The sequence below is a fragment of the Hesperophylax consimilis genome, chromosome 16 (genome assembly GCF_061612785.1).
Source record: "Hesperophylax consimilis isolate HC1 chromosome 16, BYU_Hcon_1.0, whole genome shotgun sequence".
Classification (NCBI taxonomy): domain Eukaryota; kingdom Metazoa; phylum Arthropoda; class Insecta; order Trichoptera; family Limnephilidae; genus Hesperophylax; species Hesperophylax consimilis.
This window is the reverse complement of record NC_142851.1, coordinates 19,325,209-19,428,589: the sequence shown is the minus strand read 5'-3', so window position 1 is coordinate 19,428,589 and position 103,381 is coordinate 19,325,209. Positions and strand designations below refer to the sequence as shown.

Sequence of the window (103,381 nt, the reverse complement as noted above, 5' to 3'; positions counted from 1 at the left end):
CTTACCCCTCGACCGAGGAGACCGTCAATACATTTCCTTTGAACAAATATATGTTATTTATAAAATTATTTATTTTCCCTCGAAATGCAAAGTATGCTCCGAAAATTATTTCAAAAAAACACATTTTATTACGTTATTTAACATTTTATTTGGATTAAAAAATCCAGTGCTTTTTGAAGTTATTTTAAAAATGGCGTGTTTTATTAAAAACTAGCTGACGTATACCCGGAATTGCTGGGGGTTATCCTTAGGGGATAGACATATACTTCTTCTGACTTAGGCCTTTTCACGATATACAATTCCGTAAAACATTATTTTGATGTACAGGGTGTCCGGGGTGAAAGTGCAGTAAATTCGGGAGGTGATTCTACATGATGGTAGAAGTAAAAAAGACTACTTATTTTGATCATAGTCGAACAAATCTTCAAACTAAACATAAGCTGTGTTTAGACGGTGGCCATTTTATCAGGGCTTTATACAGGGTGTCCGGGGTGAAAGTGCAGTAACTTCGGGAGGTGATTCTACATGATGGTAGAAGTAAAAAAGATAAATAACTTTTAGATGTACTTTTCAGCTACCAACAAAAAATTGCGCCGGCGTGTGCGTACTGCATTATTATTGCTTTTGGATCATTTGAAATCGACTGGCTGATCCTAGAACTAACATCCGCTACCCCCACCCCCAGATGGTAAAAAGACTGGCTGTTATTTGTTTACTTTAAAGAAATATTATAAACAAATACCTCACATGTACTCACTATACATGTGGATTACATAACTCGATAATGGGTTAGAGGGCCTGAAAGCCGCCAGTTACGTAACAAGAGATTCATTCATTAATTCTTCTGAAAGCTGATTACAGTGATTACTTCAATGTACGTTTCATGTCGTGAAAAAGATAAGGATTTTTAATCCACATTTACGACAACATACTTACAACACACCTCTCACTTTAACGAATACCTACAGTTGGAAGACACAAACACACTTTCTGTGTAAATTCGTATTATTATTTTAGTGCAGTTCTCTTTGTTCTTCGAATTTGGTTTAAAACATCATACAACAGACGATTTTGAAGCGCATTGTTATAACTTCGAAATCTCGGTTTACGCGTCACTGGCAAATAATAAACAACGTCACCAGTCTCGCGCTCGACAACCACACAGTGAATTTATCGGGTAAGTGTGTACCTCCACTAAGAGGCCGTTCAAGTATTATGTAAGCACTATAGGGGGGCAGGGGGTCTTTCCTTTGCTTATTTTTGATCCCCCCCCCCAAAGTCCCCTTTTTGAAAAATAAAAGTTGGAATTTCAGAAAAAGTTATTTGTCTTTTTTGCTCCTACCATCATATAGAATCACCTCCCGAAGTTACTGCACTTTGACCCCGTACATGTTATTACATGTTATTTCCCTCAGGGAAAATAAATAATTTTATAAATAACATGTAATAACATGTCCGGGGTCAAAGTGCAGTAACTTCGGGAGGTGATTCTATATGATGGTAGGAGCAAAAAAGACAAATAACTTTTTAGTGAGCTAGAAAAAAATGCAAAGTATGCTCTGAAAATTATTTAAAAAAACACCTTTTGTTATGTTATTTAACATGTTATTTGGATTAAAAAATCCAGTGCTTTTTGAAGTGATTTTAAATATGGCGTGTTTTATTAAAAACTAGCTGACGTATACCCGGCATTGCTGAGGGTTATCCTTAGGAGATAGACATATACCTCTTCTGACGTAGGCCTTTTCAAGATATACAATTCCGTAGAATTCCGGGTTATCCTTAGGAGATAGACATATACCTCTTCTGACGTAGGCCTTTTCAAGATATACAATTCCGTAGAATTCCGGGTTATCCTTAGGAGATAGACATATACCTCTTCTGACGTAGGCCTTTTCAAGATATACAATTCCGTAGAATTCCGGGTTATCCTTAGGAGATAGACATATACCTCTTCGGACTTTACTGTAGGCCTGCTCAAGATATACAATTCCGTAGAACATTATTTTGATATATATCATAAGGTTTAGAGAGTGTTAGCAATGAAAACGCCCGAAAAAAAAATTTCGACTTGATTACAAAACATCGACTTTTCTCTACATTCTATAAGTATATTTATGCATGTATTATTATTCGGAAGAAATTCTCTAAATGATAGTGAAAATGCTATTATCGCTTTCAAACCATCTTCAGTATCTTCCTCTCCTTATAACGGGCCTTATATTCTGAATATTAGACTTTCGGAGGGACGATGCTACCAACTCTCCTCAAGTATTCACAAAGCATCGTTATTTCGTGAATTGAATACCCTAACAACTACTGTTTATTGGTCGACGCCGACTCGCGTCCATGTTGGGTAGGCACTATACGCACAGTCACGGATTACGCCATCCCAGCTAGATTTTTATCATCGCATGATGAAAGCATTAAAATGTTGGTGACATGAAACGAAATCCGGTTATTAAATGTTTAAATATTGTTTTTAATGCAATGATAATGAAAACTAGAGACCGGAAAAAAGCGATGTGCACGTTTTTTGTATTTTTTTTATTTTCTTGATTTTTACATGATTTTACTTTTCCATTTTTTTTGTTAAAGAAGGGCAGTTGTTCTAGGTAAATTACCCTTTTACCTGTATATAAATGTATTTCTAAAAGCGCGAACAAGCATTTAATTTTACAAAGACAAATTTCCAAATCTTTAACTACCTCCATAAACTTGTTGGGGCAAATGACTTGATGCAACTATGTTTTGACGATTTTACCGACTCACCTTCCGCCGTTCTATCACACTAGAAAGATATTTATTTTAAATACAGTACTTATAAAGAAACGTTTCATATTTAAAAATATATATTCTGCTGTATCTACAACATTGTTATTTAGATGATCTGTTTCTTTAGTAGAGTGATTTGCTCCAATTGTAAGCAAATTAACTCGGTAATGGAAAATAATGGTGACCGGATAACTCGTCAAAATGAAAATTCAACATACCTATGAAAAGTGATGAAACAAAAACTAGGTTAAATAGGTTACATATGTAAAATTAAAATTTCTATTTAACCTCGTTTTTGCTGTGAAAATATTTAATCAAACACCACTTTTTTGAAACAGAGAAAAAATCTCCGACTATTATTTAGTTGTATTTAAAGATACACTGTGAATTTTTTCAGCCTATAACATATTAAATAACAGAATAAAACGTGTTTTTAATAATTTTCTCTATCGAGAGAATTTTGTATAATTCACGTTTCGGCAAAACAAATGTTCACATATTATCTTCAAAAATAACACATATATTATTTGGTTATAAATCGGTAGAAATTGGGTATGCGGGGGCCTTCCGCCTTAAGGCCGGTTTTACCACACGAACGTTTAACTGGCGGCTTACAAGAATCTAATTAGTAACGTTGTCAATGAGTACCTACTTAAATAAAGTCCTCGGCACCGGAAATCCCACTGAGGATATCATTATATATATATAATTTGTTCTATTTTGAGATGCCTACAATTATAACACAATATATGAAATGTGTTTTCCTTTTAAAATTATATTATATTTGGTTATTTCAACAGATTCAAGTTCAAGTCAGATTCATTTCTACAGTCTTCAAGAGCAATTTGGTCCATTTTTATTAATAAGGCTTATTTTACTACATCATTTACTGTAAATATCTTAATACTATTAACAATATTTCTTGTGTATATTGTAGGCATTTTGCAGCCTTACCAGTATGCAGGAACGTTGGGGTCTAGATTCGTTACATAATAAATGTAGAGTCGTTCAACAACAACAACAAAAATTGAGTCCTTGCGAGAATCCTGAAGGAGTAACCATCTGTTACTTATACCATGGTGGGTAAGCGGTGGATAACCTCGAGTAAAGATATCATTATCTTAAGATGTGAATGTATATTCGAACATTATCTAAATTATTTTAGGTACCTATCTAAGCATTTATAATTTTAATAGATATTTATTTAAATTTACTGATTCTGACAAACGAACTAACTATTTTAGGGATAAGATCCAAACTTTTTTATTTACAGAATAATGAAAGTGAATGGTAGCAAGGTTCGGGGACGCCCGAGGAAGACTTGGCGGGATCAGGAGACTTAGGGATGTGTCAGAAGCTTCTACATGCGAAAAACTTGCGGAAAACTCGACCCTCGACGACGGAGGTGCTGTTCCGCCGTCGGTTCCTCACCGCGGCTTCTATATGAAAAAGCTGAGGATCCGGCATCGGGATGTACTCCACGTCATACGGGGGCTCGATGTTAACAAAGCTAGTGGACCTGATGGAATACCCGCCCTGGTATTGCAGATTACTGTAGAATTTGGCAGCCATCTCTGGTCCGGAGCCCCTAAATACCTGAAAAAAAACCCTTGACTCTGTGCTAAAACGGGCGGTCCGTTTAATAGATTCCCCAATCTTAACAAACGGACTGCAATCTTTAGAGCACAGGCGTCAGGTAGGTATGCTGTCCTTGTTCTATCGGTATAACAATGGAAGATGCTCTGAGGAACTAGCGTCATTGATCCCTTCGGCACCGGTGCGTAGTCGGGATACACGCCAAACGCGTGCCCAACATTTGTACACGGTTGACATTTGTCACATGAGAACGGGTCGCTTCTACGATTCGTTCTTAAGTTCAACAGCTCGGCTGTGGAACGAACTGCCGGCCTCTGTGTTTCCTCCCTCCTACAACATGGGACTCTTCAAGACCCATGTTCACTCCTTCCTCTCCACAAAAAGACCCTCCACACAGCATCCCCAAAGATGACATAGGCCCTGAGGGAAATTATTTTCTTCAGGGCCTCCTGTGTGGAGTTAATATAAAAAAAATATTAAAAAAATATCTTGGAATTAAGTGCAAGACAATGGTATAAGTATGTATGAGGCGGAGGGTGTGTGCCCATACGAAGAGGAGTTAGTAAGATGCAAGAAGAGTTCAGAAGAGCCCAGAAGAAGCAAGAAGAGTTCAGAAGAGCCCAGAAGAAGCAAGAAGAAGGAAGGCATAAAGAATTTAAAAAAAAAATCAATCATTAACATTTTTGTTTTATTGAATTTTATTTTACATTGTACATTTGTTACTTAAATTTTGTTTATATTGCTGCCGGTTTCAACACAACCGTGTCATGAAGGCGAAGCTTAATTCCAAATCACTATTTTGATTAATCTTTATAACGAATTGGTGATTATGAATACCAAAAAATATGCTTTAGATAAATTGAAGGTTTTCCTATCGCGTCGCTTGGGTAGAATACAAATAAAAATATAAATTACCCAATAAAAAATATAAATGCAAACAACTAAAAAAAATATTTATTCAATAGAAATGTATGAACGCATAAAGGAAATAACCTATAGCTATTATAGCTAAGATTATCTGTAACAGTTTCACTTGATTAATTTTTTTTTTCTTATAAAATTATTTACAAAATAAATAAAAACCAGTTTTTTTGCTTGAAATCGAACGTTTCTAGACTCCGTTTTGTCAAGCGATTTTAATGCCTATTACCTACGATATAAGGTATACCAAGAATATACACATTTTTGACTTGTAGCTTCCTCTTAACTAGCAATCGTAAAACTAGTTTCACAAACAAAATTTTTCGAGTGCCCAAGGATGAAATTGATTATATAGCGGAATGCTCCAGCGGTAGGTACCATGAATAATTTTAAAAAAAGATTGCGCAATTCAGAAGAAAATACGCGCAATGCTACTCATTTGCCACGAGAAGAGAACTGGTTGACAAGCGATGACCAATTTCCACGGGCCAGTTTATGAAAATTGCCTCTTCATTCGTGGTATTAATAAAAATTAACTTCTTAAATTTATTTTTGATTTACAGTGACATGAATCTCCTTCGTCGTCTCTTTCATTCTATTATGTTGTCTTACTTCTATATACAGGGTGTGCGGGGTCAAAGTGCAGTAACTTCGGGAGGTGATTCTACATGATGGTAGGAGTGAATAAGCACACAGTGAATTTATCGGGTAAGTGTGTACCTCCACTAAGGATTTTTAGTAAGTAGGTATGTTTTTTTCGTATAGAAAAATAAAAGTTGGAATTTTAGGAAAAAGTTATTTATCTTTTTTGCTCCTACCATCATGTAGAATCAACTCCCGAAGTTAATTTACATTATTCCAATGTAAATACTAATTAAAAATCTAGATGCTTATGTAAAAGTGGTTATTTATTTTTCTAAATTTTCATGTTAAATATAGCAATTCTACTATAATTATGAGAGATATGGGGGTTAAATAATTACGGTTTTCTAGAAATAACCTATCAAAAATTTTACGAATTAATTTTAGTTTTTAGTTTAATGAAAATAAATCACTTTGTATAGAATTATAGTTTCTGTATCAAAAATTACTTTACCGCGTTGTACTTTGAAGATTATTTTTTCATAAAACCACTGAAAATTGACATTCCTAAAAATGTGGCTTGAAGGGTTTTTACCAAAACACAGTCAAAACAAGTCAGATTTTATATCTATTAATTATTACCTTTTAATTTTCCTATGTGAAAACTTTTTTTCTGTTTTGCATGGATTGATTTTGAACCAATATAATTGTTTGGAGCCAGTGGTACTATGATATCCCCAATTGGAGTATTTTGTGAGGCTGGGCGGAGGTGGGAGGGGAAGGAGATGAGGGAGGGTACTCAGAAGGATGAAGTATCTGGCAGTTTTTTTTTTTCGTTTATTGACATCAATGGTTATTTACAAATCATGCGCGCTAACCGACTCACTAGACAATATCTGTTCTGAGCCAGGTAGCAGTTACATATATTTTATAAACAAATCAGGGCTTAATAAAAAATACATAAAATAATCTAGATATAAAATATTACATAGATTTATTAAAAAAAATTAACAAACTTTAGTGTGAGAGTTCTTATTGAGATGGAGTACCCCATAAAAACTTATCGTATGTATAAAGTAAAGTTGTATTTAAAAATAAAAATAAGTAGGAAAAATGCTAGCAATTGCAATTAAAACATTAAAAACAGTATAATAGTCTGTGTATGTGTAATAATAAAAATAAAGGAAATAATAACACGCTCAATTGCTTAACATGAATGATGTACCCATAATAAATACAATGCAAGAAGGAAAGAAAAAAATGCAAAAAAGAAAAAAGAGAGAGAGAGAAAAAGAGTATTCAATATATGGAAAGCTACTATCTATTTATATCTGCCATCTCTATTCCTCTTTGTCTATTTTCTATGTACATATTTATTACTAGTTTTATATTGGTAACTACTAACTACTACCCTGATATAACTTTGGTTTCCTATGTTTATAACTTGGTGATAATATAATGGTGGAAATTGCTGTGATAGAAAATATTAATAAGTTCAAAAATGAATTAAGAAAATATGTCTATCTATATTATTAATGTTTCTTTTTTGTGACTTTATTGAAATATTTAAAGAAAGATTATGTTTGCCAAACAATGTACATGTTTATATGTTTATAAAACTATTAGCACACACGAAGATGTGAGCTAACTTAAGATTAATAAATAAATAAAAATAAATAATAATATAAATAAAATTAGTTGGGAAAAAAGAAGTTTTCATTTATTTTCAAATAATTATGTATTTTAGATAAAAACAGGTGATATCGGTGTTACACAGCAATCATTAAAATTCAAAATCTCTTCTCGATTTTTATTTTGATGCCGTCTTTTGGTGTTACGAAGAAGGTCTTCTTGCTGATTTCAATAGGCTTATCGTCTATAGTGCTGACCTTGTAATATCTGAAGACCGATACAAGGGCTATTTGAATTTGTAGCATGGCGACTCTTCTTGCTGAAAACAAATGATTTGAACAATAATGAATTTTTTAAAAAGAATTGCATTTAAGACAACACAATACCCTAAAATAAAGTCTGAATCTCAATGAAATGAGTGAAGAAGGCATGTATTAAATTATGCGACATACTGACCTACATTCGAATTTGACAAATACTGGAGTATAAAATAAAGTTGTTGGGAAGTAAGAGCTTCTTAGATGCACACACAGATGGCAGTGCATAGAGCTTGCGTGGAAGTCCGCAAGATGGAGCCAGTGGCCAGTAGTCGCCAGGGCCAGTGGTAAGGCTCTCGGAAAAACCTGTTGTTTCAGATTCCAATTAGCAAGCTTCTAGTTAGGTCGACCATCGAGCCACCATTATAATACGTGAAGTATTAATAAATCTCTGATTAATCTAAAAGAACCGTTTAATTATAAACTCCTTCCAAGACGAGTTGGAGACCTGTTGGTACGAACACAACAAAAATATGAATCTTAACGACTTGAAGACACCGTGTACAAAAATATTCGGCGAATGGTTGACAAATGTTTTATAAATTTTAAAAACTGTTTTACGTACAATATTTTAATGGTTAAATACTGTTTTTATAAATCTCTATTATACTCAAATAATTTTATCCTTATTCTTTTAGTCTTTCAGTGGAAGATTCTATGTAGGGATCAATGACGGATCCCTTCCGCACCTGTATACATTTAAACATCTGGGAAACAGACCAAACGCGAACCCAACATTTCGTCGCTCAAGTTTTTAAGTTAAGTATAGAGTTGTTCTCAGAAAGCATTTATTTATACAATGAAAGTTTAAAAAAAATGCAGTTTGTCTTAAGTCCACCAAAATTAAACAACACTCCGAGCGTGTTATACAACATCCACACTTTGGTCAAAAGGACCACTCATTTTTAAACCGGCCATTGTTACATTTCATATATGTATCCAACATCCAAGCCATATCTTAGCCTATGTGTAAAATTCAAACTCTCCGATACGGGCGTATTACTCTAATAGACCAAACAGCCAGTCGCAGCACAGCGGGAGGACCACTTGATTGTTTTTATTCCAAACTTTCGTTCGTTAGCGCCCCCAAAAGTAAATGTCTTCACTTGTGATTTTGCTATTTACAAAGTTATTTTAATGGTTTTCTGGGAGATTTCAACACACACAATGCTTAAATATGTACGCTGTATAAAACGATAAAAAAATAGTTACATGGAAAATGCAATAGGTAAATAATATTTCATTCTTTTATCAGTAAATTGTTTCAACTTATGTCCGTTACAGCTCCATACAGGTCGTAATGTCATTGTGTATTTCGAATGTTTTATATATCGTACTAAAAATTGAAATAACAAAATGTCGTTGGTGTTTTAATAGCCAGTCAATTAAATAATTGAAATCAAATCAATTAATGGAAATAAATGACAAACAGTGAGGCATGTTACTGAGAGTAGGATCCTTGAGGTGTATGTACAGTAAAATGATTTATGAAGAATTCCAAAAGGAATGCATTGCCGACAAAAGTATAATGAAAAAGATAAGGAAAGGGATGCTTGGATGGTTGGGCACATGCAGTGTTAGGAGAATGTACGACACGAAAGTGAACACTTATTGTAGATCATGTTAAAAGTTGTAATAATGAAAAAATATCTGAGATGATGTTCGATTATGGATGGAGCAAGGATTGGGGCCAATAACACAGTTGCATGGCGATCGCATTAAAGATTTATTCCAACACTATTCCTAAATAGAAGTTGTATTTTTGTAAACCAGTCAAATAGCTGTATTTTTTTATTTTTGTTTCTTGGATTTTTCGTTATTGTAATTTTATATTTTTAATTCTTTCTTATGTTTCAAAATTGTACCACTACATGTGAAAGCCCTCTTGGCATTAAATAAACAAATAAAATAAGACGAAGGATCTCTTCATGCAAAAGACCTACCATACAGCAAAACAAAATATATGGGAAATGTTAGCCGTTAAAACAAATTACCTATACAAATTCTTGGTCCTTCTCCAAAAGAAAGTAGTGAAAATGGATGTCTGGCTGCTTTATTCTCCGGAGTAAACCTGCTTGGGTCAAATTCCAAAGGATTCGGGTAGATGGCTGGATCCTTCTGTATCCCCCAAGTTGGGATGGTGACTGGAGTGTCCTTCTCTATCACCACGTCTGTTCCGGGAATCACGTATTGCTTGGTGCAAATCCGGAACACGATGGGAAGAGTGGGGTATAACCGGAGAGCCTCTGAAAATCAATTAACGATTTTTTAGTTGTGTATTCATATTTTTAAATGTTTTGATGTACCTGGAACAAAGAATTATGGCAACTTTTAGGCTTTGTGAATGCCATATATGACTGCGATAAACATAAGGTTCCATTCAGAAATATTCAATACTACGCATTCACTAAACCATGTTTTCATGAGTGACATTTTTTCTAAACCGTTGAAATTTGTTGTATGCACGGAACTAGGTAATATTTTTAATAATACCATCGAAAATCTCAGAACTGCCTGACGTTTCTCAATACATTGACTTGGTAACATAACTCCTTCAACCACACAGATGTTCGTTTATCATAAAAAATAATGCATTAGAGAAAATCTTTGTCTACAATATTATTAAAACAAAGAAAATTTTCTAAAACGCATTGGAGGTGATTTTTCACAAATATGGCGCTATACAATTTTAATTATTAACATTATTATTATTTGAAGGTGCGTAAATACATAATCAATGCATTCTTCCGAACAGGCCTTCCATTGATATGCTAGGTGTAACTATAAGTGACCAGCTCAGGTACGGGGGCTCCATCGAAACCAGAGTAAAGTTGGCCTCTCAGAAGCTGGGCGTACTGTACAGGGCCCGCAGATACTTTAATAGTACATAACTGCTGACCCTGTACAAATCGCAAGTGCGCCCTACTGTCGAATTTGGCAGCCATCTCTGGTCCGGAGCCCCAAAATACTTGAAAAAAACCCTTGACTCTGTGCAGAAACGGGCGGTCCGTTTGATAGATTCCTCAATCTTAACAAACGGACTGCAATCTTTAGAGCACAGGCGTCAGGTAGGTATGCTGTCCTTGTTCTATCGGTATTACAATGGAAGATGCTCTGAGGAACTAGCGTCAATGATCCCTTCGGCACTGGTGCGTAGTCGGGATACACGCCAAACGCGCGCCCAACATTTGTACACGGTTGACATTTGTCACATGAGAACGGGTCGCTTCTACGATTCGTTCAAGTTCAACAGCTCGGCTGTGGAACGAACTGCCGGCCTCTGTGTTTCCTCTCTCCTACAACATGGGACTCTTCAAGACCCATTTTCACTCCTTCCTCTCCACAAAAAGACCCTCCACACAACATCCCCAAAGATGACATACGCCTTGAGGGAAATTATTTTGTTCAGGGCCTCCTGTGTGGTGTTAATATAAAAAAAATAAAAAAATTCTATCAACGTTTGGTGGTAATCACGTTCTTGCGAGCGGACATTTAGGCATATTTCCGATCGGCATTTAGCGAGGTTGGTAGAAATGTCGACTCCAGTTCCTGTGTATGAAGGATCAATCCTTATTCATACCATATTTTTCAAGTTTTAAAATAGATGTATTATAGTAAAAGAATAAATGATTTACCTTTAATAACTTGCAACATGTACGTCATCTCCTTGAGGCCCTCGTAGGTGATCTCCCCGTTTTGTTTATCGAGGATCTGGTCCAGTTCCCTATGCAGCAGTTCTTGGAGGTCAGGGTGCTTGGCCATCTCGTAGATGGTGAAGCTAAGCAGTGTGGAGGAGGTCTCGTACCCCGCCACGAAGAAGCCAAACGCCTGGGCGGTCAGCTGGCTCATTGTGAGCGAGGGGTCATCTTCATTAACATGTTGGATTCCTGAAAAAACTTACATGATGGTATTATCGAATTGAACACAAGAACATTAACATTTTTTTAATTTAAAATAAATAGATAACTTTGAATGCACCACTAATTAATCAAAGATGATTGATATGTTTCAAAACCAATGGATTCTTCGTCTGAATAAACGAATAATGAAAATTAACATATTAAGAATAGATAAACAAGTATAGACAAATAAGTACCCACAGACTAAAATTTTACAATGATCGGTGATTGATTAACAGCTCTTACGGCATCCTAATCTATGAACGCCGGACGCCGTAGATCTCTTATTGGTTGTGCACATTATAAACCAACTAATCAGTGGCCAGCTCCACGCTACCTATCGAATGATGTCCCACGGACGGCCTATAGAAGCAGACGCACGGCCTTGAACGAACAGAGATCCTGAGCCGGTCGTAGGCTCAAACTTAATACTGGTAGCGAGATGTGTCGTCCCTTCCAGCGAGCTCTTCAAGAAGTTCTAAGCTCAATACCCGATAACTGATAGTGAGATGTATCGTCCCTTTCAGTGGTGTTGAAGAATGCCTATAGAGGATTCTTTATATTTAGTACTTAGTCCAGAGTTGGCGCGACGTGACGCCTTCCCTACGAAGTTTGTTTACGAACATTCTAAATTGGCACCCAACGTGGGGCTGTGATAAAAAAAACTGATAAACTAACATTATTATTTGTACTACGACTGAAAATAGACGTGATTGTCCGAAATCAGCACGGTCAGGGAGAAATAAAAGTGGTATAAAGTTTTAACAGAATCAACCCGCAAAAATAAAGTTATTTACCAAAATGTATCTATATTTAAATGAAATGTCTTTTTAAACTTTTTTTGTTTTGACTGAGGATTACCTTGCCAAATGCCGATCGGGTATGACTGACATTTATTTCGTATATTAACTGCTGTAATGTCATTCGATTTCAGAGAAATGCGAAATACATCCGGGAGTGTGTACGTAATTGACACCAAAAGAATGATAGAATGCATTATCATCGACAAAGAGTCTATCTGCCGAACTTCAGCTCGATCGAATGTCGGTAAGTGTATTAATTTTCGGTTCCAAGATTTGCATTCATACATTATCGAAAACAAAAGTGAAAATCAATGAGTGTATTTAAAAAATTGTATTATCACACATTATTAATATCCACCAAATATTACTAGTTGAAAAATGATATAAAATGAATAAGGTTTAAAGACAAGCCTTTTAAAACATATCAACGTCAATATTGATTACATATTATTTATTATTCCTACCTTCGGTAACCTCTTCGATGGATTTATTGTTTTTCAACTGTATAAGATAATGCATGATGTCTTTTCTTGCGACATTGTTTTCTTCTCTGAACTTAATTGTTGCCTCAATAGTTTCACTAAAGAAATCGCTAACTTTCTTGTCGACCAACCTGAATCCAAGAACCCGCTGAACATTTGGAGCAAAAAAACTCAGGAACTGAGAAAGCCTCTTTCTCAAATCTAAGTCAAATACCATGCTTCCCATTTGTTTGAACACAGCTCGGGAACTAGAAAAGCTGTTACTGTCGATTCCAAAAGCCACGGAGACGATGACATCTGAAGTGAATTTACCCATCACTTCCTTGGCGTCTATCGTTCCTCCGACTGCTGCCTCGGTCTCCAGAAATATCTGCATCGCCGTGCCACAAGAAGCGATGGTATCAAACATGCCTTTAACTTTGCTGGCTGTAAAAGCAGGAGTCAATTTAGCTCTGAGTCTCTTCCATTCTTTTCCCGTCACGTGAAACAAGCCCGCTCTAATTGGTTCCCATTTGTGGTCGAACTCTACTCCGTGATCTGTGAAGTGTGTAAAGTCTTTCACTAGAATGGTTTTGATCAGATCGAGGTCATTTACAACTAGAGCAGGTCGATGTAGTAAATAGGCCCCGACGAAAGGGTGCCGTTTAAATTCTTCGTAGATTTGAGCATAAACTTCCCCGAAGTGCTTATTTCCTAGTGCCATTTGTTTTATACTTCCGAAGGGAAACGACGGTTCCGGTCCGGGAACTCCTTTATTCTTCCAATAGTTGAACTTGCGGCGATACCAACAATATAAGACGCATCCCGCAGAGACAAAAAATAAACACAGATCAAACCAAAACGAAAAGAACAAGAATACCATTATTGTGAGCAAAATAGTTATTATCGTGTCTAAGTGGATAGAAACTGAAAAATATCCTGAAAATTGTATAATATCCAATGGGAACCAGAAGGCAAAATAATTATTGTATGATTTAGATGCGGTGCGGTGCCACAAAATTACTAACGAAGTTAAACCTATGTTAAGTATTAGTATCAAACTTAAGTATGAAATGTTTCGATTTCCGGAAAATGTGCTTTTACTTCGTGTGCCTCGTGGCAACGGAAATGAATTTAGAAAATGTACTTATAATCATAATAAATATATTCATTCTCTTAGTGCGGAGACACACACGCCGATTTTGTGGCTATTCCAAAGAATCCAAAGAGGTCATACATGAACCGGATGCCGGCCGATTAACACAGTACCTTTTATTTGTTTGTGCCTTTTTCTGTTTCATATTTCATTTTGATTTATCTTCTTCGTCAATCATTATGCATATCTTTTAAGAATTTTATTGATAAAATTAATATCCTAATAATTTTCAAAAATATATGCAAATATTTTCATACTCCTTACCATTTTGACAGCGATACGTCTTCACGTCGCCAGCCCCGGGCAGACCGCTCCAACCGCCGCTATGCTCCCTGTTGCATATTTCTCGGGCCGGACCCAGTCGCCACCATTTTATTGGCAAAAAACGTACGCCAGTTCGGGTCTGGGACTCACCATACAAATTAGCACTCGGAGAAAACTAACTGATATAAAATATTACTATTTTATTGAAAATCCAATCTAATTATTCGTATTCCTGTTAAAAACGAGACTACAGGCCTTTAACGAATGAATTGACAAGTATCCTATCAAACTGTCGGTGAAACACGAATATTTCATTAGGATGTCGGAACACGTTTTCATGAAAATTACAAAATTGTGGATTTTCATCATTATATTTATCAGAAAAAAACACGGCTGCATGCAAGTGTTCCGATATTTTCTGAATTGACCACAGACATATGAATATTAATAGACTAGAACCTAAAGGTGAGGGGTAAAACCATCAGTTGCGGGACGCAGAGGGGAAAGCTGACTGTTCAATAAATCAATCTGGCAGTATATAGGCATCTCGCATTATAATATCACCATTTAGTTCTTAAAAGTAAAATCTGTTTTGAATGAATAGACATTTTTATATGGGAGCGCAAATTACTCGCCACGTTATGAACAAATTTGCGAAGTCCAAATTCGCCAAAGTAAATTTCTTCTATTTTCAGAGTCGTAGTTAGTTTCAGAGTTATTTTATTTAAGACACTTTTATAAATGTTTCATAATTTACTTCCCAGTAAAAACGATTAGCACACTTGAGAATCGCTACATTCGACCAATGTTGGAGGGTTGTCACAACCGCTCTGTTCCTATTAATAATAAAAAAATAAAATCTTTAAGAAAATATATAACATTTCACTTTTAAGAAGATAATAGAAATGTAAAACAACTAAAAAAACAAATGAAATTATATGCACACAGCTTTTACCAGCGAGTATTTTGAGTAAAAAAATTTACATCATTTTGCCGTCCGATGACACTTTTTCAATTAAAAACAAAAAACATGATTTTCTATCACACATCGCCACTCGGTATAACCTAGCGCATTACGTGATATGCACTCCTTCTCGTTCCAGCAGTACCGTACATACATACATACGAAACAAGCGCGTACCTAACACGTGGTCCGTTGCGACGTGTGATAGTATAATCCAAAGATAATATATGATCGGTGGCGACGTGCGATAGAAAAATTTAATATTTTTAATTTTAATAGATAAAAAAATATCATCGGACAGCAAAATGACACAAAATACATTTTTCATTCCAAACATGCTCACTGTATCTACATTTTACTTCCAAACATACCAATTTTTCACAATTGATAACCAACCATTTATCCTATATTTAGGACGGGTTGTTTCGGAGAATTTGAACAATTCATCAAATTTCAACGTTCATTTTCAAGTTCTGTGAAAGACTTATTCAAGTTCTGTTTTTATATCATTGTAGGCTAGTTGCTTGACAAAACTGAAATAAAAACAGAACTTGAAAAAGTCTTTCACAGAACTTGAAAATGAACGTTAAAATTTGATGAATTGTTCAGATTCTCCGAAACAACCCGTCCCAAGTGTTGTTTATGAGTTGTGTAAAATTCAAAACTCGTTTAGTAATAACGCCATTAAAGTGGAATAAATTTAAAAATGATTGGTTTATTATCCTTTATTAATACGACGGAGTTCCAAATGATACTATTATGTATTTTATCAAAGCGCAAAAGGCGAAGGCACATCCCCGTTTCTTGTGCACGGCTTTGTGTTTCGCGTCCATCGCGTGATAGTATATGTTTCTAAAACTGATCCATATTATACGATGTGAATAAGCTTAAAACAAAGTAAAATAATGCTTACCTATGGAATGTAATACGACAATTGGGTTTATTCTTTTTTTCACTTCTATTTTTACAAGTTTTCCTAGCGCAAGCCACCATTTTGCCGTGTTATTTCGTAAAATGAACTCGACCATAGCTTGACGCTAGTTCGCACAAGAATTATGACGTCATATTCTCAAGATTCACGGGAGGCCATACGCGAGCCCAGCCGGCTCCAATGGAACCGGTATGTGGAGTGGGGAATAATACGCTTTTGATCACTTAGGGCAGGTCTACTAATATTCATATGTCTATGGAATTGACTAATATTTTGAACACGTTTTTGACATTTTTTTGATAAATCAGCCTTCTCATTTTCCCCCGTACACCGGCCGGCCGATAAAAATCGGTTGGCAAAACCGGTGTGTCTGTCTTCGCGCCTGTATACCATTTCTAGGAGAAATATGTAATTAATTTAATCACTCAGTTATTTCTACATAAACTATGTTTTATTATAATCAATGCAAATGCACCCATATCAATAACAAATGAAACACCTCAGCACAGGTTCTTCAAGTGTGGTGTTCACGAAACACTATTATATTTAAATAAATTTAAGGAAATAACTTTTATATCGTAATTGAAATGATTTAACTATAACACCAACAAAAATAAAATAAAAAAACTAAAAAGTCTAAACAAAATTTAAAATAGGTCAAAATTTCCGCTTGCCGAGTTGCTTTGTTCCTTTCCCATAATTCGCGGCTCGGCTCGCATAAATTGTGTCCAATTTATATGTAGCATTATAGTGCAGAGAAGGTAAGGATATAGTTTTTAGGATATAGATCTTCCGCTGGTGCTAATATGTATGTTACTTAGGAATGTAAATATAGGTACGTCTGGACGAAAGCAGGTCTAATCTACATGAAAAAAGATGACTCTTCTCGACCTATATTAATAGACTCAGAACAAGCTATACCGAAGCTCTGACTACCTGCTCTTTATTCTGATTATCGTGATAAAACTACTGACTACCGCTTTATATCGCCATTTCATACTCTATTACATAACAGCACTATATTATATGAACACCTAGGTTTTTGCATAACTCCAATTTGTACTGGAACAATTTTAATCCTAATTTTAATTTTAACTTTAATTTTAATCTTTATTCTCTCTAGAATGGTAACTACACTTATTATAAGATTATTATTTGATTTATTAGTAATATTACTAATAATTCGGCAAAAGAGAACTCTAATCAACATATTTTATATAACCCAGATATTACTTATTTTTCATACTTATACTACTTTTTACTGTCTTTTGAAAGAAAAAATGCCACACACCAACTACATACGTTATTTATTTCCTGGATTTTATTTCAGATATTATTTCTTACTCATATATATTTTAATTTTCCTAATTACATCATTTTGTTTACAGTTTTGTCGCTACATATTTCGTACTACAAGTATTTATATGATAATAAAATACTGTTTTATAACTTTACCCAGAAAACAACAATTAATTTTTGAATTCTAATGGTAATAAACGATCTTCAACATGAAATCGATAGTATCTTAGTGCCAAATACTGAAATAATTTTTGAAAACATTTACAAAATTATGCAATTTAATTGGGAATCTAATAGGATTAATATTGTTCATCAAAATATTAGAACGATGGGAAACTTGGATGATTTTCTTATATTTTTGGAAGAAATAAAAGCTGTGGTAAAGTTCCATGTACTAATTCTCACTGAATGCAGGTTAAATGATTCATACATAGCCAAACAACTTTCAGGCTATAACGAATACCATACAACATCGCATATTAACCAAAATAGCGGAGTAGTAGTATATATCGACAACACATTAAATTCCTTAGTACAAGAAATAAACATAAATCAGTGTAATTGTTTAAAAATCAACATTAATGAAAATTTAGGTATCCTAGCTATCTACCGATCACCATCGTTCAATGACATCCAAGATTTCCTGGAAAATCTTATTGGTGAGGTAAAAAAAACTAAGGATTATGCACAATATGTACTGATCGGGGACATGAATATAAATACTATAGGAGAAGTATTGCATAGGCAGTCCGACGACTACTTATGTGCTATGGCTGAAAGTAACTTTATTTCCAATATTAATTCTCCAACTAGGGTACAAGGTAGCTCTAGCTCATGTTTGGATCATATATATACCAGAAATATAACAAATTCAAATGCATAATACAATCACTGATCATTACACCACTGCAATCAGTATCCCAAACTCAACACCCAAAAAACATAAAATTAATCACAAACAGATTATCGATTATGAGGCTTTATTAAATGATCTTAATAATAAAAATTGGGAATATGTTTATAAAGAGACTGAAGTTAACAATGCTCTAAACTATTTTATTAATGAAATCAATACATTCATAACAAAACACACAATAACTAAACGCATTCCATATAGTAAAATACATCTCACACCATGGATTACCAACGGCATTGTTAAATCTATACACAAAAGAAATCACCTTCATAAAATAGCTAAACGAGACCCATTGAACGATACTAAACAGCAAAACTATTACCGATACCGTAATATTTGCAAAACCGTTATTCGCAAATGTAAAGAGCGTTATTATAAATTCTTACTTGATAAGGATAATTCCAGCAAAAACATGTGGAATGTTGTCAGAGACATAACTAAAAGTAAAAGAAATACCAATGCATCTGTAACTGAATTAAATACCGGAAATTTGATTATAACTGACAATCAATCAATTGCATGTCATACTAATCAATATTTTGCATCTGTTGGATCAAATCTAGCAAAAAAAATTTATTAGAAACCCAGAAAACGGAAGACTCTTTAGCATCGACAATTGAAACAAAGGAACAATCTTTTTCATTTAATATTAAACCAACTACTGTAGAAGAGGTCTTAAAAATAATCAACGGCCTTAATACTACACATGCAAAGGGTCCAGATAGTCTAAATACACAAATACTAAAAAAAATTAAAAATCAGATTTCTGCTCCGCTATCATATATTTACAACTTAAGTTTTGCATCAGGAATATTTCCTGATCACTTCAAAAAATCAATAATTGTCCCAATTCACAAAAGTGGACCTAAATCTCTTGTAGAAAACTATAGGCCAATATCACTATTAAGCGCGATATCCAAAGTCATTGAAAAGCTTTTCAAAACTAGGTTAAACGAATATGTCGAGAAACATAACATTCTAAGTCCTAACCAATACGGCTTTCGGTCGGGTAAGGGAACGGATGATGCCATCGCATGTCTCACTGAAACTATTGCAGGGAATATGAACCATGGCAAGAAAACTATTGCCCTTTTCCTGGACCTGGCCAAGGCATTTGACACTATATCTCATAAAATTCTTTTACAGAGACTTAGAAATATAGGAATAAAGGGAAAAGCTTTTCAATGGATAGAAAGTTATATATCTAATAGATTTCAACAAACCAGAATTAACGAGGCTATTAGCACTTCACTAAAATACACTTTTGGGGTACCACAAGGAAGTACACTTGGGCCCCTTCTCTTTATTATATACATAAACGAACTTTGTAACCAACACATTGGTGGCAAAATTATCACGTTCGCTGACGATACAGTTATTTTGTTTGAAGGAGATGATTGGATAGAAACACACCACCTTGCGAACACAGGTATAAACAGAGTAAAACAGTGGCTAGACAGTAATTTGCTTACACTAAACATACATAAAACAAAATATCTCACATTTAGCGCTACCCTTGCAGGTCAACCCAAAACACCTCATCACCTCACAATACATAATATTAAGTGTAGCCTTGGAAATAATAACCATACTTGTAAATGCGAAACCCTTGAATGTGTTAAATCTATTAAATATTTAGGTATAATAGTGGATAACCATCTTAAATGGAAACAACAAATTGAAAACACAGCTAATAAAGTGCGCAAGCTTATTTATATATTTATAGCATTGCGGGAAATTATAAAAACTCAAGACATTAAAAAAATATACTACGGGCTCTGTAACTCCGTCATAACCTATGGTTGCATTGGATGGGGTGGAACAGGATTAACAATATTATACCCGCTACTGAAGGCACAGAAATCCATTCTACGCGTCATTATGAAGAAACCCTTCAGATACTCGAGCGACGCTCTCTTCAAGGAGTTTAATGTGCTTGATGTTCGACAGTGTTACATAAAAAAAATAACAATCTGCGTCCACAAAAATAAAAACAAAACGATAACAGTCGATCATAATCATCACACCAGAAGTAAGAGCAGAAACGACCTTTCTATTCCAACTAGCAATACTGCGGCTTATCAAAAAGTTTTCTCATACCTGGGACCAAAAATATACAACAAAATCCCCTCTCAATTTAAACTATGTGAATTATCAGCCTTCGGTACTAAAATTACTAAATGGTTATTAGACTTAGGTAGGACAGATTCCGAAAAATTATTAAAAAACGTAGTCTGAGTTGATTTCCTCGATTTTGTATTTTGTATTTACCTAAAAAATATTTTTTTATTTTTCTTTCTTACATTGATATATTATATTTTTATTTTATATTTTACATGTACCTATCTGGATTTTATTGTTCATTACTGCTAAATTGTATTTTCCTAAAAAAATATTTTCTTTCTTACATTTATATGTTATATTTTAATTTTATTTTATATTTTACATGTACCTACCTGGAATTATGTACACGCAACCTGCCAATTTGACTGTCCTAAAACGGGAAACTTCCTAGTTAGACAGTCAAAGCTTCCTTTTATATTTGTATATCTTGTATGTAATAAATGTAATAATAATAAATAAATAAAAATAAATAAACTTGTGTATATTGTCAAACAAATTTAGTAGCGGTCATTGAAGTAATCTTACGTCCCACAAAAACCGACCGGGAAAAACGGTGCTAGTTTTCTGACTTACCGATCTTCAAAAAATTTCAATTCGATATTTATCGTTCCTACACGAAACAACCCGATTGATTTCTTCTGTTACTACTGTACCTACTAGCATTTGATTCACCTGGCAAGGAAAAATACCTAGCCAATTTTTATACTTTCCAAGATATTAAGATAACCGAAACTTTGTAACTTTTGATCCTACCTACATATACATCGGACGTGATAGGGATATGTGTTTTTTATTGTATTTTGTATTTGATTGACCTGTCAATTCGCTGATGCCACATAATCTATTTTTGTTTGTCAACATCCGCGGTCCTTGTCTTGGAAAAAACATAATTTTTCCAAGAAATTAATTTGAGAACTCCCTCCCGAACATATACTGTCGTATAAATATATAAATCATTTTTATTCATATTTTTTTACCAAGTAGTTGATTATTTAATATCATTAACGTATCTTTTGTGTTGCCAATGTTAAAAATCATAAAATAAGTTTACTAGCACTGCCAGTAAGTAATATTATTATAATCCAAAATTTGCCTAAATTTTGTAGTGATTTCACTTTCTCCCGATTTTTTTTTCTCCCGTAATCTAGTAAAATTTCCCTAGACATAGCATCACTACAAAATTCATCGTCTACAAACATAAAATCTGGAGCTACCCACTCATCTTATAGTTGAAAAACGTTTTATAAAATTTGCAAACCGTTTTACTTAAGATATTTAATGGTAAGGTCCTACGTTTATTAATCTTAAATATAAATAACTTGCATCTCTGGGAATCCCTCTAGAAACATTTAAGATTTTAGTAATACGTACATCACAAATAATTAAAATGTGAGCGTCGCACAGTGCATTGAAGTGTATGGGGGAGAGGACAAAAATCATAAAACCGGTTATGCGTAGAATTAAAAAAAAAAATGCCGTTTTCTAAATCTGAGTCATTAGCATCATAGTTAGTTCGCACATATTAAAAATATACATAATTATACACAATTTAACACATTTCATAAATATTAATATTAGTATTTTTGTAAACTTTGATATATTTCTATATTTATTTATTTATAATTTTTTTTTCATAAAAAAATAAAGTTATTACATATAAAATACGATTTACATTAGTTTTCTATGTTAAAATATTTTTATACTACTCTTCCAAGGAAACATTAGCTTGTGGTTAGCAAAGGAGTGAACAGTACTTTATTGTAGTTATTGAGTAATTAATAATACGATAGTTACATGTATTATATTATGTTGTAGTAAGTACATTGCAGAGATAAAGTAGAAAAAAAATTACATAATTGGTAAGTGTGATATAAGCTCATGTATGGGATCTTAATCTAATCTGAATCCGAAGATTCTTGGTCGCTACTAAATTCTAAATCTTGATGTAGGTTTAGACTGGATGTGGCGGAAGGTTCGTCTACTTGTTTAATATACTTCTGAACCTCTCCATCCATTTTCATGCCTTTATTTGTAGTTATATTCCCTTTGGATGATAAGAGAGGTTCAGAAGTCAACAGCAATATTCTGATCAGGTCTGTGTTGGAGCTCTCTCTCGAGCATTTGCGGGTATGAGATAGTCGATTTTTTCTAACCTCCTTGTGTCTCGCCTCTAGCGCATCTTCGGATAAATGTCCTATTGGCAAGGAAAATGCGTCGATTATTTCACACCCGTGAAGTAGTACCTTGTGAACACTGCTAGTCATATAATACCAGCCATAAAGACTGATGTACATTTGTCGCGCCTCGTTTAACAATAATTTAAAACTATCGAGATTGATGTGGTAGACGCTTGCGAGCACTCTGAGAATTGTAGAAAATTTCACAATTAGTTCCTTTTCAATACCCGTAATTTCTGCGCTGAGGTCGGGGTTCAAGAAGAAACGCCTTGCTGTGTTGCCATTGTTTGTAGAGCCATATCCTGGCTTCGGTTTGTCTACTAACAAACCCATTTTTGATTTGAAGTCGGCTTGAATTTTTTGTTTATTGTTATCGACAATTTTTTTTTGCTCCTCCCCCCTAACTTGCCAGGATTTGACAGGTTGTCGGTAGGCTATGTGCAACATACACTAAAAAAATCGAATCCAACAGTGTAGGGTGGACAAACCGAATCGAAAGTTCTCAGTATTAGGTGGACGATTCAATACGTTTTCCGTATTCATCTCCTTTGGAGTTGCTCCACAGATTAGGCACTTAGACGTGCAGTTTGTACCGGATAATATGTTGCTCACACTACCATCCACCATAGTAAACAACATCTCGCAGTTAACACGACATCTTTGACCACTCTCGGTAGCTAGGTCACAAGCTTGCAGATTACTGATTTTCTCATTCATCTCCTCCTCCTCATTGCGCACAAGCTCTGCGTTTTCTTTTTGGAAAATAAACTTTACTGGTCTGCAGTAGAGTGTCGATAATGGTCTTGGATTTACCTAAACGTCTCGTTCAGAATCTAGATCAATCAATTTTAATGGCACCAATGCTATCAGAAACAAATATTCATCAGTGCTTGAAGCATCCGTGAATATTTGTTTAAACTGGCTGTGACCCGAACTGCCATCGAAACCCCATTTACATACAAGTTTTAAGTTATCGCTACCCTCCTCCAATGTAGCCAAATTGATAATACTCCGTGCAGTTAGTTGCAGAAGTTCTTGTAAATTAACTTCAGCTGAAGTTTCAGTGACTGTGATTAACGATGGCAGGAGAACATTCTTCGTTTTGTTAAGCTGGTAAAGACTTGGAAAGCAGTTTGGGTGCACAGCATTTACTGCAGCTCTTAACACGTTGTATTTACTTTCTGATAGATCTAGATCGAGATACAGGGCTAGTGCTTGATGAGGAGTTAGTGAAGACGTCCCATCCTTTTCTGGTGTACCCCTAGCCACATCCGCAGCAAACTGCAGCTCGTCTGATTTTCTTCCAGACACGAGCTCCAATACGCGCCTTTTTTTGGTCTTGAGCGAAGCTTCCTCGAATGGCTTGAGGGGTCTTCCGCGGGTACGACTTGGTCCAGGCTGATTGGTTATATCTTGTAGACCTTTTAAACCCAATGGTAACTGTATTTGTTGGTTTAGCCACGTCTCATTGCGTGCACGAAATTTCTCTCGATTGCGTGAAACGTCATTCAGCAAATTGTTGAATTTTAAACAAAAAACGTCTGCTGAAAGTCCTTATCTTGTCCCGATTTTCATCATCGACGTCAATAAAATTCATAAGCGAACATATTTTCTGAAAAACAGCCAGTTGTCTATCGGATTTTTCGCTTTCGAAGAACACTTCTGCGAGTTCGAAATTTTTGATAGAATTACCTCCGTCTGAAAAAAAAATCATAAAATCCTTAGTCGCGGACAGACGCAGCCAATTTTTTGGGACATGAAAATTTATTAGTTGACCATTAATAAATCGTAAAAACCACGAGGTGATATTTGGTGTTATTTTTTAAAATGCCTTCAAAGTTGAGTAACGCATTAATCAGGCGTGAAATTTAGGTGACAACTTTGAGGACACAATACAGAACAACTAAAGAAAAAAAAAATTAAATATAATTACATTGTACATACCTGTGCCAGTAGATTCCATTGTGTTTTGATAATAAAAACGTGGTATTTTTGTATAAACGATGCGTCTTACTCAAGTGCTAAAATGCAACTGATAATGTGATTAGCGCATCGCTGTCGGTAATCCCTAAGTTGAGGGCGCATAACTAGCCAATGACGTCATCAAAGTAATTAAGATTAATGTCATGGCAGTTATGACTCATCATCTTTACAATAGCAAAATTAAAATTCATAAATTCGAATGTCGATTTTTGTATTTTTGTCCAAGGGACAATGGATTGTGCGTCGGGGCAAATCCCCGTTATCAGGGTATTGTGCATGGTATTGTGTCACCTTAATATTCTAGAACGCCATGTGTCAGCACGGGTCGTGCGAAGTTTTTTTACTTCAACGGTATTGTGTCGGCGGTTACTTAGCGTAAAGATGTTTACAATATAAGTTTTTTTTCGCGGACCGGGGGTTTGGGACCATTGCCGTACGCCACGACGCGACGTAAAACAGATTGGCTATGGTGTACATACTACATTGGTACTTCTTAGAACTCGTGGTGTATAACAAAACTCTGTCTATATCTTTAAAGAAAATATTGATTGTAATATATATTCGTGAAATCAATATCACTTGAGATGACTGTATTTACAATTGCATTTTGGGTAGATCTGTGTCTGTGTTTGGTAACTATAGTATTCTCTTTATGTCTGTCCTTGTATATATGGTATCGGTATAACTTCAGCTACTGGAAGAGCAAGGGTGTTCCCGGTCCACAACCAAATTTCCCCTTTGGCAATATAAAACAAACATCATTGGGAAAAATACACTTTGGAGAAGAAATCGCAAAAATCTATGAAGAATGGAAACAGCACCCATTCGTCGGGGTGTATTTCCTGTATAATGAAGCTCTTATTGTCAACGATTTGGATTTGATAAAATCCTTTTTGGTGAAAGACTTTTCACACTTTTCGGATCATGGTATGGAATTTGACGTAAAAGTGAACCCCTTAATAGCAGCATTGTTTCATCTAAAGGGTAGTCAATGGAAGAGGTTGCGGACCCAAATGACACCACTATTCACCTCCAGCCAGACGAGGCGCATGTTTGAAACTATATCTACCTGCGGAACGGAGATGGGGAAGTATCTAGACAAAGTGGCGGCTATTGGAGGAGCAATAGATGCAAAAGACATCATGAGTAAATTCTCCTCCGATGTCATCATCTCCACTGGTTTTGGTGTGGACAGTAATAGCTTCATTTCTAATAGTCCGTTTGTAGAGTACTCTAGAGTGGGGAGATTAATATTCGAGTCAACGCTCAAGCAAAAGATAATACAAACCTGCAGCTTTTTCGTTCCAAGTTTCGTCAAACTCTTTCGCGGTAGGATGCTGAGTAAAGAAATTACAGATTTCTTTTCTGAAAATATTAAAAAAACAGTTAAGTTCAGGGAGGAAAATAATCTCGAACGAAAGGACCTCATGCAATTGCTGATACGGTTGAAAAATAATCAGTCTGTTGGAAACATTAACAACGACGATGGTAAGATATTTAAATATGTTGGAATAGGTATTTACATTATTTGTATTCGCTTTAGCCTTTTTGTTTCAAGATATACTAGTATATTTATACCATATTTTACAATATCATTTACAAACTTTTTGACTCGTTCTAGCGAGAAAGATACCATCGGTGCCGTTTCTTGAGCTATGGATGATGGATAACAAATAATTATAAGCAATAATTAGTCGCCTGAAATATTAATACAAATTGAAAATATCTGCCGAGTAAAAATAAATGCCGCCAACGGGAATTGAACCCGTGCCTTCTGATGTCTGGTCAGGTGCTCCGTAACCACTGAGCTATTTCGGCTTATTTCCAACACACCAAATGATTCAATATGTACTAGTACCGCAATTAACAATTACTGCTTATTATATTTTTTCCACCTGTAAACAACCAACTTTATTTTTGTAGAAAAGGCTTTGTTAGTGTTAAATTTCTCACTAGATCCCGTTGGCGGTATTTATTTTTACTCGTATTAATATTTCAGGCAACTAATTATTGTTATTTTTCGGAATAACTTATTGAGTAAAACCTCAAATTATAATATTTAAATATTGAAGACAATATTAGTGATTTTTAAACGCAAATCTGAGACATATGTCCATATGTATATGTCATATATTCCATACATATGTCCCAGATGTGACCGTTTCCTTTTCTGATTTTTCTGTCTCAGATTTGCGTTTAAAAATCACTAATATTGTCTTCAATATTTAAACTAATTATTGCTTATAATTATTTGTTATCCTTTATACTTTGCATAAAACCTTGTCTTACAAACATTAGTTTATCATTAAAAAATAATAATGGATGATGAAACCTATGAATCCAGATAATCATCCTTCTTTTTAACCTTTAATTTCCTTTACATTCCCAAATGAGGGAAGCATATAATATTAGCTAATCTTGTATTCAGAGAGCAAGGCAAAAGACGAAGCCCCCACTCTCTCACTGGACGAGCTGTGCGCCCAGGCATTCGGGTTCTACATCGCCGCCTACGAAACCACCTCCAGTACTCTGACCTACCTGCTTTACCACGTGGCCAGGCACCCCGAGATACAGAAGAGGCTGCACCAGGAGCTAGACCAGGTCTTTCAGGAACACCCCGGGGAGGTCCAATACGCGTCCATGATGAAGCTGACTTACATGACGCAGGTTATCAAAGGTAATCGTTCTACATCGTATCGTATTTAATTACCAATAGAAGACCGGTCGGTGGTTGAGTTGACATCGCATTTGGGTCCCACCCAAGCATAGTGTGTTCAATTCCTCGGCTGGCTAAGTCCTCCTCACAACACAAGCAACATTTTCCGCTTACTGTGGTGGTAGTAGAAGATTTCCAAATATTGTCAGGTTATTCGTAATCCGGGAATAATGTATCAAAACCAAGTAAAATTAATATATAATTTTGACGAAAATCCGCAAAATCTCTTCACCTTCAAAAAACATCACTAGAGACTAGGGGATATTACTTAATTATTTAAATTATTAATTCTCCTTTTCACTCTACATATAGTAAAACTAGGCACTGAAAATCCATTAAAACAAGTTTCACAAGGTGATCCAATTCAAGTTTCCAAATGTTTAATTATGAAAAACACACAAACTGTAACATTATCACATTTTTTTTATCGAATATTAAATAATTTACGAAAATGATGTCAAGCAGATGGCCGCCTCTGAACCTTCTGCAGCAGTTGATTCTAGACTTTTTCATAAGTTCGGGGACTACCTCGGCTATAACTTGGCAGACGTTAGTTTTAGGTGCTACATTGTTGCAGGTTTGTTGGCGTAGACGCGACTCTTCAGAAAACTCCACAAAAATATCCAATGGCGTTAGATTGCATGACATTGGCTTATTATTCAACTATCCGCTCAGTAGGACGATTATGTTAGATTGCATGACATTGGCTTATTATTCAACTATCCGCTCAGTAGGACGATTATGTTAGATTGCATGACATTGGCTTATTATTCAACTATCCGCTCAATAGGACGATTATGTTAGATTGCATGACATTGGCTTATTATTCAACTATCCGCTCAGTAGGATGATTAAGTTAGATTGCATGACATTGGCTCATTGTTCAACTATCCGTGCAGTTGGACGATTCCATTAGTTCGCATGATATTGGCTCATTGCTCAACTATCCACTCAATAGGACGATTAAGTTAGATCTCATGACATTGGCTCATTGTTCAACTATCCGCTCAGTAGGACGATTAAATAGACCATAATCTTCCCGTAACCGTCGACACACTGTTTGTACAGAATTGTTTTTGCTGTAGATTACGGGTTGTTTCAGGAAATTTGAACAATTCATCAAATTTCAAAGTTGATTTTCTAGTTCTGTGAAGGTTCTATTCATTTAAATTGTGTGAATCAACAAGAAAATAATGATATAAAAACAGAACTTAAATAGATCCTTCACAGAACTTGAAAATCATCTTTTAAATTTGATGATTTGTTCAAATTCAGCGAAATAACCCGTCCTAATTGAACAATTTTAACGCGTTGAGCGGTAGTCAAATGATTCATTCAGTAAATGTATTAAACACATGCCATTAACGACAGCTATCTAATTTAGTGTTGCTAATATAGTAAACTCGAACTGGGTCACTCTTTATTTAACCAAATATAAAATTTGAACATTCCGTTTTTAAAAAACGTGTTATTTTTGCTAGAGCTATTTATTATGTATCGCTGAAAAGATAATGTGCATGGTTTTTTTGTAACTTAAAAGATATAAATTTTTAATAATTACTATTTATATTTACGAGAAAAAAGTCTATTCATGCTAGAAGGCTTTGTGCGTCTTCAATTTAATCCATATATAAACTTCCTTTTTTAATAGAAAAATTCCTTTAATCTACTTTTTATAGAGGGCCTTCGTCTGAACCCTGTGTTTCCCACCATGTTTCGGCTTTGCACCAAGCGGTACGTGATCCCTGGAACAGATGTGGTGATAGAGAAAGGCACTCCGGTTATCATCCCGGTGCTTGGGATCCAGAGGGACCCAGCCTTCTATCCGGATCCCGAGAAGTTTGATCCCGACAGGTTTTCGGCTGAAAATTTATCTGCCAGATATCCTTATTCATTTCTGACTTTTGGGGAAGGTCCTAGAATTTGCATTGGTAAATAAACTTATTTTAATCCTTTTTACTATTGCAAAACATAATATGATTTAATTAATCAAAATCAAAGGTTAATTTTGGAAGTCCGCCAAAACGAACTAAATCTAGCGACGTCATACGTACCTCGGTCTTGTCGTCAATACATCCATTTTGGCATGAAGTCATCAAATTCCAAAATAAACATTTATCTAGAATTCAATAAAACATGAATTCTTTTGCAGTCATTTGTACATTGAAGTGTCAGGTCCATCCGGCCAAAATTACCAGTAATTTTAATGCACGAGGCCAACCGACTGGTGAGGAAGCGGTCTAAGTTCTGTCAGAACCCGCCACAAGGGCTCTTCTGGTTTAATCATTTAAATGACGATATATCAATTCTACGTATAATAGTTTTACATTATAAAATAACTAAAAAATTATATCACAATATTTTTCACTGGATTTCCTTATTATGAATACCTAATTATCATTATCGTTAACTCTACATTAGTGAGGTGAAAATCTGACTCCATTTGTGAGATGGGGTTGAGAAACCCATAACCTGGAAATTTGTTAACTTTTCGTAAATATTATTAGAAAGAATTTTTTGAAAAAAAAACATAATTCACCTTATGTTTTTTTTTCAAAAAATCTTTCATGTGTCTGTGAAAGGTAGAGGAAATGGCACACAAAACTCAAACCATCTCAAAGATATTTGCAATTATTTTGTTGCATTAAACGAATCAAGCTTCGACACCATCACATGTACGCTTCGGAACAAACGTTCCACGCGCCGCTTCAGGCTGCTTCGCAGAAAAGACCCACAATGGACTGGGCAAATCGTCATACTGTATATACATTGGTAAATAACATAATTCCTGGTTCAGCTCGCGCTTCGGTTCGCAAATTTATACGAAGCATTACCTTATTTAAGCGAACCAGTCTTCAAGGCGGCGGCCTGAAGCAACGTGTGGAAGGCTCGTTCCGAAGCGTAGGTACGCATTGGAGAGCCTAATGACTTAGCTCTTATGTTTTCTACTTTACGTCTTGGCATGATTATTTTAACATTGTTATCGTTAATTGGCTGTTACCAGTAATAATTTTATTACTGCACAAATCAGGCTGTGACAAGATGCAAAGCATTGGCTTGCGACAGATCTCTTAAATTATGTTTTTTAAGATATCCCTTTTCTTGGAGTGTTTTCTCATACACCACATTGTTGTTTGCAGGGCTCCGAGTTGCTATGATAGAAATGCACATAGCTTTAATTGCAGTGTTAAGATCCTTCAAGGTGACTCCAGCTGATGACAAGCCTCTTCAAATCAGCAACAAGACGTTTATCATGATACCAAAGGACGTCAACATAAAGCTTGAAAAGAGATTTTGAAGCGCATTAAAAAACCTTCACACAATAATTTACTATCTAGTTCGGCTTTTATCGGTCCGAGACTTGCTGTACTCAGTAAAGAATGAGCTGGACAACACGTCATCGATAACACATATGATGTAATAACAATATGCTAATAATAACTTATAAATATGCTTATCATGGACTTAGGGAGAGTCGAGAGCGGACATATGCTAACTTACAGATAAACAACAAATGTTTAGTGTATTCATTTAATTATTTAATATTTTTTTAGTTAAAAAATAATTTTTCACATACTTTCTTACACATCATAGAAACAGTGAAAAAAATAAGATGGTTACCTAACTTATCTTTTGTATTGTAAATATGAAAGTAATTTCCACAATGTTATGAATTTATTAATCTTACATAAAAAGTAATTTCTCCCATGTTATGAATTTTTTTGTTATTTTATTTTTGGCAAAACTTAATGAGTAAAACCTCAAATTGTAGTATTTAATTATTGGAGACAGTCAAAGCTTCATTATTCTGTAATTGTATTTTTTTAGGAATAAATATAAATAAACCTAAAATCGAAATGACTTTTCCTCCTCTAAAGTTATGTATTTTGAAAATTAGATTATTATCATAATTCGGAATACCAGCCTGTTACTGATAAAAGTGATAAATAAGAAATGCCCTAACATGAAGTGAACAGAAATATGCGACACGCGTCCCCGGTGTAAGGTTAAAATTTCCCTAGTAAATACTCTAACATAATGTAGGAATCTTAACGCTGTAAGTGATGAAGGCGTCTACAAAAATATTCGGCACGTGGGCCTGTGTATTGGATGGACCTACGGTCGAATTTGCCCTAGCAGGCCTAGGAAATTTAATTTTCATTTTATTTAACATATTTTGTATGTACGCTCGTCTCATCTCGTATATCAAACATGTTGAATATTTGGCCAGTGTCAATCATTCTATATTTTGAATGTATGATTATAATAGTTTTCTGTGTAATTCCATACGACCTGAGTTTGTTGAGTTTGTTGCTGAGTTTGTTGTTGAGTTTTTTTGCTGAGTTTGTTGCTCATCTCCAAGCAATTATACCGTATTCTTTAATGGATTAGCAAAGAGCACAATATATTGTTTTAGTTTAAATATGTTTCTCATGTTCATGTTCATGAGTATTGTTTTGAGAAGTTTATTTGTGATATGTTTGTCTTCTTGTTGTTTTGTCACTTTTCATTTTTTAATAATTTCCTGACGAAGAAATCATTGGTTTCAAAACATATTATATATTTTCAAAACAAGCTATCTGCATATTTATAGTATCTTATTTTTCAACTTAAAATGAAACCACAAGAATAATTTTAATTGATTCACCCTACTACTCACTAACTATAAGATTACATCAGAAGATAGCTTATTTAACGTTGGTATTTATTTTTATTGTTATAGGTACTCGTTATTGTGATTCTCATATAATGTTATAGGTACTCGTTAGATATTTAGGTAAATCAGATAAATATTAGCTATTTACGACTTCTTTCATAAATTTGTAGAAATATCTCAATGATTAGATTAAGTGCTATTTGAACCTAGAAATGTCATGTTATTGGTATTCATAAAATTTCGATTGGTACATTGTACCCGAACCTACAGAGTGTTCTGTTTAAGACCGTCGTCCCGCGGGCCGGTAAGCAATCGACTTAAACCGAGTGCCGTCAGACCTACGCAGTAAATTAAGTTCGCAATAGTAAGGGAACGTTCAGTGTGGAACATTTCTGCGCAGTGTCTTACAGAATTTGGTTTATGTCGATTGCTTACCGACCCGTGGACGATGGGCTTAAGGCGATGCACTACGTTGTGTAATATTTTGAATTGAGCCGCTATCAATAACACAACTTACGTAGATGGCGATAAGGCTTAAATTCCCGCTTAACACAATCAACCTTTTTTGATTTATGCAAGAAAAAAACATGGCCAAAAAGTGCCTTTTATTTTATTTTGTGGATGTTCAGGCACAAATATTTAAATGTTTTTCGATCATTTTATAAATAACATAATTTGCCATATTATACAATAAAACCATAACCGAAAATGGGTTCGTAAGTAGGAGATTTTGAACTTTAAAGCAGTTTTCATAGGCCTTTACATAATTTTTTCTGGGCTTATAAAAAGACTTATCTAAAAAATACTCGATTATTTCAAAGGACAGGATTTATTTTACTCGCAGTATTTAATTAAAGCATCTGAAAAATTTCTAGGCGACTAAATTTTCAAAACAAAAACTCGTGATTTTGCATTACTACGTAGTGCATCGCCTTAATGAAGAATGTAGATGCGTACATTTCATAATATATCTTTATTTGAAGTCAGATTTTTTAATGAATATTAATTTGGTATCAAATACGTATATTTAGTCTATTAACTGTAGGTTATTATATAGATGGCCTCCGTGGGGCAGGGCTCCCGACTAGCAATCCAGAGGTCTCCGATTAAGCCAAATATATATATTTTTTTTTAATCATATAAAATAATATAATTGCCACACATTCTAGAGTGGAAGATACTTTCAGTTTAGCCTCGGTGTAAGAACACCATTCAGAATTGAAACGTGGTTTGAAATCGCTTTAGACGTGTTTGGTCACCAGATCTTAATAGCCAGGTACTTCCCGGCCTTCCTCTTTCCCATCTTCTTACCCTCCCAACTACCTTCAGAAATTGTTTGTTCTACTAATGCTTGTATTTCATAATCCACACGTTTTCGATTCAAGATAAGAGAAGCGTGGTACTTTATACCCTACCTAACCTTGTTAGCTAACAATAAAAAGTGGAATTTGTTTTATTTATTTATTTGCTTATTATTAATATTCACATAAAAAGTATGTTACAGTTATCATAGAAGGGAAATAGAATAAGGAAAACCGAATGTTATAATTTTCTGATTAAAATTTTAGTATGCAATAAATGAAAACATCAACGGAACTGAATTTATTTGCAAGCCTATGTAGCCTTCGGACTGGGAATGAAATAGTTTTTTTTCGACGAATAAACAAAGAACAGCTCTGGAAGCCTGGAAGTCTCATTGAATCATTACAATGAAATCCCACCACGTGTATTTACAGATTTAAAAAAAACTTTATGTGGAATAATAGTGCATGCTAGATCGTTATCATTTTTTGCATTTTTAATCCATAAGTCACAGTCACGCTTTGTCGTATTGGCAAATTACAGATTTTTTTACATTTCAACAACTTTGATGTAGTGTACAGTACACACGCCACGCACTTCTCAATAGTCAGTATTAAATTTCGTATAACGAAACTCCGTCTATAACTTTATCGAAAACATTGATTGTAATATAATATGTATTGTGAAATCAATATCACTTGAGATGACTATTTTTGCTAATGCATTTTGGAGAGGTCTGTGTTTGGTAACTATAGTATTCTCTTTATATCTCTCTTTGCATATATGGTATCAGTATAACTTCAGCTATTGGAAGAGCAAGGGTGTTCGCGGTCCACAACCATCATTCCTCTTTGGCAACATAAAACAAACATCATTAGGAAAAATAAACTTTGGAAAAGAATTCTAACAGCACCCATTCGTCGAGGTATATTTCCTGTTTAAAGAAGTCCTAATTGTTAACGATTCGGATTTGATAAAAACGTTTTTGATGAAAGACTTTTCACACTTTTCTGATCATGGTTTGGAATTTGATAATTAATTATCTAATTATTATTGTACAAAGCAAGTAGTTTCACACGATGCTCACACTTCAGCTTACGACCAACCTCTTATGTTTTCTACTAAAATGCACTATACCCCTTTTCTTGGCATGCTTTTCACGTACACCATTTTGTTGTTTGCAGGGCTCTCCGAGTTGCTATGATAGAAATGCGCATAGCTCTTAAGGCAGTTTTAAAATCCTGCAATGTGAATCCAGCTGATGATAAGCTTCTTCAAATCAGCAACAACACTGTCTTCATGATACCAGACAACATCTACCTCAAACTTGATTCAATCCTTCAAACAGATTTTGACAAGCATTCCAAATCTTAAAAACTCCTACCACAATATCTGGTTCAGCTTTTTCTATAATGTGTAATATTTTGAAGAATGGACTTTTGTTGAAATTCGGAATGTCTGACTTTTACTGATACCATACGCCTTAAAAATGTTCTTATGGGAGCTAAACTTTTATGACCCTAATTTCCACGTAATTGATTTTTTAAATAGGTTTTCAAGTTAATGTTGACTAGGTATGTCAACTAATTAAGTTATCATTTTTTTCTGGTGCCAAAGATATTTTCAGTAGTATTTATGAATAATAATAATAATGTTCATTGTAGAAATTTTTTTCCCGGGGGGAAGGGGGGTCTGTAAATCAATTATTTATTGAAATATTTTTTCACGTAATATTTATATCACTTAAAATTACTTTAACATGATGTAGTGAATCATAGTATCCTCCCAAGGCCCCTAGTTCTTTACAAAGTACCAAAATATAATATTAAGACCCAAAGAATTATTTTGCAGCCCGATTAAATCAAAATAATCAAAATGAATTATCTCGTTGTCTTCATGCTGGTAAAAAGAAATAGAATAACCTAATTGTGTAATACAGACCCAAAGTCCTTTTTGTGTATTAACATATATAGAGTTTTTTCTTCTTTAGTTTTAGTACTAAAAACTTTACTTGCCTCGTTTAAAAACTGTATACTTCTTATGGGTTTGAAGTCATAATTTTATTAAGTGGATTCGTAAGTTGATTTTAAAATTCTGGGCCAAAGGAGGTTTGATTATGTATCTTCCATAAAGCAGAAATAATTTTTCTAGCGAAGCAAAATCGCTTGAACTTTCATGACACTTGCAAAGGTTTTTGATACACTCAAAATATTTGCAGGGTTAATGCACATATTTTGAGTTTATAAATTCCATCAAACTAAGGTGCTCTATATCCATTTAACTATCAAAAAAATATTAAATTAAGTAGTTAAATACATAGATATGCAAATATTCCAAGTCGAAGCCAGGAAAGTAAGTAATTTTGAGATAGGTACACAAATATTAAAGGTAATCAATAAAATAATGCAGAAGACGTGCTAGGAGATGGTCTATAATGGACCAAGGAAACCGAAGTAGAGCTGTATACACCGGGACACCTGTAAATGCCATCGTCGAAGCAATAGATTCCCAACGAGGACAGATTTTTTTTCATATATTATATTAGCTGTTCTTGGAGATCAGTATCCTTTGGGTAAGAGGAATGCAACGAATCAGGTTCTCAGTTGAATCTTCATTCTGATGCCGGCCTTGGGTGACATGAAGAACACCTTGTTATTGAGTTCCACTGGCTTATCGTCTACCATGGTGACTTCATAGTTTCTCAGGATGGATACCAGGGCCACGCGTATCTGCATCGCTGCAAATCTTTGTCCTGTTAGAAAAACAGAATTGTTATATTATACTTTGGAGAGTCGCTGGAAAAAAGTTGTCAAATGAAGCGAGTCTGACAGCAGTTCACAATTATTTCTATTTGGGAAACATGTTTACGAGAGATGGAAAGGTTAGATAAGGATATTGAACGAAGGGTAAATATTGCAGAAAAATCCATGAATGGAGGATTGACGCGGATGGTGCTAATAAACAATTCTCCGAAGAAACAAAGCCAGCAATTCAACAGAGTTCTGACACCATTCCTGATTTATGGAAGTGAGACATGGAGCTGGCAGAAGAAGGATGAAAAATATACTGAATGCTGTAGAAATTAGATACGTGATGTCTGGAATAACTGTATAATATACTGAATGCTGTAGAAATTAGATCTCTGATGTCTGGTATAACCGTATAATATACTGAATGCTGTAGAAATTAGATCTCTGATGTCTGGTATAACCGTATAATATGCTGAATGCTGTAGAAATTAGATCCCTGATGTCTGGTATAACCGTATAATATACTGAATGCTGTAGAAATTAGATCCCTGATGTCTGGTATAACCGTATAATATACTGAATGCTGTAGAAATTAGATCCCTGATGTCTGGTATAACCGTATAATATACTGAATGCTGTAGAAATTAGATCCCTGATGTCTGGTATAACCGTATAATAATAATAACCTAAAACTTGTAGCGCAGTTTTATGCCATTTCACTTCAAATGCATTCGTATTAAAGCGCCCTTGTGGTGATTTTTCACAAATCTGGCAGTAAATAAATTATTCAATGCAAGGCAGGTGTAAAATATTTAAAAAAACTTTTGTCGCCGACCTTTCGACTATCAAGAAAGAGTTTTCAATTACGGAAATGTTTTAATCAAATTTCACCTGCAGAAAGCAAAAAAAAACTTACTTCACAAGTTACTTCTATCTAAAAAATAATGATTAGATTTTTAACCTTTTTTTTTAACTTACCGATACAAAACCTCGGTCCATCCCCAAAAGGCAAATAGGAAGACGCGTGCCTGGACTGTTTTGCGCCCAACTCAAACCTGGTCGGGTCAAATTTATCAGGGTCGGGGTATATTTCCGGGTCCTTGTGTATGCCTAGGAGTGGTATTATGACTGGGGTTTCCTTCTCAATCACAACATCCGTTCCGGGTATTCTGTAATCCTCCGTACATTTCCTTAGCAGAATGGGCAGGGACGGATACAGCCGCAATGTTTCTGAAAATATTGATAAGTTGGTATATAACCTTCGAAGCTGTGCATAGATCAGTGGCTGTGGCTTGAAATTATATGTGTTTGAAGACCAAATCTGATTAGCCAAGTACTTTCCAACCTCTTTCGTCTCCATCTAATTCCTCTGCCTAACTCGATTTAGTCTCTCGAAATTCCCCAATAAATTGGGAATGCCCACTATCCCACTGCCTCCGGAAAGGAGCTTAGGAGCAATTGTGACTCTTGTGCGATATTCCCATTAAAACCTGTCATACTGCATTAGAAATGTATCAAATTATGGAAGGATTTGAGCATGCATTCTCTCACCAAACACAAGAGCCGTGTCTCTCTCCATAGTGAGTGAAAGCTAATATTTTTCTTTTTTGTGTAACATGAAAAATAATTTTGTGTATCAATTTTTTTGTTCACAATCACACGTATATAAATTTCAAGAGTTTTTTTAAGTTTATGTGATTATTGTAACTAACTATTGTATTTTATGCTTTATTTTTTATTTATGTTATACCATTGTTTTAAATTTATTTTATGAGCTTTAAGTAAAAGCCCAGCAGGTCGTTAATAAATACATTCAATAAAATTAAAATAAGTAAATCAATAGTCCCACTGTCGTTTAGTTCCACTGACTTCGGGCAGTTGGACTCTATGCGGTGTTCATATTATAGTATTGTATATAATATTTATTACTTAATTGTTGATACTCGCTTCAAGCATCTCAATAGAGCAGTGTTTCCCAGCCTTCTTTATGCCATGCCCCACCGGCATCTTTTTTAATTAAACAGCAGGTAAATCTTCAAATCATATTGTAATATGTTTGTAAACATATGAACCCCTAACGAAATTAAATAAAACCTATTCTAATACATATATTATAACTGAAATTATTACAAAACACAAATTGAAAATGTAATTAAGTAGAATAAAATAAAAATTAAAACAATAATAAAACACAAGTTACAATTGAAATTTAGTACAAACACACACATATCTTGACGCCTAATTCATTATTAAATTCAGTTACGCTTGCTACAAAGAAATTTTATGTCCTGATCTAACTTATTTAATTTCAGTCTTAGGTCCCCTCTATAAATTATATCCAATCGATTTCATTTTTTAATGAGTAAATCGCTTATGGTGCTAAAATTTTTTTGTATGACTGATGAGTATTCCCCTTTATACATATGTGGAATACTTACGTGTCTCATCTCTAAAGCGTGGTGCCCCACCTCTGAGGCGTTATGCCCCACCGGTGGGGCGTCCGCCCCACCGTGGGAAACACTGCAATAGAGTCTCTGTTACGAAGGATATTTGAAAATCTTTGATCACCTTTTATGCTGAGATCAGATACGCTTGGGATTGGGAAATGTTGATGTTGACTATGCTCTACCTACATCAGACACTAAACTTCCTGAGCCGATGGTCAACTTTTTGTCTTAATTTTCCCGAGCCGTTCGGACTTAGAAGATGTCTAAATTGGAGGACGTTTAAATTAGTGGGCGACTAACTAATTTATATAAAAGATAACTCTCATTGGCGATGCAGTCATTCTCGTAGCAGTGTATTGGTGTACGTTTAACGAGCTTGTTAGCGTGATAATAATAATGTGTGTTTTGTTGACCTTGCGCACAAATTATTGTAGTTTCTCCGATTCCTCAATTAAGTAAATGTGTAAATTCGCCTACACAGTAAATGAGTGAATATTGGCAAATCAACATATTATATGTGCTTATAATAATAAGTATTATATTTGCGCTATGTAGTCAATATAATTTAGCATAAACTTCTGTGGCTTGACTTCAGTTAACTTGTATATTTATATCTATCATTGTATATTATGTAAAAGCTGTTTGTTTCTTACAAAATAAATAAATAAATAATTGAATTCAATATATAAAAACGGGTAAAAATATAGATTTACCTAAAAACCCCTGTTGTATTAATTTTTCGAATATCGACACCTGTTACTCTGAGCTCCAAAATTGTAGCTAGGTGGGTTGCTAATATCCTACTGACTGCTAGTTAAGGACTTTATTAAGAGTGCCGACGTATTTGTCATTTTGTGTCACTGGCATACAGAGCTCCGGGGCAAAAAGGCCCCTTTCTCTTTCATCATGAGTTTAAATTGGTTGTTGGAAAATTATTTTTGGTTTTTTTTTTTTGTGAAAAAATTTTTTGCTAATGAAAACATGGCTGCAATTAGGGGAGTAATTTTACGTAAGATTTGTTTAGGTTTTTTAAATTGAGTTTTGGCATTTGCGTCGTACTGGGCGAGACAATTAATGGCCGGGTTAGTATGCGTTGGAATGCCCGAATAAAAGGAGTCTGCGAGACTTATGATGTGGTCTTTAAGAAGAGGGACTTCGGAGTCACGGTGGAGCTGGGAGACCCTCATCCAGTGACGGCTCGTGACTTTTGGGTGTACTAGAGTGCTAATATTATAAAAAATGGCATTTCAGTATAGCCGTGCACTGCACGGAATTCCTGAAAATCTTCATACAAAAAATCAATTTTTCGAAAAAAATAAAAAATCATTTTCAGCTTCAACAACATCAATTAAGCCATTTTTTGTAATATTAGCACTATAGTAACCCAAAAGCCACGAGCCGCCACTGCCCTCATCCACTTGGGGGCTCCCAGGATTGAGCGAATGGCTTTATTTTGGAATGTTTACAGTCTATTTAATTGAGATTTAGAAGCTTGGGCCCAGATTGGGCTTGGTAGGTTAATTTTGGTCTTATTGTGGATTTTTATATTAAAAGTTTAGTTTTTGGAGAAAATTTTGCATATCATGGGGTAAAGGGATGCAAAGGTTTTGTTGGCTGAGTTTAATGTTTCAGTGATATGCTTTGCCCAGGTTAATTTACTGTCAAGGGTAACTCCGAGGTATTTAATGTTTTTTTGCCGAGGGACGTTTTCTCCGAATAGGTGGATGTTAGGAGGTCTTATGGGGCGTTTACGGGAGAAAACACAAGGGGCGCTTTTGGAGGGATTTATACTGATTCCCCATTTTATGAAAAATGATTCTAGTTCTGACGCGTGGGCGCGTCGTGTTGCGGTTATTTCGCTTGCTGAAGTCGACATGACTTTAGTATCGTCTGCAAATTTACCTATTTTAGTTTTTTTTGTGCGATGGTCGTACTTAAGTAGATGTTGAAGAGAGTTGGCGAGAGAATAAAGCCTCGAGGGACACCAGCTCTTAGCAATCTCACGGTGGATGCCGACGCATTATGCTGTACGCATTAAAGTGTTTTTTATAACACCATATCGCTTGCCATACTATCCTGTACAGATCTGTAACACCTGATAGATGATGTTTTATAAGTGTGGACGTGGCGACGATCTTATGCTGTGATCTGCTAGCCAGGCGATATTTGAAAATGATGCGACCCCCTCTTCTGCCTACCGCAAGGGAGGGGGTCGGAGCAATTTAGGGAGCGCCGTGATCACGCGGCTGTCAGCTGTCAAGTTGACAGATCCAGTACGAAGAAATGATACTCCGCAGCTGCTCCCGTAGGGAGAGGAAGATTATAGCGTAGTCTGACACCTCAACATATAATTTGTGTAAGCCACCAAGAAGACTCAACGTCTTCCCCAGTTCTGAATACCATCTACAAGTCCGGTATCCACCAATGCGGTGTTGAGCCATCGCCTCGACCACTCCACTCCATTCATCTCCGCTTTCATCTGGTGTCGACCATTAACCTGGAGAATTCGCCGCTGACTGCATCCAGCAATGCAGTGTCGATCTTTGGCCCGAATTCACCGTCGACTACATCCACCAACTGCGTCAACATCGGTCAGGAGTCAATTCTCATAACAGCACTGACGCAATAAACGCTGTACCTCACAACCTCTTTCATTTGTCTCCTCACCACATCCCCAAAGTCACGTAAGTCATTTAGATATTACATTGCATACGAGTTTACCTTCGATAACTTGCGTCATGTAGTGCATTTCCTTCAAAGCATCGTAAGTCATTTTTCCTTCATGTTTTCCCAGGACATCTTCGATTTCCAGTCGAAGTAACTTCTGGAGGTCTCTACGCTTAGCAAGTTCATGCAATGCGAAACTTGTCATAGTCGAGGAGGTCTCGAATCCCCCGAGGAGAAAGCCAAATGCCTGGGCTGCTACTTCCGACATTGTCAAGGGATCTTCACTTCCGTCCTCTGGGTGCTTGGTGTCTGAAATATTTATTTTTTTTATTTTTTTATTTTACATTAGATACATTTAAAGGAGACATAACAGTAATAATATAGCATAATGAGAGCATATATTTAAAATGAGTAGGTACAAGTGTTATTACGTTTTGTTGGGTCGGATTTAGTTCCTAGCTAGGCAGATTGCCTGTTTTAATAACCACGAAACAAACGTCATTTAGTAATTTTTTTAACATATGAAAAAAATATAAAATAAATTTAATTATTATAAATGGAATATTACATTTTTTAATTGAAGATTTTGATATTTAATATAAACTCGATCTACCTGTTAAAACCATAAAATTACGATTACTTTATGAAACACTTAATTAAAATTATGGTAAAGTTAGGAATTGCTGCACGCTTAAATACTCAAAAATAATAAATGACACTTGAAACAACTATCTAAGTCGAGGGAGATGGAAAAACATGGACAGAATAGATTAGGCAAGTTTTTTAACAATTTTTTAATAATTTTGTATGTAAAAAAGCCTAACCTAACCTTCCCTTACCTAACCTAACCTAACCTAACCCAACCTAACCAAACCTAACCTAACCTATACTAACATAATCTATAATAAACACAAAAAATTATATTTATATAATTACATATAACACTATTATATATATATTACATATAACACTATTACACGTACACTGGAGTGGTGTGGTTTAATCAACTAACGACAGAGATAAGGTTAGAACCGGACTATAATAAATTCAAAAATAAAATAAACTTCACCACCTTAAATAATTTAGCCAATTAGAATGGCGATGACATCTCACTATATTACTTTATATATTATTATATAAAAAAGAAAAACAAAAATCTCTTCACTTTATTTGTTTTTGTGATTTTTTTTTCTTCTATTTACATATGTATGTTAAGTTTTTATTTTTTTCTCTTTAAACACGAGTTTTTGACTCTTGTAAAGGAAAACATGTTAACATTTATTTGAAATACGTTCTTACTATGTAAATTTAAATAAAAATTTAAAAAACATGCCTAAATACCTATTTTTAATTTTATTTTGTTTCCAAAGTTCTGTCATAATACCTAATTTGCAAAGATTAAATGATAATAACTTTTCTTCTAGCCACTCGTAATATCACCGTAATATCACTCGTAATATCACTCGTAATATCGTAATGCCACCAGGAATATCAAGAAAAGAAAACAGAAATTTTTTTAAATGGCTGTCATCCCATATAACGAAAGCGAATATTCATTTTACGTAATTAAAAATTATAATGCTAAAACAAAAAATTTCCCAAATGCAGATATTTTCGTTTTATAGTAATTAGGGTAAATCAAAATGTTTTTTTTTTTAAACGTATTTAGCATGGCCAGCGAGTCCGAATAATTACCATTTCCCTATTCGGGATATTGTAGTGACAGTTCCACTGGCTTCAGGCAGCAGGCACCCCACAAGAGTCCCAACTGCTCCCAACCGTCTGGAGCCAGTGATATTATGGCATTCCCAATTATTGGGCTATCTTGTGAAGCTGATGGTAGAGTGGTGAGGAAGGAGATGGGAAAGAAGAAGGTGGAGGAGTGAGGAGTCCCTGTCTATTTAGATCTGGTCACTAAACCATTTCAAGTAAGTAATGTTTATTTAGGTCCACATTATTTTAGGTTATTTTTTATACGTCAGAACAACAATTATTATCAACATATGTGGCTGCTATAAGAGTAATAAATCGATAAAATCCCTGTTTACTTACTGCATATGTACTTATTTACTTCTAAAATAACTTTTTGTTATTATTATTTTCTTATTATTAATTACTTTTATTATTATCTAGCTAATTTATTTACTTAATTTATTTATTATTACCTATCAGTTATTATTTACCTACTTTTATTTAGTTATTTTATTTTTTCTTATACTTTATTATTCATACTATCCATCTTATAATAGTTAGTATGGTTAACCTATGGTTGTGTCTGATAAGCCAGCGCAGGTACCTAGTACTTTAATTAACAGAAGAATATTATTGTTGCCAACTTTTTGTCTACCGGTCTCAACACAACCGTGTCATTAACTTTTCTTTTTTTGGGTTTTAATTTAATTTTATTATTATATTAAGTTTACATATATGTATTTTTTAAATGATGTAATTGTAAAGCTGCACATCTTGATACAGGAATAGTGAGATGTGCAGAGTATGTTTTTTATGTTAAAAATTGTTTTTTGAATAAATAAATAAATAAAGCGATATTTACCATCGTGCATTTTGTGATCTTCAATAGACTGGTTGTTCATCAATCGTATCATCAGCTGCATTAAATCATTTCGTGTCACATTATTTTCTTTCCTAAAGTTGACCGTCTTTTCCACCGCTTCCGTGAAGAACTTGGTGATGTTTTTATCCAGCATCTTAAGGTCCACGTACTGCAGCAGCTGGGGGGCAAACAGAGGCAGAAACATCAGAATAGCTTGTTTTAAGTTCACGTCAAACACACTTTGTCCAATCGTTCTCATGAGAGTATCAGGGCATTTGAAGCTGTTACTATCGATCCCGAAGGCGCACGATGATATTACGTCGATGGAGAATTTGGATACCACGTCCTTCATATCGACTATCTCTCCCGCTTTAGCAGCAGTCTGCAAAAAATCTGTCATCTCTTCACCGCAAGCGGCTATCGTTTCGTACATGTACTTCATCTTGCTGGACGTAAAGGCGGGAGACAGTTTGTGCCTGATTCTTCTCCACTTGGCTCCGTTGACGTTAAAGAGATGACCTGCCAAGGGCTCGTGATCGATGTTAAACGCCAATCCGTGATCGGTGAAGTGGTTAAAGTCCTTAACGGTAATGTTCTTGATCATTTCTAGATCATTGATGACCATGGCGTTACGGTGGAACATATAAATTCCCATGTAAGGATGTTTCTTATTCTCAGAGTATAAATCCGCGAACAGATTCCCAATGTGTTTTCCCATCACCATTCCCGTTAAGTTTCCAAGAGGGAAAGCTGGTGCCGGTCCATATACTCCTTTATTGCTCCAGTAACGAAACTTTTTCTGGAACCAACCATATAATACACATCCCAATAGAAATAAAAGCAACAGAATATCCACCCAAAAAGATACAAACAAAAAAGCCATTTCTATTTATCTATTGATTGATATAATCAATAAATCAACAATTCGATGAGAAGATTTGGCTTTTGGTATTATTTGCAAAATGTTCATGTACCGAACACACTGTCAAAATTCTCACTGAAAATAAATCGACTTATAAAAGCAGACAAAATATCCCCATCTTGTTAATCGGTTTGTTTACGAGAAACAGCACATAAACCGAACCGGTTGTTCGTTGAGAGGCCGGCCGCAAACTACTGTCCATAAATAAACCACTACTGTCCATCTACCGTCTGCTACTTAAAAAATAAATTGGTTTAATACATAATAAATTTGATGTAGGTAGATACTATTGTATTCAGAGCTGGATTCACGTCGTAAGGAGGCACCGGTAGCTGAGCGTCAAGGACTTTGTTGAGCTCAGACGTGCTTTAATTATGAATGAACAGACAACTTCAGAATATGAGTATTTTAAAATTTTGTCATTGGGAGTAACCCGTATTTATACCTGCGCATTGTTAATTATTTTTACAAAACACTGAAATGCAATAAAGTTGCAGGATGTGGAAATAATCAAAGTATTTTGCGGGCGTATCTGTACGCCAAAAACAATACCATTTTTTCCTTGCTGATATTGATCAAATATCTAATTTTATATTTGATCAGATGAACAATTTCGTTGGCCTGTCTGGAGTCGAAAGGTTTTGTGTGAGTTAATAAAATTTTTCAGCGGGAAAATAAATACTTTTAGAAGACATGTTGGATCAGGGGGAAAATAATCTGTTCAATAGTCATTGTGGGATGTCTTTATTTATTGTATTTGTATTAATGTAGGTATTTGGAACTTATCTACAACCACCACTAGGCGCATACGCAGTCGGTTATTGGTAATAATATCTATAAATGTGGGGCTCTTTCAAACCTAGTGTGTTTCTGGATTTTATTGTTTTTTGTGATTACAACCCATGTGATCTTTGCCCCGAATTTGCCCAAGCACGTAGCACAGTTGCACACAGTTGTCAGTTGGTCAAAGATAGGTCAAGTTAAATCGCAATTTGCTTTAATTTTGTTTATTTATATTATTCGCCCATTCGGGCTTTTACAAACATGTGATTACATTAATGACCCATGCCACATAGAATGTGGCGGAGAAATCATTAGTTTTGCGGATGATACTGTTCTCCTTATAAATGGGAAAAATTGGACAGAAACATTTAAGAAAGCAGAAGACATACTAAACAGGATTAAAAAATGGCTAGACTATCATTCACTTACACTAAATGCTAATAAAACCAAATTCATCACTTTCAAAATAAAAAATACAAAAAACTTTGAAGAAAACCTCAACTTGAAAATTCATAGCCCGCATCACTTAAATGAGCATTTTAATTGTCCCTCATTAGAAAACGTTGACCATATAACGTATCTAGGTCTAAAAATTGATGGAAATTTAAAATGGACCAATCACATTAGCTATTTAGATAATAAAATTAAAAAACTAAGTTATTTTTTCAAAACTATCAGGAATGTGCTCATTAAAAAAGACTTAATCAAAATTTACATGGCTCTCTGCCAATCACTGTTAGAATACGTTATTATCGGATGGGGGCAGTGCAAATAAAAATATACTAAATCCACTAATTAAAACTCAAAAAGCCATAATGAAAATTATGCTGAAAGTTCCTGTAAGAACTAGCACTAACGAAATCTTCACCAACCTTAACATCATGTCAATTAAACAACTATATTCTAAAACTATACTCATTTACATTCACAAGTACAAAACCCAAGAAATAACAACAAACACGTACAATAGAAACACTAGATCTCATGGTCAAAAACTTATCCAACAAATAACTACTAATACAACTTTTTGGCAAAAAAGCTTCTTATATCATAATATTAAACTCTACAATAAAATACCACTCTCACTCAAAAACCTCAACATTATAACATTTAAATCTCAAATAAAAAGCTGGATACTTATACTAATATCAAACACAGACTAAAACAGTATCTACTAAACTGAACTATACAAAAAACACTATATTACTTATTTTAAAAAATATATGTGCACTGCACGATATGTGTTCATAATTAAATTCATATGTAACTTTGTTGTACCTAATATTAATTTTCTTATAATTAAATTATAATATGTAAATGAAATCCTCAGCACGGGAGATCCCAGTGAGGATATCATTATCTCTATATATTACTAAGAAAAGAAGACAATAAATAATAATTATTATTATATTATAATAATAATTTAGTGGAACAGTAATCATGAAGCAAATTTTGCAAGAATTTGGAAAAAAATAATAGTATTATGATTACCTTAATTATAATTGAAGGATGTTATTATAGCCTTCCTGTAACTATAATCCGTACAGTTGAACACATTTACAATTTCTGCGAGAGTATTGCCAACTGCATGCAATCTAGGTACAAGCGAGTATCGAAATAACTCAGTCCTGATATTGTTGTTGCAATTTTTGAAAAAATCTATCGTGTAGTTCTAGTCGGTATGTAGAAGGTGATTAGTAAATCAGGGCTGTCTATAATTCAGATTCAAGTCAGAAACAAGTCTTATATCTGAGAGTTTTAATAATTTTAATTCTTTCATCAATTTCATCATTCATTTCCACTCATTGGCTTCTTCTAGGCTAGAATTAAACTAAGTAATTCTTTAAAAAACTGCAATCAAAAGGGTAACACGAAATGTATGTCTACAATTATTATGATTTTGATTGAGAATATATATTTGGGTATCAGAATATGAATATACTAATGCAAGATACTGATTGTTCGCAATTGTCTGGCACCATTCGACAAATGCCTTTTCGAAGCGAAATTCTTGTGGTAGGCCTAATATGCTACATATATATATACATATTTAGGCCGTATTATATATACGCGAGCCAAGCTGCCGAAATTCTTGTGGTAGGCCTAATATGCTACATATATGTACATATTTAGGCCGTTTTATGTATACGCGAGCCAAGCTGCCGAAAAATCTTATGAAAAGGTACGTAGCAACCGCAAATGGCGCGAAATGCCGCTTGCAGTTCCTTCGTTCCTTTCCGGTAATTCGTTGCTCGGCTCGCGTTTCGGTTGCCAAATGTTTACGTATCGTAGTATAACAATTTAATATTTTGTAAGGTTTCAACGCAACAAACATAAGAAAACACATTTATTTAAGAATGGCTCTATATATTTATACTTTATCATACGGATACATGGATTCATGCCATTATAATGTGTCTACCTTAAATTATATATAATTATTTGTTTATATTATATACTTGTTAGCTGAAGTCGTCGGCTTTGCCCGGGTTTTACAAAGAGTTTTACTGAATGTCATGTAGACAGTGACCTTCATCAAATCCACGCCGCCCGCCACAGACACTCTTCTTCGTATAAACAGATAGATGGTTAAATTATAATGGTGGCGAGGAGCGCCCACTAACTACAAAACTATTAACAATTGATAAAATTCATAATTTTTTTAAAAGAAAGACAAAAATTTCCGGGTTACGAATAACCTGACAATTTAAGAAAATCTCCTACTACCACCACAGTAATCGGAAAATGTTGCTTGTGTTGTGATGGGCGATTTAGGCAGCCGATGAATTGGACACTCTACGCCTGGGTGGGACCCAAACGCGATGTCAACTCAGCCACCGACCGATTATTATTGTCAAGTAGCAATAAATGTATAATAATTAGTAGATACTATTTGAGCTCCGGACCGAATGTTGTCCATCTTAACAGGCCCTGCTCACGATTGCAGAACAACTTGCAGAACAGCATGTTGAACCGCCAATCAAATTATTACTATTCCACCTGCCCGACAAAGGGAATAATAATACATTCAAATTCATTTATACAAAAATTACAAAGGGTATAGAATATAGGTACTTCCTATTTCTTAGAGATAACCCAATTCACAAGAAGTAAAGTACAGATTATAATACTACAGTGTTTAAATATACAAATAGAAATGGAGGTATTAAATTCATGGAAGTACAGGTTTAAGGTGTAGTAACATTTGTTCAAAGTGAATTTTTTGTATGATGATTTAAATAGGAGTATTTTATTATCTTGTATTTGTAATGTTACGTAGTATTGAAAGAGTTTTGGATAATATCTACCATTTTTCCCATCATATACCTACTATGAAAAGAAGAAGACGATTTGTTGCATTGTAAATTGTCGCAAGTACACAACAGTCGAATTCGTGTCGTGTAGCAAGAAAGTGCAATCGTCGTGTCCAATCGTTTGCAAATATCAAAATCATACGTATTGGAGGAAATTTCACCCCGTGAACAGTACAAGTTCGTCGAGAGCCCTATTGCCGGGATTCTTGGGAATTCAAGGTAGGCTGTTCCTTCATTCCACTTTTCCCGTGATTTTTCAAAACGAATTGAATGAGCTTTACATTGTCGTTTTTTGTGGATTTGATTTACAGTTCATTTACCTACGTGTAATAGAACACGTTACAAAAGTCCTTTTTGAAATATTGTTTTGTTTGCTGGTATTAATAGGTTTTCTTTAAATCTCGTAGCGTGTTTATGTTTTGAGTGTTTTAGTGGGAACTTGTCTGGAGAAGACCGTACTAATAGGAATAACTCCTCCATGTGATCGTCAAAAGTTTATTTTTTTATTCGGCCGGCGGTTTTGCCTACGCACGTTCCAATTTAGAGACCCAGCATGCTGCCCTGCAAGATTTTTCTGCAAATCGGATGGTGATTAGGGGCTTTAAAATTCCTTCTATAGTCAACCTTTTTTTGGTTATATAATAAAAACACACATCGAAAATCGAAATAAATGCCGTTTTGTGTTTAAGTACGTAACGTACTGGACATAATATTAACATATGTCATTTTTTGGCGCCATGATATCATTTCATGGCGCCAAGTAGCCAATGCACCTAATACAGCGCCTTTGAGGTTTGTACTATATTTGGTTTCTGTTATTTGAATTTCAGAATACTTTAGGTCCCTTGTAAATTGTCCTAGGTCCTAGGTAAATTATTGTCCAAGGAAGCTAAACTAGCAGACCACGATGGAGTGCTGGTACCTACCCTGATGTATGGCAGTAGGGCATGGAACTGGCAGAGGAAGGATGAAAGTAGACTGAATGCGTTCTAAATGAGATCCCTGAGGCGTAGTATGTGTGGTAAAACCATATGTGAAAGGGATTCTTAGATGGTTTAGTCATGTAGAGAGAATTAACGAAGAAAGTAGTGTGATGATAATTATGAAGCTAATATAAATGGTAGAAGAAATCGGGGACGCCCGAAAAAGACAGAGTAGGTATCTAGCACAGTCGATCGATAAAGCTTTTATCGATAATGTCGGTTATTTTTCATCGTTCCCGATCACGACTGCATATCGCTAACGTACAAACAACAGTTCACATCGAATAAATACAGATCACTTAGTCGTTGTGAACCATTATTTGCTCGTTGGCGATCTGCAGTCATACTTGGGAACGATTACAATCGATCGAGCGTGGTAGCTACCCAGGGGACGATTAAATGAACAAAATACTCGGACTAATAGTGAATCGGGCCATGTTAGCCATGCCAGAGTCAAAATAACAGAAGAGTATGCATGAGCCCATGTAAGAATTGAATAAGATAGCCAAAATGCCATGCCAAAATATTTTTCAATCAAATCATGTCTAAAAAACGCGCGTAAAGTGATGGATTGAAAATGGCTCGTCTAAGCGTATGTACGAACTCTGTAAAACCCACAGACATAGGAATTAATAGACGAGAAGATAATGGCGAGGGGTAAAATCAACTGTTGAAGAACGAAGGGAGTGAAGCTGACTGTGATTCGTCAATAAATCAATCTGACAGTAAATAGGCATCTCGCATTATAATATCACCATTTACTTCTTAAAAGTAAAATCTGCTTTTGAATGAATAGACATTTTTACATGGGAGCGCAAATTACTCGCCACGTTATGAACAAATTTGCGAAGTCCAAATTCGGCAAAAAAATTCGGTTCTCTTTTCAGAGTCGAATATTTCGTTTAAGTATTTAGTTAAGACACTTTTATAAATGTTCATAATTTACTTCCCAGCAACCAACCAGCTTTGTGTTTCGCGTCCAGACGTTTCTCGATGTGATAGTATATGTTTCTAAAACTGATCTATATTATACGATGTGAATATGCTTAAAATAAAGTAAAATAATGCTTATATATGTAATGTAATACGACAATTGGGTTTATTCTCTTTTTCAAATCTATTTTTACATGTTTTCATAGTACAAGTCAACATTTTGCCGTGTTATTTCGTAAAATGAACCGATGATGCCTCGACCATAGTTTGCACAAGAATGATGACGTCACGTTTTCAAATTTCACTTGAGGCCATACGCGAGCACAGCCGGCTCCAATGGAACCGGTATGGGGAGTGGGGATAATACGCTTTTAATCACTTAGGGCAGGTCTACTAATATTCATATGTCTATGGTAAAACCTGTGTAATGTTCTGAACATGGTGCTTATTTTTCACGTCTGAATTCTGCCACTTAGTTCACCTCGATTTTTCAGGAGAATGTATCAGACTTTCCCTTTTTTTTCCCAAAAGGGTTTCCAGAATATTAGGCGGTCGGTCGAAAGATTTGCAAGGTCATATTTAGATGGAGAGTGAAATGTCGGCATATGTAAGTATGTATTCAGAATGTCAGAGCGGTTCCTTCATCCCGATCTTACATCAAATATACAAATCATGGCATCTAGTAGATCTCCTCTTAATCTTAAGCATGATGGCATCTCTGGGTACCAAGAAGAATGTCTTGTTGCTGATTTCAATAGCCTCGTCGCTAACCACGCTGACTTGGTATTGGCTCAGAATGGACGTCAGCGCTATGCGTATTTGAAGCATGGCTAATCGTTTTCCTGGAAAAAAATAATAAACATCAGTTAAATTATCTATTTTAATAAGATGCAACTATTATTTTGAAAAATCCATTATCCATGCAACGTACTTTATAAGTATGTAATGTTATATGTACAAAACAGCTGTATATCACTCAAATACTTTGTGGATTTATAATCAAGATTAAATTTGCAGAAAAAAAATTGGCTCGGTACGTAGGTACTAAAACATCTTATTTTGGTCATAAGATTTTGTATAATTGCAATAAGCTAAAAACGTAGTGTCACCCTAGCTTATCATCGCACATGAGTTGATTGGTACTTGTTTACGACCCTTTATACGGCCCTAGATACTTACAAGCTACGTGACCGTGACGCAATCATACATAGCCTACCAATACGCTATTCTAGACGAGACAATACCCTAAAATAAAACCAGAATCTTAACGACGTAAGTGGAGCAGCCGTGCACAAAATTATGCGACGCGCGGCTCTAACGTATTGGACAGACTTGCGGATGAATTTGACACATCAAATCTCTAAAAGAAAGTGGGAATCCTAACGACATAAGTGATGCAGTTGTGTAAAACCAATATTCGGTGCGCGGTCCGGCGTAATGGTCGGACCTACGGTCGACTTTGCCCTAGAAGGCCTAGAAAATCGATCTTTTCGTGTGGTTTATTTTAATTATTTCTGATGAACGTATTACTAAAATCTCAAATGTTTCTAGAGGGATCACTCGGGAAGTTACTAATTCATCGTCTAGAAAAATAATATCTGGTGCTTACCCCTAATTTTATAATTTTATAGTTGAAAAACGTTTTATAAATTTTTCAAACCACTTAACATAAAATATTTTAATGGTAGGGTCCTGTTTTTATTAATCTTAAATATATATATATATCTTACTTCCGTAGGGATCCCTCTAGAAACATTTTAGATTTTAGTAATATGTTCATCAGAAATAATTCAAATGTGAGCTTCGAGCAAACCCCCATTATTAGAGTCTTATGGTTTCCGTACCCGGCGCTACACAAAAGTCATGCGCCATATTAACAAATTTTGTTACATATTAGTCACAACCCAGTAGGAACGTTAGTTTGGTTACATATTAGTCACAACCCAGTAGGAGCGTTAGTTTGGTTACATATTAGTCACAACCCAGTAGGAACGTTAGTTTGGTTACATATTAGTCACAACCCAGTAGGAACGTTAGTTTGGTTACATATTAGTCACAACCCAGTAGGAACGTTAGTTTGGTTACATAATTAGTCACAACCCAGTAGGAACGTTAGTTTGGTTACATATTAGTCACAACCCAGTAGGAACGTTAGTTTGGTTACATATTAGTCACAACCCAGTAGGAACGTTAGTTTGGTTACATAATTAGTCACAACCCAGTAGGAACGTTAGTTTGGTTACATATTAGTCACAACCCAGTAGGAACGGCAAGTTACCAAAGTTGAGGTAATGAGATATTCCATTGCCGACTGCGTTTTAATTTGGTTTTAGTGCTTTAATCCACAACATATATTTCTGTGTGCAGTGCTGTGGATTGAAATTTTTTTATGGATTTAATACATCTGTATGTAACTACTTTGGGTGATCTTGTAAGTAAAATTAATTGCATAAAAAACAACTTAAAAGAAAAGTTTGGGTTCACCTATACAACATTCTCGATCTTATCCTTAGCAACATAAATGTGTGTGACGTGATGAGAAGCGAGGAACCACTGGTGAATGAAGACCAGCATCACCCGACGCTGGACATTTCCGCGCGACTATCAAGAGCGGTTCGGTGCAGACGAAGACCCCGCCAAAACGTTCGCCGCACCCCCCGCGGGCCCCCGCCTTCGCTCCACAAGTATAATAATAATTATAATTTTCACAAATTTAATTATAAGCGAGCAAACATAGAACTGTGCAATAATATTCTTTCGCATTTTGATTGGACATTTTTGTACACCATAAAATCTGTAGACGAAGCAGTGAAATATTTAAACAATGTACTGTTTAGTATTTTTGAATTATGTATACCCAATAACAAACCCAATATCACAAACGATGTATATCCGATATGGTTCAATAAGAGCATTATAGATAAACTTAAAGGAATCGCTCCGAAAAAGATATCTATTGCACAAAAAGCAATCCGATTATCTGATATTTTCAGCGAGTAGATCCGAGCTAAAATCTGAAATCAATTTTGCTTAAAAACAATATATGAAAAATGTTCAGAATGGGATCAAAGACGACATAAAGTTTTTCTGGGACTATATTAGGTCACAAAAAGTTAACCCAACCTCACCAACATGCTTGATTGAGGAAGGCGTAACTTTTACTAACCCCGACACAATTGTAAATAAGTTTCCTGACTATTTTCATTCCGTCTATAGTCAAGTAAAACCGAAACTTGAAACCAATTTCCCAACAGCATCACCCTGGAACGTTGGAGATATCTTACTTGGATTGACCAACATCCAGGAAATAGAAACTTGTATCCGGAATCTCCGACCTGATAAGGCTACTGGTCCGGACGGTATTCCTCCTTTAATAATTATAAAAATCTCTCCAAATATCTGTGTACCCCTTGCGTACATATTTAATCTCTGCATCATGTCTTCCACATTTCCACAGTGTTGTAAACTAACGAGGGTCAGCCCCATTCACAAAGCTGATGAAAAGACTGACGTCAGAAATTATAGACCAGTTGCAATACTGTCAACAATTCCAAAAAAATTTTAAATGATTATCTGTGATAAAATCAGTCCACAAATCACGCCTTTCTTAAAAGGTAATCAACATGGCTTCTTACCGAAGAAATCAACGGTAACCAACTTACTCTCTTTCTCTCGACGGGTAGCACAAGGCCTAGACTGTAGGCATCAGACGGACGTAATCTACACGGACTTTGCAAAGGCATTTGACCGAGTAGATCACGATATTCTAATAAAAAAGATGCATAAAATAGGTTTTAATCAACCCTTACTGACATTTTTTGCGTCATATTTAAAAGATAGAAGTCAGTATGTAAATATAAATGGATACGACTCCCATAAGTTCGCAGCTCTGTCAGGAATTCCTCAAGGATCGAATCTCGGTCCCATGTTATTCCTTATTCTGATAGATGACATTCAGGATTGCATACGTCACAGCTCATGTCTACTATTCGCGGATGACATGAAACTGATGAAGGAAATCGAATCAGATTATGATTATTCGAAACTGCAGGCCGACCTCGATTCAGTCATGATATGGTCGGTAGAAAATAAACTTAACTTCAATATTAAAAAATGCGTTGTTATGACTTATAGTCGTTCACAAAATCCGCTATTCTGCCAGTATAGAATGAATGGTGAAGTACTTACACGCGTAAACATCATCAAGGACCTTGGGGTGATCTTTGATCCCAAGCTGACATTTTCAAACCACATAGTCCAGCTTACCTCGGCTTGCTCCAAAACTCTTGGTTTTGCAATTAGAACTTGCAAACAATTCAATAACATAGAAGCAATGACCGCCATGTTCAACGGAGTGGTCAGAAGCAAGCTGGAGTACGCCAGTACTGTCTGGATACCTTATCAACTTAAATACATAAATATGATTGAACAAATTCAAAAAAAAATCCTAAGGTATGTTTACATGCGATCATACGGAATATATCCGAAATTCATGCATCACGTGGAACTGCTAAAGGAGACAAATTACCAAAGCCTGGAGACTAGGCGTAATGCCGGACTCATGGTATTTGAATTAAAGTTACTAAAAAACCTTATCGATTGTCCATATCTCCTGTAATGCTGCGGCTTATTCTTTCCTGATAAATACTGTCGAAATCGTAGCCACGACCTATTCTGTATACCGCAGGGTCGGACAGATGTCATTGCCCAACATAGCATGACAAGAGGTATGACCTTGCTAAATGCCCTACCAGCGGATATAGATGTGTTTAATATCACTATACCATGTTTTAAAAAAATATGTACATGTATTGTTAGTTATAATAAAATTGTACCATAATTGGACTTACCTGTCTGTCGTACAATAAAAAATAAAAAAATAAAATAAAAAAAATAATTGTTAATTGTAGGGCATTCATTATCGCCAAGGAACTAGTTACATGAGAATGATGTCAAATCGGCTTTTCTTTCTAACTCCAATCCAAGCCTTCTCCGCTAAAGTCTTTCTAACGTATTCCGGTAAATTATAGTTATACTAGCGAGGCCGGGCAGAAGTTATCCTGCCACAGACCGTCTTCTATACAGGGTGTATCGGTACGTACCTGACAAACTTTAACCAGCTATTCTTTAGAACATTTGGAGTAAAAAATGTTATGGGCACTTTGCTGTCCGGTAACATTTTTTTTTCAATTAAAAACAAAAAATGATTAAAAAATCCACACTCCGTCACTGTCATTGGCATTGTTTCTCGTATTTAACAGCTGTTATTAGCAAGTGTGTCAAAAAGCGTGTTCGCTCTTTCATACACACCAAATAATAATAGCTAAAAATGAGACGAATGGTGCCATGCCATTTCGTTGTGATCGTAAATGCGCGCTAATGTAGGTACGTACGTACATTATTCAACGAAACTCGAATAAAATATTGCCAGGTGGGTTTTCAAACTTTGACAAAGGATAAAACAGTGGTGATATGTGGTGAAAATATGAATAATAAATTTTTTATTAAAAAAAATGTTACCGGATAGCAAAGTGCCATAACAAAATGGCTAAAGAAGGAGTTAGCGCAACACGGCATAACACCCCAAAAACAAACAACAAAAATTGTCAGGTTATTCGTAACCTGGGAATGTTTGACTTTCTTTAAAAAAAAAAAAACTCTAAACAATTTGTTGTTTTAAAGTTATAGTAATAAATTTTAATTTAATGTACGGCGATTTGTTGAACAAAATTTTTGTCAACCCGTCTTTTGCCAATACGAATAGATAAGTTCTAGAAAATAAATTACGACCCTCTGCTACTATAAAAAAAATGTTAAACTAGTAAGTAAATGCGAATTTCAAGTTGCATTGCATATGCTCACGTAGCTTGCAACTGACGTCAAACCCGTAGTCGACGCGTCGCGTCGTGTACGAACACTAGCAACATAGTATAGCGGTAAACCCACAGACATAGGAATTAATAGACGAGAAGATAATGGCGAGGGGTAAAATTAACTGTTAAAGAACGAAGGGGGTTAAGCTGACTGTGATTCGTCAATAAATCAATCTGACAGTAAATAGGCATCTCGCATTATAATATCACCATTTAGTTCTTAAAAGTAAAATCTGCTTTTGAATGAATAGACATTTTTACATGGGAGCGCAAATTACTCGCCACGTTATGAACTAATTTGCGAAGTCCAAATTCGGCAAAGTAAATTTCTTCTGTTTGCAGAGTCGTAGTTAGTTTCAGAGTATTTAGTTAAGACACTTTTACAAATGTTTCATAATTTACTTACCCCAGTAAACAACGATGAGCACACTTGAGAATCGCTACATTGTGATGTGATAGTATATGTTTCTAAAACTGATCCATATAATACGGTGTGAATAAGCTTAAAATAAAGTAAATAATGCTTACTTATGGAATGTAATACGACAATTGGGTTTATTCTCTTTTTCACATCTATTTTTACAAGTTTTCATATCACAAGTCAACATTTTGCCGTGTTATTTCGTAAAATGAACCGATGATGCCTCGACCATAGTTCGCACAAGAATGACGACGTCACGTTTTCAAATTTCACTTGAGGCCATACGCGAGCCCAGCCGGCTCCAATGGAACCGGTATGGGGAGTGGGGATAATACGCTTTTAATCACTTAGGGCAGGTCTACTAATATTCATATGTCTATGGGTAAACCTATGAAATCGGTAGTACTACAATAGACGTACTTTTTGCTTGCCACTTTGAGATTAGCGCATCAATACGCGCACAATATAATATTATATAGATATTGTAACGTCATATTTTCTGTTAAAATGTCAGAATGTGAATGATAATGTAAATAACCAATTAAAATATATCTGAAGAATTAGGTAGGTACCTAAATGAGTACGTAGTTTTTAAGAAATATTTTAGGAACTATTTTTAAATACTCGTAATTCTATTAAACAAACGGTCGATTTCGGTTTTTTCATATCAAATTTCTTCTCATTTTTGACCTGATACAATTTACAGTTATTTTGGAAAATTATATTAATAAATTCACGGTATAATATACAAAATTAAAACAATGAACGATGGTAACAAAACCAATGGAAAGAGGAAAAGGTCTGCGGACGTAAATGTGCCTGGTTCAATTGATTCCAAGGCCAAAAAACCTAAAGGATCAAACTCGGTTCGTAAAATTCAATTGTTAAATATTATTCGGGTAAACTTGTCGAATTCCGCTGCACGCAAAGGCTCTTTAAGAACAACACTGGACTTCAACCGAGACAACTATTTAAATAAACATGCACAAAATAGGCTTATAGCTTATATGGTTTAGTTTGGGTTATTTTAATCATTTTTGCATAGTTTCTAAACTTCAAACCTAACTTTGACTGAGAAAAAATGGAATTTTACTGCATGTTTTACCATCTTCCATCACATAAACAGTTATTTTGGTAATTTTCCGAATCGCTGGACAAGGATTATATGAAATATTTTTTAAATAAAACCTTCTGATTTACCTTAATTACTATAAAAGGAATCTGACTGCATTTGGGATATTTTTAATTTTAGCATTTTAATTTTTAATTGCGTAAATCGAAAATTCACTTTCGTTGTATGGGATGACAGCTGGAATGGTGTTTGTTGATAACATTTTCTTTTGTTGGTATTCCTGATACGAGTGGCTAGGTTTTTTACCATATACAAATACTAGGTAGGTACTATTTTAGCCAAACACGAAAAATAAAATAAAGATATTTAGGTATGTTTTATATAATAGAAAAATTAAAAAAGGTGAGGTTATTATAGGTTAGGTTGGATTATTATTAGGATTTAGGTTAGGTTAGGTTAGATTGGATATTATAGGTTAGGTTAGGTTGGATTATTATAGGTTAGGTTCGATTATTATAGGTTAGGTTTGATTATTATTAGGATATAGGTAAGGTTATGTTAGGTTGGATTATTATAGGTTGTATGGATTTGTAGTATCTGCCGTGGGTACCTTGCTTGTTACACACAAGGTTTCTCCTAATTTTTTTTTATAAATATTCCTTATCCTTCAGAGGATTTTCTTTAATTTCCATCTATTTCATTTATTTCTTTAATTCTTTTGTTGATTTTTTCTAAGTACGCTATGTATATTTCGCTTGCTTTTTTTCCGTTTCCATATGTCGGTCCTATTCTCTTCAGTGATTCCAAGGTTTTCTAATTTGTAATTTAATTTAAATCTGTCTACATCAAAAATTGTACATTTTTCTAAAAGATGGGTACTGTCCTGAATAGAAGTTTTATCACACGGGCATTTGTCATCGTCTATTATCTTGAAGCGTTTCAGGTATTCTTTCAAGCATCCATGTCCTGTCAGCATCTGTGTCGCATGGAAGCTATTTTCCGCGTGTTTTCTCTTTTGAATTGCTGCGTAAATATCTGGGAAGTATTTCTTAGTTATTCTGCCCGTGCTTTCTTCCATATATCTGATATTCCATTTTTCTTCCATCTCTTTCTTTAATGTTATTTTAGTGAAACTTGGAGGTACCTTACTGTAGTCTGGACACTTTTTCAGTAATCTTCCCTTCTTTGCTGCCGCATCTGCTTTTTCATTTCCCTCTAAGCCTTTGTGGGCTCTAACCCATTGAAATTTTACCCGGTTGTTATTTTCACGGCATGTTTCTAATTTTCCCAAGCACTCTCTTGCTATATCGTTCGTAGTTCTCTCGTCCCTTAATGTTTCTAGTGATGATTTGCTGTCTGAGTTTATAGTTATATCTTTATCTATTATTCCCTTCCTTTGAACCCATTCTATGGCTTTTTGAATCGCTAACATTTCTGCTTGGTAAACGGTGCAGTAGTCTTCTAATTTAAATGATTTTGACACCCAATCTTTCCCATTTTCTTTTATTACTACTCCTGCGCCCACTTTACCGTCCTGTTTGCTTCCGTCTGTATAAATTTGTATGGGATCCTCGTTAATTTTATTTCCATTTTCTAATTCGATTTTTATATTTTCTTTCACTATTTTCCCTGGATGTGGTAGTTCATTTATACAGCATGTGGTCATTATTTCCCTGTCAGCTGGTAAGAAGTGAGCGGGTATTCCTTTTCTGTTTATTCTGTAGATATTTTTAATTTCGGCTATTTTTAGATCTATTGGTGGTGTTCCTGCTAAGGCTAAAGCTGAGGTGGTGGAGATTGTTCTATACCCCTTACAAATTCTTATTGCGTATTGACGTTGAATACTTTCTAGTTTTTTCCTATTTTTTACTCTTTTACACGTATCTCCCCAGACCCCTGATCCGTACGTAAATAACGGCACGATTGCCCCGTCGTATATTGTCTTTACAATTTCTGGTGATAGTCCCCACGTCGGTTTTGCCGCTCTGCATAAGGCTTTAAAGATGGTCGAGGTTTTACCGCAAATATAGTCTATGTGTTTGTCCCATCTAAGCTTGTTATCGATTACCATACCCAAAATTTTTATTTCCTTTACTGGATTTATCTCCTTTCCGTTCATGTTGACGTTTATGCTTTTTTCCTGAGACTTGCTCATTACCATGATTTGTGTTTTTTTTTCCGAGAATTCTAATTTTACTTTTTTCCCCCAATTGTTCACTTTTTCTAAAGCTTTTTCCGCTGTTTCTTTTGCGGTTTGTAGATTTTTCCCGTTCACAATTAAAAGTACATCATCAGCGTAGGCTTGGATGTAGACATCTGGACCGAGGTTCATTTGAAGGAGTTCGTCCAGCGAAACATTCCAGAAGATTGGCCCGCCAATCGATCCTTGAATACAACCTTTGGAAACACATTTCTCACTTGAGTGGTTTCCGTGCCTTATTTTAACTTTCCTGTCTTCTGTATAGCTACTTACTAAGGCAACCAGGCTGGAAGGACATTTTTTTTCTATGACTTGTTTTAACAATTGTGGCCACCATGCATTATCGAAAGCTCCTTTAATATCTAGCGATATGACGATTACTTCGTCAGTCTTTCTTTCCATTTTACTTTTAATGACTTCCACTGCATCGTGCATTGCGTCTTCTGCTGACTTTTGTGAGGTGAATCCGTATTGTTTTGGGCTTAGTTTCTTCCCTTTGCCGAGGTTCCATTTTATTCTGTCAACCAGGATTTTTTCAAATAATTTCCCTAGAACCGGGAGAAGTCCAATCGGCCTGTAGTTTTCAAGACTGCTGTAGTTGTTCTTTCCTGGTTTGGGTATGATGATTATGTTTGCTTCCTTCCATATTTTTGGGAAATATCCTGTGTCAAAACATTTCTGGAACATTTTTGTCATTATTTCTGGGAAGCTTTCATTGAAGCAGGTTAGAATATCAGAAGTGATCCCATCTGCCCCAGGGCACTTCTTCGGGTCCATCGATCTGAGGGCGTTATTTACCTCTTCTTTTGAGATTTGTGGTCGAGGTTAGGTTAGGATATAGGTTAGGTTAGGATTTAGGTTAGGTTAGTTTAGGTTGGATTATTGTAGGTTAGGTTCGATTATTATAGGTTAGGTTGGATAATTATTAGGATATAGGTTAGGTTAGGTTAGGTTAGATTGGATATTATAGGTTAGGTTAGGTTGGATTATTATAGGTTAGGTTGGATTATTATAGGTTAGGTTAGGTTGGATTATTATCGGTTAGGTTAGGTATGTTGGGTTAGGTTAGGATATAGGTTAGGTAAGGTTAGGTTGGATTATTATAGGTCAGGTTAGGTTAGGATTTAGGTTAGGTGAGTTTAGGTTTGATTATTATAGGGAAGGTTAGGTTAAATAAAACAATAATTATAATAATAAATTTAGGTTAAATAAAACAATAATTATAATAATACCTAAGTATAAATAATTTAAGTTTTAAGTAACATAAAAATATTTTATTTTTCGAGTTTGATCAAAACAGTACCTAACTAGAATTTGCATTCAGAAATGATTCAAATTCTACCCACTCGTATCAGGAATACCAACAAGAGAAAATGTCATCAACAGAAATCATTCCAGCTGTCATCCCATACAACGAAAGTGAATTTTCGATTTACGTAATTAAAAATTAAAATGCTAAAATTAAAAAATATCCCAAATGTAGTCAGATTCCTTTTATAGTAATTAAGGTAAATCGGAAGGTTTTATTAAAAAATATTTCGTATAATCCGTGTCCAGCGATTCCGAATATTTACCGTTATTTTTTGTAGAAATAAGTTAAAACTATGTGCTGTTAGTAATTTGTTTGCATATTATTCATGCCGCGAAATTCGACAAGATTAATTATTATTTGATATTCACTATCTACAGCGACATATCTGGATCCACCTGTTTGATCATGGAACTATGATTGTGTGATATTATCCCATCATATCCATACTCCTAGGGTTTGATGGTCCGTGCATTCCGTTGCTCGGTGACAGTTGTCAAATTCTACATTTTACCACGATGATTTTACTTCCTACCGGGATTTGAAGAAAGTGAGTTTCGTGAGTGAGTATCACTCTACGCTTACGTACATAATATGGTCACCAAATCTAAAAGACGAAGATGAGAATGCGTTCCAGGGTCCAAGCTGCCAAAGTGAGATTTTTTAAGACGTTATGCCTAGTTGCCTAGAATGTACGGTCGAGAGAACTCAAATTAAAGGTAAAAAGTGTAATTAGAAAAAGTGGAGTAGCAGTAGTTAGAAATCGAATCAAATAAGAAGCTTGACCCCTGCCACTCTTCATAGAAAAGTCATGGCAATTTTCGACTTGGTCACGTGTTAGCCGTTGAATTGACCGGGGTAAAATGCCAATGCCGCACGCCGCCCGGCTGATAATATTTTCGTAATAACTTACATGTTTTTTCAAAATTTTATTTTTGTAAATTGTACCGTTGCACCAGATAACGGGATTATATACAGGATGTTAAGGGACGTACTTGACTTACTTTAACGAGTTTATATACAGGATGTTAAGGGACGTACTTGACTTACATTAACCAATGATTCCTGACATTATTTGGAGTAAAAATGTTGGTCTCCGAAATTAAATGAAATTTTGGTCTCCGGTGACTTTTTTAATGTATTTTTTCTTAAAACCAAACAAAAAAAAATCTTTCACAAATCATTACTGGTGACTCAACGGAGCAACCGCCGCACCTCACATCACAGCCCTACCTGTTCAACACCTACTGATTTTTTTGAAATATTATAAGATTAAAAATAATAAAAATCATCAAAAATGTCTTTGTAATATAATTTATATTTCTTCATTCCAAATAATGACAGGAATCACTGGAAAAGGTAAGGCAAGTACGCCCCTTAACACCCTGTACCTATATTTCATGTATAGTTTCCCCAGGATAGCTACTTATATTCTGAGAAACGTTTGTTTTCTCTAATGTTGTGAAAAAGTAATACAAAAAACGAGTTTTATTATATATTTTCAGCTATTTAGCTTATGTAAGCATTCTTCACAATAAAAAATCAGTCAAAATGTTAGGCTTTCCGGGTACAGTAAGTTCTATGACTTTTAATAACGGAATTATGAAATTTGATGTGAAATTTTACGCTTTTTTACAGTAAAAATAAATATATTTGCAATTGATGAAACGACAAGCTAGAATAATATTAAGATGCATTATTTCCTTGCCAAGCGAATAAAATAAATTTGTTTGCTGGAAGCATTTTTTAAGGTTCCCAATAACATAAAATCGTGGTAAGTGCTGTGAGCTATAGTAAATCCACGGATATCTTGGCACCCTAGGGGTTAAGGATACCAGAAGAAAAGGCTGCCCTGGGCATAGTTAGGAGAAACATCTCCAGAGGCTGCAAGTGGGGAGGGACAGAGACGCCTGGAGGCACCTTGTCGGTGCGATGGATCCCCGAACCGAATAAGACAATGACGAGTTTCAATTAAAGAAAATGATGAGTTTCAACTAAAGACAATGACGAGTTTCAATTAAAGACAATGACGAGTTTCGATTAAGGGGAAGCTGTTTTGATTAATCTTTATAACGAATCGGTGTACATTATGAACACCAAAAAATATGTTTTAGATAAATTGAAGGTTTTTCTATCGCTTCGCTTGAATAGAATACAAATAAAAAATAAATTACTCAATAATAAATATAAATGTAAACTACAAAAAAAAACATTTTTTCAATGGAAATGTATGAACGTATAAAGGAAACAACTTTAAAAAAATATACTATTATAGCTAAGATTATTTAAAAATATTTTCAAAATAAATAAAAACCAGTTTTGTGCTTAAAATCGAACGTTTCTAGACTCCGTTTGTCAAGCGATTTTAGTGCCTATTACCCACAATATAAGGTATACCACGAATATACACATTTTTGGCTTGTAGCTTCCTCTTAACATTGTACTTATGTGCAATTAATTTATTTTCAGGAAGAGGCAGCTACCGAAAGTGCACGCATTTGTCCCATCTGCCTGGACAACCTCCCCAAAACCAAAGTCGCAGCACCCAACTGTTGCAATCACCAATTCTGTTTCCCCTGTTTGAGTAAATGGTCTCGCATTACAAACACTTGTCCAGTTGACAGGATGAGATTCAACGCCATTCTTGTCACAACAGCTGCTGGAAAAACCACCAAACATCGAGTGAAAAACGTCACTCCAAGATCACATATTCCTTATTTATATTTATTTTAACTTTTTTGCTGCCTGAAAAATAATTTGCGGCCTGAACATTTTATTTTAGTGCAACAAATTTTAATGCCGCGTAATGCGTTTTCTCCAGCCTTCAATAGTACCGTAAATTTGTTCTATGTCGTATTATATATCATTGTACAGTTTAAATTTGTCGACGTTAAATATATTTGTAAAGTTTGTTGATCAATTTTTGTTGGTTTTATTTAATACTCTTGTGTTTGATAGACGGTCGGCAATCGGCATCACATCTATCAGCACCGCGCGTTGTAGGTAGGTTACGACACAATAAAAATAATTGTCTATCAACATATTCACAAGCCTGCAAAAGCATGACATGTCCGGGCGGACCCCTCGCGTTCTAGTAGTGGAACATGTTTCGAAAATGCAACTTTTACACAACCCGACTACAACTATCCCCAATCCCCAGTATAAGATACGAGTATAAACAAGCCAGAGCGAATCTCGGCTAGAATATGTTGCCTGTACTGTTCCGTCGCATGTCTGTTTCAGATCTCTGGGGTCTAGCACAGTAAAATCGATAACTTTACAACATAGGATCGATAGGCAACTACCGATGATTTTATGTAGATTTCCCGAGCACAGTCATACTGATGATACCCAGACCAATATTGATAATGCAAATTGGCAACACTGGCGCATCTTTTTATGTGAGTCCCAACCAAAGATATTAGAAGAACGAGATATGCTATGTTGGCCGCCGGACCGTAGGCGGAGTACTACCTAATTAGGGTACTTTGAATACTATCGGGACGTGTACGCACAGAAATCTGTTCTATGTATTAGTGCGGATACCTTAGCGTAAGCAAAGGTGTGCAGTAGTATTGGTGAACAAAACCGGCGACACTGGGCAAAACAATTCCACACAGTATGAACTGCTCATAGCACATCTCGTTCTTCTAATATCTTTGATCCCAACCGTCTGGAGCCAGTAAGACTGGCATCCCCAATTGGAGGATATTATGAGGCTGAAGGCAGGAGGAAGGGGAAGGGGTAGAGAAAGGTGGGAAGTATCTGGCTATTGAGATCTGGTCACCAAACACGACTAAAGCCATTTCAAGCAACGTTTCAAAACTGAATGGTGGTCTTAAACCAGGGTGATACTGAGAGGATCTTCCACTCTGGAACGTGCCGCAAATATACCCTATATTATTTTTAATGATTTAATCCTGAAATAACACATTAATTAAATAAAGTGTTCTATGTGTAGTCTGTGGATAGAGCTGTGCCATATCTGCTACGTTACGCACCTACAACGTTTAATAAGAATGAAGACAAAATGCGACGTGGGCATGTTTCTTGGTCCAAAAGTCTGGCCACTTTGACCTTAAATTTAAAATTGAGAAATGCTCTCTCAAAACAAAGACAATATCAAATGGTATAAAAAATAAATGTGTATTATTAGTAAAACCTATTTTCTAATACACGTTTAAAATAACAAATCAAAATAAAATTAGAGTATCAAATTGTAAATAGGTAATGTTCACGCAATATACAGGTTGTATCAGCAAACTTTAACCAGCTATTCCTCAGCACATTTAGAGTAAAAAATGTTATGGGCGCTTTGCTATCCGGTAACATTTTTTTCCATTAAAAACAAAAAATAAATAAAAAATCCACACTCCATCACTGTCATTTGCATTGTTTCTCGTGTTCAACAGCTGTTATTAGCAAGTGTGTCAAAAAGTGTCCTCGCTCTTTCGTACACACTAAATAATAATAGTTAAAAGATTGTAAAAGCGCGCCAACGTAGGTACGTACCTACATTATTCAACGAAACTCGAACAAAATATTGCCAGACGGGTTTTCAAACTTTGACAAAGGATAAAACATTGGTGACATGTGGTGAAAATATGAATAGTAAATTTTTTATTAAAAAAAAATGTTACCGGACAGCAAAGTGCCCATAACATTTTTTACTCCAAATGTGCTAAGGAATAGCTGGTTAAAGTTTGTCGGGTACGTGCCGATACACCCTGTATATTGGATTCATAAGTTGAAATCCTGAAATTGTCCTACCTACCCAGGTAATATAATAATAGGTTCTTTAATATTAATCAGCGATTTATTAATAATCCGCATATTATATTGGTGACTCGTTAGTCGACCTAACTATAAGCTTGACAATTGGAATCTTTATTAATGATGTTAATCTCCGACTTTACCGAATTACTAGCGATGTCTAAGACCGACATATTACTAGCTAATTCTTCAAGTTCCCCAAGAGATAAGTTCAGTCCTTCTAAACAGATTTTCTCTTTAATCCTCCCCGGTAGAAAACCGACGGCAAATATGTCTACAAGATTGTTCTCTAATCTAGACTCAAATTCAAAAAAAGTTGACAATGACCGTACTCTGACTGCAAAATCCCCAATCACCTGTTTTGTTGCATAAAAAATTTCTCGTTCTCTAAAAACAGAATGTTTTTTACTGCAATTTTTATCGAGAAGTGCCAATAACTTCTCAATAACTCATCCGAAAATGTCACCATGACCGTTTGTTGTTGCAAGTTGTCAATAGAGTGACATTATGCTCATTTGAAGCTCTGCAGAGTTCATTAGATTCAGTAATGGTTCTGTATAAAATAGGACCTCAGACATGGAGGGTGACGTATGACATAATCACAGCCGTAGAATAAATCATTGTGAATATAATTTAATATTCCTATTTCGAGTGCATCCAGATTTGGCAGACTGGCCCCAACTATGACGGGTGAGTTCCGCTGTATCCAATCTGGACTTTTCTTATGTTTCATTTTGGAGGTAAAGAAACTTGTGGGGATTTCGTGAGGAATTTGAAAATCTCTTCATTTCTTGTGCATATTTTAGAACATATGCACTGGAAACTTTGGTCCACATTGACATTCTAACCGCTGAAAATATTTTAAAACAGTTTTTTAAAGACCGGTAAATTGTTTATCAGGTGCGATAAACAACAATGCCCAGAGTTGCTAAACAAGATTTTATTCAATGTACCTACGCGTTCAACACGCTCTTGTGTCCTGTTCAGGGTTGATCAAAGCAAAACGAACTCTAAGCAGAATTCTTGCCTGAACAGACTATACAATAATTACAATAGCGTATTATCTAAGGTTGATATTTTCAGTTACGAACTTACCAAATACAAGAAGTCCATAAAAGAATATTTCTCTGATGGTTTGTGAATAATGTTTATGTCTCTATTGTTTATATCTCTATCATGATTTGATTTATATCTACAACCTCTCTCCATAGCGATAAATAAATTGTTTTATAAAATTTTCGTTTTATATATTCTTTTGTTTTGTATATTTTTTTCAATTCATATTCCTATCTCACAAATTTAATTTACTTATTCCATATTATTTATTTATTTATTCATTTTTGGGAAATCGACAGTTTACATTTAATCAGTTTGTACATAAGTGTTATTTAGTAAAATAAAACCAAATATGGATTTCCTAAAAAAATAAATAAAATACGATAACATTAGTGACGAGATGTTGACATTTTAAGTAGTGTTAAAAGTGAGTAATCTTAAGAATAAAAAACGTTTTGACACCCTTACAAAATAGAGCGCCGCTTCAAAATAGAACGTAGGCTTTTTGAGACGGGTGACTGGTGACGCCACTGGTCACTTCCACAGATTTAATGCTTTTTTGAGAGATCCGAAAATTAAAACTTTAAAAATTATGTCATCTATTAAAACTAACTATAACTATAAAAAATATATAACAAATGGACTGCAGTTCATCATTTAAATCATAGTGGAACCTACTTAGTCGAATGATTTTTAAAAAAACATTCATTTGTTTTGTTCAAATACACACGGTTTCGGGTTTATCATTTAAAATTCTTCACACTTTCTCAATAACCGATACATTATCATTATGTTTTTTTTTTTAAATTGATAGTAAATTACGTTTGAAATAATGAACGTTGTTGACAGTTCCGATAGGTCGAGGAAGAGGTCAGCAGATGGAAATGTGTCCGACAACAGAGAATCTTTTGCCAAAAAACCAAGAAACGGAATCTCGGTTCACGAAATTTGATTGCAAGATTAGGTAAACTTGTCGAATTCCGCTCGTCGATTGCAACTTAAATATCTCATGAAAACAAATATTCAAGTCGGTGGTTTAAGTAAACCTGCACAAAATCGGTGTTTAGGTTGTTAGCGTATCGTGTTGTGCGTATTTCCTATCCTTCAAACTTAACTTCGATATAAAAAAGAAACAATAATGTTTCTTTTTTTTTTTTAAATACTGAAGACAATATTAGTGATTTTTTCAAACGAAAATCTGAAACAGAAAAATCAGAAAAGGAAACGGTCACATCTGGGACTCGAACCCAGGACCCTTGTCTTTCCGGGACAATGCTCTACCAACTGCGCTAATGGGACCCTATCCTCATCGGTCACTTTTAACTGTATCATACTTCGAATGAGAACTACCAACGTTGTCTTCATTTTTTCACCGCACATTTTTATTGGCATTATAATTTGAGGTTTTACTCAATAAGTTATTCCGAAAAATAATAGTTTCTTTTTTTATTTCATTAGCATCTCCCACGAAATAAATAGTTATATTTTGTGGTAATCAAGTTTAAACAAAGTGCTATTTATAATTTTTTGCGTATTGGCAGTGGAATTCGACAAGTTTATCTTTGGTTATTATAAGCACTATCCAACCTTTTGATTCACCTTAATTACTATAAAAGGCAACTATTTGCATTTGGCAAAATGTAAAATACTGCATTCTAATTTTCAATTATGTAAAATGAAGATTCGCTTTCGGGATGACATGACAAATCTTCCCTACAGGAAAAACTAAACCCTTCCACACACTTTTCTACAAATGGTCATCTAGTCAGTCCACATTATGCAAGTGCATTATATAAGCATAATAAATACAAAACAATACAATAACAACACGTCAAATCACCAGAGATCAAATGTGGCTAGAAGAGGCGTTATTACCATTTAATCTATGCATATTACGTAGGAACTATTTTGGCGGAACTCTGGAAATAGTTAGCACACACGAAAGTATCCAGATAAATCAACTCACCAATGCAATGTCTTGGACCTTCCCCGAACGAAAGTAGTGAGTACGGATGTCTGGTTGTAGCATTCTCAGCTGAAAACCTGTCGGGGTCAAACTTGTCAGGATCTGGGTAGATGGCTGGATCCTTCTGTATCCCCCATATCGGGATGATGACAGGCGTGCCCTTCTCTATCACCATGTCTGTTCCAGGAATCACATACCGCTTGGTGCAAATCCGGAATATGGTGGGAAGGGTGGGGTACAGACGAAGGCCTTCTGAAAAAACACGTAAATTGATATTCCGAAATCTAATAACTCATATTAAAACTAGTCCAAATATCATTGGTTTGTACAGTGTGTACGACGGTTGAAACGGACAGAGAATCGACTTTTATTTTAACAAATCTTGTTTAGATACCAAAAATTATAAATGGCTCGAATCGTCAATCAAATGTCACGGAGGTTGAAACAACCCGACAAGCTCACTCATATCGGCATTGTGGTATAATCACATAACGCAGCTTGAGCAGGTGTAGTCATAGTCACCGTGAACACTGTAACTATCGAAATTTATCTTTAAAAACTTATAGTTGATCTCTGCCAAGGTTTCCTCCTCGTTTCTACCTCAAATAACCTGCGTCATATAGTTCATTTCCTCCAAGTCTTCCGCTGATATTCCATGGTGCCTCTGCAGGGGTTGCTCTATCTCCATGGCCAGCCTCTTCTGATGCAAGTCGGGGGGCAGGCAAACTCGTGCACCGTGAGACTCAGCAAGGTGGAAGGGGTTTTTACCTTGAATAACCTGCGTCACAGAGTTCATTTCCTCCAAGGCTTCCACTGATATTCCAGCCAGCCTCTTTTGATGCAAGTTGGGGGGCAGGCCAACTCATGCGGCGTAAGACTCAGCAAGGTAGATGAGCATTTTACCTTGAATAACCTGCGTCATGTAATTCATTTCCTCCAAAGCTTCGTAGCTGATATTCCCCCCGTGCGCCTGCAGGGTCTGCTCTATCTCCATGGCAAGCCTCTCCTGAAGATCGGGGTGGCGGGCCAACTCGTGCAGCGTGAGACTAAGCAAAGTGGATGAGGTCTCGAACCCGGCCACGAAAAACCCAAAGGACACTGCGGTTAGCTCATTCAGTGTCAAAGTTGGGATATTGTCCTTCAGGGTGCTTTCTGAAAACGATACTAAATTTGTATTAAAATAGTTATATGGATATGGATATAACCTATTGGCTGAGTGCCTCGGTTTAAGATAAATATATATTACGGTTAATATTAAATTATCACGTTAGAACGGGTCGATTCTACGATTCGTTCTTGAGTTCAACAGCTCGACTGTCGAGTGATTTGCCGGCCTCTCTCCCTCCAACAACATAGGATTTTCAAGATTTCAAGACCCAGGATCACTCCTTTCTTTTCTCAAAAATGTGATATAGGCCTTGAAAAAAATTATTTCTCTAAAAGCCACCCAAAGTGGAGTAAAAAAATAACATGTGATTGTAAATATTATTACCTATTATTAACGTAACCTAACCTTACCTAAGCTATATTATGTTTATTACTTGATTTGAGTACATATTCAACAAAAACACTTACGCCATACTAGGTATCGTAAAAAATCGTACCTACCTACCAAATTAACTACCATTGGAAAAAATTGTACACCGGCCTTAAAATTTAGGTCTGTGGCAGGCTTGTAAGATATCACAGAGGCCAAACATTTTATGTCAAAAAGAGAAATAACGAACTTACACCATTTCGTGAATTCACATATTTTTTGGTCTTCATGATAAATAGGTATGCATTAGCGACGATCCGGAACCCCGGAAAACTTTATACATCTCTATACGATCTCTACCTGTGGCCTATGGCCCGACATATCAGTCAATCCGTATCCTCGCTATGCGACTTTCCTCGATCAAATTTAAACGGACTAAATCGACTTCTTAAGCCTTGCTAAGCCGCCGAATAGTTCCGTTTTTAGACACCACGGCGCTAGCAGTAACAAATGTCAAATAAAATTTTCACGGCCAATTTTAACAAAAAAAAAGTCAAATATGACGTTTATGTGAGTAATTACGTACTTCCATCTCATGAAAATATACGTAAATTTCATAATTTTACCAAAATGGAATGTTATTTTATCGAGCCATGAGGGATGTTCACGTTATTAATTGATAAACAATCTAAAATAGTCAAATAATCTGGTAAGGTATTATTAGAGGAATTTTTCGACGCCAGGACTGTGTTTTCAGCGGTTTATATATCATTATTTCATGAATACTACATTATTTCCAGCAAAAAATATTATTTAAAATTAGTATCCTCTCATATAGCACCTTGCTGATTGATGTGGGGAACTTCATCAAAAATCAACTCGTAATTTACACCCGCCTAAAAAAACAGCTTTTGTTGGCATTTTGAAAGAACGATCATTTCGCGATATCATCAGAGAGCATAAATAAACCACCCACGTAGACAGTTGTTTGATTTTACAAAGAAAAAGCAAGCGCGTCTAGCGATGGGCGGAATCGATGAATCATCGATGGTTTACTCGATCTTTTTTACCATTCGAAATATCTCGATTCATTGTCAGAATTAATTCGAATGCAACTCCGAGACAATCGTTTTGAAACGTCATCGAAAGTCGTCGCTGTGATTGGTCAGAAATAATCGATGCCAGCCAAGCGTTGTGATTGGTCAGAATTAATTCGAATGCACGGTCCGAAATAATCGTTTTCAAATGTCATCGAAAGTGGAATCGAGACAATCGCTCTGAAATGTCAGAAATCATTCGAATGTTCAGTCCGAGACAATCGTTTTCAAACTGTCAGAATTCGTTCGAAAACGCAAATCGATTCTCACATTCGAGAGGTTATATTTCGAGATGTCAAAATTTCTCAGATTGCTTGACAAACGAAATATTTTACTAAGTACATTGTTGGCTGCCTACTGAAGCATGTTGATGTTATAATCAACCTCGTGTGTGAATTGTAAATTATGAATTAATACTTTTAGGTGACGATTTACGTTTCCAGTAAGTATACTAATGAAAATAAATTACAACCGGAATATGCAAACATTTTTTTTACGATAGGAATAGTCTTGATATTCGAGTTTCTATTTTCGAATCCTACCCCCCCCCCCCCCCCCGACGGAAAAATTTTTGCCCCTGTCCGTAGCTATTGCTCCCGCACTCCGCGATTCATTCGAATGGATCATTCGATTCTTTTGATGTTTCGGTTAAAAAAAATCGATTATATAAATATTTCGATCATTCCCATCACTAAGCGCGTCCCTCTGTTAAAATCATACGCAGGGGCGTATAATTCCCGCATGACCTTGTAACCCTGATGGGAGGAGTTATCCTTTACCCAAATTCTTATAGACAAAGCTGTTGTGGCTGAAACTCAGATCTCATTGGCTCAGAGCAAAAATTGTAGTTTGATCTCTCGCTCTCTACCATAGCGACTTGTGTAACAGAAAGAGAAGCTAAGCATATGTTATGCTGCGATAAAAATTAACGGTAATTTCCAAGACGCCATTTCGAAAGTCGAGGTCAGTTGAAGTTTTTAGCGTAAATATTTTGAATTTTGAAAATCGTCTAACCCAGGGGTGCTCAAACTTGAACTGCTGGCGATCTACCTCAATATTATTAGATTCCGATCGATCGACTCTGAGAGGCTGCAAGTATGTGTGATGCAGGATTGTCATCTATTTAGGTAGGGTGTATCGTGGCGCAGGTATAAGTGTATATATGGGGACGTTGCACAATTGCATGGCCACGAATCCACATAGAATTTGGAGGAACGACAGAAATTAGTTCGCAATATGCATTTTTTTTAGTCAAGGTAGGTGGAGGTCTGCACTAAAATGTCAATAAAATAACTTATATTTATTCAAAATTGCAAGTTTATTGGTTCTTACAAAAAAATAAACGAGTTCTAGTTTCTAAACTTAACTAAATAATGACTTTGGATGTTGAAGCGTGGCATTGCATGTCCTCAGTATACTTTTCATACGATTGTACGTAATTACCGAGTGCTAATCGCAAGCACGATGACATTTGTTCGTCAGTTAGTCGATTGCGATATTTTGACATAATTATCTTCATTTCAGAAAATGCAGACCCGCACAAGTAAGTTGACCCAAACATTGTCGTCAACTGAAGGGCGTTTTGCCTTAGATTCGGATATTTATCTTCAGATATAAAATACCAGAATTTTCTGTCAGATGCTGTGGCTATGAGATGTATATCTGATATTATCTGCAATGTTCCAGAACACTCCGTTCAGTTACTCAGTCCGCCACGAGCTACAAATAAATAATAAAAAAGAAGGCATGAAAAACGGGAAATTTTTCTCGAGATCGACTCAAAAAGCACTCGCGATCGACCGTTTGAGCACCCCTGGTCACTCTAACCCATCTAAAAGTAATGTTGCGTGCTAGAATTCTTCAAGGTGATAAATTAATGCCGTGTTGTGTTAAAGGTTGCTCAGACGGATTCGATAATACGGTGCTAGCAAGAAGCAGCAAGAAATACGTTTGTTTGTGGGTGTCATTTCGCAATTCAAAGCAAAAATACGGTACTTTTGGGATTAAAAAAGAATGCTTGGCAACACTTAATCTTCCAGTCATCATATAATATCCTGTCTATCTCCACCAACTGAAAGAAGGACCCGAACCCGTTGTTAAATACAGGTACTTACCTCTCGTTCTTTGATACAATGTTCTTCATTGGCTAATAATTTAATTGATTTTCCTTTTCAGACCTATCCGTATTCCGACGCGATACTATACAACGTATTAGGATGCTAAAACTGCTAAACAAAGCCACGATTACATCAAACAAGGTCATTTAAACCTCTCCAGAATTGCATCATGTAAGTATTCAGATTTAACCAGCATTTTCCATAATGTTTGCTGACGATAAAGCTGTGGAAATTATATGAAACCCTTGCAGGAGAATTTGAATAACTTCTAGTGCTGTAGCAATAATAATTAACACTTAAATTTGTTACTCTTCTAATATTCATAAGATGTAAGTCACCTACAGTACACTTGAACAGTGTGGAATCCTCATTTGAAGGAATATTCTGAAGGTATATACCTAATTTATATTGCAGTGAAACTCGCTCAAGAAGTTTTGTTTTCGCTCCCTACAAATTCTCCAGAAACTGCATAAAACGCTATTTTTTCCCATACAAGAAAGTTCAAAAGTTCAGCAGTGAATTAATCCATCACCATGTCTCCTTTTTCTTAAAATATTTTTAATTAATTTTATCGATGAAATTTATTAAATATGTGTACAATACTAGAATAGTGTAATCATTGGTCTCAAATTTAGTCTTTTTCTGGGTAAGACGAAGGTCATTTTGAGCTGCATTGGTCCGACTGCAGCCCTTTCTTCCAGGAAACAAAAGACGCACTTGGAGATTTTGGGGACCAGACGGCAACTGCGATATGTATAACATTTATATATATATAACAGATGTTTCTGTAGGCCTTTTTAAGGTATACAATTGCGTAGTACATTATTTTGGTATTCTCATAAGGTCTCGCCAGCGTTAGCAATGTAAGCGGCCAAAAATAATCTTTATATCGACTTTTCTCTGCTTTTTTATCAATATGTGTCAATGCATGTGTTATTTATCTAAACCTTCCGGAGTAAATTCTCTAAATGATGCTGAAAACCTTAACGAAATCAGTCGCATAGTTAAGAAGAACTAAGCGCATAAACAGACAGACGCGAATGTCACTTTATTTTATACTATTTATAGATAATGGATTCCACCACGAATTGTCAGTATCCAAAATAGAAATATTAATTACATGTTCTTAACTTCTATTTCATAGTGTCTTTTGTTGTTTTACAAGCTATATTTCTTTACAAGCTTTTATTATGTACACGATTTTTATTTCTTATATTATGGTTAATGTATTATGATTTAAATTATATCATGTAAATGTCAAAAGGCGTTACTATTGTTGTTCGTCTAGTCAGGGTCGGCCCTGAGCCAAATGGTGCATGGCACAAGTAAAATTTTAGCGCTCCTTGTCAAAGCCAGTAGATGCCTAGGCCCTAGGTAGTAGATAGGCGATCACTGTAATCAATTATATTTTGATGATTTTTATGTATGCGTAGCGTGGTTTTTATGAAAGATAATCTTACGTTGGTTTAGGTATTATCACCCTTGGAAATTCAGCGCCCGAAGTGGACTGGTCTAATTGCGCCCGCACAGGTTCGGCCCTGCCTCTAATTCTTTTTTTTATTACTTGACATAATGAATATCTTTTAACATGTTGAATATGTATTTTGTGTATATATTCTTGTATTTTTGTGCAAGGTCAAATTAAATCCTATTAAGTTGTTGCAGTAAGACAGAAATCCAGGGTTCGATTCCTAGTTGAGACCGTTAGTTTTTATTTTTCTGTGTCTTGTTTTGTTTCATGTTTTGTTTAGATATATTAGTATTATCTTCTACTTCATTGATAAATCAATGCTCAATACATCGGTTGTACTGACCCTGTTTTGTATTACTGTCCATTGTCTTTTTTAAAATAAAAAGTATTTTGATGTGTGCATAGCTGTGGGTTTTTTTTATTTTCCTTTTCCTGCATTCCAATATTTTTATTTTTAAAATATAATTTTTTTGGGCTAGTGAATGAACGATGTTAGCTGGGTGCAGTTATATTGTCTATGTTTGCACTTTTTTAAATGGCCTTGAGATTTCTTTATGGTCCACAATATATTTACCTGTCTGGACCAAACGACCGTTTTATCTGTGGTCGTCTGTGGTTAAGGGGGTGACAAAATGGGGCCATACAAAAAGCCCGAAGATATCGATCTAGGGAGTGGTTTATTTATGATCATACGGAATAGTGTAATATTGCTGATATCTAGGCTTATTATCTTTATACGGATTATGTTCCAAGCCGTGCTAAGCTCGACATTCCAACCAAGCCGAGCTTAAAAATCAACTGATATACCAGGCCTATTAAAATGTTTATTTACATGTAACACAAAGTCGACACAATCTCTAAATGGCTCGTACACCAAATATAGTAGGATACAATAATAATACGCGAAGAATAATGATTTCATAATGAAAATGTTTGTGAAGTCTTATGAATTTCTTTTTAAATCCAATCATTTTGGCTGCTTTGTTTGTGATTTGATTAGCGTGACATTTATATTGTAACTAACTATCGAGAAACACGAAAAGATCGCTCATATTTGAGCTGGTTTCAAATTTGTTTTCATTTATTAGTTATTGATTTGCAATTACTTTTTTGTCGTTTCTTGAGCTTACTTCTTGAGCGTGGACTTTGAACAATTAAAAATAAGTGATTATTCAAACAATATCTATTTAAGTCATCCTGTAATTTTATAATCATTTAATTTGTTTATGGATTTGTATGGTTGGCATCATCGGCAAATAATAATATTCGGGATTATTATTGTCATATTACATAATTATTCTTTTATTTATGATTTTTTTGTAATTGTGTTATCCTATAAAGTAGTTTAAGATGATACCGACTCACAGATTGCAATAGATAGTAGTGAAAGGGGCTACCTTTCACCCTCACTACCTCCCCCATAATTCCTCACCAGTAACACCCTCAGTACCTCCACAGCTGTTGATAATGGAGGTACTGCGAGTAATATAAAGAGTATTCAGTGAGTAATATATGGAGTCATTTTATCTATCACAGTATAGTGAAAGTGTTTTGTTGAACCCGGAGTATTTATTTAAAGAGAGTGACACAAATCGGGGGTCACAACAATAATATTATTAATAATTAATTGATTTTATTTTCTTACTTTTTGTTCTTATACTTACACCCTTTTAGTTATTCTATATTTAAAACTTTTTTACACTTTGTACTTTTAAACGTTATATTTATGTGTGCCGTTTGTATTTAAATCAATATATATTATAAAAGTAAGTGTACAATGTGCGTGCCGCTAAAAATCAGAAACGAGTACGATCAAGGGGGTTATATGGTGTTGTAGCCCTCTATCCCTCATTCATGAAGAAGGTTCCCGTTTTTACCTGAGGGTGTGCTTTTGAAGATATAATGGTTGGAAATTTCGCCCTCTAGAAATTTCTAGAACATTCCAGAACATTCGAGTGTATTTGAGAGCATTCCACAACATTCCAGAACATTCTGAAATGTTCGGGAATAGTCTGGAACATTCGGGAACATCCTGGAACATCCCAGATCACAATGAACTAAAAATGGTATTACAAGCCGTTTCCTGATAAACTTTTAGTAAATTCGTAATCGTGACAATACATTGGTATCTCTAAATGGTACTGGTATCGATTAGTTCTTCTAAACTATGTAACGGAGTTTGATGGGGTTTTCACCACCATTTAGAGAATTTCTTCCGGAAGCGGAAGGTATATATAATACATAAATATTATATTTATTGTTAGTTAGTGTAGTTATAGTCAGCTATATATATATATATATACAATGTCTATTAAATATATATTAATGTATATAAATATATATATATATATATTTTTTTTTTAAAGAAAGGCAAACATTCCCGGGTTACGAATAACCTGACAACATTTGAAAATCTTCTACTACCACCACAGAAAGCCGAAAATGTTGCTTGTGTTGTGATGGAGGACTTAGCCGGCCGAGGAATTGAACACACTACGCCTGATTTTTGATTTTATCTAAAATATTTAGATACTTCTCGCCAAAACATAATGGAATTATACCAAATAAATAAATCTAAACTTAACTTAACACAAAACCTTATGATTTAGAACCAGAAAACCGTAATAATATTACAACCATTATTTCTACCCGGAGAAGAAATGAACTATTGCATGTACATTATCCACCCTACTTGCTAGTAGTTGTGTTAAAGTACAGGGTTTTCCAATAAGAGTTGTTATTTTGATATTCAATCGTAAAAGATCAATGGTTTCGTTGCTTGTGTGGCACGTAGCGCCGTCTTCTTGAAAGTAAACGTTGTCCAGATCAATACCATCCGATTCCGGCCATAAAAAATCTTTTACTATTGAATATCAAAATAATACCTCTTATTGGAAATCCCTGTAGTTAGTAGTTGTGATAGATCTATAATTTTTACTTGAAAACCTACCTTCATCTCCGATAGATTGTTTATTTTTCAATCTTATGAGTAAATGCATGAGATCACCTCTCTGAATGTTAAATATGATTTGAGATTTTTTTTTTTTTTTTTTTTTTTTTTTTTTTTCTCTGAATGTTATTTTCTTCTCTAAATTTAACAGTTTTATCTATTGTTTCGTAAAAGAAGTCGCTCACGTTTTTGGCTATCATTCTTAAGTTGAGAAATTTTTGAAGGCTGGGAGCGAAAAATCCCAAGAACTGGGAAAGACTTTTCCTGAAGTCAACATTGAACACCATCGTACCAATTTTTTTAAACACCGGATCTGGATTAGTGAAACTATTGCACTCAATCCCAAAAGCGACGGAGACGATGACATCTGAAGTGAGCTTGCCCATAACGTCTTTGGCGTCTATTATTCTTTCGGCATCCGCCTGCTTTCCTAAAAACGTTTGCATCTCTCTACTGCAGGAAGCTATTATATCAAACATTCCTCTTATTTTACTGGACGTGAACGCTGGCGTTAACTTGGTCCTCAGTCTCTTCCAGTCATTACCATTTAGCGTAAACAGCCCCGCTACTATCGGGTCAATCTTTTCGTTGAAACTTATGCCGTGGTCTGTGAAGTGTTCGAAGTCTTTCACCAAAACAGATTTAACCAGATCCAAGTCATTAACAAGCAGCACTTCTTTGTGCATTAAATAAGCCCCAGCGAACGGGTATTGTTTCGTTTCTCTGTAGATTTTTGCCATAACTTCTCCGAAATGTTCTTTTCCAAGTGCCATTTGTTTAATGTTCCCAAATGGGAAAACCGGCTTTGGACCGGGAAAACCCCTCATCTTCCAATAACTAAACTTATGTTGAAACCAAAAATACACAGCACAACCTATAGAGGCACAACACAAAAGTAAGTCACACCAAAAAGTGAAAATTAAAAAAGCCATTGCAAGTCACTTTGATCACTTCAAACGCAAAATTGTATATGCTTCAATAGTTCATAAAAAGACTTTTCAAACACTAAATATGTTTGCACAGTGCAAAGCAAAACGTTTTGATGATGATAGAATAAATAAACATAGAATAGTGTGCAAAGCACAACCAGCCTGCAGCTGTATTGTTTCGAGGTAATATATAATGCACAATGCACGAGGCAACCAAGAGCAGCTGCGTCATGTAATGAGTAAACCAAATATAATAAAAAAGATAAAAGAATACAAGGAGTAAGCCGTGCAGGGCCGGAATGTTCAATTGTCCGAATACGAGAAAATTCGTAATTTTGTTGCTGTATGGTTCGTCCGAAATAAAGTCCCATTCAGAAGGGGGCAAAAATGTTCATCGCTGTCAGTTTGATATTTACAATTTGAATACGAAGCCAACATTTTTTATCACTATTTTTAGAGCATATGAAGACTCTGTTTAATTGATCTAATTGAATTAATTCATTTCAGAGTAATTATACCCATTGGCGGAGAGATTAAATTCCAGGTATGCGGCAGGCTTGTAAGATATCACTTTGGAATTGAATTCTGAACGGTGGTGGTTAAGCGTCATAATATAATTTATTTTTGTTTCTGTTAGTTTATAATTTCCTATTATTTCAAATAATTACCTCAAAGATTGTGTTTCATGCCTCTATGTATTTATAATGTGCAGTAATCTGGTACTAAGTACCTACCCGAATGCATAACAAATGGTTTTAGTATATGCTTCAAAAATAGAACTACTAGTCATCGTTCTTTTTCGGTGTTCCATTGTCTCTTTCTTCTGTTGTTTGAAAGTTGGCATCTGCAAGTTTAAGTAATTTTCTCCTCATCACCAACATAATATGTAACAAATTGATTAACGTGCTACCTGATAAGATAATGCGCACATTGCATGGGCCAGAAGAAACCTTAATATTGTAGGAAGGGTGCACAACGGGTGAGTGCACGATTTTATTATATGTTTAGGCAATTCTTGACCATAATCTATGAGGTGAGAATAATTTGTTTACTCGCTCCAACAGGTGATCTTACAACAGGGAGATACAGAGAGTATATTCTACTCTGGAACGTGCCGCAAGTATATTACATATTATTTTTAAATAATAAATTTTGAAATAACACAAATTAATCACGAACAAAATTTAATAGTGCACGCTAGGATCACACGAACCCGCGACCTTCAGCTTGCTCGTCGAGAACCTTACCCTTCGACCACGGAGGCCATACCTACGCATTAGCGACGATCTGGAACCCTGGAAAAATTTTTATCACTATTTTTACAGCAGATGAAGACTTGAAGTTTAAATGTAATGAAATTCCATTTTCTACTTTTTAAATTTTTCAACAAAAAAAAATGTTAAAGGTTTAATATTCCTTTACGTATGCCAAACTTTATAATATACAGAATATTTATAGGTGGTTTTCAAGCAGATATTTTTTTTTTTAAATACACAGTTACTGATCAAACGCAATCCTTTGTGTTTAATTCGTAAAACTCCATTTATTTTTTATAAAAATTAATGTAAATCAAATTTAATAATGTGATTATTAGGTCATTAAAGTTTATTAAAATCAATTAAATATCATTCCATAATACCATTCGACTCTGCTTACAATCATCGGGATATGAAATAATAACAAATATTTACCCACGATAATTTACCCACAATGTGGTAAATGATTTCTTCGAAATCGCGTTATCCAGTATTTATTTATTTATTTAATATTTATTTAATATCAACGGTATAAATATACCATAAACAATGATAACATGTCAAAGTTAAAATCGTAGAAATATTTAAAAAAAGAATTACAAATCGCTGCCTTAGTTCTTGTATGTTCAATAGACCATTTAGCAAATTTTACAGGAGACGTTTTTTTTGTTTTTACAGGCAAATTCTAAACAATTCTCGATTTGGTAATTTCGTTATACATATATGTAACGGGAAATTATTAAAGATCATTTTTCGAAGATTGAAGCTATAATATGCCCATATTATGACTTTAAAGGTGGACGTTGAACATGGCTTGAAAATTATGAATGATTATTTTGGATATTGAACATATCGTCTGGAGATTGAACAATTCGGCTCCCATAAGTTTGAGGTATTTTTTGTTCAATTAGCCAATTAGTGGTAAATTGCATATACAGGGTGATTTTCAGATTTCAAATACTTTACTTTTATCTTAGTTAGTAGTTGACATAAAGTATTACTTTAAAATATACAAACAGAGTCCTTGAGTTGATTTTTCACAAAAACTGCTCTATATAAATCATCCAATATTTTGGAAGTTTGAAAACAATGCACAAGTACAAAGGTACCTACCGCTAATATACTACTATCGGTTGTCGGTGCATGCGTGATGTGAAATATTCTTACATCGTACGTATTACGGCCTCCGTGGTCTAGGGGTACTCTTGACTAGAAATCCGGAGGTCGCGAATTCAAATCCCGGCGTGCGCAATTAAATTTTATTTGACTCATTTATGTTATTTTCACAAATTATTCATTTAAAATAACATATAGTCTATTTGCGACATGTTCCAGAGAGGAAGATATGGTGTAAAGACCACCATAAGAATTGAAATGGCTTTAGCCGTGTTTGGTGATCAGATCTGAATAGATACTCACATACCATCTCTCTTCTCCTTCATCCTCGTTCCTCTCTTTCTCCTCTCCATCTCCTTCCCCTCCACACTACCTTCAGTCTCACAATATACTAATATACCCCAATTGGGGATTCCATAGTCTCACTGGCTCCAGATGGTTGGGAGCAGTTGAGACTGTGTGCGGTATTCCATTAAAAAAATCCCGAGTGATGCGTAAAATTATTAAAGTTCAATTTTCAGTTGAACATTTTTTTTTATTGTTTTTTACCTACATTTGATAAATGTAATTTTTAAGGTTTACTTACTTTAGAAAGATTTTTTTTCTTTCGGAAGGTCTTATTTGCCGTGAGCTTATTATTTATGTTGATTATCGTGAATAAAATATTATTTTTTTAAATACTTTCAGCTCTTAAAATCCTAAAATTATAATATCCCGCGATTTGGGTCATGGGTGTGCGCTATTTAACATTACATTTATTGTTGTTAGTAGCGGGCCTTAGTTGGTTTTATTGTAGTTCCTACATAAGAATTTTTTTTTGTGTGACTAAAAAAAACAAAAAATCAGACACTTTTAATTGAATGAATTCAAAATTGAAATATTTGGACTTCGTTTTCATCAGCGATCTCAGCAGTGATAACGGACTAAATATGTGTCGTAGATGTCTTTCAATCAGACTATGAGGACAGTTGACTTCTTGCATATTTCCATGTCCTAGCTCTTTTGTTGTATTTCTTGAATACTAAGAAGTTTTAATGCACTAATATAATTTATCAATACTCATTTTAGGTAAAAGTCCTAAGTTTGTAAATAAATAATTGAATAAATTAATCACCCTGTATATTTGCCCAGCAAATTCAAGAAGTACATGTAAAATATGGTGAAAAAGCCTATAAATGACATAATTTTAAGACTTACCTTTCTATTTGAGCTACTGTTCTAAGGTTTATTGATTCTGGGGTCGGTGAAGTCATTTTTTAGTTCAATAACAGTATATATTCGCAATTAAACGTATTTTTAGTGGAACAATTTCGTTGTTAGAAAACAACTAAAAATCAACATGGCCGCACATTTTAACTAGCCGGCTCCTGATTGGTTGAGAGTGGAGATTGAACATTCAAGACCTCAACCTTCTGCGGGATGTTGAACAAATATCTATGAACTTTTTAAAAAATATTATATTCATAACTTTGAGTGTTTGAATGTTCAATATCCAGGAGATTGAACAAATAAGAACTGAAACATTATTCCGTGAGTGGATATTGGCACTCGAAAAATGCTTAAAATGTCACTTAAAAAACAAAAAATATGGTTTTTTTGAGCTTCATGAATGCGCAATAGGATAATGAACATATTGGCATTCATAACTCACTTTTGCAAAAAAAGGTCTATTGAACATACAAGAACTAGGACAGCGGAATATATGTGGCATTTGATTGTGAAATGACATTAGAGAGTAAGTAAGTAAGTAAACAAGAGATACAAGTACATAAGTTTCTATAGTGCAAATAAGGTAGAATTAGATTAAATTAATATTGATTGAAAAGATTTGATAGCATAGCCCGCTTGTACCTACCTTGCGTGCAGTTAAATAAATCTGCCACATCTGCGTATCTATTACTAACTTCATGCAACCTAGGTACAAGCGAGTGTTTGGAATACTCAGTCCTGATATTGTTGCATACAAAATTTTAGAACGAGTAGCTCTCGTGGGTATATGAAATTCAATGAGGTTATTTAAATCAGGACTGTCTATACTACCATTTACAATTTTGAACATAAATATTAAGTCGGATATAATTCTTCGATCTGAGAGTTTTAATAAATTTAGATTTTTCATCAAGTAATTATAGTTTACATTTTCAATGGGAATACCGAGTTTAAAATTAATGTGTCTTAGGAATTTATGTTGAATTTTTTCGATTGAATCTGAATGTAATTTGTAGTGGGGGGACCAGATCGAGGAGTTATATTCGACTTGACTACGAACCAGGGATGTATACAAAAATTTTAATGTTGAAATATTCTTGAAACCTCTGGAATTTCTAAGAATGAAGCCTAGCATTTTCATTCCTTTATTATTAATATTATTTATATGCGATATAAAGTTTAATTTAGAGTCGAAAGTTATCCCCAGGTCATTAATTTCTTCGACAGAGGTAAGGATTGAGTTATTGAGTTTATATGAATGAATAATTGGTTATTATTTTTTTGGTAAACTAATGTTGTTTCAGGCGAATAATTATTGCTTGTAAAATAATTGTTACCCTTTGAATAATTGGTTGATTTATTGTGTAAAATATTATTGAATAACACTTATTTATGTTCAGATGAAGTTTGAATGTACATTTTTAATGTATATTTTTAATTCTATGTACCTACAACCTACATATTATGTAGGTTGTAGGTACATAGGCCTGGTATATCGGTTGATTTAAAACTCGGCTTGGTTGAAATGTGGAGATCCGTATACAGGGTGTTCGGAGCCCAAGTGCACTAACTTTGGGAGATGATTCTATGTGATAGTTGTAATGATCTGCCCTTTCTACTTCAAACTTTTCCTTCTCTTCTTTCTACGATAATTTTCCTTAAGTCCCGTAGGTAACTTTTCCATAAGGCTTTGGTTATATATATATCCGGGGAGGGAAGGTCCTCCCTGCCGTCTTTTCTTTATTACACACCCCTTCAAGAGTGTACATCCTAGTTTGTCTACGTGACGTACGACCTTGAACGTACTCATTTCACGTGACGGTTCAGTATAAAAAGGCTTCACCGAACGTTGTGTTGGTTTTTTGTTTCTCGGTTTAGAAACCTAGTTATTTATGTATGTGTGGTATCCCTTGGTTCTTTTGAGATAGAGTGAGTTGAATCCATTACCGCTGTGTTTTAAAACCATTTTATAAACCTTATCTTCTAAGTCGCCTGCTCCCCCCCCCCCCCCCACTAGCTACTCGATTCTATCTATCGTAGGGTAATGTGAATATAATAAAGTGTTAGATTTTATATATGTGATATACATACGATAAGTTTATGGTGTTAGTTGTCGGCGCCATCCATGTATATATTTTGGGAGGGGAAGGAGAGGAAAGGAAATGAATTTTTTTCAAGCTAAGATTGACTCCTCCTCTTACCAAACAAAACTGATGGATGATAATTTGAGCAAGGCGATCGATATCTGCGTGTCTGGATATCACAACCGGCCGGGTCTCCCCTTGTTCCAAATCGGCAACCTTCACGCCAGAATAAAGAAAACCAGGTCTCATTACCAATTTCAGAATTGCCCCAATCTCAAACACCTCCAGGATAACCTACTTTACTGAGTGTAGAAGGGGAAAGCCATGACATCCCTTGTCACGAATCTAGTCGCGAAAATGTGACACGCAAGGTCCTAAGTTACGTGCCACCTCTAGAAAACGTTGTAACTCCCACGCCGTCGGGGATTTACATCCCTTTCTAGGTCAATACATAGATAACACACGACGATCTTGTCGACATTTAGCCTGCTTTTTAACGATAGGTTGTGTGCCTACCCATTCAGCCAATTATCATGTGAGATATATGTAAGGTCTACTCGAAATGCCAAATTTAGGATGAGGACTGTCTGTATTTTAATATTCGGTTCTAGTAATTATTTTATGAGGTTACTAGCATCCTCGTGTATTAGGTATGGGTAACTCCTACTGAATACCTATCCTCTCAGGTAGGTATAAACGGATAATTGGTTTGATTTTTGCATTTAATTTAAAGAGGCTGCCTACCTCTCGAAAGGTACCTGTTGAGAAAAGTTGTTCGGTTGGTAGTTTTATTTCGGAGATTACCATCTCCCTCTTTCGACTTTAGATTTGTTTTTGTGCATCCCAATTCGTAACTTAGAAAGTCAAACAATAGATGAAAAGTATTAAATTAGAAAGTCAAATAACAGAAGAAAAGTTTTCATTTTGTTCCGTCTGGTTGCATCCGATCGCTTTCAATTCGGGACGGCATACGCTAGCAAAACTTCCCCCTTTGACTGACTGTACACCGCGCCTCTCGGCCTATATATGAAAAGGTCATTGGCCTGTCTCTCACTCACAGCTGATTGACAATCCGTCTAGGGTATTCCTTTTAATGATAACATTGTTTGGGCGGCAGGTGTCGTAAACTTAGTTGTATCCGTCTTTTAAAAGGGGTCCTCTGGAATTTAATAAATAATATAAAAAAACTCACCCAGTTAGTCACCTCTCATTCTCAGCGTGAAGCTTACCTGGTTACACTATATAGCTAAATCACTTTAATTTTCGACCTCCTCCCTACGCTTATAAAAGGGTAATTAAATATTCCTGTAAATAAAATTGTACCTCCCTAATCTGTCAGGATTCGAACCCACAGTTAATGATATATTTGTTTCTCTGGTTTTCGGTCTCCGTGGATAAATGCCATCTCGCCAAATCAATAACCTAGCCCGATTAAACACTTCCCGCCTTTAAGTAAATTCACTCTGTTTTAAAAACGCAATCATTATTTTTATTATTTTCATGTTTTTAAGACAAGCAATCTAGTTCGAACTGTATACGAAATCACGTTTAAATCACCACAACTTTATAACACAATCGCGATTGCACAACACCTGGCGCCCCTGAGGTGGGTTTTTACAAAACGGCGCTCTACAAATTATCCAATTATTATTATTGTCATTATTATTAATTGTTTTCCCACTGAGTCGAACCACTTTCACTTCACACAAACACCGGATCAATAATCTTTCACTTTAATTCAATATTCCGCAATATTCTCTAATACCATTTGAATTCAATAATTAACTGTAATTTCAAACAACACTTCTGATTTGTATCCATTTCTCGGGGCTGTCAATGCACCCAAGTTCGAGACTCGACTGTCCCTCCGGTCTCTCCTTTCCCGTGGGAATCTGTTTACTCCAGGCCTGTCTGTCAATAAATCTTCCGTCGTTGTCTAAACAAAAATTTTTTTTGAGCACGTTCGTTTATTATTTATCGTTTATTTTTGTGGATATTCAAAACATCACAGCCTCCCTTTAGTTCTAAGCCCAGCGGGTAATCTCGCTTCCACGTGTTAGTCGATGGGATTAGAAATAACTATAGGTAATTTACGTTTCTCGAATACCTCTGTATTTATTTTTTATTTTTATTTTAAATTTTATTTTAATTCTTCCAAAATGTTGAGCGCCCCTGTTCTTCGTTTCTAACCTAGCATCTGTTTATTTTTTGGTTCCCGTGATTATCGGCTTGTTCTACTGGAGAGTTTTTTTCCGCCCTCAGCTTTTTCAAGTGTTTTTGTGTCTCTATGGGTAGAAATTCAATATGTCATGTCACACTTGTTTATTTTCGAATTTTAAACTCCGAGTTTTGTTTAAACAGTGTTGTTTCATCTCAATACGTTATTTGTATTATGTTCGAGTGTTATTTATTTTCATGTTGATTTGTTTTTATTTTGTGTCCTCGGCGGTGATCCGATGGTTTTTTTCCGTCTTTTTATTTATGACTTAAACATTCTCTGCCTTTTAGATCTGGAATAAACAATAATTGTTTACAGTTATTCTAATATCAACGGTATAAAATATGCCATATACTTCACGATATCCGAATGCAATGTTTATTTTAGATTTGTCCCAGCTATCTTATTCTTGTGTTATAATTAATCCGATTTCGATGTTTGTTTATCCTTTGGCTTCGTTGTTTATGAACATTTTAGATGTTTTTTGTCGTCACAATGAATTCAATGTTTTCCGGGTCTGTCTGTTTATTCTATTTTGCCTTTGAAGTACGATGTCTCTGTTATCATTTTTGACGATAGGTACCATTTCTTTTGCTGTTAATGTGAATTAATAAGGTTTATGAAATCCATTTTTTTCTCAACAACAGTAATGAACTCAAGCCAGCTTTTAAATCTATCTCTCCTGGTTTGCGGCATCAGATGTAATGATCTGCCCTTTCTACTTCAAACTTTTCCTTCTCTTCTTTCTACGATAATTTTCCTTAAGTCCCGTAGGTAACTTTTCCATAAGGCTTTGGTTATATATATATCCGGGGAGGGAAGGTCCTCCCTGCCGTCTTTTCTTTATTACACACCCCTTCAAGAGTGTACATCCTAGTTTGTCTACGTGACGTACGACCTTGAACGTACTCATTTCACGTGACGGTTCAGTATAAAAAGGCTTCACCGAACGTTGTGTTGGTTTTTTGTTTCTCGGTTTAGAAACCTAGTTATTTATGTATGTGTGGTATCCCTTGGTTCTTTTGAGATAGAGTGAGTTGAATCCATTACCGCTGTGTTTTAAAACCATTTTATAAACCTTATCTTCTAAGTCGCCTGCTCCCCCCCCCCCCCCACTAGCTACTCGATTCTATCTATCGTAGGGTAATGTGAATATAATAAAGTGTTAGATTTTATATATGTGATATACATACGATAAGTTTATGGTGTTAGTTGTCGGCGCCATCCATGTATATATTTTGGGAGGGGAAGGAGAGGAAAGGAAATGAATTTTTTTCAAGCTAAGATTGACTCCTCCTCTTACCAAACAAAACTGATGGATGATAATTTGAGCAAGGCGATCGATATCTGCGTGTCTGGATATCACAACCGGCTGGGTCTCCCCTTGTTCCAAATCGGCAACCTTCACGCCAGAATAAAGAAAACCAGGTCTCATCACCAATTTCAGAATTGCCCCAATCTCAAACACCTCCAGGATAACCTACTTTACTGAGTGTAGAAGGGGAAAGCCATGACATCCCTTGTCACGAATCTAGTCGCGAAAATGTGACACGCAAGGTCCTAAGTTACGTGCCACCTCTAGAAAACGTTGTAACTCCCACGCCGTCGGGGATTTACATCCCTTTCTAGGTCAATACATAGATAACACACGACGATCTTGTCGACATTTAGCCCGCTTTTTAACGATAGGTTGTGTGCCTACCCATTCAGCCAATTATCATGTGAGATATATGTAAGGTCTACTCGAAATGCCAAATTTAGGATGAGGACTGTCTGTATTTTAATATTCGGTTCTAGTAATTATTTTATGAGGTTACTAGCATCCTCGTGTATTAGGTATGGGTAACTCCTACTGAATACCTATCCTCTCAGGTAGGTATAAACGGATAATTGGTTTGATTTTTGCATTTAATTTAAAGAGGCTGCCTACCTCTCGAAAGGTACCTGTTGAGAAAAGTTGTTCGGTTGGTAGTTTTATTTCGGAGATTACCATCTCCCTCTTTCGACTTTAGATTTGTTTTTGTGCATCCCAATTCGTAACTTAGAAAGTCAAACAATAGATGAAAAGTATTAAATTAGAAAGTCAAATAACAGAAGAAAAGTTTTCATTTTGTTCCGTCTGGTTGCATCCGATCGCTTTCAATTCGGGACGGCATACGCTAGCAAAACTTCCCCCTTTGACTGACTGTACACCGCGCCTCTCGGCCTATATATGAAAAGGTCATTGGCCTGTCTCTCACTCACAGCTGATTGACAATCCGTCTAGGGTATTCCTTTTAATGATAACATTGTTTGGGCGGCAGGTGTCGTAAACTTAGTTGTATCCGTCTTTTAAAAGGGGTCCTCTGGAATTTAATAAATAATATAAAAAAACTCACCCAGTTAGTCACCTCTCATTCTCAGCGTGAAGCTTACCTGGTTACACTATATAGCTAAATCACTTTAATTTTCGACCTCCTCCCTACGCTTATAAAAGGGTAATTAAATATTCCTGTAAATAAAATTGTACCTCCCTAATCTGTCAGGATTCGAACCCACAGTTAATGATATATTTGTTTCTCTGGTTTTCGGTCTCCGTGGATAAATGCCATCTCGCCAAATCAATAACCTAGCCCGATTAAACACTTCCCGCCTTTAAGTAAATTCACTCTGTTTTAAAAACGCAATCATTATTTTTATTATTTTCATGTTTTTAAGACAAGCAATCTAGTTCGAACTGTATACGAAATCACGTTTAAATCACCACAACTTTATAACACAATCGCGATTGCACAACACCTGGCGCCCCTGAGGTGGGTTTTTACAAAACGGCGCTCTACAAATTATCCAATTATTATTATTGTCATTATTATTAATTGTTTTCCCACTGAGTCGAACCACTTTCACTTCACACAAACACCGGATCAATAATCTTTCACTTTAATTCAATATTCCGCAATATTCTCTAATACCATTTGAATTCAATAATTAACTGTAATTTCAAACAACACTTCTGATTTGTATCCATTTCTCGGGGCTGTCAATGCACCCAAGTTCGAGACTCGACTGTCCCTCCGGTCTCTCCTTTCCCGTGGGAATCTGTTGTAATTCCAACTTTTTTGTGTACTATTCGGGTAAAAATGTAAAAATGGTCCACCGTATGGGACTGGCATTATTATTTTGCATTCTTCGTACATCTACCGTCAGTATATTGTTACTCTAATGCCCTCACTCATTTAGGAACTGATTGGCACTGGTATGGTACACCGGTATTGTATGGTGTATGGCGACTGTTTAGACACCCCCTATGTAAAAATGTACGATATAGAAGTGGAACTAGTTAAGTTAAATAAATATGTTTTATCACAATGGACTGATTGTTGTCATCATAATATATAGTTATTTTTAACATTACACACCCATAAGCGCTTTTTACATACATATTATGGATATATTAATGTACAAATAAACCTTTTTTTAAACAGTGTCTTAAATTTAGATTTTTTTCAAGGCCCATGACCATAGAGCACGAATTCAAAATCATGAAACAGGCACGCACTGAAAAAAAGAGCGGCAAGTAACAAGTTAAATGTCAGGGACTAAAGACCGGAGAGAAAAACCGTCCTTTTAATCTTACTATTCATCATAGCCCATGCTCGCCGATTGTGTACATTAGTTCAGTGCTCCGCAACCTTTTCTCACCTGAGACACACTAAAATTCTTCCTGGAATTCCGCGGCACACCAAAATCTAAAATATATAGGTACAAATGATACACAATTTTTTATTTGAAAAGTCTAAGTAAGTATAAATAAGTATATATACTATAACATATTTATTAGTTATTTAATAATTATTATAAAATAATAATAAATTAATGTGATACCTGCGCGTGTTTTAATGAACACAAAAGTTTTATATTCGGCTCGATTTTTGACAGCACGACTTTTAAGCATGACCCCTTATTATTTTTAATTAATACAAACGTTGAAAAACTTTGCTCACTTAAATATGTCGTTGAAAATGGAAGTCGTGCTAAGATTGCTGTGTCGAAAATGCGAGGATATTCGTATAGGATAATAAAAAATCCAGAAAACATCTAATGGAACTTCAGAGAAGTGAAGTTTTAAAGTCATGTCATTATATAAATCTGTAAATTCCTCTCGAATTATATAGAGGCAGTGCTTCCGTAAAATTTATTGCATTGGTTGCAAAAGGATTTCGAATCCAATCTTATTGTTCCGTATTAATGGAACAAAAATACAATCAAATTGTTGGGCCAGATTCACAATTAATTGTTTGTTTTCAATTGTACTTTGTTTTTTTTATACATTTCCAAACATCCTTTTTGCAACTCTTTCTGGCAAAGTTCGAGTTTTTTTTTCAACCCTCGTAATTTGTCGGAGCTCGTCAGTATATTCTCATTTGGACGTTGCATTTTTTTATTAAGTTCATTCAAATTCTCGAATATATCAGCCATGTATGCAAGTTTAATAAATCAGTAATCATCAGCGAGGCGCTGATATAAGTTCGTGCATATTTTGATTTAAAAGAAACTCACGCACCTCGTGACGAAGCTCAAACAATCTAGCCAAAACTTTGCCTTAGGATAGGCAACGATTTTCAGTATAAAACAATAGGGATTCATATTCGGCTCCCATTTCAGCACAGAATATTCCAAATATTCTATACTACATTTTGAAAAAGAGACAATATTATGAAAATAGTTTGTCATTGTGTATTAAATACATTATGAAATATTGTAAAATGTCAAATACATAGAATTTGACCACGGCAAACCTGTGTCCGGCTCACGGCACACCAGTGTGCCACGGCACACTGATTGCGGAGCACTGCATTAGTTCATGTGAAAAGGAGTGACTTGTGATTAATCGAACGTTCTTCCCAAGTGCGGGCCCCGCTAGACATCAAACCAAAGAACCACCAGCCTGGTAAGTGGAAAAATCTGGCGATTACTTTGTGGGTTGGTTGGAATTACAAGTCTCTTGGAACAGAGAAGGGATAACGCCTTTCTCTGCCCCAAATTACGGTGACGCAATTCCAGCGTCATCGCACTGTCACGGACATAATAAACTACTAAATGCGGTCTGCGAGAATTTTTGAAATTGCCCTTGGCGACAAAAAATGCTTTAGAGGAAGCTTAAAAAAAATTCAAGAGGCTAAATGTTTATTTTTATAAGTATAACTGTATAAGTATATTAAAAATAAGTACACGTGTTATTATGAATTGTAGTTCCTAGCTAGGCAGATTGCCCGTTCTAAGGAACCAAATGCTGTTAAAATTGCTTAAAATTTATTCTTGTTGTTGTTGTTGTATTTTTTGATCAACAATTGAATATATATATATTATGCTATCGAAGAAAGCAAACACTTTGTGGCTTGACATTATACAAAATGAAACAAACACTTAGTCTTAAACCACTTTATTTTGAGGTATATTCGTCGATCGGTTTCGATTGGATTCGATTTCGACTCAATCTTCTTCAGGACAATAACATATAATACTAAATTATAATACAGAGCAAGGTATAAGGTAAACATAAAAGAAAGACAGAGTATGTAGTAGAGGGAGAGAACATCAGAGACTGGTTGGTGGATGGTGAGGGGTAGGGGGAGGGGTTGGGTGAGGACCAAAGGAAAGGTGGGGGTTACGGGTTAGGTTGGAGCAAGAAAACAATTTTTAAATCGGGCTGTTGGTTAGTTCTATCTGGGTGAAACCGCCAGCAACCGCCTGAATCGACCTATCCCTTAAAAAGTCAGCAATCCACGTACACAGGGATGCGGGAAGTCCGTATGAAGGCAATATGTTGACAAGTCCTCGATGCCAGACCCTGTCAAAGGCCTTGGATATGTCTAGTGCGACCGTTTGGGTCTCACCGTGACGTTCCAGGTACCGCCCCCAAACATGCGTCACATACGCGAGAAGATCACCGCACGAGCGGTTCCGCCGGAATCCGTATTGACGGTCGTTGATAATTTTGTTCTTCTCGAGGTATGTGAGCAGTTTGTCGTTGATCACACGTTCCATCACTTTGGACAGAACTGATGTGATCGCTATGGGGCGGTAGTTGGCCGGGTTGGAGCGGTCACCTTTCTTGGGAATAGGGTGAATGACCGCTTTTTTCCAACCAGAGGGCACAGTGCCACACTTCAGGGACATTTTGAAGAGCTTTGTGAAAACTGGAACTATTTCCGCAGCACACCTCTGCAATACCAGTGCAGGTATTCCATCAGGTCCACTAGCTTTGTTAACATCGAGCCCCCGTATAACGTGGAGTACATCCCGATGCCGGATCCTCAGCTTTTTCATATAGAAGCCGCAGTGAGGAACCGACGGCGGAACAGCACCTTCATCATCGAGGGTCGAGTTTTCCGCAAATATTTTTCCTAATAGGTTAGCCTTTTCGGTGGCGGTGCATGTTTGCTAGTGAGCCGTCAGGTCTGGTAAGAGGTGGCAAACTGGGTTTGCAAAAATTCCGACCTATTGAGCCCGCAAGCGACCAGAATGCTCTGCTGCCATGCGGGCAGGCAGCCAGATTTTTGCTGATCTGCAGGTCGTGTTCGAATTTTGACCTATTAATGTTTCTCATGCATTCCTTTGCCGATTTGTTGCATGCTGATCTGCTTTCGGGCGTTCGAGATGTGTTGTAAGCTCGGTAAGCCGCGTTTTTTCGTCGAACTGCTTCGGAGCATTTTAGACTGAACCACGGCTTTGAGCCCACACCAGTTTCTTTAGTAGTCGATTGTATGAAGCCATCCATCGCCGATTTGATGACTTCACCAATCTCCTGGGCACATCTTGAAGGGTCCGAAGTCCGAAAACAAACAGCTGACCACGGAAAAGCGTTGAAATGTGCCCGCATACCGAACCAATCTGCTGACCTATAGTGCCACACTTTTCTTCTCAGCCTCTCATTGGTTGGTCTGAGGTTAACGGGGATTGATGTCGTCACTAGGCAGTGGTCGGATGATCCCAGAGGCGCTGTGACGTCAATCTTATAACCGTGTGGCACAGTAGTTATGAATAGGTCTAACAGATCGGAGCGGTGAGTTTGGACATCAGGAACCCTTGTAGGCTCCTGAACCAGTTGCTCTAATCCAAGGCTGCCCAACCCCAGGCCCGCGGGCCACAATGTGGCCCGCGAACGAATTATAAGTGGCCCGCGTGAACCATTTTCAAAAAACCCGCCAATCCGCCAATTTGAAAAAGTGTCGCGGGCCCGCGGTAAAACAAACAATGCAGCTTGCGCGCGATCACCAGTGTTGCCAACGAAGGCGATCTATCGCTATTTAGGCTACTCAGAACGAGAATCAGCGACGAAAAAATCTAACCTGTTGAACTTATTTTTTAAACAAAAATACACCGGTTTTTGATATAATATTTTATGCGTCCGAAATGGAATCTTGTGCCACCCCCCCCCCCCCCCCCCCCCCCCCCCATGGAATTCGAAAAATTGTTGTGGGGAATCACACATGATGTTTTTGGGTGCGCGGAACTTTTTCTCAGGGAAGCAGGGAAGTTCCGTAACAACCCCCCCCCCCATGGATTTCAAATATTTTGTGGGGAGCACTCACTTTGAATTTTTTTTGTGGGGAATTATGTTTCATAGAAATTCTCTAACAACCCCCCACCCCCATGGAAATAGGAACCGTCAGGTATTCAGTGGCCCGCCAGTGATTTAAAATCGTCAATTTGGCCCAACTGTTAAAAAGGTTGGGCAGCCTTGCTCTAATCCGTAGCGAATGGCAAAGGATTCCGCCTGTCGGACAGCCGAGTCCGTTGGGCCTGAGAACTTCAACCATGGTTCGTTATGAACATTGAAGTCCCCCAGAACAATAAACTCGGCTGAAGGGTAGCGGGGCAAGAGATCATCAATAGTATCGCTCAAATGTTTGAAGAGTTCGGAAGTGTCTGATTCGCTATGGTTCGGTGAGCGGTATAGACATGCGTAGAATCTTGCCGTACTGGCAAGATTGACGCGCACCCACATTACGTCGAATCTGGAGTTTTCCAGACTCAATAGTCGTACACAGTTGACGTCAGCTCGACTATAGAGGCAGACTCCTCCTTTGAGTCGGAACTTGCTTGCAGGGGTAAAGCCCGGGCAGTCCAGATAGGAGGAGTCTGGCGGCTCGGCTATCTAAGTTTCGGATAGGAAAAGAAGGTTGGGACGTTGGGACAAAAGATGGTGATGAACGGAATTTAAATTTGTGTGCAGGCCGCGAATGTTGGCAAAATTTACCAACAGTTTTGGCCCGCACTGGGGACGCCTGCTACTCGCCGCTGTAACGATGTTAAATTTGTTTTGTGTTATGTTCATGATTTTAAGTTTTTTTTTTTTATGAGGTGAAAGGAAGGTCTGGAAAGGAAAGGTATGAGGGGTGAGTAGGAATCTGGGGTTTATGCTGTCCAGGAGTGATGAGCGTTTGGTTCCAGCCCACCCACTGCGGTGCTAGGCGATAGGCTGGGAGAGTCCGGCTGGAGAGGGCATCCAATGCGCCCCAAACGCTGCTGCTGGGTCCCCTCCGGTCACGAACCGGCACAACAGCAGTGGCAGGGTTTTTTCCCTCGCTGATGGGGCAGCCCACCCTTAGTCGTGAGCCTGAGGGTCGGGCCCCTGTACTATCGAGCGGCCCGGACAGCGGTAACCGGTTGTAAAGGGTCTCCCTCAACCAGCATCTCCCAACCGGCCCGCCACACAGAAGGTGGGCCGACGCACCCGCCACCAAGACCTGGGCAAACCTTAACCCATGAACCCGGGCACCCCTGCTAAGTCACCAAACGTAGCGAACCACTTGGGGTGACCTGACAGAGGTGTTGGTCATCCAATAAATGGTTCCCAGGGCGGCGGTACCCATTCCCGCCTACGAAATTATAAGTATATGACTGAGTGTATCGAAAGCTTTTGAGAAATCAATATATAGAACCAGTTTTTTAGAGTTAAGTTGTAAATTTATATAATTAGAAAAATTTACAAGCAATTTATCGCAACTTTTTTTTTGCAAACCATACTGGCAGTCTTCAATGATACTCAGATTTTTTAAATTTTTATCTAAATTTATAGATATATATTTTTCTAAAGCAGGTAGTATAGAAATCGGCCTGTAATTATTTATTAAGGAGTGATTTCCATTTTTAAAGATCGGCCTTACAATGCTATATTTTAATTCATCAGGAATGTGGCTCGTGTCAATTACTTTGTTAATTAAGTGGGTAATTACAGGACTAAGTAATTTTACATACTTTTTAAAATCATTCATACGAATTAAATCCACGCCTGGTGTCTTGGAATTTTTCATACCTCCGATAATTAATTCAATTTGCTTTGTATTTGCTCTTGGTAGGTATATTGAATGACGTAAATATTCCTGCACGTATTCAGACGCTCGGACATTACATTCATATAGTAACTTATTTACTCCCTCATCAAAGAAGTCTGCAAAATTTTCTGCCACTACATCTGTCGATTTAGACTTTAAGAAATATTTTGATATGACTTCATCACAACCGGATTTATCTTTCCTTCCTGAAATTTTATTAATTTCATTCCATGTTTTTTTAATGTCTTTGAAACAGTGATTAAAATTATTGTTATAGTATATTTTTTGTGTTTAATATTAGTTAATTTAATTTATTTCTGTATTTCTTGAAATCGATTTAATATTTTTTTTTGTTAGGTGAGTTTTTCCAATTCCTTCAAAGTGTATCTTCTGTTTGTATATTTTCAATGAGGCTCTCTTTCATCCATTTTCTTGGTAATTCCGATGGTTTTTAGTTTTTAATTATATGAAGCTACTTATTTCAATTTTTTTTTCAAATTTCGATTTAATTTCTTCATACAAAACGTTTGGTTCTGATAATTTTAGCATTTCATTCCAGTCGGTGATTGAGATAAATAGTTTTTTTCAGAGAGTACAGTATAGTACTCAGCGTGCGATTTGTCTGAAGTGTGTTTATGAACTGATTTCAATGGTCTCCCTCTCTCTTATATAGATATGATCTACACAAGTAGCCGTCAGTGTTGCCAACGAAGGCGATTTATCGCCATTTAGGCTACTCAGAACGAGAATCGGCGACGAAAAAATCTAAAAGGCGACTGGTCGCCTATTAGGCTACTTCAGAGACAAGTTATTTAAATCAGCCAAATCACAAATAAATTGTATTTCACGCGAATGTAAATGTGTGTGTGTGCATAATGTAGGTAGGTACAATTTGATATTGACATGATTCACCCTATTTGTTTGGAATACCCTGAGCCCTGAATTCGTCTACTTGTCTTAGCCATTGTCACTTTCGCTTTGCACAACTTCCCCTGCACGATTATTGTGTTTTATAGTTGTTTTGTATAGTTTACTTTAATTAGTTTTTCGTTTCTATGAAAAATGGGTAAACAAGGTAAACATGCAAAACATTATCGTGGTGAGTGGGAAAAACTACCAGCATTTAAAAGTAAGTAAAAACGAATGTTTTGTTTTCCAGACTAAAGCAAATCAATAATTTGTAATCATACCTAAGTACTTAAAGTCCAATTCGTCTTTTCTTAATCCCGGGTTTTAATTATCATGTGTATGATTCCGGGATTTCAGAGGAGGTATTTATTATCCACTTTATGTTACTTTTACGCTTCAGTACTCGACAGTATTTTTTCCGAGAGTCGAAATATTTCCGTTTAGCAATAAAATCGAAATAATTAGAATATTTCTGAATGTATCCGAAAACTAAAAAGCAGGATTATTAACAGAACTTTCCTACCTATAAAGCAGTGGTGTGATATCAGATATGTAGGGAAGTTTCGAAAATATCGAAAAACTGACAAATTTTTTTTAGACAATATTTCTGGTATTGCTAGTTGTTTTTAACACTTCCAACTCAAAATGATATTACGTATCCAAAAAGATAAATGGGAACACCCCCCCCCCCCCATACAATAATTCCGCCTCCCAATCTTTTTGCACGACAAAAAGTGAGAGTTAAAACCCGATAGTTTGTAGAGATTTACATTGTTTTCATTTATCGACGTTTCACATAGCGTAATTATGTCAATATTTCGCAAGGAACTAGAAATAATTAGGAGGAAAGTATCCCAATATTTTTAAAAGGATCGAATATTTAGGTTAATGGCAGTTATATTATTATTTCCTAATACATGTTTATTGGACCAGCTTTCAAAATTGTGAGTACGTTCATAATCAATTTCTGAGGTGTCAAAATCTCCGCTTAAGTCACCCATATTGAATAAAATTTTAATAGGCGGCAATAATAGTATGTAAACAAGTGTGAGGATTTATCAATTCGATTTATCTTCTTCTTCGCACTGAAGAAGAAGGCTTGGTGCTCCTTGAGACCGTACTGGGATTGTTCGATAAAGCCGACCTTCGACTCAACCTGGATAAATGCTTCTTCCTGAAGACGGAGATAGATTACTTAGGGCACCGAATTTCTAAAAATGGCATCAAACCTGGAAAATTTAAAATCAATGCGGTAGCGGATTTTCCCACACCAAAAAAATGCCCACGAGATCAGGCAATTTATTGGGCTTGCAAGCTACTTCCGAAAGTTTGTCAAAAATTTCGCAACTATTGCCAGGCCCTTGACTGAACTCACAAAGAACAACTCTACCTGGGTATGGGGCCGCGATCAGAGTGATTCGCTTGCCTCCTTGAAAGATATACTTACTTCAGACCCGGTTCAGACACTGTACGACTGCAAGGCTCAGACTGAAATACGCACAGATTCCAGTAAACTGGGCATAGGAGGAATTTTACTTCAAGTTCAAGAAGATTCGGCACTAAAACCTGTTGCATATTTTAGTCGTGTAACTTCCAAGGAAGAGTGTTTCTATCACAGTTACGAGCTGGAGACACTTGCGGTTGTAGAAACCATAAAAAGATTCAAGATTTATCTAACAGGGATACATTTTAAAATAGTAACCGATTGCGTAGCGGTACGCTCTACGTTAGTTAAGAAGGACCTTATCCCCAGGATTGCAAGATGGTGGCTAACGATTCAAGATTTCGATATGGAAATAGAATACAGAGCGGGTGCTAAAATGCAGCATGTGGATGCTTTGAGTCGAAATCCCGTTCAACCAGTACAAGTGTCAATGATAAATTCAGCGGATTGGTTCCTATCGCTTCAGTTGCAAGATCAGTCGATAAGTTCCAAAGTCAAGCAACTAAGAAGCGCACAACCAAATAGAGACGTTACCAACAATTTCACATTTAAGGATGGGCGACTTTACAAAAAGACTTTGCAGGGAGAGAGGCTTGTGGTGCCTAAAATAGCAAAATGGAATCTTTTGCACAAATGCCATGATGAGATAGGACACCCTGGGCTAAAGAAATGTGAATCTAGGATTAAGGAAAAGTACTGGTTTCCGAAGATGACCAGATTCATAAAGAAATATGTGGAGGGTTACATTGACTGCGCTTATAAAAAGGGGCAATATGGACGTTTAGAAGGCAAACTCCACCCCATTGAAAAACCCCTGAAGCCTGGTCACACTGTTCACATAGACCATTTGGGGCCGTTCCCCAAAAGCAGTAAAGGGAATCAATACCTTCTTATGACTGTTGACTCTTTTTCAAAGTTTTTGATGGCCAAACCATCTCGTAGTGTGGGATCGATTGAAAGCATTAAACTTCTCAAGGAGATATTTGGTGTTGTTGGGTATCCCGTGAGAGTTGTGTCGGATAGAGGACTTGCATTCACCAGCAGGTATTTTAAAGAATTCGTTGACCAAAAACAGATAAAACATGTGATCTGCGCTGTGGCCACACCCAAGGCCAACGGCCAAGTAGAACGTGCTAATCGCACTATTCTGGAGGCTATAAGGACAGGAACAGCCAGTGAAAATACTTGGGACTGTGAAATTCCAGATATCCTGTGGGGAATCAACAACACGGTGAATGTGAGTACTGGATATTCTCCCTTCCAACTGATGTTCGCTTACAGGGGAAATTTGCTACCCGAACTGGAAGCTGACAATGCAAATAGTGCACAACAAGAGGTCCAATCATTAGAGCAGAGAAGAACAAAGGCAACGGAAAATATGAAGAAGGCAGCTGCAAGGATGAAAAAGTCGTTCAACAAGAAGCGAAAGGCAGCCAGAAAATATGCAAAGGGGGAACTTGTACTCTGGAAAGACAGCTCAACACACTTGGGAGGCTTGAGCAGAAAAATCAAATCTCTGTATGGTGGTCCTTACAAAGTGACCAGAGTTCTAGAAAACGATAGATACAAGATAAGGAGTATTAAGGGTATGCGAGGATACAAAACCTTCAACGCAGTTGTTGCGGTTGACTCCCTCAGGCCATATCGGAGCGCCCCAGCCATGCCGAGCGAGTCTGAATCCAACGACAGTGAAACAGAGACCCAAGACCTGATTGATCTACTGGAAAGCTAGTAGGTAGCAGTTATGTCACGTTGGTGGCGATTGTATGTCACCTTAACTCAGGTGTCGAGCAATACTAATATATTTTATGTCACGTTGGTGGCGATTGTATGTCACCTTAACTCAGGTGTCGAGCAATACTAATATTTTATGTCACGTTGGTGGCGATTGTATGTCACCTTAACTCAGGTGTCGAGCAATATATTTTATGTCACGTTGGTGGCGATTGTATGTCACCTTACTCAGGTGTCGAGCAATATATTTTAGAGTCAAGGAGAAGAAGAAGAAGATGACTTTTCGAGAGGAATGTTTTGCTTATCTATGGACACTTCCGGCTAGTGGATAAGGGAAGAAGGTTGAATTATAAAAACACTGTGAGAGATACTGCAGAATAAACAGTTTAATCCAAAAGTATACAGACTATTATTGACTTTACCCCGCTGGATAAGTAGTGGTTGTTACAATATCAAACAACGCTACATTTCTTGATCTCAAAAACAGTACAAATTCAGAAATGAAACTTTAAACAGTTCTATTGCAAAAGTACAATTTGGAAATATTAAATTGTTCTCCGGGACTGTCGATTTGTTAGGTTTGTTATTGAATATATAATATATATAGGTACTTACATTAATAAAATTTTTTCCAAACAATTTCAATGGACGAAAAAGTTATGGGACAAGTTGTAGACAGGTGTGCAGTACAGTATCTTGGATTTGTCTCGTCGGAAGAGAATCACGAAGAAATGGTTTTCTGCAAGTGTCGATACCTGGAAATAAAAACATAAACAAAATATTTACATTAAATCGTCAAACACAAATAAATAATCTACTTGTTAATATCACAAATAAATGTGTATAACATGTTCACATTAAAGGTCGATAATTATTTAGTTGCAAACAACAATGTTAATTTTTTCTACTGAAACTCGATGAACAAATGAAAATATAATTAAAATTAATAATAACTCATATCAAATCAATAATAAACCAAGTAAAATCATGAAACTGTTTCGTTGAGACTTTGAGGCAGAACAAACCCACAACATGAGGGTGATTTGATAAGGGTTATAATTATATTTTGATTATGAATTATTAAGAAATAGAAAAATAAAAAAAAATCAGCTGGGTTTTTGTAATAAGATTTTAATGAATGAATGAAAATATGTCAAAGTTGTGGAGGTTACTTAGGTATTTCATTCGTCAATCTTGATGTTCTTGGTATGAAATTATGATATACCGTGTTATTTAAGTGTATATCTAATCTGTCCAGAAAAAAAATCCAAATTTCTTGTGCATCTTCTGTGTACGTCATTGGGGTAAGTGTCAATATTTCCAGGTTACTTACTTGGATTACGTGAATTCGTTTATAGCACATTGAGGTACCTATATTGCACGACATTCAAATTGTTTATTTCACTGGAATATTAAGGCGATGCACTACGTCGTGTAATATTTTAAATCGAGCCGCTATCAATAACACCCCTTACGTAGATGGCGATAAGGTTTAAATTCCCGCTTAACACCATCCGCCTGTTTTGATTTATGCAAGAAAAAAACATGGCCAAAAATTGCCTTTTATTTTATTTTGTGGATGTTCAGGCATAAATAATAAAAAAAATTCCGATCATTTTATAAATAACTTAATTTGCCACATTATATAATAAAATCATAACAGAAAATGGGTTCGTAAGTAGGAGATTTTGAACTATAAAGCAGTTTTCATAGGCCTATACATTATTTTTTTCTGGGCTTATAAAAACACCTATCTAAAAAATACTCGATTATTTCAAAGGCCAAGATGTATTATACTCGCAGTATTTAATTAAAGCATCTGAACATTTCTAGGCGACCAAAATTTCAAACCAAAAACACATGATTTTGCATTACGTAGTGCATCGCCTTAACTAAAATTGTTTTATTCAATTTTAAACACAGCTGTAATAACATCGCGCCTAAAATTGCGAATCGTCCCAATTAAGCATTTTAAAACAAGCAAATAAATTGACTAAAGAACACATTTGGGAAAAAAGACTCAAGTCGGACGCATGTCGGTGACAGTTGGTTTGGTATCATGCTTGGCGTTGTTTGGCATATTGGTAGTTTGTACTACTCGCGTATAATACTGGCAAATTGTGCTGAATATGTCATGTTCTTAAAAATCACAATCCTTAGTTACGATCCTTCTTAATCATAACCGTTCTTATTTATTACCATTACTGTGATGAATATTTATGTGATGTAAAATCACGTGGTGAAATTTTTTATTGTGTTATCCGGTCACCCAAGCAAACTAGTTTATTTTGGAGAAGTCCCTTTTAGTAAGGGGAGCGTTTATGGTTCAACCAATCGAAAGCTCCGTTTCTTTCTTATATCCTGTTTTCTATGGTTAAGTTAAGCAAAGACAAAGACACTGTTTTTGATTTTTGACGTACCTGGACGGGCTTATCGGTTTGTTATTGTTTGGTTTCCCGTTTCGCTGTGACCGCATCGCTTTGGCTTGCATCCTTATCTTATCAATGATCGGTTGAATATATATTTCATATTATCTGAATCTGAGAAACAAT

General features: G+C 35.7%; 4 protein-coding genes across 7 annotated transcripts; 1 reads left to right on the top strand and 3 right to left on the bottom strand.

The window, feature by feature from the left end:
- Nucleotides 1-7,582: 7,582 nt before the first annotated feature.
- Nucleotides 7,583-13,755, bottom strand: LOC149416843 (putative cytochrome P450 6a14). Of its 3 annotated transcripts, none has more exons than XM_089640656.1 (4): nucleotides 12,990-13,755; nucleotides 11,459-11,719; nucleotides 9,818-10,069; nucleotides 7,583-7,825 (listed from the first exon to the last, which is right to left on the bottom strand). In XM_089640656.1, exons 1-4 carry the CDS (start codon nucleotides 13,708-13,710, stop codon nucleotides 7,665-7,667), a joined length of 1,395 nt encoding a protein of 464 aa, XP_089496782.1. In that variant the 5' UTR covers nucleotides 13,711-13,755; the 3' UTR covers nucleotides 7,583-7,664. The 3 variants fall into 3 exon arrangements, with proteins under 3 accessions (XP_089496782.1, XP_089496783.1, XP_089496784.1); XM_089640657.1 differs by having other exon boundaries at nucleotides 11,459-11,710; XM_089640658.1 differs by having other exon boundaries at nucleotides 11,459-11,710; nucleotides 13,320-13,755.
- An 11,608-nt stretch (nucleotides 13,756-25,363) lies between these two features.
- On the top strand, nucleotides 25,364-33,486 carry LOC149416842 (putative cytochrome P450 6a14). The gene is made up of 4 exons (XM_089641003.1): nucleotides 25,364-26,288; nucleotides 27,229-27,477; nucleotides 29,196-29,447; nucleotides 30,657-33,486. The coding sequence occupies exons 1-4, from the start codon at nucleotides 25,385-25,387 to the stop codon at nucleotides 30,812-30,814; spliced, it is 1,563 nt and encodes a 520-aa protein (XP_089497129.1). The 5' UTR covers nucleotides 25,364-25,384; the 3' UTR covers nucleotides 30,815-33,486.
- Nucleotides 33,487-33,620: 134 nt separating this feature from the next.
- On the bottom strand, nucleotides 33,621-45,425 carry LOC149416841 (putative cytochrome P450 6a13). The gene is made up of 4 exons (XM_089641004.1): nucleotides 43,894-45,425; nucleotides 41,394-41,648; nucleotides 37,204-37,455; nucleotides 33,621-36,227 (listed from the first exon to the last, which is right to left on the bottom strand). The coding sequence occupies exons 1-4, from the start codon at nucleotides 44,774-44,776 to the stop codon at nucleotides 36,067-36,069; spliced, it is 1,551 nt and encodes a 516-aa protein (XP_089497130.1). The 5' UTR covers nucleotides 44,777-45,425; the 3' UTR covers nucleotides 33,621-36,066.
- A 117-nt stretch (nucleotides 45,426-45,542) lies between these two features.
- LOC149416840 (putative cytochrome P450 6a14) lies at nucleotides 45,543-79,754 on the bottom strand. 2 transcript variants are annotated; one of them, XM_089641001.1, is made up of 5 exons: nucleotides 78,740-79,754; nucleotides 78,611-78,681; nucleotides 70,402-70,662; nucleotides 69,499-69,750; nucleotides 45,543-51,670 (listed from the first exon to the last, which is right to left on the bottom strand). In XM_089641001.1, the coding sequence occupies exons 1-5, from the start codon at nucleotides 79,540-79,542 to the stop codon at nucleotides 51,486-51,488; spliced, it is 1,572 nt and encodes a 523-aa protein (XP_089497127.1). In that variant the 5' UTR covers nucleotides 79,543-79,754; the 3' UTR covers nucleotides 45,543-51,485. The 2 variants fall into 2 exon arrangements, with proteins under 2 accessions (XP_089497127.1, XP_089497128.1); XM_089641002.1 differs by having other exon boundaries at nucleotides 70,402-70,650.
- Between the last annotated feature and the right edge of the window lie 23,627 nt (nucleotides 79,755-103,381).

Excerpts from the sequence above, each read along its gene's own strand:
- LOC149416843 (XM_089640656.1), bottom strand. The coding sequence starts at position 13,710 with ATGGCACTAGGAAATAAGCACTTCGGGGAAGTTTATGCTCAAATCTAC. Across the intron at positions 11,720-12,989 it reads CATCGAAGAGGTTACCGAAG|TTTTTTCAGGAATCCAACAT; the intron begins GTAGGAATAATA and ends CCATCATGTAAG. Across the intron at positions 10,070-11,458 it reads CATGTTGCAAGTTATTAAAG|AGGCTCTCCGGTTATACCCC; the intron begins GTAAATCATTTA and ends ATTGATTTTCAG.
- LOC149416842 (XM_089641003.1), top strand. The coding sequence starts at position 25,385 with ATGACTGTATTTACAATTGCATTTTGGGTAGATCTGTGTCTGTGTTTG. Across the intron at positions 27,478-29,195 it reads CATGACGCAGGTTATCAAAG|AGGGCCTTCGTCTGAACCCT; the intron begins GTAATCGTTCTA and ends TACTTTTTATAG. Across the intron at positions 29,448-30,656 it reads AGGTCCTAGAATTTGCATTG|GGCTCCGAGTTGCTATGATA; the intron begins GTAAATAAACTT and ends TGTTGTTTGCAG.
- LOC149416841 (XM_089641004.1), bottom strand. The coding sequence starts at position 44,776 with ATGGCTTTTTTGTTTGTATCTTTTTGGGTGGATATTCTGTTGCTTTTA. Across the intron at positions 37,456-41,393 it reads CATGACGCAAGTTATCGAAG|AAACATTGCGGCTGTATCCG; the intron begins GTAAACTCGTAT and ends CAATATTTTCAG. Across the intron at positions 36,228-37,203 it reads TGGACCGAGGTTTTGTATCG|GACAAAGATTTGCAGCGATG; the intron begins GTAAGTTAAAAA and ends TTTTTCTAACAG.
- LOC149416840 (XM_089641001.1), bottom strand. The coding sequence starts at position 79,542 with ATGGCTTTTTTAATTTTCACTTTTTGGTGTGACTTACTTTTGTGTTGT. Across the intron at positions 78,682-78,739 it reads GTTAAATTTAGAGAAGAAAA|TAACATTCAGAGAGGTGATC; the intron begins TAACATTCAGAG and ends TCAAATCATATT. Across the intron at positions 51,671-69,498 it reads AGGTCCAAGACATTGCATTG|GAAAACGATTAGCCATGCTT; the intron begins GTGAGTTGATTT and ends ATTTTTTTCCAG.